Source organism: Saimiri boliviensis, chromosome 18 (genome assembly GCF_048565385.1).
Source record: "Saimiri boliviensis isolate mSaiBol1 chromosome 18, mSaiBol1.pri, whole genome shotgun sequence".
NCBI classification, from domain to species: domain Eukaryota; kingdom Metazoa; phylum Chordata; class Mammalia; order Primates; family Cebidae; genus Saimiri; species Saimiri boliviensis.
Genome location: NC_133466.1, coordinates 44,650,754 through 44,794,932, shown reverse-complemented (window position 1 = coordinate 44,794,932; position 144,179 = coordinate 44,650,754).

Here is a 144,179-nt window from a genome sequence, read left to right as displayed (position 1 = left end):
TTCGTAATAAGCGGTTCTTCTGTGTTTTAAACGCATTCTTACTGCTAACTCTTATAAGCGTTTTTAGTGCGGGAAAAGACTGTTTCTGCATTCTCCAAAGAAAGGGTTTCTGAACTGCTGGAAGCACACATCAGTTTAACTCTGGAAGTTGAAAACACATTGACAACCATTCTGCTAGATAGCTCCGTTTTCGTTTTAGAGCAAGGTATTTCTCTTTACAGCCTGTTTTCCCATCCACTCTGGAATGTCCAAACGCAGCTTTTAGAAGAAACGTGTTTCAACCTCCCTGATTCTAAGCATAGATGCAACTTCCTAAAAGGAACCAACACACAGCATATGAGTTCGTAAGAAGCGGGTCTTCTGTGTTTTAAACGCATTCTTACTGCTAACTCTTATAAGCGTCTCTAGGGCGGGAAAAGACTGTTTCTGCATTCTCCAAAGAAAGGGTTTCTGAACTGCTGCAAACACACATATGTTTAACTCTGGAAGTTGAATACACACATTGACAACCATTCTGCTAGATAGCTCCGTTTTGGTTTTAGAGCAAGGTATTTCTCTTTACAGCCTGTTCTCCCATCCACTCTGGAATGTCCAAACGCAGCTTTTAGAAGAAACGTGTTTCTACCTCGCTGAATCTAAACATAGATGCAACTTCCTAAAAGGAACCAACACACAGCAGATGAGTTCGTAATAAGCGGGTCTTCTGTGTTTTAAACGCATTCTTACTGCTAACTCTTATATGTTTCTCTAGGGCTAGAATTGACGGTTTCTGCATTCTGCAAAGAAAGGGTTTCTGAACTGCTGCAAACACACATATGTTTAACTCTGGAAGTTGAATACACACTTTGACAACCATTCTGCTAGATAGCTCCGTTTTGGTTTTAGAGCAAGGTATTTCTCTTTACAGCCTGTTTTCCCATCCACTCTGGAATGTCCAAACGCAGCTTTTAGAAGAAACGTGTTTCTACCTCGCTGAATCTAAACATAGATGCAACTTCCTAAAAGGAACCAACACACAGCAGATGAGTTCGTAAGAAGCGGGTCTTCTGTGTTTTAAACGCATTCTTACTGCTAACTCTTATAAGCGTTTCTAGGGCGGGAAAAGACTGTTTCTGCATTCTCCAAAGAAACGGTTTCTGAACTGCTGCAAACACACATATGTTTAAATCTGGAAGTTGAATACACACATTGACAACCATTCTGCTAGATAGCTCCGTTTTGGTTTTAGAGCAAAGTATTTCTCTTTACAGCCTGTTCTCCCATCCACTCTGGAATGTCCAAACGCAGCTTTTAGAAGAAACGTGTTTCTACCTCGCTGAATCTAAACAAAGATGAAACTTCCTAAAAGGAACCAACACAGAGCAGATGAGTTCGTAAGAAGCGGGTCTTCTCTGTTTAAAACGCATTCTTACTGCTAACCCTTTTATGCGTCTCTAGGGCTGGAAAAGACTGTTTCTGCATTCTCCAAAGAAAGGGTTTCTGAACTGCTGCAAACAAACATCAGTTTAACTCTGGAAGTTGAATACACACATTGACAACCATTCTGCTAGATAGCTCCGTTTTGGTTTTAGAGCAAGGTATTTCCCTTTACAGCCTGTTCTCCCATCCACTCTGCAATGTCCAAACGCAGCTTTTAGAAGAAACGTGTTTCTACCTCGCTGAATCTAAACAAAGATGAAACTTCCTAAAAGGAACCAACACAGAGCAGATGAGTTCGTAAGAAGCGGGTCTTCTCTGTTTAAAACGCATTCTTACTGCTAACCCTTTTATGCGTCTCTAGGGCTGGAAAAGACTGTTTCTGCATTCTCCAAAGAAAGGGTTTCTGAACTGCTGCAAACAAACATCAGTTTAACTCTGGAAGTTGAATACACACATTGACAACCATTCTGCTAGATACCTCCGTTTTGGTTTTAGAGCAAGGTATTTCTCTTTACAGCCTGTTCTCCCATCCACTCTGCAATGTCCAAACGCAGCTTTTAGAAGAAACGTGTTTCTACCTCGCTGAATCTAAACATAGATGCAACTTCCTAAAAGGAACCAACACACAGCAGATGAGTTCGTAAGAAGCGGGTCTTCTGTGTTTTAAATGCATTCTTACTGCTAACTCTTATAAGCGTTTTTAATACGGGAAAAGACTGTTTCTGCATTCTCCAAAGAAAGCGTTTCTGAACTGCTGCAAACACACATATGTTTAACTCTGGAAGTTGAATACACACATTGACAACCATTCTGCTAGATAGCTCTGTTTTGGTTTTAGAGCAAGGTATTTCTCTTTACAGCCTCTTCTCCCATCCACTCTGGAATGTCCAAATGCAGCTTTTAGAAGAAACGTGTTTCTATCTCGCTGAATCTAAACAAAAATGAAACTTCCTAAAAGGAACCAACACAGAGCAGATGAGTTCGTAAGAAGCGGGTCTTCTCTGTTTAAAACGCATTCTTAATGCTAACTCTCATAAGCGTCTCTAGGGCTGGAAATGACTGTTTCTGCATTCTCCAAAGAAAGGGTTTCTGAACTGCTGCAAACAAACATCAGTTTAACTCTGGAAGTTGAATACACACATTGACAACCATTCTGCTAGATAGCTCTGTTTTGGTTTTAGAGCAAGGTATTTCTCTTTACAGCCTGTTCTCCCATCCACTCTGGAATATACAAACGCAGCTTTTAGAAGAAACGTATTTCTACCTCGCTGAATCTAAACATAGATGCAACTTCCTAAAAGGAACCAACACACAACAGATGAGTTCGTAAGAAGCGGGTCTTCTGTGTTTTAAACGCATTCTTACTGCTAACTCCTATAAGCGTCTCTAGGGCGGGAAAAGACTGTTTCTGCATTCTCCAAAGAAAGGGTTTCTGAACTGCTGCAAACACACATATGTTTAACTCTAGAAGTTGAATACACACATTGACAACCATTCTGCTAGATAGCTCCGTTTTGGTTTTAGAGCAAGGTATTTCTCTTTACAGCCTGTTCTCCCATCCACTCTGGAATGTCCAAACGCAGCTTTTAGAAGAAACGTGTTTCTACCTCGCTGAATTTAAACATAGATTCAACATCCTAAAAGGAACCAAGACACAGCAGATGAGTTCGTAATAAGCGGGTCTTCTGTGTTTTAAACGCATTTTTACTGCTAACTCTTATATGCGTCTCTAGGGCTTGAAATGACTGTTTCTGCATTCCCAAAGAAAGTGTTTCTGAACTGCTGCAAACACACATCAGTTTAACTATGGCTGTTGAATACACACATTGACAACCATTCTGCTAGATAGCTCCGTTTTGGTTTTAGAGCAAGGTATTTCTCTTTACAGCCTGTTCTCCCATCCACTCTGGAATGTCCAAACGCAGCTTTTAGAAGAAACGTGTTTCTACCTCGCTGAATCTAAACATAGATGCAACTCCCTAAAAGGAACCAACACACAGCAGATGAGTTCGTAATAAGCGGGTCTTCTGTGTTTTAAACGCATTCTTACTGCTAACTCTTATAAGCGTTTTTAGTGCGGGAAAAGACTGTTTCTGCATTCTCCAAAGAAAGGGTTTCTTAACTGCTGGAAGCACACATCAGTTTAACTCTGGAAGTTGAATACACACATTGACAACCATTCTGCTAGATAGCTCCGTTTTCGTTTTAGAGCAAGGTATTTCTCTTTACAGCCTGTTTTCCGATCCACTCTGGAATGTCCAAACGCAGCTTTTAGAAGAAACGTGTTTCTACCTCGCTGAATCTAAACATAGATGCAACTTCCTAAAAGGAACCAACACACAGCAGATGAGTTCGTAAGAAGCGGGTCTTCTGTGTTTTAAACGCATTCTTACTGCTAACTCTTATAAGCGTCTCTAGGGCGGGAAAAGACTGTTTCTGCATTCTCCAAAGAAAGGGTTTCTGAACTGCTGCAAACACACATATGTTTAACTCTGGAAGTTGAATACACACTTTGACAACCATTCTGCTAGATAGCTCCGTTTTGGTTTTAGAGCAGGTATTTCTCCTTACAGCCTGTTTTCCCATCCACTCTGGAATGTCCAAACGCAGCTTTTAGAAGAAACGTGTTTCTACCTCGCTGAATCTAAACATAGATGCAACTTCCTAAAAGGAACCAACACACAGCAGATGAGTTCGTAAGAAGCGGGTCTTCTGTGTTTTAAACGCATTCTTACTGCTAACTCTTATAAGCGTCTCTAGGGCGGGAAAAGACTGTTTCTGCATTCTCCAAAGAAAGGGTTTCTGAACTGCTGCAAACACACATATGTTTAACTCTGGAAGTTGAATACACACTTTGACAACCATTCTGCTAGATAGCTCCGTTTTGGTTTTAGAGCAAGGTATTTCTCCTTACAGCCTGTTTTCCCATCCACTCTGGAATGTCCAAACGCAGCTTTTAGAAGAAACGTGTTTCTACCTCGCTGAATCTAAACTTAGATGCAACTTCCTAAAAGGAACCAACACACAGCAGATGACTTCGTAAGAAGCGGGTCTTCTGTGTTTTAAACGTATTCTTACTGCTAACTCTTATATGTTTCTCTAGGGCTAGAATTGACGGTTTCTGCATTCTGCAAAGAAAGGGTTTCTGAACTGCTGCAAACACACATATGTTTAACTCTGGAAGTTGAATACACACTTTGACAACCATTCTGCTAGATAGCTCCGTTTTGGTTTTAGAGCAAGGTATTTCTCCTTACAGCCTGTTTTCCCATCCACTCTGGAATGTCCAAACGCAGCTTTTAGAAGAAACTTGTTTCTACCTCGCTGAATCTAAACATAGATGCAACTTCCTAAAAGGAACCAACACACAGCAGATGAGTTCGTAAGAAGCGGGTCTTCTGTGTTTTAAACGCATTCTTACTGCTAACTCTTATAAGCGTTTTTAGTGCGGGAAAAGACTGTTTCTGCATTTTCCAAAGAAAGGGTTTCTGAACTGCTGCAAACACACATATGTTTAACTCTGGAAGTTGAATACACACATTGACAACCATTCTGCTAGATAGCTCCGTTTTGGTTTTAGAGCAAGGTATTTCTCTTTACAGACTCTTCTCCTATCCACTCTGGAATATCCAAACGCAGCTTTTAGAAGAAACGTGTTTCTACCTCGCTGAATCTAAACATAGATGCAACTTCCTAAAAGGAACCAACACACAGCAGATGAGTTCGTAAGAAGCAGGTCTTCTGTGTTTTAAACGCATTCTTACTGCTAACTCTTATATGCGTCTCTAGTTCTTGAAATGACTGATTCTGCATTCTCCAAAGAAAGGGTTTCTAACCTGCTGCAAACACACATCAGTGTAACTCTGGCTTTTGAATACACACATTGACAACCATTCTGCTAGATAGCTCCGTTTTGGTTTTAGAGCAAGGTATTTCTCTTTACAGCCTGTTTTCCCATCCACTCTGGAATGTCCAAACGCAGCTTTTAGAAGAAACGTGTTTCTACCTCGCTGAATCTAAACATAGATGCAACTTCCTAAAAGGAACCAACACACAGCAGATGAGTTCGTAAGAAGCGGGTCTTCTGTGTTTTAAACGCATTCTTACTGCTAACTCTTATAAGCGTCTCTAGGGAGGAAAAAGACTATTTCTGCATTCTCCAAAGAAAGGGTTTCTGAACTGCTGCAAACACACATATGTTTAACTCTGGAAGTTGAATACACATATTGACAACCATTCTGCTAGATAGCTCCGTTTTGGTTTTAGAGCAAGGTATTTCTCTTTACAGCCTGTTCTCCCATCCACTCTGGAATGTCCAAACGCAGCTTTTAGAAGAAACGTGTTTCTATCTCGCTGAATCTAAACAAAGATGAAACTTCCTAAAAGGAACCAACACAGAGCAGATGAGTTCGTAAGAAGCGGGTCTTCTCTGTTTAAAACGCATTCTTACTGCTAACTCTCATAAGCGTCTCTAGGGCTGGAAATGACTGTTTCTGCATTCTCCAAAGAAAGGGTTTCTGAACTGCTGCAAACAAACATCAGTTTAACTCTGGAAGTTGAATACACACATTGACAACCATTCTGCTAGATAGCTCCGTTTTGGTTTTAGAGCAAGGTATTTCTCTTTACAGCCTGTTTTCCCATCCACTCTGGAATGTCCAAACGCAGCTTTTAGAAGAAACGTGTTTCTACCTCGCTGAATCTAAACATAGATGCAACTTCCTAAAAGGAACCAACACACAGCAGATGAGTTCGTAAGAAGCGGGTCTTCTGTGTTTTAAACGCATTCTTACTGCTAACTCTTATAAGCGTTTCTAGGGCGGGAAAAGACTGTTTCTGCATTCTCCAAAGAAACGGTTTCTGAACTGCTGCAAACACACATATGTTTAACTCTGGAAGTTGAATACACATATTGACAACCATTCTGCTAGATAGCTCCGTTTTGGTTTTAGAGCAAGGTATTTCTCTTTACAGCCTGTTCTCCCATCCACTCTGGAATGTCCAAACGCAGCTTTTAGAAGAAACGTGTTTCTATCTCGCTGAATCTAAACAAAGATGAAACTTCCTAAAAGGAACCAACACAGAGCAGATGAGTTCGTAAGAAGCGGGTCTTCTCTGTTTAAAACGCATTCTTACTGCTAACTCTCATAAGCATCTCTAGGGCTGGAAAAGACTGTTTCTGCATTCTCCAAAGAAAGGGTTTCTGAACTGCTGCAAACAAACATCAGTTTAACTCTGGAAGTTGAATACAAACATTGACAACCATTCTGCTAGATAGCTCTGTTTTGGTTTTAGAGCAAGGTATTTCTCTATACAGCCTGTTCTCCCATCCACTCTGGAATATACAATCGCAGCTTTTAGAAGAAACGTGTTTCTACCTCGCTGAATCTAAACATAGATGCAGCTTCCTAAAAGGAACCAACACACAACAGATGAGTTCGTAAGAAGCGGGTCTTCTGTGTTTTAAACGCATTCTTACTGCTAACTCTTATAAGCGTCTCTAGGGCGGGAAAAGACTGTTTCTGCATTCTCCAAAGAAAGGGTTTCTGAACTGCTGCAAACACACATATGTTTAACTCTAGAAGTTGAATACACACATTGACAACCATTCTGCTAGATAGCTCCGTTTTGGTTTTAGAGCAAGGTATTTCTCTTTACAGCCTGTTCTCCCATCCACTCTGGAATGTCCAAACGCAGCTTTTAGAAGAAACGTGTTTCTACCTCGCTGAATTTAAACATAGATTCAACTTCCTAAAAGGAACCAACACACAGCAGATGAGTTCGTAATAAGCGGGTCTTCTGTGTTTTAAACGCATTCTTACTGCTAACTCTTATATGCGTCTCTAGGGCTTTAAATGACTGTTTCTGCATTCTCCAAAGAAAGTGTTTCTGAACTGCTGCAAACACACATCAGTTTAACTATGGCTGTTGAATACACACATTGACAACCATTCTGCTAGATAGCTCCGTTTTGGTTTTAGAGCAAGATATTTCTCTTTACAGCCTGTTCTCCCATCCACTCTGGAATGTCCAAACGCAGCATTTAGAAGAAACGTGTTTCTACCTCGCTGAATCTAAACATAGATGCAACTTCCTAAAAGGAACCAACACACAGCAGATGAGTTCGTAAGAAGCGGGTCTTTTGTGTTTTAAACACATTCTTACTGCTAACTCTTATAAGCGTTTTTAGTGCGGGAAAAGACTGTTTCTGCATTCTCCAAAGAAAGGGTTTCTGAACTGCTGCAAACACACATATGTTTAACTCTGGAAGTTGAATACACACATTGACAACCATTCTGCTAGATAGCTCCGTTTTGGTTTTAGAGCAAGGTATTTCTCTTTACAGCCTCTTCTCCTATCCACTCTGGAATATCCAAACGCAGCTTTTAGAAGAAACGTGTTTCTACCTCGCTGAATCTAAACATAGATGCAACTTCCTAAAAGGAACCAACACACAGCAGATGAGTTCGTAAGAAGCGGGTCTAATGTGTTTTAAACGCATTCTTACTGCTAACTCTTATAAGCGTTTTTAGTGCGGGAAAAGACTGTTTCTGCATTCTCCAAAGAAAGGGTTTCTGAACTGCTGCAAACACACATATGTTTAACTCTGGAAGTTGAATACACACATTGACAACCATTCTGCTAGATAGCTCCGTTTTGGTTTTAGAGCAAGGTATTTCTCTTTACAGCCTCTTCTCCTATCCACTCTGGAATATCCAAACGCAGCTTTTAGAAGAAACGTGTTTCTACCTCGCTGAATCTAAACATAGATGCAACTTCCTAAAAGGAACCAACACACAGCAGATGAGTTCGTAAGAAGCGGGTCTTCTGTGTTTTAAACGCATTCTTACTGCTAACTCTTATATGCGTCTCTAGGGCTTGAAATGACTGATTCTGCATTCTCCAAAGAAAGGGTTTCTAAACTGCTGCAAACACACATCAGTGTAACTCTGGCTGTTGAATACACACATTGACAACCATTCTGCTAGATAGCTCCGTTTTGGTTTTAGAGCAAGGTATTTCTCTTTACAGCCTGTTCTCCCATCCACTCTGGAATGTCCAAACGCAGCTTTTAGAAGAAACGTGTTTCAACCTCCCTGATTCTAAGCATAGATGCAACTTCCTAAAAGGAACCAACACACAGCATATGAGTTCGTAAGAAGCGGGTCTTCTGTGTTTTAAACGCATTCTTACTGCTAACTCTTATAAGCGTCTCTAGGGCGGGAAAAGACTGTTTCTGCATTCTCCAAAGAAAGGGTTTCTGAACTGCTGGAAGCACACATCAGTTTAACTCTGGAAGTTGAATAAACACATTGACAACCATTCTGCTAGATAGCTCCGTTTTGGTTTTAGAGCAAGGTATTTCTCTTTACAGCCTGTTTTCCCATCCACTCTGGAATGTCCAAACGCAGCTTTTAGAAGAAACGTGTTTCTACCTCGCTGAATCTAAACATAGATGCAACTTCCTAAAAGGAACCAACACACAGCAGATGAGTTCGTAAGAAGCGGGTCTTCTGTGTTTTAAACGCATTCTTACTGCTAACTCTTATAAGCGTCTCTAGGGCGGGAAAAGACTGTTTCTGCATTCTCCAAAGAAACGGTTTCTGAACTGCTGCAAACACACATATGTTTAACTCTGGAAGTTGAATACACATATTGACAACCATTCTGCTAGATAGCTCCGTTTTGGTTTTAGAGCAAGGTATTTCTCTTTACAGCCTGTTCTCCCATCCACTCTGGAATGTCCAAACGCCGCTTTTAGAAGAAACGTGTTTCTATCTCGCTGAATCTAAACAAAGATGAAACTTCCTAAAAGGAACCAACACAGAGCAGATGAGTTCGTAAGAAGCGGGTCTTCTCTGTTTAAAACGCATTCTTACTGCTAACTCTCATAAGCGTCTCTAGGGCTGGAAAAGACTGTTTCTGCATTCTCCAAAGAAAGGGTTTCTGAACTGCTGCAAACAAACATCAGTTTAACTCTGGAAGTTGAATACACACATTGACAACCATTCTGCTAGATAGCTCTGTTTTGGTTTTAGAGCAAGGTATTTCTCTTTACAGCCTGTTTTCCCATCCACTCTGGAATGTCCAAACGCAGCTTTTAGAAGAAACGTGTTTCTACCTCGCTGAATCTAAACATAGATGCAACTTCCTAAAAGGAACCAACACACAGCAGATGAGTTCGTAAGAAGCGGGTCTTCTGTGTTTTAAACGCATTCTTACTGCTAACTCTTATAAGCGTTTCTAGGGCGGGAAAAGACTGTTTCTGCATTCTCCAAAGAAACGGTTTCTGAACTGCTGCAAACACACATATGTTTAACTCTGGAAGTTGAATACACATATTGACAACCATTCTGCTAGATAGCTCCGTTTTGGTTTTAGAGCAAGGTATTTCTCTTTACAGCCTGTTCTCCCATCCACTCTGCAATGTCCAAACGCAGCTTTTAGAAGAAAAGTGTTTCTATCTCGCTGAATCTAAACAAAGATGAAACTTCCTAAAAGGAACCAACACAGAGCAGATGAGTTCGTAAGAAGCGGGTCTTCTCTGTTTAAAACGCATTCTTACTGCTAACTCTCATAAGCATCTCTAGGGCTGGAAAAGACTGTTTCTGCATTCTCCAAAGAAAGGGTTTCTGAACTGCTGCAAACAAACATCAGTTTAACTCTGGAAGTTGAATACACACATTGACAACCATTCTGCTAGATAGCTCTGTTTTGGTTTTAGAGCAAGGTATTTCTCTTTACAGCCTGTTCTCCCATCCACTCTGGAATATACAAACGCAGCTTTTAGAAGAAACGTGTTTCTACCTCGCTGAATCTAAACATAGATGCAACTTCCTAAAAGGAACCAACACACAACAGATGAGTTCGTAAGAAGCGGGTCTTCTGTGTTTTAAACGCATTCTTACTGCTAACTCTTATAAGCGTCTCTAGGGCGGGAAAAGACTGTTTCTGCATTCTCCAAAGAAAGGGTTTCTGAACTGCTGCAAACACACATATGTTTAACTCTAGAAGTTGAATACACACATTGACAACCATTCTGCTAGATAGCTCCGTTTTGGTTTTAGAGCAAGGTATTTCTCTTTACAGCCTGTTCTCCCATCCACTCTGGAATGTCCAAACGCAGCTTTTAGAAGAAACGTGTTTCTACCTCGCTGAATTTAAACATAGATTCAACTTCCTAAAAGGAACCAACACACAGCAGATGAGTTCGTAATAAGCGGGTCTTCTGTGTTTTAAACGCATTCTTACTGCTAACTCTTATATGCGTCTCTAGGGCTTTAAATGACTGTTTCTGCATTCTCCAAAGAAAGTGTTTCTGAACTGCTGCAAACACACATCAGTTTAACTATGGCTGTTGAATACACACATTGACAACCATTCTGCTAGATAGCTCCGTTTTGGTTTTAGAGCAAGATATTTCTCTTTACAGCCTGTTCTCCCATCCACTCTGGAATGTCCAAACGCAGCATTTAGAAGAAACGTGTTTCTACCTCGCTGAATCTAAACATAGATGCAACTTCCTAAAAGGAACCAACACACAGCAGATGAGTTCGTAAGAAGCGGGTCTTCTGTGTTTTAAACGCATTCTTACTGCTAACTCTTATATGCGTCTCTAGGGCTTGAAATGACTTATTCTGCATTCTCCAAAGAAAGAGTTTCTGAACTGCTGCAAACACACATCAGTTTAACTCTGGCTGTTGAATACACACATTGACAACCATTCTGCTAGATAGCTCCGTTTTGGTTTTAGAGCAAGATATTTCTCTTTACAGCCTGTTCTCCCATCCACTCTGGAATGTCCAAACGCAGCTTTTAGAAGAAACGTGTTTCTCCCTCGCTGAATCTAAACATAGATGCAACTTCCTAAAAGGAACCAACACACAGCAGATGACTTCGTAAGAAGCGGGTCTTCTGTGTTCTAAACGCATTCTTACTGCTAACTCTTATATGCGTCTCAAGGGCTTGAAATGACTGATTCTGCATTCTCCAAAGAAAGGGTTTCTAAACTGCTGCAAACACACGTCAGTGTAACTCTGGGTGTTGAATACACACATTGACAACCATTCTGCTAGATAGCTCCGTTTTGGTTTTAGAGCAAGGTATTTCTGTTTACAGCCTATTCTCCTATCCACTCTGGAATGTCGAAACGCAGCTTTTAGAAGAAACGTGTTTCATCCTCCCTGAATCTAAGCATCGATGCAACTTCCTATAAGGAACCAACACACAGCATATGAGTACGTAAGAAGCGGGTCTTCTGTGTTTTAAACGCATTCTTACTGCTAACTCTTATAAGCGTCTCTAGGGCGGGAAAAGACTGTTTCTGCATTCTCCAAAGAAAGGGTTTCTGAACTTCTGGAAGCACACATCAGTTTAACTCTGGAAGTTGAATAAACACATTGACAACCATTCTGCTAGATAGCTCCGTTTTCGTTTTAGAGCAAGGTATTTCTCTTTACAGCCTGTTCTCCCATCCACTCTGGAATGTCCAAACGCAGCTTTTAGAAGAAACGTGTTTCTTCCTCGCTGAATCTAAACATAGATGCAACTTCCTAAAAGGAACCAACACACAGCAGATGAGTTCGTAAGAAGCGGGTCTTCTGTGTTTTAAACGCATTCTTACTGCTAACTCTTTTATGTGTCTCTAGGGCTAGAATTGACGGTTTCTGCATTCTGCAAAGAAAGGGTTTCTGAACTGCTGCAAACACACATATGTTTAAATCTGGAAGTTGAATAGACACATTGACAACCATTCTGCTAGATAGCTCCGTTTTGGTTTTAGAGCAAGGTATTTCTCTTTACAGCCTGTTCTCCCATCCACTCTGGAATGTCCAAACGCAGCTTTTAGAAGAAACGTGTTTCTACCTCGCTGAATCTAAACATAGATGCAACTTCCTAAAAGGAACCAACACAAAACAGATGAGTTCGTAAGAAGCGGGTCTTCTGTGTTTTAAACGCATTCTTACTGCTAACTCTTATATGCGTCTCAAGGGCTTGAAATGACTGATTCTGCATTCTCCAAAGAAAGGGTTTCTAAACTGCTGCAAACACACATCAGTGTAACTCTGGCTGTTGAATACACACATTGACAACCATTCTACTAGATAGCTCCGTTTTGGTTTTAGAGCAAGGTATTTCTGTTTACAGCCTATTCTCCCATCCACTCTGTAATGTCGAAACTCAGCTTTTAGAAGAAACGTGTTTCAACCTCCCTGAATCTAAGCATAGATGCAACTTCCTAAAAGGAACCAACACACAGCATATGAGTTCGTAAGAAGCGGGTCTTCTGTGTTTTAAACGCATTCTTACTGCTAACTCTTATAAGCGTCTCTAGGGCGGGAAAAGACTGTTTCTGCATTCTCCAAAGAAAGGGTTTCTGAACTGCTGGAAGCACACATCAGTTTAACTCTGGAAGTTGAATACACACATTGACAACCATTATGCTAGATAGCTCCGTTTTGGTTTTAGAGCAAGGTATTTCTCTTTACAGCCTGTTCTCCCATCCACTCTGGAATGTCCAAACGCAGCTTTTAGAAGAAACGTGTTTCTACCTCGCTGAATCTAAACATAGATGCAACTTCCTAAAAGGAACCAACACACAACAGATGAGTTCGTAAGAAGCGGGTCTTCTGTGTTTTAAACGCATTCTTACTGCTAACTCTTATATGCGTCTCTAGGGCTTGAAATGACTTATTCTGCATTCTCCAAAGAAAGAGTTTCTGAACTGCTGCAAACACACATCAGTTTAACTCTGGCTGTTGAATACACACATTGACAACCATTCTGCTAGATAGCTCCGTTTTGGTTTTAGAGCAAGATATTTCTCTTTACAGCCTGTTCTCCCATCCACTCTGGAATGTCCAAACGCAGCTTTTAGTAGAAACGTGTTTCTACCTCGCCGAATCTAAACATAGATGCAACTTCCTAAAAGGAACAAACACACATCAGATGACTTCGTAAAAAGCGGGTCTTCTGTGTTTTAAACGCATTCTTACTGCTAAATCTTATAAGCGTTTCTAGGGCGGGAAAAGACTGTTTCTGCGTTCTCCAAAGAAAGGGTTTCTGAAATGCTGCAAACACACATATGTTTAACTCTGGAAGTTGAATACACACATTGACAACCATTCTGCTAGATAGCTCCGTTTTGGTTTTAGAGCAAGGTATTTCTCTTTACAGCCTGTTCTCCCATCCACTCTGGAATGTCCAAACGCAGCTTTTAGAAGAAACGTGTTTCTACCTCGCTGAATCTAAACATAGATGCAACTTCCTAAAAGGAACCAACACACAGCAGATTAGTTCGTAAGAAGCGGGTCTTCTGTGTTTTAAACGCATTCTTACTGCTAACTGTTATATGCGTCTCAAGGGCTTGAAATGACTGATTCTGCATTCTCCAAAGAAAGGGTTTCTAAACTGCTGCAAACACACATCAGTGTAACTCTGGCTGTTGAATACACACATTGACAACCATTCTGCTAGATAGCTCCGTTTTGGTTTTAGAGCAAAGTATTTCTGTTTACAGCCTATTCTCCCATCCACTCTGGAATGTCGAAACTCAGCTTTTAGAAGAAACGTGTTTCAACCTCCCTGAATCTCAGCATAGATGCAACTTCCTAAAAGGAACCAACACACAGCATATGAGTTCGTAATAAGCGGGTCTTCTGTGTTTTAAACGCATTCTTACTGCTAACTCTTATAAGCGTCTCTAGGGCGGGAAAAGACTGTTTCTGCATTCTCCAAAGAAAGGGTTTCTGAAGTGCTGGAAGCACACATCAGTTTAACTCTGGAAGTTGAATACACACATTGACAACCATTCTGCTAGATAGCTCCGTTTTGGTTTTAGAGCAAGGTATTTCTCTTTACAGCCTGTTCTCCCTTCCACTCTGGAATGTCCAAACGCAGCTTTTAGAAGAAACGTGTTTCTACCTCGCTGAATCTAAACATAGATGCAACTTCCTAAAAGGAACCAACACACAACAGATGAGTTCGTAAGAAGCGGGTCTTCTGTGTTTTAAACGCATTCTTACTGCTAACTCTTATATGCGTCTCTAGGGCTTGAAATGACTTATTCTGCATTCTCCAAAGAAAGAGTTTCTGAACTGCTGCAAACACACATCAGTTTAACTCTGGCTGTTGAATACACACATTGACAACCATTCTGCTAGATAGCTCCCTTTTGGTTTTAGAGCAAGATATTTCTCTTTACAGCGTGTTCTCCCATCCACTCTGGAATGTCCAAACGCAGCTTTTAGAAGAAACGTGTTTCTACCTCGCCGAATCTAAACATAGATGCAACTTCCTAAAAGGAACAAACACACATCAGATGACTTCGTAAAAAGCGGGTCTTCTGTGTTTTAAACGCATTCTTACTGCTAAATCTTATAAGCGTTTCTAGGGCGGGAAAAGACTGTTTCTGCATTCTCCAAAGAAAGGGTTTCTGAAATGCTGCAAACACACATATGTTTAACTCTGGAAGTTGAATACACACATTGACAACCATTCTGCTAGATAGCTCCGTTTTGGTTTTAGAGCAAGGTATTTCTCTTTACAGCCTGTTCTCCCATCCACTCTGGAATGTCCAAACGCAGCTTTTAGAAGAAACGTGTTTCTACCTCGCTGAATCTAAACATAGATGCAACTTCCTAAAAGGAACCAACACACAGCAGATTAGTTCTTAAGAAGCGGGTTTTCTGTGTTTTAAACGCATTCTTACTGCTAACTCTTATATGCGTCTCAAGGGCTTGAAATGACTGATTCTGCATTCTCCAAAGAAAGGGTTTCTAAACTGCTGCAAACACACGTCAGTGTAACTCTGGCTGTTGAATACACACATTGACAACCATTCTGCTAGATAGCTCCGTTTTGGTTTTAGGGCAAGGTATTTCTCTTTACATCCTGTTCTCCCATCCACTCTGGAATGTCCAAACGCAGCTTTTAGAAGAAACGTGTTTCAACCTCCCTGAATCTAAGCATAGATGCATCTTCCGAAAAGGAACCAACACACAGCATATGAGTTCGTAAGAAGCGGGTCTTCTGTGTTTTAAACGCATTCTTACTGCTAACTTATAAGCGTCTCTAGGGCGGGAAAAGACTGTTTCTGCATTCTCCAAAGAAAGGGTTTCTGAACTGCTGCAAACACACATATGTTTAACTCTGGAAGTTGAATACACACATTGACAACCATTCTGCTAGATAGCTCCGTTTTGGTTTTAGAGCAAGGTATTTCTCTTTACAGCCTGTTCTCCCATCCACTCTGGAATGTCCAAACGCAGCTTTTAGAAGAAACGTGTTTCTCCCTCGCTGAATCTAAACATAGATGCAACTTCCTAAAAGGAACCAAAACACAGCAGATGAGTTCGTAAGAAGCGGGTCTTCTGTGTTTTAAACGCATTCTTACTGCTAACTCTTATATGTTTCTCTAGGGCTAGAATTGACGGTTTCTGCATTCTGCAAAGAAAGGGTTTCTGAACTGCTGCAAACACACATATGTTTAACTCTGGAAGTTGAATACACACATTGACAACCATTCTGCTAGATAGCTCCGTTTTGGTTTTAGAGCAAGGTATTTCTCTTTACAGCCTGTTTTCCCATCCACTCTGGAATGTCCAAACGCAGCTTTTAGAAGAAACGTGTTTCTACCTCGCTGAATCTAAACATAGATGCAACTTCCTAAAAGGAACCAACACACAGCACATGAGTTCGTAAGAAGCGGGTCTTCTGTGTTTTAAACGCATTCTTACTGCTAACTCTTATAAGCGTTTCTAGGGCGGGAAAAGACTGTTTCTGCATTCTCCAAAGAAACGGTTTCTGAACTGCTGCAAACACACATATGTTTAAATCTGGAAGTTGAATACACACATTGACAACCATTCTGCTAGATAGCTCCGTTCTGGTTTTAGAGCAAAGTATTTCTCTTTACAGCCTGTTCTCCCATCCACTCTGGAATGTCCAAACGCAGCTTTTAGAAGAAACGTGTTTCTACCTCGCTGAATCTAAACAAAGATGAAACTTCCTAAAAGGAACCAACACAGAGCAGATGAGTTCGTAAGAAGCGGGTCTTCTCTGTTTAAAACGCATTCTTACTGCTAACCCTTTTATGCGTCTCTAGGGCTGGAAAAGACTGTTTCTGCATTCTCCAAAGAAAGGGTTTCTGAACTGCTGCAAACAAACATCAGTTTAACTCTGGAAGTTGAATACACACATTGACAACCATTCTGCTAGATAGCTCCGTTTTGGTTTTAGAGCAAGGTATTTCTCTTTACAGCCTGTTCTCCCATCCACTCTGGAATGTCCAAACGCAGCTTTTAGAAGAAACGTGTTTCTACCTCGCTGAATCTAAACAAAGATGAAACTTCCTAAAAGGAACCAACACAGAGCAGATGAGTTCGTAAGAAGCGGGTCTTCTCTGTTTAAAACGCATTCTTACTGCTAACACTTTTATGCGTCTCTAGGGCTGGAAAAGACTGTTTCTGCATTCTCCAAAGAAAGGGTTTCTGAACTGCTGCAAACAAACATCAGTTTAACTCTGGAAGTTGAATACACACATTGACAACCATTCTGCTAGATACCTCCGTTTTCGTTTTAGAGCAAGGTATTTCTCTTTACAGCCTGTTCTCCCATCCACTCTGCAATGTCCAAACGCAGCTTTTAGAAGAAACGTGTTTCTATCTCGCTGAATCTAAACATAGATGCAACTTCCTAAAAGGAACCAACACACAGCAGATGAGTTCGTAAGAAGCGGGTCTTCTGTGTTTTAAATGCATTCTTACTGCTAACTCTTATAAGCGTTTTTAATGCGGGAAAAGACTGTTTCTGCATTCTCCAAAGAAAGCGTTTCTGAACTGCTGCAAACACACATATGTTTAACTCTGGAAGTTGAATACACACATTGACAACCATTCTGCTAGATAGCTCTGTTTTGGTTTTAGAGCAAGGTATTTCTCTTTACAGCCTCTTCTCCTATCCATTCTGGAATATCCAAATGCAGCTTTTAGAAGAAACGTGTTTCTACCTCGCTGAATCTAAACATAGATGCAACTTCCTAAAAGGAACCAACACACAGCAGATGAGTTCGTAAGAAGCGGGTCTTCTGTGTTTTAAACGCATTCTTACTGCTAACTCTTATATGCGTCTCTAGTTCTTTAAATGACTGATTCTGCATTCTCCAAAGAAAGGGTTTCAAACCTGCTGCAAACACACATCAGTGTAACTCTGGCTTTTGAATACACACATTGACAACCATTCTGCTAGATGGCTCCGTTTTGGTTTTAGAGCAAGGTATTTCTCTTTACAGCCTGTTTTCCCATCCACTCTGGAATGTCCAAACGCAGCTTTTAGAAGAAACGTGTTTCTACCTCGCTGAATCTAAACATAGATGCAACTTCCTAAAAGGAACCAACACACAGCATATGAGTTCGTAAGAAGCGGGTCTTCTGTGTTTTAAACGCATTCTTACTGCTAACTCTTATAAGCGTTTCTAGGGCGGGAAAAGACTGTTTCTGCATTCTCCAAAGAAACGGTTTCTGAACTGCTGCAAACACACATATGTTTAACTCTGGAAGTTGAATACACATATTGACAACCATTCTGCTAGATAGCTCCGTTTTGGTTTTAGAGCAAGGTATTTCTCTTTACAGCCTGTTCTCCCATCCACTCTGGAATGTCCAAACGCAGCTTTTAGAAGAAACGTGTTTCTACCTCGCTGAATTTAAACATAGATTCAACTTCCTAAAAGGAACCAAGACACAGCAGATGAGTTCGTAATAAGCGGGTCTTCTGTGTTTTAAACGCATTTTTACTGCTAACTCTTATATGCGTCTCTAGGGCTTGAAATGACTGTTTCTGCATTCTCCAAAGAAAGTGTTTCTGAACTGCTGCAAACACACATCAGTTTAACTCTGGAAGTTGAATATACACATTGACAACCATTCTGCTAGATAGCTCCGTTTTCGTTTTAGAGCAAGGTATTTCTCTTTACAGCCTGTTTTCCCATCCACTCTGGAATGTCCAAACGCAGCTTTTAGAAGAAACGTGTTTCTACCTCGCTGAATTTAAACATAGATGCAACTTCCTAAAAGGAACCAACACACAGCAGATGAGTTCGTAAGAAGCGGGTCTTCTGTGTTTTAAACGCATTCTTACTGCTAACTCTTATAAGCGTCTCTAGGGCGGGAAAAGACTGTTTCTGCATTCTCCAAAGAAAGGGTTTCTGAACTGCTGCAAACACACATATGTTTAACTCTGGAAGTTGAATACACACATTGACAACCATTCTGCTAGATAGCTCCGTTTTGGTTTTAGAGCAAGGTATTTCTCTTTACAGCCTGTTCTCCCATCCACTCTGGAATGTCCAAGCGCAGCTTTTAGAAGAAACGTGTTTCTACCTCGCTGAATCTAAACAAAGATGAAACTTCCTAAAAGGATCCAACACAGAGCAGATGAGTTCGTAAGAAGCGGGTCTTCTCTGTTTAAAACGCATTCTTACTGCTAACCCTTTTATGCGTCTCTAGGGCTGTAAAAGACTGTTTCTGCATTCTCCAAAGAAAGGGTTTCTGAACTGCTGGAAGCACACATCAGTTTAACTCTGGAAGTTGAATAAACACATTGACAACCATTCTGCTAGATAGCTCCGTTTTGGTTTTAGAGCAAGGTATTTCTCTTTACAGCCTGTTTTCCCATCCACTCTGGAATGTCCAAACGCAGCTTTTAGAAGAAACGTGTTTCTACCTCGCTGAATCTAAACATAGATGCAACTTCCTAAAAGGAACCAACACACAGCAGATGAGTTCGTAAGAAGCGGGTCTTCTGTGTTTTAAACGCATTCTTACTGCTAACTCTTATAAGCGTCTCTAGGGCGGGAAAAGACTGTTTCTGCATTCTCCAAAGAAACGGTTTCTGAACTGCTGCAAACACACATATGTTTAACTCTGGAAGTTGAATACACATATTGACAACCATTCTGCTAGATAGCTCCGTTTTGGTTTTAGAGCAAGGTATTTCTCTTTACAGCCTGTTCTCCCATCCACTCTGGAATGTCCAAACGCCGCTTTTAGAAGAAACGTGTTTCTATCTCGCTGAATCTAAACAAAGATGAAACTTCCTAAAAGGAACCAACACAGAGCAGATGAGTTCGTAAGAAGCGGGTCTTCTCTGTTTAAAACGCATTCTTACTGCTAACTCTCATAAGCGTCTCTAGGGCTGGAAAAGACTGTTTCTGCATTCTCCAAAGAAAGGGTTTCTGAACTGCTGCAAACAAACATCAGTTTAACTCTGGAAGTTGAATACACACATTGACAACCATTCTGCTAGATAGCTCTGTTTTGGTTTTAGAGCAAGGTATTTCTCTTTACAGCCTGTTTTCCCATCCACTCTGGAATGTCCAAACGCAGCTTTTAGAAGAAACGTGTTTCTACCTCGCTGAATCTAAACATAGATGCAACTTCCTAAAAGGAACCAACACACAGCAGATGAGTTCGTAAGAAGCGGGTCTTCTGTGTTTTAAACGCATTCTTACTGCTAACTCTTATAAGCGTTTCTAGGGCGGGAAAAGACTGTTTCTGCATTCTCCAAAGAAACGGTTTCTGAACTGCTGCAAACACACATATGTTTAACTCTGGAAGTTGAATACACATATTGACAACCATTCTGCTAGATAGCTCCGTTTTGGTTTTAGAGCAAGGTATTTCTCTTTACAGCCTGTTCTCCCATCCACTCTGCAATGTCCAAACGCAGCTTTTAGAAGAAAAGTGTTTCTATCTCGCTGAATCTAAACAAAGATGAAACTTCCTAAAAGGAACCAACACAGAGCAGATGAGTTCGTAAGAAGCGGGTCTTCTCTGTTTAAAACGCATTCTTACTGCTAACTCTCATAAGCATCTCTAGGGCTGGAAAAGACTGTTTCTGCATTCTCCAAAGAAAGGGTTTCTGAACTGCTGCAAACAAACATCAGTTTAACTCTGGAAGTTGAATACACACATTGACAACCATTCTGCTAGATAGCTCTGTTTTGGTTTTAGAGCAAGGTATTTCTCTTTACAGCCTGTTCTCCCATCCACTCTGGAATATACAAACGCAGCTTTTAGAAGAAACGTGTTTCTACCTCGCTGAATCTAAACATAGATGCAACTTCCTAAAAGGAACCAACACACAACAGATGAGTTCGTAAGAAGCGGGTCTTCTGTGTTTTAAACGCATTCTTACTGCTAACTCTTATAAGCGTCTCTAGGGCGGGAAAAGACTGTTTCTGCATTCTCCAAAGAAAGGGTTTCTGAACTGCTGCAAACACACATATGTTTAACTCTAGAAGTTGAATACACACATTGACAACCATTCTGCTAGATAGCTCCGTTTTGGTTTTAGAGCAAGGTATTTCTCTTTACAGCCTGTTCTCCCATCCACTCTGGAATGTCCAAACGCAGCTTTTAGAAGAAACGTGTTTCTACCTCGCTGAATTTAAACATAGATTCAACTTCCTAAAAGGAACCAACACACAGCAGATGAGTTCGTAATAAGCGGGTCTTCTGTGTTTTAAACGCATTCTTACTGCTAACTCTTATATGCGTCTCTAGGGCTTTAAATGACTGTTTCTGCATTCTCCAAAGAAAGTGTTTCTGAACTGCTGCAAACACACATCAGTTTAACTATGGCTGTTGAATACACACATTGACAACCATTCTGCTAGATAGCTCCGTTTTGGTTTTAGAGCAAGATATTTCTCTTTACAGCCTGTTCTCCCATCCACTCTGGAATGTCCAAACGCAGCATTTAGAAGAAACGTGTTTCTACCTCGCTGAATCTAAACATAGATGCAACTTCCTAAAAGGAACCAACACACAGCAGATGAGTTCGTAAGAAGCGGGTCTTCTGTGTTTTAAACGCATTCTTACTGCTAACTCTTATATGCGTCTCTAGGGCTTGAAATGACTTATTCTGCATTCTCCAAAGAAAGAGTTTCTGAACTGCTGCAAACACACATCAGTTTAACTCTGGCTGTTGAATACACACATTGACAACCATTCTGCTAGATAGCTCCGTTTTGGTTTTAGAGCAAGATATTTCTCTTTACAGCCTGTTCTCCCATCCACTCTGGAATGTCCAAACGCAGCTTTTAGAAGAAACGTGTTTCTCCCTCGCTGAATCTAAACATAGATGCAACTTCCTAAAAGGAACCAACACACAGCAGATGACTTCGTAAGAAGCGGGTCTTCTGTGTTCTAAACGCATTCTTACTGCTAACTCTTATATGCGTCTCAAGGGCTTGAAATGACTGATTCTGCATTCTCCAAAGAAAGGGTTTCTAAACTGCTGCAAACACACGTCAGTGTAACTCTGGGTGTTGAATACACACATTGACAACCATTCTGCTAGATAGCTCCGTTTTGGTTTTAGAGCAAGGTATTTCTGTTTACAGCCTATTCTCCTATCCACTCTGGAATGTCGAAACGCAGCTTTTAGAAGAAACGTGTTTCATCCTCCCTGAATCTAAGCATCGATGCAACTTCCTATAAGGAACCAACACACAGCATATGAGTACGTAAGAAGCGGGTCTTCTGTGTTTTAAACGCATTCTTACTGCTAACTCTTATAAGCGTCTCTAGGGCGGGAAAAGACTGTTTCTGCATTCTCCAAAGAAAGGGTTTCTGAACTTCTGGAAGCACACATCAGTTTAACTCTGGAAGTTGAATAAACACATTGACAACCATTCTGCTAGATAGCTCCGTTTTCGTTTTAGAGCAAGGTATTTCTCTTTACAGCCTGTTCTCCCATCCACTCTGGAATGTCCAAACGCAGCTTTTAGAAGAAACGTGTTTCTTCCTCGCTGAATCTAAACATAGATGCAACTTCCTAAAAGGAACCAACACACAGCAGATGAGTTCGTAAGAAGCGGGTCTTCTGTGTTTTAAACGCATTCTTACTGCTAACTCTTTTATGTGTCTCTAGGGCTAGAATTGACGGTTTCTGCATTCTGCAAAGAAAGGGTTTCTGAACTGCTGCAAACACACATATGTTTAAATCTGGAAGTTGAATAGACACATTGACAACCATTCTGCTAGATAGCTCCGTTTTGGTTTTAGAGCAAGGTATTTCTCTTTACAGCCTGTTCTCCCATCCACTCTGGAATGTCCAAACGCAGCTTTTAGAAGAAACGTGTTTCTACCTCGCTGAATCTAAACATAGATGCAACTTCCTAAAAGGAACCAACACAAAACAGATGAGTTCGTAAGAAGCGGGTCTTCTGTGTTTTAAACGCATTCTTACTGCTAACTCTTATATGCGTCTCAAGGGCTTGAAATGACTGATTCTGCATTCTCCAAAGAAAGGGTTTCTAAACTGCTGCAAACACACATCAGTGTAACTCTGGCTGTTGAATACACACATTGACAACCATTCTACTAGATAGCTCCGTTTTGGTTTTAGAGCAAGGTATTTCTGTTTACAGCCTATTCTCCCATCCACTCTGTAATGTCGAAACTCAGCTTTTAGAAGAAACGTGTTTCAACCTCCCTGAATCTAAGCATAGATGCAACTTCCTAAAAGGAACCAACACACAGCATATGAGTTCGTAAGAAGCGGGTCTTCTGTGTTTTAAACGCATTCTTACTGCTAACTCTTATAAGCGTCTCTAGGGCGGGAAAAGACTGTTTCTGCATTCTCCAAAGAAAGGGTTTCTGAACTGCTGGAAGCACACATCAGTTTAACTCTGGAAGTTGAATACACACATTGACAACCATTATGCTAGATAGCTCCGTTTTGGTTTTAGAGCAAGGTATTTCTCTTTACAGCCTGTTCTCCCATCCACTCTGGAATGTCCAAACGCAGCTTTTAGAAGAAACGTGTTTCTACCTCGCTGAATCTAAACATAGATGCAACTTCCTAAAAGGAACCAACACACAACAGATGAGTTCGTAAGAAGCGGGTCTTCTGTGTTTTAAACGCATTCTTACTGCTAACTCTTATATGCGTCTCTAGGGCTTGAAATGACTTATTCTGCATTCTCCAAAGAAAGAGTTTCTGAACTGCTGCAAACACACATCAGTTTAACTCTGGCTGTTGAATACACACATTGACAACCATTCTGCTAGATAGCTCCGTTTTGGTTTTAGAGCAAGATATTTCTCTTTACAGCCTGTTCTCCCATCCACTCTGGAATGTCCAAACGCAGCTTTTAGTAGAAACGTGTTTCTACCTCGCCGAATCTAAACATAGATGCAACTTCCTAAAAGGAACAAACACACATCAGATGACTTCGTAAAAAGCGGGTCTTCTGTGTTTTAAACGCATTCTTACTGCTAAATCTTATAAGCGTTTCTAGGGCGGGAAAAGACTGTTTCTGCGTTCTCCAAAGAAAGGGTTTCTGAAATGCTGCAAACACACATATGTTTAACTCTGGAAGTTGAATACACACATTGACAACCATTCTGCTAGATAGCTCCGTTTTGGTTTTAGAGCAAGGTATTTCTCTTTACAGCCTGTTCTCCCATCCACTCTGGAATGTCCAAACGCAGCTTTTAGAAGAAACGTGTTTCTACCTCGCTGAATCTAAACATAGATGCAACTTCCTAAAAGGAACCAACACACAGCAGATTAGTTCGTAAGAAGCGGGTCTTCTGTGTTTTAAACGCATTCTTACTGCTAACTGTTATATGCGTCTCAAGGGCTTGAAATGACTGATTCTGCATTCTCCAAAGAAAGGGTTTCTAAACTGCTGCAAACACACATCAGTGTAACTCTGGCTGTTGAATACACACATTGACAACCATTCTGCTAGATAGCTCCGTTTTGGTTTTAGAGCAAAGTATTTCTGTTTACAGCCTATTCTCCCATCCACTCTGGAATGTCGAAACTCAGCTTTTAGAAGAAACGTGTTTCAACCTCCCTGAATCTCAGCATAGATGCAACTTCCTAAAAGGAACCAACACACAGCATATGAGTTCGTAATAAGCGGGTCTTCTGTGTTTTAAACGCATTCTTACTGCTAACTCTTATAAGCGTCTCTAGGGCGGGAAAAGACTGTTTCTGCATTCTCCAAAGAAAGGGTTTCTGAAGTGCTGGAAGCACACATCAGTTTAACTCTGGAAGTTGAATACACACATTGACAACCATTCTGCTAGATAGCTCCGTTTTGGTTTTAGAGCAAGGTATTTCTCTTTACAGCCTGTTCTCCCTTCCACTCTGGAATGTCCAAACGCAGCTTTTAGAAGAAACGTGTTTCTACCTCGCTGAATCTAAACATAGATGCAACTTCCTAAAAGGAACCAACACACAACAGATGAGTTCGTAAGAAGCGGGTCTTCTGTGTTTTAAACGCATTCTTACTGCTAACTCTTATATGCGTCTCTAGGGCTTGAAATGACTTATTCTGCATTCTCCAAAGAAAGAGTTTCTGAACTGCTGCAAACACACATCAGTTTAACTCTGGCTGTTGAATACACACATTGACAACCATTCTGCTAGATAGCTCCCTTTTGGTTTTAGAGCAAGATATTTCTCTTTACAGCGTGTTCTCCCATCCACTCTGGAATGTCCAAACGCAGCTTTTAGAAGAAACGTGTTTCTACCTCGCCGAATCTAAACATAGATGCAACTTCCTAAAAGGAACAAACACACATCAGATGACTTCGTAAAAAGCGGGTCTTCTGTGTTTTAAACGCATTCTTACTGCTAAATCTTATAAGCGTTTCTAGGGCGGGAAAAGACTGTTTCTGCATTCTCCAAAGAAAGGGTTTCTGAAATGCTGCAAACACACATATGTTTAACTCTGGAAGTTGAATACACACATTGACAACCATTCTGCTAGATAGCTCCGTTTTGGTTTTAGAGCAAGGTATTTCTCTTTACAGCCTGTTCTCCCATCCACTCTGGAATGTCCAAACGCAGCTTTTAGAAGAAACGTGTTTCTACCTCGCTGAATCTAAACATAGATGCAACTTCCTAAAAGGAACCAACACACAGCAGATTAGTTCTTAAGAAGCGGGTTTTCTGTGTTTTAAACGCATTCTTACTGCTAACTCTTATATGCGTCTCAAGGGCTTGAAATGACTGATTCTGCATTCTCCAAAGAAAGGGTTTCTAAACTGCTGCAAACACACGTCAGTGTAACTCTGGCTGTTGAATACACACATTGACAACCATTCTGCTAGATAGCTCCGTTTTGGTTTTAGGGCAAGGTATTTCTCTTTACATCCTGTTCTCCCATCCACTCTGGAATGTCCAAACGCAGCTTTTAGAAGAAACGTGTTTCAACCTCCCTGAATCTAAGCATAGATGCATCTTCCGAAAAGGAACCAACACACAGCATATGAGTTCGTAAGAAGCGGGTCTTCTGTGTTTTAAACGCATTCTTACTGCTAACTTATAAGCGTCTCTAGGGCGGGAAAAGACTGTTTCTGCATTCTCCAAAGAAAGGGTTTCTGAACTGCTGCAAACACACATATGTTTAACTCTGGAAGTTGAATACACACATTGACAACCATTCTGCTAGATAGCTCCGTTTTGGTTTTAGAGCAAGGTATTTCTCTTTACAGCCTGTTCTCCCATCCACTCTGGAATGTCCAAACGCAGCTTTTAGAAGAAACGTGTTTCTCCCTCGCTGAATCTAAACATAGATGCAACTTCCTAAAAGGAACCAAAACACAGCAGATGAGTTCGTAAGAAGCGGGTCTTCTGTGTTTTAAACGCATTCTTACTGCTAACTCTTATATGTTTCTCTAGGGCTAGAATTGACGGTTTCTGCATTCTGCAAAGAAAGGGTTTCTGAACTGCTGCAAACACACATATGTTTAACTCTGGAAGTTGAATACACACATTGACAACCATTCTGCTAGATAGCTCCGTTTTGGTTTTAGAGCAAGGTATTTCTCTTTACAGCCTGTTTTCCCATCCACTCTGGAATGTCCAAACGCAGCTTTTAGAAGAAACGTGTTTCTACCTCGCTGAATCTAAACATAGATGCAACTTCCTAAAAGGAACCAACACACAGCACATGAGTTCGTAAGAAGCGGGTCTTCTGTGTTTTAAACGCATTCTTACTGCTAACTCTTATAAGCGTTTCTAGGGCGGGAAAAGACTGTTTCTGCATTCTCCAAAGAAACGGTTTCTGAACTGCTGCAAACACACATATGTTTAAATCTGGAAGTTGAATACACACATTGACAACCATTCTGCTAGATAGCTCCGTTCTGGTTTTAGAGCAAAGTATTTCTCTTTACAGCCTGTTCTCCCATCCACTCTGGAATGTCCAAACGCAGCTTTTAGAAGAAACGTGTTTCTACCTCGCTGAATCTAAACAAAGATGAAACTTCCTAAAAGGAACCAACACAGAGCAGATGAGTTCGTAAGAAGCGGGTCTTCTCTGTTTAAAACGCATTCTTACTGCTAACCCTTTTATGCGTCTCTAGGGCTGGAAAAGACTGTTTCTGCATTCTCCAAAGAAAGGGTTTCTGAACTGCTGCAAACAAACATCAGTTTAACTCTGGAAGTTGAATACACACATTGACAACCATTCTGCTAGATAGCTCCGTTTTGGTTTTAGAGCAAGGTATTTCTCTTTACAGCCTGTTCTCCCATCCACTCTGGAATGTCCAAACGCAGCTTTTAGAAGAAACGTGTTTCTACCTCGCTGAATCTAAACAAAGATGAAACTTCCTAAAAGGAACCAACACAGAGCAGATGAGTTCGTAAGAAGCGGGTCTTCTCTGTTTAAAACGCATTCTTACTGCTAACACTTTTATGCGTCTCTAGGGCTGGAAAAGACTGTTTCTGCATTCTCCAAAGAAAGGGTTTCTGAACTGCTGCAAACAAACATCAGTTTAACTCTGGAAGTTGAATACACACATTGACAACCATTCTGCTAGATACCTCCGTTTTCGTTTTAGAGCAAGGTATTTCTCTTTACAGCCTGTTCTCCCATCCACTCTGCAATGTCCAAACGCAGCTTTTAGAAGAAACGTGTTTCTATCTCGCTGAATCTAAACATAGATGCAACTTCCTAAAAGGAACCAACACACAGCAGATGAGTTCGTAAGAAGCGGGTCTTCTGTGTTTTAAATGCATTCTTACTGCTAACTCTTATAAGCGTTTTTAATGCGGGAAAAGACTGTTTCTGCATTCTCCAAAGAAAGCGTTTCTGAACTGCTGCAAACACACATATGTTTAACTCTGGAAGTTGAATACACACATTGACAACCATTCTGCTAGATAGCTCTGTTTTGGTTTTAGAGCAAGGTATTTCTCTTTACAGCCTCTTCTCCTATCCATTCTGGAATATCCAAATGCAGCTTTTAGAAGAAACGTGTTTCTACCTCGCTGAATCTAAACATAGATGCAACTTCCTAAAAGGAACCAACACACAGCAGATGAGTTCGTAAGAAGCGGGTCTTCTGTGTTTTAAACGCATTCTTACTGCTAACTCTTATATGCGTCTCTAGTTCTTTAAATGACTGATTCTGCATTCTCCAAAGAAAGGGTTTCAAACCTGCTGCAAACACACATCAGTGTAACTCTGGCTTTTGAATACACACATTGACAACCATTCTGCTAGATGGCTCCGTTTTGGTTTTAGAGCAAGGTATTTCTCTTTACAGCCTGTTTTCCCATCCACTCTGGAATGTCCAAACGCAGCTTTTAGAAGAAACGTGTTTCTACCTCGCTGAATCTAAACATAGATGCAACTTCCTAAAAGGAACCAACACACAGCATATGAGTTCGTAAGAAGCGGGTCTTCTGTGTTTTAAACGCATTCTTACTGCTAACTCTTATAAGCGTTTCTAGGGCGGGAAAAGACTGTTTCTGCATTCTCCAAAGAAACGGTTTCTGAACTGCTGCAAACACACATATGTTTAACTCTGGAAGTTGAATACACATATTGACAACCATTCTGCTAGATAGCTCCGTTTTGGTTTTAGAGCAAGGTATTTCTCTTTACAGCCTGTTCTCCCATCCACTCTGGAATGTCCAAACGCAGCTTTTAGAAGAAACGTGTTTCTACCTCGCTGAATTTAAACATAGATTCAACTTCCTAAAAGGAACCAAGACACAGCAGATGAGTTCGTAATAAGCGGGTCTTCTGTGTTTTAAACGCATTTTTACTGCTAACTCTTATATGCGTCTCTAGGGCTTGAAATGACTGTTTCTGCATTCTCCAAAGAAAGTGTTTCTGAACTGCTGCAAACACACATCAGTTTAACTCTGGAAGTTGAATATACACATTGACAACCATTCTGCTAGATAGCTCCGTTTTCGTTTTAGAGCAAGGTATTTCTCTTTACAGCCTGTTTTCCCATCCACTCTGGAATGTCCAAACGCAGCTTTTAGAAGAAACGTGTTTCTACCTCGCTGAATTTAAACATAGATGCAACTTCCTAAAAGGAACCAACACACAGCAGATGAGTTCGTAAGAAGCGGGTCTTCTGTGTTTTAAACGCATTCTTACTGCTAACTCTTATAAGCGTCTCTAGGGCGGGAAAAGACTGTTTCTGCATTCTCCAAAGAAAGGGTTTCTGAACTGCTGCAAACACACATATGTTTAACTCTGGAAGTTGAATACACACATTGACAACCATTCTGCTAGATAGCTCCGTTTTGGTTTTAGAGCAAGGTATTTCTCTTTACAGCCTGTTCTCCCATCCACTCTGGAATGTCCAAGCGCAGCTTTTAGAAGAAACGTGTTTCTACCTCGCTGAATCTAAACAAAGATGAAACTTCCTAAAAGGATCCAACACAGAGCAGATGAGTTCGTAAGAAGCGGGTCTTCTCTGTTTAAAACGCATTCTTACTGCTAACCCTTTTATGCGTCTCTAGGGCTGTAAAAGACTGTTTCTGCATTCTCCAAAGAAAGGGTTTCTGAACTGCTGGAAGCACACATCAGTTTAACTCTGGAAGTTGAATAAACACATTGACAACCATTCTGCTAGATAGCTCCGTTTTGGTTTTAGAGCAAGGTATTTCTCTTTACAGCCTGTTTTCCCATCCACTCTGGAATGTCCAAACGCAGCTTTTAGAAGAAACGTGTTTCTACCTCGCTGAATCTAAACATAGATGCAACTTCCTAAAAGGAACCAACACACAGCAGATGAGTTCGTAAGAAGCGGGTCTTCTGTGTTTTAAACGCATTCTTACTGCTAACTCTTATAAGCGTCTCTAGGGCGGGAAAAGACTGTTTCTGCATTCTCCAAAGAAACGGTTTCTGAACTGCTGCAAACACACATATGTTTAACTCTGGAAGTTGAATACACATATTGACAACCATTCTGCTAGATAGCTCCGTTTTGGTTTTAGAGCAAGGTATTTCTCTTTACAGCCTGTTCTCCCATCCACTCTGGAATGTCCAAACGCCGCTTTTAGAAGAAACGTGTTTCTATCTCGCTGAATCTAAACAAAGATGAAACTTCCTAAAAGGAACCAACACAGAGCAGATGAGTTCGTAAGAAGCGGGTCTTCTCTGTTTAAAACGCATTCTTACTGCTAACTCTCATAAGCGTCTCTAGGGCTGGAAAAGACTGTTTCTGCATTCTCCAAAGAAAGGGTTTCTGAACTGCTGCAAACAAACATCAGTTTAACTCTGGAAGTTGAATACACACATTGACAACCATTCTGCTAGATAGCTCTGTTTTGGTTTTAGAGCAAGGTATTTCTCTTTACAGCCTGTTTTCCCATCCACTCTGGAATGTCCAAACGCAGCTTTTAGAAGAAACGTGTTTCTACCTCGCTGAATCTAAACATAGATGCAACTTCCTAAAAGGAACCAACACACAGCAGATGAGTTCGTAAGAAGCGGGTCTTCTGTGTTTTAAACGCATTCTTACTGCTAACTCTTATAAGCGTTTCTAGGGCGGGAAAAGACTGTTTCTGCATTCTCCAAAGAAACGGTTTCTGAACTGCTGCAAACACACATATGTTTAACTCTGGAAGTTGAATACACATATTGACAACCATTCTGCTAGATAGCTCCGTTTTGGTTTTAGAGCAAGGTATTTCTCTTTACAGCCTGTTCTCCCATCCACTCTGCAATGTCCAAACGCAGCTTTTAGAAGAAAAGTGTTTCTATCTCGCTGAATCTAAACAAAGATGAAACTTCCTAAAAGGAACCAACACAGAGCAGATGAGTTCGTAAGAAGCGGGTCTTCTCTGTTTAAAACGCATTCTTACTGCTAACTCTCATAAGCATCTCTAGGGCTGGAAAAGACTGTTTCTGCATTCTCCAAAGAAAGGGTTTCTGAACTGCTGCAAACAAACATCAGTTTAACTCTGGAAGTTGAATACACACATTGACAACCATTCTGCTAGATAGCTCTGTTTTGGTTTTAGAGCAAGGTATTTCTCTTTACAGCCTGTTCTCCCATCCACTCTGGAATATACAAACGCAGCTTTTAGAAGAAACGTGTTTCTACCTCGCTGAATCTAAACATAGATGCAACTTCCTAAAAGGAACCAACACACAACAGATGAGTTCGTAAGAAGCGGGTCTTCTGTGTTTTAAACGCATTCTTACTGCTAACTCTTATAAGCGTCTCTAGGGCGGGAAAAGACTGTTTCTGCATTCTCCAAAGAAAGGGTTTCTGAACTGCTGCAAACACACATATGTTTAACTCTAGAAGTTGAATACACACATTGACAACCATTCTGCTAGATAGCTCCGTTTTGGTTTTAGAGCAAGGTATTTCTCTTTACAGCCTGTTCTCCCATCCACTCTGGAATGTCCAAACGCAGCTTTTAGAAGAAACGTGTTTCTACCTCGCTGAATTTAAACATAGATTCAACTTCCTAAAAGGAACCAACACACAGCAGATGAGTTCGTAATAAGCGGGTCTTCTGTGTTTTAAACGCATTCTTACTGCTAACTCTTATATGCGTCTCTAGGGCTTTAAATGACTGTTTCTGCATTCTCCAAAGAAAGTGTTTCTGAACTGCTGCAAACACACATCAGTTTAACTATGGCTGTTGAATACACACATTGACAACCATTCTGCTAGATAGCTCCGTTTTGGTTTTAGAGCAAGATATTTCTCTTTACAGCCTGTTCTCCCATCCACTCTGGAATGTCCAAACGCAGCATTTAGAAGAAACGTGTTTCTACCTCGCTGAATCTAAACATAGATGCAACTTCCTAAAAGGAACCAACACACAGCAGATGAGTTCGTAAGAAGCGGGTCTTCTGTGTTTTAAACGCATTCTTACTGCTAACTCTTATATGCGTCTCTAGGGCTTGAAATGACTTATTCTGCATTCTCCAAAGAAAGAGTTTCTGAACTGCTGCAAACACACATCAGTTTAACTCTGGCTGTTGAATACACACATTGACAACCATTCTGCTAGATAGCTCCGTTTTGGTTTTAGAGCAAGATATTTCTCTTTACAGCCTGTTCTCCCATCCACTCTGGAATGTCCAAACGCAGCTTTTAGAAGAAACGTGTTTCTCCCTCGCTGAATCTAAACATAGATGCAACTTCCTAAAAGGAACCAACACACAGCAGATGACTTCGTAAGAAGCGGGTCTTCTGTGTTCTAAACGCATTCTTACTGCTAACTCTTATATGCGTCTCAAGGGCTTGAAATGACTGATTCTGCATTCTCCAAAGAAAGGGTTTCTAAACTGCTGCAAACACACGTCAGTGTAACTCTGGGTGTTGAATACACACATTGACAACCATTCTGCTAGATAGCTCCGTTTTGGTTTTAGAGCAAGGTATTTCTGTTTACAGCCTATTCTCCTATCCACTCTGGAATGTCGAAACGCAGCTTTTAGAAGAAACGTGTTTCATCCTCCCTGAATCTAAGCATCGATGCAACTTCCTATAAGGAACCAACACACAGCATATGAGTACGTAAGAAGCGGGTCTTCTGTGTTTTAAACGCATTCTTACTGCTAACTCTTATAAGCGTCTCTAGGGCGGGAAAAGACTGTTTCTGCATTCTCCAAAGAAAGGGTTTCTGAACTTCTGGAAGCACACATCAGTTTAACTCTGGAAGTTGAATAAACACATTGACAACCATTCTGCTAGATAGCTCCGTTTTCGTTTTAGAGCAAGGTATTTCTCTTTACAGCCTGTTCTCCCATCCACTCTGGAATGTCCAAACGCAGCTTTTAGAAGAAACGTGTTTCTTCCTCGCTGAATCTAAACATAGATGCAACTTCCTAAAAGGAACCAACACACAGCAGATGAGTTCGTAAGAAGCGGGTCTTCTGTGTTTTAAACGCATTCTTACTGCTAACTCTTTTATGTGTCTCTAGGGCTAGAATTGACGGTTTCTGCATTCTGCAAAGAAAGGGTTTCTGAACTGCTGCAAACACACATATGTTTAAATCTGGAAGTTGAATAGACACATTGACAACCATTCTGCTAGATAGCTCCGTTTTGGTTTTAGAGCAAGGTATTTCTCTTTACAGCCTGTTCTCCCATCCACTCTGGAATGTCCAAACGCAGCTTTTAGAAGAAACGTGTTTCTACCTCGCTGAATCTAAACATAGATGCAACTTCCTAAAAGGAACCAACACAAAACAGATGAGTTCGTAAGAAGCGGGTCTTCTGTGTTTTAAACGCATTCTTACTGCTAACTCTTATATGCGTCTCAAGGGCTTGAAATGACTGATTCTGCATTCTCCAAAGAAAGGGTTTCTAAACTGCTGCAAACACACATCAGTGTAACTCTGGCTGTTGAATACACACATTGACAACCATTCTACTAGATAGCTCCGTTTTGGTTTTAGAGCAAGGTATTTCTGTTTACAGCCTATTCTCCCATCCACTCTGTAATGTCGAAACTCAGCTTTTAGAAGAAACGTGTTTCAACCTCCCTGAATCTAAGCATAGATGCAACTTCCTAAAAGGAACCAACACACAGCATATGAGTTCGTAAGAAGCGGGTCTTCTGTGTTTTAAACGCATTCTTACTGCTAACTCTTATAAGCGTCTCTAGGGCGGGAAAAGACTGTTTCTGCATTCTCCAAAGAAAGGGTTTCTGAACTGCTGGAAGCACACATCAGTTTAACTCTGGAAGTTGAATACACACATTGACAACCATTATGCTAGATAGCTCCGTTTTGGTTTTAGAGCAAGGTATTTCTCTTTACAGCCTGTTCTCCCATCCACTCTGGAATGTCCAAACGCAGCTTTTAGAAGAAACGTGTTTCTACCTCGCTGAATCTAAACATAGATGCAACTTCCTAAAAGGAACCAACACACAACAGATGAGTTCGTAAGAAGCGGGTCTTCTGTGTTTTAAACGCATTCTTACTGCTAACTCTTATATGCGTCTCTAGGGCTTGAAATGACTTATTCTGCATTCTCCAAAGAAAGAGTTTCTGAACTGCTGCAAACACACATCAGTTTAACTCTGGCTGTTGAATACACACATTGACAACCATTCTGCTAGATAGCTCCGTTTTGGTTTTAGAGCAAGATATTTCTCTTTACAGCCTGTTCTCCCATCCACTCTGGAATGTCCAAACGCAGCTTTTAGTAGAAACGTGTTTCTACCTCGCCGAATCTAAACATAGATGCAACTTCCTAAAAGGAACAAACACACATCAGATGACTTCGTAAAAAGCGGGTCTTCTGTGTTTTAAACGCATTCTTACTGCTAAATCTTATAAGCGTTTCTAGGGCGGGAAAAGACTGTTTCTGCGTTCTCCAAAGAAAGGGTTTCTGAAATGCTGCAAACACACATATGTTTAACTCTGGAAGTTGAATACACACATTGACAACCATTCTGCTAGATAGCTCCGTTTTGGTTTTAGAGCAAGGTATTTCTCTTTACAGCCTGTTCTCCCATCCACTCTGGAATGTCCAAACGCAGCTTTTAGAAGAAACGTGTTTCTACCTCGCTGAATCTAAACATAGATGCAACTTCCTAAAAGGAACCAACACACAGCAGATTAGTTCGTAAGAAGCGGGTCTTCTGTGTTTTAAACGCATTCTTACTGCTAACTGTTATATGCGTCTCAAGGGCTTGAAATGACTGATTCTGCATTCTCCAAAGAAAGGGTTTCTAAACTGCTGCAAACACACATCAGTGTAACTCTGGCTGTTGAATACACACATTGACAACCATTCTGCTAGATAGCTCCGTTTTGGTTTTAGAGCAAAGTATTTCTGTTTACAGCCTATTCTCCCATCCACTCTGGAATGTCGAAACTCAGCTTTTAGAAGAAACGTGTTTCAACCTCCCTGAATCTCAGCATAGATGCAACTTCCTAAAAGGAACCAACACACAGCATATGAGTTCGTAATAAGCGGGTCTTCTGTGTTTTAAACGCATTCTTACTGCTAACTCTTATAAGCGTCTCTAGGGCGGGAAAAGACTGTTTCTGCATTCTCCAAAGAAAGGGTTTCTGAAGTGCTGGAAGCACACATCAGTTTAACTCTGGAAGTTGAATACACACATTGACAACCATTCTGCTAGATAGCTCCGTTTTGGTTTTAGAGCAAGGTATTTCTCTTTACAGCCTGTTCTCCCTTCCACTCTGGAATGTCCAAACGCAGCTTTTAGAAGAAACGTGTTTCTACCTCGCTGAATCTAAACATAGATGCAACTTCCTAAAAGGAACCAACACACAACAGATGAGTTCGTAAGAAGCGGGTCTTCTGTGTTTTAAACGCATTCTTACTGCTAACTCTTATATGCGTCTCTAGGGCTTGAAATGACTTATTCTGCATTCTCCAAAGAAAGAGTTTCTGAACTGCTGCAAACACACATCAGTTTAACTCTGGCTGTTGAATACACACATTGACAACCATTCTGCTAGATAGCTCCCTTTTGGTTTTAGAGCAAGATATTTCTCTTTACAGCGTGTTCTCCCATCCACTCTGGAATGTCCAAACGCAGCTTTTAGAAGAAACGTGTTTCTACCTCGCCGAATCTAAACATAGATGCAACTTCCTAAAAGGAACAAACACACATCAGATGACTTCGTAAAAAGCGGGTCTTCTGTGTTTTAAACGCATTCTTACTGCTAAATCTTATAAGCGTTTCTAGGGCGGGAAAAGACTGTTTCTGCATTCTCCAAAGAAAGGGTTTCTGAAATGCTGCAAACACACATATGTTTAACTCTGGAAGTTGAATACACACATTGACAACCATTCTGCTAGATAGCTCCGTTTTGGTTTTAGAGCAAGGTATTTCTCTTTACAGCCTGTTCTCCCATCCACTCTGGAATGTCCAAACGCAGCTTTTAGAAGAAACGTGTTTCTACCTCGCTGAATCTAAACATAGATGCAACTTCCTAAAAGGAACCAACACACAGCAGATTAGTTCTTAAGAAGCGGGTTTTCTGTGTTTTAAACGCATTCTTACTGCTAACTCTTATATGCGTCTCAAGGGCTTGAAATGACTGATTCTGCATTCTCCAAAGAAAGGGTTTCTAAACTGCTGCAAACACACGTCAGTGTAACTCTGGCTGTTGAATACACACATTGACAACCATTCTGCTAGATAGCTCCGTTTTGGTTTTAGGGCAAGGTATTTCTCTTTACATCCTGTTCTCCCATCCACTCTGGAATGTCCAAACGCAGCTTTTAGAAGAAACGTGTTTCAACCTCCCTGAATCTAAGCATAGATGCATCTTCCGAAAAGGAACCAACACACAGCATATGAGTTCGTAAGAAGCGGGTCTTCTGTGTTTTAAACGCATTCTTACTGCTAACTTATAAGCGTCTCTAGGGCGGGAAAAGACTGTTTCTGCATTCTCCAAAGAAAGGGTTTCTGAACTGCTGCAAACACACATATGTTTAACTCTGGAAGTTGAATACACACATTGACAACCATTCTGCTAGATAGCTCCGTTTTGGTTTTAGAGCAAGGTATTTCTCTTTACAGCCTGTTCTCCCATCCACTCTGGAATGTCCAAACGCAGCTTTTAGAAGAAACGTGTTTCTCCCTCGCTGAATCTAAACATAGATGCAACTTCCTAAAAGGAACCAAAACACAGCAGATGAGTTCGTAAGAAGCGGGTCTTCTGTGTTTTAAACGCATTCTTACTGCTAACTCTTATATGTTTCTCTAGGGCTAGAATTGACGGTTTCTGCATTCTGCAAAGAAAGGGTTTCTGAACTGCTGCAAACACACATATGTTTAACTCTGGAAGTTGAATACACACATTGACAACCATTCTGCTAGATAGCTCCGTTTTGGTTTTAGAGCAAGGTATTTCTCTTTACAGCCTGTTTTCCCATCCACTCTGGAATGTCCAAACGCAGCTTTTAGAAGAAACGTGTTTCTACCTCGCTGAATCTAAACATAGATGCAACTTCCTAAAAGGAACCAACACACAGCACATGAGTTCGTAAGAAGCGGGTCTTCTGTGTTTTAAACGCATTCTTACTGCTAACTCTTATAAGCGTTTCTAGGGCGGGAAAAGACTGTTTCTGCATTCTCCAAAGAAACGGTTTCTGAACTGCTGCAAACACACATATGTTTAAATCTGGAAGTTGAATACACACATTGACAACCATTCTGCTAGATAGCTCCGTTCTGGTTTTAGAGCAAAGTATTTCTCTTTACAGCCTGTTCTCCCATCCACTCTGGAATGTCCAAACGCAGCTTTTAGAAGAAACGTGTTTCTACCTCGCTGAATCTAAACAAAGATGAAACTTCCTAAAAGGAACCAACACAGAGCAGATGAGTTCGTAAGAAGCGGGTCTTCTCTGTTTAAAACGCATTCTTACTGCTAACCCTTTTATGCATCTCTAGGGCTGGAAAAGACTGTTTCTGCATTCTCCAAAGAAAGGGTTTCTGAACTGCTGCAAACACACATATGTTTAACTCTGGAAGTTGAATACACACATTGACAACCATTCTGCTAGATAGCTCCGTTTTGGTTTTAGAGCAAGGTATTTCTCTTTACAGCCTGTTCTCCCATCCACTCTGGAATGTCCAAACGCAGCTTTTAGAAGAAACGTGTTTCTACCTCGCTGAATCTAAACAAAGATGAAACTTCCTAAAAGGAACCAACACAGAGCAGATGAGTTCGTAAGAAGCGGGTCTTCTCTGTTTAAAACGCATTCTTACTGCTAACACTTTTATGCGTCTCTAGGGCTGGAAAAGACTGTTTCTGCATTCTCCAAAGAAAGGGTTTCTGAACTGCTGCAAACAAACATCAGTTTAACTCTGGAAGTTGAATACACACATTGACAACCATTCTGCTAGATACCTCCGTTTTCGTTTTAGAGCAAGGTATTTCTCTTTACAGCCTGTTCTCCCATCCACTCTGCAATGTCCAAACGCAGCTTTTAGAAGAAACGTGTTTCTATCTCGCTGAATCTAAACATAGATGCAACTTCCTAAAAGGAACCAACACACAGCAGATGAGTTCGTAAGAAGCGGGTCTTCTGTGTTTTAAATGCATTCTTACTGCTAACTCTTATAAGCGTTTTTAATGCGGGAAAAGACTGTTTCTGCATTCTCCAAAGAAAGCGTTTCTGAACTGCTGCAAACACACATATGTTTAACTCTGGAAGTTGAATACACACATTGACAACCATTCTGCTAGATAGCTCTGTTTTGGTTTTAGAGCAAGGTATTTCTCTTTACAGCCTCTTCTCCTATCCATTCTGGAATATCCAAATGCAGCTTTTAGAAGAAACGTGTTTCTACCTCGCTGAATCTAAACATAGATGCAACTTCCTAAAAGGAACCAACACACAGCAGATGAGTTCGTAAGAAGCGGGTCTTCTGTGTTTTAAACGCATTCTTACTGCTAACTCTTATATGCGTCTCTAGTTCTTTAAATGACTGATTCTGCATTCTCCAAAGAAAGGGTTTCAAACCTGCTGCAAACACACATCAGTGTAACTCTGGCTTTTGAATACACACATTGACAACCATTCTGCTAGATGGCTCCGTTTTGGTTTTAGAGCAAGGTATTTCTCTTTACAGCCTGTTTTCCCATCCACTCTGGAATGTCCAAACGCAGCTTTTAGAAGAAACGTGTTTCTACCTCGCTGAATCTAAACATAGATGCAACTTCCTAAAAGGAACCAACACACAGCATATGAGTTCGTAAGAAGCGGGTCTTCTGTGTTTTAAACGCATTCTTACTGCTAACTCTTATAAGCGTTTCTAGGGCGGGAAAAGACTGTTTCTGCATTCTCCAAAGAAACGGTTTCTGAACTGCTGCAAACACACATATGTTTAACTCTGGAAGTTGAATACACATATTGACAACCATTCTGCTAGATAGCTCCGTTTTGGTTTTAGAGCAAGGTATTTCTCTTTACAGCCTGTTCTCCCATCCACTCTGGAATGTCCAAACGCAGCTTTTAGAAGAAACGTGTTTCTACCTCGCTGAATTTAAACATAGATTCAACTTCCTAAAAGGAACCAAGACACAGCAGATGAGTTCGTAATAAGCGGGTCTTCTGTGTTTTAAACGCATTTTTACTGCTAACTCTTATATGCGTCTCTAGGGCTTGAAATGACTGTTTCTGCATTCTCCAAAGAAAGTGTTTCTGAACTGCTGCAAACACACATCAGTTTAACTCTGGAAGTTGAATATACACATTGACAACCATTCTGCTAGATAGCTCCGTTTTCGTTTTAGAGCAAGGTATTTCTCTTTACAGCCTGTTTTCCCATCCACTCTGGAATGTCCAAACGCAGCTTTTAGAAGAAACGTGTTTCTACCTCGCTGAATTTAAACATAGATGCAACTTCCTAAAAGGAACCAACACACAGCAGATGAGTTCGTAAGAAGCGGGTCTTCTGTGTTTTAAACGCATTCTTACTGCTAACTCTTATAAGCGTCTCTAGGGCGGGAAAAGACTGTTTCTGCATTCTCCAAAGAAAGGGTTTCTGAACTGCTGCAAACACACATATGTTTAACTCTGGAAGTTGAATACACACATTGACAACCATTCTGCTAGATAGCTCCGTTTTGGTTTTAGAGCAAGGTATTTCTCTTTACAGCCTGTTCTCCCATCCACTCTGGAATGTCCAAGCGCAGCTTTTAGAAGAAACGTGTTTCTACCTCGCTGAATCTAAACAAAGATGAAACTTCCTAAAAGGATCCAACACAGAGCAGATGAGTTCGTAAGAAGCGGGTCTTCTCTGTTTAAAACGCATTCTTACTGCTAACCCTTTTATGCGTCTCTAGGGCTGTAAAAGACTGTTTCTGCATTCTCCAAAGAAAGGGTTTCTGAACTGCTGCAAACAAACATCAGTTTAACTCTGGAAGTTGAATACACACATTGACAACCATTCTGCTAGATACCTCCGTTTTGGTTTTAGAGCAAGGTATTTCTCTTTACAGCCTGTTCTCCCATCCACTCTGCAATGTCCAAACGCAGCTTTCAGAAGAAACGTGTTTCTACCTCGCTGAATCTAAACATAGATGCAACTTCCTAAAAGGAACCAACACACAGCAGATGAGTTCGTAAGAAGCGGGTCTTCTGTGTTTTAAACGCATTCTTACTGCTAACTCTTATAAGCGTTTTTAGTGCGGGAAAAGACTGTTTCTGCATTCTCCAAAGAAAGGGTTTCTGAACTGCTGCAAACACACATATATTTAACTCTGGAAGTTGAATACACACATTGACAACCATTCTGCTAGATAGCTCCGTTTTGGTTTTAGAGCAAGGTATTTGTCTTTACAGCCTCTTCTCCTATCCACTCTGGAATATCCAAACGCAGCTTTTAGAAGAAACGTGTTTCTACCTCGCTGAATCTAAACATAGATGCAACTTCCTAAAAGGAACCAACACACAGCAGATGAGTTCGTAAGAAGCGGGTCTTCTGTGTTTTAAACGCATTCTTACTGCTAACTCTTATATGCGTCTCTAGTTCTTGAAATGACTGATTCTGCATTCTCCAAAGAAAGGGTTTCAAACCTGCTGCAAACACACATCAGTGTAACTCTGGCTTTTGAATATACACATTGACAACCATTCTGCTAGATAGCTCCGTTTTGGTTTTAGAGCAAGGTATTACTCTTTACAGCCTGTTTTCCCATCCACTCTGGAATGTCCAAACGCAGCTTTTAGAAGAAACGTGTTTCTACCTCGCTGAATCTAAACATAGATGCAACTTCCTAAAAGGAACCAACACACAGCAGATGAGTTCGTAAGAAGCGGGTCTTCTGTGTTTTAAACGCATTCTTACTGCTAACTCTTATAAGCGTTTCTAGGGCGGGAAAAGACTGTTTCTGCATTCTCCAAAGAAACGGTTTCTGAACTGCTGCAAACACACATATGTTTAACTCTGGAAGTTGAATACACATATTGACAACCATTCTGCTAGATAGCTCCCTTTTGGTTTTAGAGCAAGGTATTTCTCTTTACAGCCTGTTCTCCCATCCACTCTGGAATGTCCAAACGCAGCTTTTAGAAGAAACGTGTTTCTATCTCGCTGAATCTAAACAAAGATGAAACTTCCTAAAAGGAACCAACACACAGCAGATGAGTTCGTAATAAGCGGGTCTTCTCTGTTTAAAACGCATTCTTACTGCTAACTCTCATAAGCGTCTCTAGGGCTGGAAAAGACTGTTTCTGCATTCTCCAAAGAAAGGGTTTCTGAACTGCTGCAAACAAACATCAGTTTAACTCTGGAAGTTGAATACACACATTGACAACCATTCTGCTAGATAGCTCCGTTTTGGTTTTAGAGCAAGGTATTTCTCTTTACAGCCTGTTTTCCCATCCACTCTGGAATGTCCAAACGCAGCTTTTAGAAGAAACGTGTTTCTACCTCGCTGAATTTAAACATAGATTCAACTTCCTAAAAGGAACCAACACACAGCAGATGAGTTCGTAATAAGCGGGTCTTCTGTGTTTTAAACGCATTCTTACTGCTAACTCTTATATGCGTCTCTAGGGCTTGAAATGACTGTTTCTGCATTCTCCAAAGAAAGTGTTTCTGAACTGCTGCAAACACACATCAGTTTAACTATGGCTGTTGAATACACACATTGACAACCATTCTGCTAGATAGCTCCGTTTTGGTTTTAGAGCAAGATATTTCTCTTTACAGCCTGTTCTCCCATCCACTCTGGAATGTCCAAACGCAGCTTTTAGAAGAAACGTGTTTCTACCTCGCTGAATCTAAACATAGATGCAACTTCCTAAAAGGAACCAACACACAGCAGATGAGTTCGTAATAAGCGGGTCTTCTGTGTTTTTAACGCATTCTTACTGCTAACTCTTATAAGCGTTTTTAGTGCGGGAAAAGACTGTTTCTGCATTCTCCAAAGAAAGGGTTTCTGAACTGCTGCAAACACACATATGTTTAACTCTGGAAGTTGAATACACACATTGACAACCATTCTGCTAGATAGCTCCGTTCTGGTTTTAGAGCAAAGTATTTCTCTTTACAGCCTGTTCTCCCATCCACACTGGAATGTCCAAACGCAGCTTTTAGAAGAAACGTGTTTCTACCTCGCTGAATCTAAACAAAGATGAAACTTCCTAAAAGGAACCAACACAGAGCAGATGAGTTCGTAAGAAGCGGGTCTTCTCTGTTTAAAACGCATTCTTACTGCTAACCCTTTTATGCGTCTCTAGGGCTGGAAAAGACTGTTTCTGCATTCTCCAAAGAAAGGGTTTCTGAACTGCTGCAAACAAACATCAGTTTAACTCTGGAAGTTGAATACACACATTGACAACCATTCTGCTAGATAGCTCCGTTTTGGTTTTAGAGCAAGGTATTTCTCTTTACAGCCTGTTCTCCCATCCACTCTGGAATGTCCAAACGCAGCTTTTAGAAGAAACGTGTTTCTACCTCGCTGAATCTAAACAAAGATGAAACTTCCTAAAAGGAACCAACACAGAGCAGATGAGTTCGTAAGAAGCGGGTCTTCTCTGTTTAAAACGCATTCTTACTGCTAACACTTTTATTCGTCTCTAGGGCTGGAAAAGACTGTTTCTGCATTCTCCAAAGAAAGGGTTTCTGAACTGCTGCAAACAAACATCAGTTTAACTCTGGAAGTTGAATACACACATTGACAACCATTCTGCTAGATACCTCCGTTTTCGTTTTAGAGCAAGGTATTTCTCTTTACAGCCTGTTCTCCCATCCACTCTGCAATGTCCAAACGCAGCTTTTAGAAGAAACGTGTTTCTATCTCGCTGAATCTAAACATAGATGCAACTTCCTAAAAGGAACCAACACACAGCAGATGAGTTCGTAAGAAGCGGGTCTTCTGTGTTTTAAATGCATTCTTACTGCTAACTCTTATAAGCGTTTTTAATGCGGGAAAAGACTGTTTCTGCATTCTCCAAAGAAAGCGTTTCTGAACTGCTGCAAACACACATATGTTTAACTCTGGAAGTTGAATACACACATTGACAACCATTCTGCTAGATAGCTCTGTTTTGGTTTTAGAGCAAGGTATTTCTCTTTACAGCCTCTTCTCCTATCCATTCTGGAATATCCAAATGCAGCTTTTAGAAGAAACGTGTTTCTACCTCGCTGAATCTAAACATAGATGCAACTTCCTAAAAGGAACCAACACACAGCAGATGAGTTCGTAAGAAGCGGGTCTTCTGTGTTTTAAACGCATTCTTACTGCTAACTCTTATATGCGTCTCTAGTTCTTTAAATGACTGATTCTGCATTCTCCAAAGAAAGGGTTTCAAACCTGCTGCAAACACACATCAGTGTAACTCTGGCTTTTGAATACACACATTGACAACCATTCTGCTAGATGGCTCCGTTTTGGTTTTAGAGCAAGGTATTTCTCTTTACAGCCTGTTTTCCCATCCACTCTGGAATGTCCAAACGCAGCTTTTAGAAGAAACGTGTTTCTACCTCGCTGAATCTAAACATAGATGCAACTTCCTAAAAGGAACCAACACACAGCATATGAGTTCGTAAGAAGCGGGTCTTCTGTGTTTTAAACGCATTCTTACTGCTAACTCTTATAAGCGTTTCTAGGGCGGGAAAAGACTGTTTCTGCATTCTCCAAAGAAACGGTTTCTGAACTGCTGCAAACACACATATGTTTAACTCTGGAAGTTGAATACACATATTGACAACCATTCTGCTAGATAGCTCCGTTTTGGTTTTAGAGCAAGGTATTTCTCTTTACAGCCTGTTCTCCCATCCACTCTGGAATGTCCAAACGCAGCTTTTAGAAGAAACGTGTTTCTACCTCGCTGAATTTAAACATAGATTCAACTTCCTAAAAGGAACCAAGACACAGCAGATGAGTTCGTAATAAGCGGGTCTTCTGTGTTTTAAACGCATTTTTACTGCTAACTCTTATATGCGTCTCTAGGGCTTGAAATGACTGTTTCTGCATTCTCCAAAGAAAGTGTTTCTGAACTGCTGCAAACACACATCAGTTTAACTCTGGAAGTTGAATATACACATTGACAACCATTCTGCTAGATAGCTCCGTTTTCGTTTTAGAGCAAGGTATTTCTCTTTACAGCCTGTTTTCCCATCCACTCTGGAATGTCCAAACGCAGCTTTTAGAAGAAACGTGTTTCTACCTCGCTGAATTTAAACATAGATGCAACTTCCTAAAAGGAACCAACACACAGCAGATGAGTTCGTAAGAAGCGGGTCTTCTGTGTTTTAAACGCATTCTTACTGCTAACTCTTATAAGCGTCTCTAGGGCGGGAAAAGACTGTTTCTGCATTCTCCAAAGAAAGGGTTTCTGAACTGCTGCAAACACACATATGTTTAACTCTGGAAGTTGAATACACACATTGACAACCATTCTGCTAGATAGCTCCGTTTTGGTTTTAGAGCAAGGTATTTCTCTTTACAGCCTGTTCTCCCATCCACTCTGGAATGTCCAAGCGCAGCTTTTAGAAGAAACGTGTTTCTACCTCGCTGAATCTAAACAAAGATGAAACTTCCTAAAAGGATCCAACACAGAGCAGATGAGTTCGTAAGAAGCGGGTCTTCTCTGTTTAAAACGCATTCTTACTGCTAACCCTTTTATGCGTCTCTAGGGCTGTAAAAGACTGTTTCTGCATTCTCCAAAGAAAGGGTTTCTGAACTGCTGCAAACAAACATCAGTTTAACTCTGGAAGTTGAATACACACATTGACAACCATTCTGCTAGATACCTCCGTTTTGGTTTTAGAGCAAGGTATTTCTCTTTACAGCCTGTTCTCCCATCCACTCTGCAATGTCCAAACGCAGCTTTCAGAAGAAACGTGTTTCTACCTCGCTGAATCTAAACATAGATGCAACTTCCTAAAAGGAACCAACACACAGCAGATGAGTTCGTAAGAAGCGGGTCTTCTGTGTTTTAAACGCATTCTTACTGCTAACTCTTATAAGCGTTTTTAGTGCGGGAAAAGACTGTTTCTGCATTCTCCAAAGAAAGGGTTTCTGAACTGCTGCAAACACACATATATTTAACTCTGGAAGTTGAATACACACATTGACAACCATTCTGCTAGATAGCTCCGTTTTGGTTTTAGAGCAAGGTATTTCTCTTTACAGCCTCTTCTCCTATCCACTCTGGAATATCCAAACGCAGCTTTTAGAAGAAACGTGTTTCTACCTCGCTGAATCTAAACATAGATGCAACTTCCTAAAAGGAACCAACACACAGCAGATGAGTTCGTAAGAAGCGGGTCTTCTGTGTTTTAAACGCATTCTTACTGCTAACTCTTATATGCGTCTCTAGTTCTTGAAATGACTGATTCTGCATTCTCCAAAGAAAGGGTTTCAAACCTGCTGCAAACACACATCAGTGTAACTCTGGCTTTTGAATATACACATTGACAACCATTCTGCTAGATAGCTCCGTTTTGGTTTTAGAGCAAGGTATTACTCTTTACAGCCTGTTTTCCCATCCACTCTGGAATGTCCAAACGCAGCTTTTAGAAGAAACGTGTTTCTACCTCGCTGAATCTAAACATAGATGCAACTTCCTAAAAGGAACCAACACACAGCAGATGAGTTCGTAAGAAGCGGGTCTTCTGTGTTTTAAACGCATTCTTACTGCTAACTCTTATAAGCGTTTCCAGGGCGGGAAAAGACTGTTTCTGCATTCTCCAAAGAAACGGTTTCTGAACTGCTGCAAACACACATATGTTTAACTCTGGAAGTTGAATACACATATTGACAACCATTCTGCTAGATAGCTCCCTTTTGGTTTTAGAGCAAGGTATTTCTCTTTACAGCCTGTTCTCCCATCCACTCTGGAATGTCCAAACGCAGCTTTTAGAAGAAACGTGTTTCTATCTCGCTGAATCTAAACAAAGATGAAACTTCCTAAAAGGAACCAACACACAGCAGATGAGTTCGTAATAAGCGGGTCTTCTCTGTTTAAAACGCATTCTTACTGCTAACTCTCATAAGCGTCTCTAGGGCTGGAAAAGACTGTTTCTGCATTCTCCAAAGAAAGGGTTTCTGAACTGCTGCAAACAAACATCAGTTTAACTCTGGAAGTTGAATACACACATTGACAACCATTCTGCTAGATAGCTCCGTTTTGGTTTTAGAGCAAGGTATTTCTCTTTACAGCCTGTTTTCCCATCCACTCTGGAATGTCCAAACGCAGCTTTTAGAAGAAACGTGTTTCTACCTCGCTGAATTTAAACATAGATTCAACTTCCTAAAAGGAACCAACACACAGCAGATGAGTTCGTAATAAGCGGGTCTTCTGTGTTTTAAACGCATTCTTACTGCTAACTCTTATATGCGTCTCTAGGGCTTGAAATGACTGTTTCTGCATTCTCCAAAGAAAGTGTTTCTGAACTGCTGCAAACACACATCAGTTTAACTATGGCTGTTGAATACACACATTGACAACCATTCTGCTAGATAGCTCCGTTTTGGTTTTAGAGCAAGATATTTCTCTTTACAGCCTGTTCTCCCATCCACTCTGGAATGTCCAAACGCAGCTTTTAGAAGAAACGTGTTTCTACCTCGCTGAATCTAAACATAGATGCAACTTCCTAAAAGGAACCAACACACAGCAGATGAGTTCGTAATAAGCGGGTCTTCTGTGTTTTTAACGCATTCTTACTGCTAACTCTTATAAGCGTTTTTAGTGCGGGAAAAGACTGTTTCTGCATTCTCCAAAGAAAGGGTTTCTGAACTGCTGCAAACACACATATGTTTAACTCTGGAAGTTGAATACACACATTGACAACCATTCTGCTAGATAGCTCCGTTTTGGTTTTAGAGCAAGGTATTTCTCTTTACAGCCTCTTCTCCTATCCACTCTGGAATATCCAAACGCAGCTTTTAGAAGAAACGTGTTTCTACCTCGCTGAATCTAAACATAGATGCAACTTCCTAAAAGGAACCAACACACAGCAGATGAGTTCGTAAGAAGCGGGTCTTCTGTGTTTTAAACGCATTCTTACTGCTAACTCTTATATGCGTTTCTAGGGCGGGAAAATACTGTTTCTGCATTCTCCAAAGAAACGGTTTCTGAACTGCTGCAAACACACATATGTTTAAATCTGGAAGTTGAATACACACATTGACAACCATTCTGCTAGATAGCTCCGTTTTGGTTTTAGAGCAAAGTATTTCTCTTTACAGCCTGTTCTCCCATCCACTCTGGAATGTCCAAACGCAGCTTTTAGAAGAAACGTGTTTCTACCTCGCTGAATCTAAACAAAGATGAAACTTCCTAAAAGGAACCAACACAGAGCAGATGAGTTCGTAAGAAGCGGGTCTTCTATGTTTAAAACGCATTCTTACTGCTAACCCTTTTATGCGTCTCTAGGGCTGGAAAAGACTGTTTCTGCATTCTCCAAAGAAAGGGTTTCTGAACTGCTGCAAACAAACATCAGTTTAACTCTGGAAGTTGAATACACACATTGACAACCATTCTGCTAGATAGCTCCGTTTTGGTTTTAGAGCAAGGTATTTCTCTTTACAGCCTGTTCTACCATCCACTCTGCAATGTCCAAACGCAGCTTTTAGAAGAAACGTGTTTCTACCTCGCTGAATCTAAACATAGATGCAACTTCCTAAAAGGAACCAACACACAGCAGATGAGTTCGTAAGAAGCGGGTCTTCTGTGTTTTAAATGCATTCTTACTGCTAACTCTTATAAGCGTTTTTAATGCGGGAAAAGACTGTTTCTGCATTCTCCAAAGAAAGGGTTTCTGAACTGCTGCAAACACACATATGTTTAACTCTGGAAGTTGAATACACACATTGACAACCATTCTGCTAGATAGCTCCGTTTTGGTTTTAGAGCAAGGTATTTCTCTTTACAGCCTCTTCTCCTATCCATTCTGGAATATCCAAACGCAGCTTTTAGAAGAAACGTGTTTCTACCTCGCTGAATCTAAACATAGATGCAACTTCCTAAAAGGAACCAACACACAGCAGATGAGTTCGTAAGAAGCGGGTCTTCTGTGTTTTAAACGCATTCTTACTGCTAACTCTTATATGCGTCTCTAGTTCTTGAAATGACTGATTCTGCATTCTCCAAAGAAAGGGTTTCAAACCTGCTGCAAACACACATCAGTGTAACTCTGGCTTTTGAATACACACATTGACAACCATTCTGCTAGATGGCTCCGTTTTGGTTTTAGAGCAAGGTATTTCACTTTACAGCCTGTTTTTCCATCCACTCTGGAATGTCCAAACGCAGCTTTTAGAAGAAACGTGTTTCTACCTCGCTGAATCTAAACATAGATGCAACTTCCTAAAAGGAACCAACACACAGCAGATGAGTTCGTAATAAGCGGGTCTTCTCTGTTTAAAACGCATTCTTACTGCTAACTCTCATAAGCGTCTCTAGGGCTGGAAAAGACTGTTTCTGCATTCTCCAAAGAAAGGGTTTCTGAACTGCTGCAAACAAACATCAGTTTAACTCTGGAAGTTGAATAAACACATTGACAACCATTCTGCTAGATAGCTCCGTTTTGGTTTTAGAGCAAGGTATTTCTCTTTACAGCCTGTTTTCCCATCCACTCTGGAATGTCCAAACGCAGCTTTTAGAAGAAACGTGTTTCTACCTCGCTGAATTTAAACATAGATTCAACTTCCTAAAAGGAACCAACACACAGCAGATGAGTTCCTAATAAGCGGGTCTTCTGTGTTTTAAACGCATTCTTACTGCTAACTCTTATATGCGTCTCTAGGGCTTGAAATGACTGTTTCTGCATTCTCCAAAGAAAGTGTTTCTGAACTGCTGCAAACACACATCAGTTTAACTATGGCTGTTGAATACACACATTGACAACCATTCTGCTAGATAGCTCCGTTTTGGTTTTAGAGCAAGATATTTCTCTTTACAGCCTGTTCTCCCATCCACTCTGGAATGTCCAAACGCAGCTTTTAGAAGAAACGTGTTTCTACCTCGCTGAATCTAAACATAGATGCAACTTCCTAAAAGGAACCAACACACAGCAGATGAGTTCGTAATAAGCGGGTCTTCTGTGTTTTTAACGCATTCTTACTGCTAACTCTTATAAGCGTTTTTAGTGCGGGAAAAGACTGTTTCTGCATTCTCCAAAGAAAGGGTTTCTGAACTGCTGCAAACACACATATGTTTAACTCTGGAAGTTGAATACACACATTGACAACCATTCTGCTAGATAGCTCCGTTTTGGTTTTAGAGCAAGGTATTTCTCTTTACAGCCTCTTCTCCTATCCACTCTGGAATATCCAAACGCAGCTTTTAGAAGAAACGTGTTTCTACCTCGCTGAATCTAAACATAGATGCAACTTCCTAAAAGGAACCAACACACAGCAGATGAGTTCGTAAGAAGCGGGTCTTCTGTGTTTTAAACGCATTCTTACTGCTAACTCTTATATGCGTTTCTAGGGCGGGAAAATACTGTTTCTGCATTCTCCAAAGAAACGGTTTCTGAACTGCTGCAAACACACATATGTTTAAATCTGGAAGTTGAATACACACATTGACAACCATTCTGCTAGATAGCTCCGTTTTGGTTTTAGAGCAAAGTATTTCTCTTTACAGCCTGTTCTCCCATCCACTCTGGAATGTCCAAACGCAGCTTTTAGAAGAAACGTGTTTCTACCTCGCTGAATCTAAACAAAGATGAAACTTCCTAAAAGGAACCAACACAGAGCAGATGAGTTCGTAAGAAGCGGGTCTTCTATGTTTAAAACGCATTCTTACTGCTAACCCTTTTATGCGTCTCTAGGGCTGGAAAAGACTGTTTCTGCATTCTCCAAAGAAAGGGTTTCTGAACTGCTGCAAACAAACATCAGTTTAACTCTGGAAGTTGAATACACACATTGACAACCATTCTGCTAGATAGCTCCGTTTTGGTTTTAGAGCAAGGTATTTCTCTTTACAGCCTGTTCTCCCATCCACTCTGCAATGTCCAAACGCAGCTTTTAGAAGAAACGTGTTTCTACCTCGCTGAATCTAAACATAGATGCAACTTCCTAAAAGGAACCAACACACAGCAGATGAGTTCGTAAGAAGCGGGTCTTCTGTGTTTTAAATGCATTCTTACTGCTAACTCTTATAAGCGTTTTTAATGCGGGAAAAGACTGTTTCTGCATTCTCCAAAGAAAGGGTTTCTGAACTGCTGCAAACACACATATGTTTAACTCTGGAAGTTGAATACACACATTGACAACCATTCTGCTAGATAGCTCCGTTTTGGTTTTAGAGCAAGGTATTTCTCTTTACAGCCTCTTCTCCTATCCATTCTGGAATATCCAAACGCAGCTTTTAGAAGAAACGTGTTTCTACCTCGCTGAATCTAAACATAGATGCAACTTCCTAAAAGGAACCAACACACAGCAGATGAGTTCGTAAGAAGCGGGTCTTCTGTGTTTTAAACGCATTCTTACTGCTAACTCTTATATGCGTCTCTAGTTCTTGAAATGACTGATTCTGCATTCTCCAAAGAAAGGGTTTCAAACCTGCTGCAAACACAAATCAGTGTAACTCTGGCTTTTGAATACACACATTGACAACCATTCTGCTAGATGGCTCCGTTTTGGTTTTAGAGCAAGGTATTTCACTTTACAGCCTGTTTTCCCATCCACTCTGGAATGTCCAAACGCAGCTTTTAGAAGAAACGTGTTTCTACCTCGCTGAATCTAAACATAGATGCAACTTCCTAAAAGGAACCAACACACAGCAGATGAGTTCGTAAGAAGCGGGTCTTCTGTGTTTTAAACGCATTCTTACTGCTAACTCTTATAAGCGTTTCTAGGGCGGGAAAAGACTGTTTCTGCATTCTCCAAAGAAAGGGTTTCTGAACTGCTGCAAACACACATATGTTTAACTCTGGAAGTTGAATACACATATTGACAACCATTCTGCTAGATAGCTCCGTTTTGGTTTTAGAGCAAGGTATTTCTCTTTACAGCCTGTTCTCCCATCCACTCTGGAATGTCCAAACGCAGCTTTTAGAAGAAACGTGTTTCTATCTCGCTGAATCTAAACAAAGATGAAACTTTTTAAAAGGAACCAACACAGAGCAGATGAGTTCGTAAGAAGCGGGTCTTCTCTGTTTGAAACGCATTCTTACTGCTAAATCTTTTAAGCGTCTCTAGGGCTGAAAAAGACTGTTTCTGCATTCTCCAAAGAAAGGGTTTCTGAACTGCTGCAAACAAACATCAGTTTAACTCTGGAAGTTGAATACACACATTGACAACCATTCTGCTAGATAGCTCTGTTTTGGTTTTAGAGCAAGGTATTTCTCTTTACAGCCTGTTCTCACATCCACTCTGGAATATCCAAACGCAGCTTTTAGAAGAAACGTGTTTCTACCTCGCTGAATCTAAACATAGATGCAACTTCCTAAAAGGAACCAACACACAACAGATGAGTTCGTAAGAAGCGGGTCTTCTGTGTTTTAAACGCATTCTTACTGCTAACTCCTATAAGCGTCTCTAGGGCGGGAAAAGACTGTTTCTGCATTCTCCAAAGAAAGGGTTTCTGAACTGCTGCAAACACACATATGTTTAACTCTAGAAGTTGAATACACACATTGACAACCATTCTGCTAGATAGCTCCGTTTTGGTTTTAGAGCAAGGTATTTCTCTTTACAGCCTGTTCTCCCATCCACTCTGGAATGTCCAAACGCAGCTTTTAGAAGAAACGTGTTTCTACCTCGCTGAATTTAAACATAGATTCAACTTCCTAAAAGGAACCAAGACACAGCAGATGAGTTCGTAATAACCGGGTCTTCTGTGTTTTAAACGCATTTTTACTGCTAACTCTTATATGCGTCTCTAGGGCTTGAAATGACTGATTCTGCATTCTCCAAAGAAAGGGTTTCTAAACTGCTGCAAACACACATCAGTGTAACTCTGGCTGTTGAATACACACATTGACAACCATTCTGCTAGATAGCTCCGTTTTGGTTTTAGAGCAAGGTATTTCTCTTTACAGCCTGTTCTCCCATCCACTCTGGAATGTCCAAACGCAGCTTTTAGAAGAAACGTGTTTCAACCTCCCTGATTCTAAGCATAGATGCAACTTCCTAAAAGGAACCAACACACAGCATATGAGTTCGTAAGAAGCGGGTCTTCTGTGTTTTAAACGCATTCTTACTGCTAACTCTTAAAAGCGTCTCTAGGGCGGGAAAAGACTGTTTCTGCATTCTCCAAAGAAAGGGTTTCTGAACTGCTGCAAACACACATATGTTTAACTCTGGAAGTTGAATACACACATTGACAACCATTCTGCTAGATAGCTCCGTTTTGGTTTTAGAGCAAGGTATTTCTCTTTACAGCCTGTTCTCCCATCCACTCTGGAATGTCCAAACGCAGCTTTAAGAAGAAACGTGTTTCTCCCTCGCTGAATCTAAACATAGATGCAACTTCCTAAAAGGAACCAACACACAGCAGATGAGTTCGTAAGAAGCGGGTCTTCTGTGTTTTAAACGCATTCTTACTGCTAACTCTTATATGTTTCTCTAGGGCTAGAATTGACGGTTTCTGCATTCTGCAAAGAAATTGTTTCTGAACTGCTGCAAACACACATATGTTTAACTCTGGAAGTTGAATACACACTTTGACAACCATTCTGCTAGATAGCTCCGTTTTGGTTTTAGAGCAAGGTATTTCTCTTTACAGCCTGTTTTCCCATCCACTCTGGAATGTCCAAACGCAGCTTTTAGAAGAAACGTGTTTCTACCTCGCTGAATCTAAACATAGATGCAACTTCCTAAAAGGAACCAACACACAGCAGATGAGTTCGTAAGAAGCGGGTCTTCTGTGTTTTAAACGCGTTCTTACTGCTAACTCTTATAAGCGTTTCTAGGGCGGGAAAAGACTGTTTCTGCATTCTCCAAAGAAACGGTTTCTGAACTGCTGCAAACACACATATGTTTAAATCTGGAAGTTGAATACACACATTGACAACCATTCTGCTAGATAGCTCCGTTTTGGTTTTAGAGCAAAGTATTTCTCTTTACAGCCTGTTCTCCCATCCACTCTGGAATGTCCAAACGCAGCTTTTAGAAGAAACGTGTTTCTACCTCGCTGAATCTAAACAAAGATGAAACTTCCTAAAAGGAACCAACACACAACAGATGAGTTCGTAAGAAGCGGGTCTTCTCTGTTTAAAACGCATTCTTACTGCTAAACCTTTAATGCGTCTCTAGGGCTGGAAAAGACTGTTTCTGCATTCTCCAAAGAAAGGGTTTCTGAACTGCTGCAAACAAACATCAGTTTAACTCTGGAAGTTGAATACACACATTGACAACCATTCTGCTAGATTGCTCCGTTTTGGTTTTAGAGCAAGGTATTTCTCTTTACAGCCTGTTCTCCCATCCACTCTGCAATGTCCAAACGCAGCTTTTAGAAGAAACGTGTTTCTACCTCGCTGAATCTAAACATAGATGCAACTTCCTAAAAGGAACCAACACACAGCAGATGAGTTCGTAAGAAGCGGGTCTTCTGTGTTTTAAATGCATTCTTACTGCTAACTCTTATAAGCGTTTTTAATGCGGGAAAAGACTGTTTCTGCATTCTCCAAAGAAAGGGTTTCTGAACTGCTGCAAACACACATATGTTTAACTCTGGAAGTTGAATACACACATTGACAACCATTCTGCTAGATAGCTCTGTTTTGGTTTTAGAGCAAGGTATTTCTCTTTACAGCCTCTTCTCCTATCCATTCTGGAATATCCAAACGCAGCTTTTAGAAGAAACGTGTTTCTACCTCGCTGAATCTAAACATAGATGCAACTTCCTAAAAGGAACCAACACACAGCAGATGAGTTCGTAAGAAGCGGGTCTTCTGTGTTTTAAACGCATTCTTACTGCTAACTCTTATAAGCGTTTCTAGGGCGGGAAAAGACTGTTTCTGCATTCTCCAAAGAAACGATTTCTGAACTGCTGCAAACACACATATGTTTAACTCTGGAAGTTGAATACACATATTGACAACCATTCTACTAGATAGCTCCGTTTTGGTTTTAGAGCAAGGTATTTCTCTTTACAGCCTGTTCTCCCATCCACTCTGGAATGTCCAAATGCAGCTTTTAGAAGAAACGTGTTTCTATCTCGCTGAATCTAAACAAAGATGAAACTTCCTAAAAGGAACCAACACAGAGCAGATGAGTTCGTAAGAAGCGGGTCTTCTCTGTTTAAAACGCATTCTTACTGCTAACTCTCTTAAGCGTCTCTAGGGCTGAAAAAGACTGTTTCTGCATTCTCCAAAGAAAGGGTTTCTGAACTGCTGCAAACAAACATCAGTTTAACTCTGGAAGTTGAATACACACATTGACAACCATTCTGCTAGATAGCTCTGTTTTGGTTTTAGAGCAAGGTATTTCTCTTTACAGCCTGTTCTCACATCCCCTCTGGAATATCCAAACGCAGCTTTTAGAAGAAACGTGTTTCTACCTCGCTGAATCTAAACATAGATGCAACTTCCTAAAAGGAACCAACACACAACAGATGAGTTCGTAAGAAGCGGGTCTTCTGTGTTTTAAACGCATTCTTACTGCTAACTCCTATAAGCGTCTCTAGGGCGGGAAAAGACTGTTTCTGCATTCTCCAAAGAAAGGGTTTCTCAACTGCTGCAAACACACATATGTTTAACTCTAGAAGTTGAATACACACATTGACAACCATTCTGCTAGATAGCTCCGTTTTGGTTTTAGAGCAAGGTATTTCTCTTTACAGCCTGTTCTCCCATCCACTCTGGAATGTCCAAACGCAGCTTTTAGAAGAAACGTGTTTCTACCTCGCTGAATTTAAACATAGATTCAACTTCCTAAAAGGAACCAAGACACAGCTGATGAGTTCGTAATAACCGGGTCTTCTGTGTTTTAAACGCATTTTTACTGCTAACTCTTATATGCGTCTCTAGGGCTTGAAATGACTGATTCTGCATTATCCAAAGAAAGGGTTTCTAAACTGCTGCAAACACACATCAGTGTAACTCTGGCTGTTGAATACACACATTGACAACCATTCTGCTAGATAGCTCCGTTTTGGTTTTAGAGCAAGGTATTTCTCTTTACAGCCTGTTCTCCCATCCACTCTGGAATGTCCAAACGCAGCTTTTAGAAGAAACGTGTTTCAACCTCCCTGATTCTAAGCATAGATGCAACTTCCTAAAAGGAACCAACACACAGCATATGAGTTCGTAAGAAGCGGGTCTTCTGTGTTTTAAACGCATTCTTACTGCTAACTCTTATAAGCGTCTCTAGGGCGGGAAAAGACTGTTTCTGCATTCTCCAAAGAAAGGGTTTCTGAACTGCTGCAAACACACATATGTTTAACTCTGGAAGTTTAATACACACATTGACAACCATTCTGCTAGATAGCTCTGTTTTGGTTTTAGAGCAAGTTATTTCTCTTTACAGCCTCTTCTCCTATCCATTCTGGAATATCCAAACGCAGCTTTTAGAAGAAACGTGTTTCTACCTCGCTGAATCTAAACATAGATGCAACTTCCTAAAAGGAACCAACACACAGCAGATGAGTTCGTAAGAAGCGGGTCTTCTGTGTTTTAAACGCATTCTTACTGCTAACTCTTATAAGCGTTTCTAGGGCGGGAAAAGACTGTTTCTGCATTCTCCAAAGAAACGGTTTCTGAACTGCTGAAAACACACATATGTTTAACTCTGGAAGTTGAATACACATATTGACAACCATTCTGCTAGATAGCTCCGTTTTGGTTTTAGAGCAAGGTATTTCTCTTTACAGCCTGTTCTCCCATCCACTCTGGAATGTCCAAATGCAGCTTTTAGAAGAAACGTGTTTCTATCTCGCCGAATCTAAACAAAGATGAAACTTCCTAAAAGGAACCAACACAGAGCAGATGAGTTCGTAAGAAGCGGGTCTTCTCTGTTTAAAATGCATTCTTACTGCTAACTCTCTTAAGCGTCTCTAGGGCTGGAAAAGACTGTTTCTGCATTCTCCAAAGAAAGGGTTTCTGAACTGCTGCAAACAAACATCAGTTTAACTCTGGAAGTTGAATACACACATTGACAACCATTCTGCTAGATAGCTCTGTTTTGGTTTTAGAGCAAGGTATTTCTCTTTACAGCCTGTTCTCACATCCACTCTGGAATATCCAAACGCAGCTTTTAGAAGAAACGTGTTTCTACCTCGCTGAATCTAAACATAGATGCAACTTCCTAAAAGGAACCAACACACAACAGATGAGTTCGTAAGAAGCGGGTCTTCTGTGTTTTAAACGCATTCTTACTGCTAACTCCTATAAGCGTCTCTAGGGCGGGAAAAGACTGTTTCTGCATTCTCCAAAGAAAGGGTTTCTGAACTGCTGCAAACACACATATGTTTAACTCTAGAAGTTGAATACACACATTGACAACCATTCTGCTAGATAGCTCCGTTTTAGTTTTAGAGCAAGGTATTTCTCTTTACAGCCTGTTCTCCCATCCACTCTGGAATGTCCAAACGCAGCTTTTAGAAGAAACGTGTTTCTACCTCGCTGAATTTAAACATAGATTCAACTTCCTAAAAGGAATCAAGACACAGCAGATGAGTTCGTAATAACCGGGTCTTCTGTGTTTTAAACGCATTTTTACTGCTAACTCTTATATGCGTCTCTAGGGCTTGAAATGACTGATTCTGCATTATCCAAAGAAAGGGTTTCTAAACTGCTGCAAACACACATCAGTGTAACTCTGGCTGTTGAATACACACATTGACAACCATTCTGCTAGATAGCTCCGTTTTGGTTTTAGAGCAAGGTATTTCTCTTTACAGCCTGTTCTCCCATCCACTCTGGAATGTCCAAACGCAGCTTTTAGAAGAAACGTGTTTCAACCTCACTGATTCTAAGCATAGATGCAACTTCCTAAAAGGAACCAACACACAGCATATGAGTTCGTAAGAAGCGGGTCTTCTGTGTTTTAAACGCATTCTTACTGCTAACTCTTATATGCGTCTCTAGGGCTTGAAATGACTTATTCTGCATTCTCCAAAGAAAGAGTTTCTGAACTGCTGCAAACACACATCAGTTTAACTCTGGCTGTTGAATACACACATTGACAACCATTCTGCTAGATAGCTCCGTTTTGGTTTTAGAGCAAGATATTTCTCTTTACAGCCTGTTCTCCCATCCACTCTGGAATGTCCAAACGCAGCTTTTAGAAGAAACGTGTTTCTCCCTCGCTGAATCTAAACATAGAGGCAACTTCCTAAAAGGAACCAACACACAGCAGATGACTTCGTAAGAAGCGGGTCTTCTGTGTTTTAAACGCATTCTTACTGCTAACTCTTATATGCGTCTCAAGGGCTTGAAATGACTGATTCTGCATTCTCCAAAGAAAGGGTTTCTAAATTGCTGCAAACACACGTCAGTGTAACTCTGGCTGTTGAATACACACATTGACAACCATTCTGCTAGATAGCTCCGTTTTGGTTTTAGAGCAAGGTATTTCTGTTTACAGCCTATTCTCCTATCCACTCTGGAATGTCGAAACGCAGCTTTTAGAAGAAACGTGTTTCAACCTCCCTGAATCTAAGCATAGATGCAACTTCCTAAAAGGAACCAACACACAGCATATGAGTACGTAAGAAGCGGGTCTTCTGTGTTTTAAATGCATTCTTACTGCTAACTCTTATAAGCGTCTCTAGGGCGGGAAAAGACTGTTTCTGCATTCTCCAAAGAAAGGGTTTCTGAACTGCTGGAAGCACACATCAGTTTAACTCTGGAAGTTGAATAAACACATTGACAACCATTCTGCTAGATAGCTCCGTTTTCGTTTTAGAGCAACGTATTTCTCTTTACAGCCTGTTCTCCCATCCACTCTGGAATATCCAAACGCAGCTTTTAGAAGAAACGTGTTTCTTCCTCGCTGAATCTAAACATAGATGCAACTTCCTAAAAGGAACCAACACACAGCAGATGAGTTCGTAAGAAGCGGGTCTTCTGTGTTTTAAACGCATTCTTACTGCTAACTCTTTTATGTGTCTCTAGGGCTAGAATTGACGGTTTCTGCATTCTGCAAAGAAAGGGTTTCTGAACTGCTGCAAACACACATATGTTTAAATCTGGAAGTTGAATAGACACATTGACAACCATTCTGCTAGATAGCTCCGTTTTGGTTTTAGAGCAAGGTATTTCTCTTTACAGCCTGTTCTCCCATCCACTCTGGAATGTCCAAACGCAGCTTTCAGAAGAAACGTGTTTCTACCTCGCTGAATCTAAACATAGATGCAACTTCCTAAAAGGAACCAACACAAAACAGATGAGTTCGTAAGAAGCGGGTCTTCTGTGTTTTAAACGCATTCTTACTGCTAACTCTAATATGCGTCTCTAGGGCTTGAAATGACTTATTCTGCATTCTCCAAAGAAAGAGTTTCTGAACTGCTGCAAACACACATCAGTGTAACTCTGGCTTTTGAATACACACATTGACAACCATTCTGCTAGATAGCTCCGTTTTGGTTTTAGAGCAAGGTATTTCTCTTTACAGCCTGTTTTCCCATCCACTCTGGAATGTCCAAACGCAGCTTTTAGAAGAAACGTGTTTCTACCTCGCTGAATCTAAACATAGATGCAACTTCCTAAAAGGAAGCAACACACAGCAGATGAGTTCGTAAGAAGCGGGTCTTCTGTGTTTTAAACGCATTCTTACTGCTAACTCTTATAAGCGTCTCTAGGGCGGGAAAAGACTGTTTCTGCATTCTCCAAAGAAAGGGTTTCTGAACTGCTGGAAGCACACATCAGTTTAACTCTGGAAGTTGAATACACACATTGACAACCATTCTGCTAGATAGCTCCGTTTTGGTTTTAGAGCAAGGTATTTCTCTTTACAGCCTGTTCTCCCATCCACTCTGGAATGTCCAAACGCAGCTTTTAGAAGAAACGTGTTTCTACCTCGCTGAATCTAAACATAGATGCAACTTCCTAAAAGGAACCAACACACAGCAGATGAGTTCGTAAGAAGCGGGTCTTCTGTGTTTTAAACGCATTCTTACTGCTAACTCTTATATGCGTCTCTAGGGCTTGAAATGACTTATTCTGCATTCTCCAAAGAAAGAGTTTCTGAACTGCTGCAAACACACATCAGTTTAACTCTGGCTGTTGAATACACACATTGACAACCATTCTGCTAGATAGCTCCGTTTTGGTTTTAGAGCAAGATATTTCTCTTTACAGCCTGTTCTCCCATCCACTCTGGAATGTCCAAACGCAGCTTTTAGAAGAAACGTGTTTCTACCTCGCTGAATCTAAACATAGATGCAACTTCCTAAAAGGAACAAACACACATCAGATGACTTCGTAAAAAGCGGGTCTTCTGTGTTTTAAACGCATTCTTACTGCTAAATCTTATAAGCGTTTCTAGGGCGGGAAAAGACTGTTTCTGCATTCTCCAAAGAAAGGGTTTCTGAAATGCTGCAAACACACATATGTTTAACTCTGGAAGTTGAATACACACATTGACAACCATTCTGCTAGATAGCTCCGTTTTGGTTTTAGAGCAAGGTATTTCTCTTTACAGCCTGTTCTCCCATCCACTCTGGAATGTCCAAACGCAGCTTTTAGAAGAAACGTGTTTCTACCTCGCTGAATCTAAACATAGATGCAACTTCCTAAAAGGAACCAACACACAGCAGATTAGTTCGTAAGAAGCGGGTCTTCTGTGTTTTAAACGCATTCTTACTGCTAACTCTTATATGCGTCTCAAGGGCTTGAAATGACTGATTCTGCATTCTCCAAAGAAAGGGTTTCTAAACTGCTGCAAACACACATCAGTGTAACTCTGGCTGTTGAATACACACATTGACAACCATTCTGCTAGATAGCTCCGTTTTGGTTTTAGAGCAAGGTATTTCTGTTTACAGCCTATTCTCCCATCCACTCTGGAATGTCGAAACTCAGCTTTTAGAAGAAACGTGTTTCAACCTCCCTGAATCTCAGCATAGATGCAACTTCCTAAAAGGAACCAACACACAGCATATGAGTTCGTAAGAAGCGGGTCTTCTGTGTTTTAAACGCATTCTTACTGCTAACTCTTATATGCGTCTCTAGGGCGGGAAAAGACTGTTTCTGCATTCTCCAAAGAAAGGGTTTCTGAACTGCTGGAAGCACACATCAGTTTAACTCTGGAAGTTGAATACACACATTGACAACCATTCTGCTAGATAGCTCCGTTTTGGTTTTAGAGCAAGGTATTTCTCTTTACAGCCTGTTCTCCCATCCACTCTGGAATGTCCAAACGCAGCTTTTAGAAGAAACGTGTTTCTACCTCGCTGAATCTAAACATAGATGCAACTTCCTAAAAGGAACCAACACACAACAGATGAGTTCGTAAGAAGCGGGTCTTCTGTGTTTTAAACGCATTCTTACTGCTAACTCTTATATGCGTCTCTAGGGCTTGAAATGACTTATTCTGCATTCTCCAAAGAAAGAGTTTCTGAACTGCTGCAAACACACATCAGTTTAACTCTGGCTGTTGAATACACACATTGACAACCATTCTGCTAGATAGCTCCGTTTTGGTTTTAGAGCAAGATATTTCTCTTTACAGCCTGTTCTCCCATCCACTCTGGAATGTCCAAACGCAGCTTTTAGAAGAAACGTGTTTCTACCTCGCTGAATCTAAACATAGATGCAACTTCCTAAAAGGAACAAACACACATCAGATGACTTCGTAAAAAGCGGGTCTTCTGTGTTTTAAACGCATTCTTACTGCTAAATCTTATAAGCGTTTCTAGGGCGGGAAAAGACTGTTTCTGCATTCTCCAAAGAAAGGGTTTCTGAAATGCTGCAAACACACATATGTTTAACTCTGGAAGTTGAATACACACATTGACAACCATTCTGCTAGATAGCTCCGTTTTGGTTTTAGAGCAAGGTATTTCTCTTTACAGCCTGTTCTCCCATCCACTCTGGAATGTCCAAACGCAGCTTTTAGAAGAAACGTGTTTCTACCTCGCTGAATCTAAACATAGATGCATCTTCCTAAAAGGAACCAACACACAGCAGATTAGTTCGTAAGAAGCGGGTCTTCTGTGTTTTAAACGCATTCTTACTGCTAACTTATAAGCGTCTCTAGGGCGGGAAAAGACTGTTTCTGCATTCTCCAAAGAAAGGGTTTCTGAACTGCTGGAAGCACACATCAGTTTAACTCTGGAAGTTGAATACACACATTGACAACCATTCTGCTAGATAGCTCCGTTTTCGTTTTAGAGCAAGGTATTTCTCTTTACAGCCTGTTCTCCCATCCACTCTGGAATGTCCAAACGCAGCTTTTAGAAGAAACGTGTTTCTTCCTCGCTGAATCTAAACATAGATGCAACTTCCTAAAAGGAACCAACACTATCCAGTCTATCATCGTTGGGCATTTGGGTTGGTTCCAGGTCTTTGCTATTGTAAACAGTGCTGCAATGAACATTCGTGTGCACGTGTCCTTGTAGTAGAATGATTTATAATCCTTTGGATATATACCCAGTAATGGGATTGCTGGGTCAAATGGGATTTCTATTTTTAGGTCCTTGAGGAATCGCCACACTGTCTTCCACAATGGTTGAATTAATTTACATTCCCACCAACAGTGTAAAAGTGTTCCTATTTCTCCACATCCTCTCCAGCATCTGTTGTTTCCCGATTTTTTAATGATCGCCATTCTAACTGGTGTGACTGGATAGGGAAAATGTGGTACATATACACCATGGAATATTATGCAGCCATCAAAAACGATGAGTTCACGTCCTTTATAGGGACATGGATGAACCTGGAAACCATCATTCTCAGCAAACTGACACAAGAGCAGAAAATCAAACACCGTATATTCTCGCTCATAGGCGGGTGTTGAACAATGAGAACACATGGACACAGGGAGGGGAGCACTACACACTGGGCTCTGTTGGGGGGAAATGGGGGAGGGGCGGGGGGTGGGAAGGTGGGAAGAGATAGCATGGGGAGAAATGACAGATACAGGTGAGGGGACGGAAGGCAGCAAAGCACACTGCCATGTGTGTACCTATGCAACAATCTTGCATGTTCATCACATGTACCCCAAAACCTAAAATGCAATAAAAAAAAAAAGAAAAAAAAAAAAAAAAAAAAAGGAACCAACACACAGCAGATGACTTCGTAAGAAGCGGGTCTTCTGTGTTTTAAACGTATTCTTACTGCTAACTCTTATATGTTTCTCTAGGGCTAGAATTGACGGTTTCTGCATTCTGCAAAGAAAGGGTTTCTGAACTGCTGCAAACACACATATGTTTAACTCTGGAAGTTGAATACACACTTTGACAACCATTCTGCTAGATAGCTCCGTTTTGGTTTTAGAGCAAGGTATTTCTCCTTACAGCCTGTTTTCCCATCCACTCTGGAATGTCCAAACGCAGCTTTTAGAAGAAACGTGTTTCTACCTCGCTGAATCTAAATATAGATGCAACTTCCTAAAAGGAACCAACACACAGCAGATGAGTTCGTAAGAAGCGGGTCTTCTGTGTTTTAAACGCATTCTTACTGCTAACCCTTTTATGCGTCTCTAGGGCTGGAAAAGACTGTTTCTGCATTCTCCAAAGAAAGGGTTTCTGAACTGCTGCAAACAAACATCAGTTTAACTCTGGAAGTTGAATACACACATTGACAACCATTCTGCTAGATACCTCCGTTTTGGTTTTAGAGCAAGGTATTTCTCTTTACAGCCTGTTCTCCCATCCACTCTGCAATGTCCAAACGCAGCTTTTAGAAGAAACGTGTTTCTACCTCGCTGAATCTAAACATAGATGCAACTTCCTAAAAGGAACCAACACACAGCAGATGAGTTCGTAAGAAGCGGGTCTTCTGTGTTTTAAACGCATTCTTACTGCTAACTCTTATAAGCGTTTTTAGTGCGGGAAAAGACTGTTTCTGCATTCTCCAAAGAAAGGGTTTCTGAACTGCTGCAAACACACATCAGTTTAACTCTGGAAGTTGAATACACACATTGACAACCATTCTGCTAGATAGCTCCGTTTTGGTTTTAGAGCAAGGTATTTCTCTTTACAGCCTCTTCTCCTATCCACTCTGGAATATCCAAACGCAGCTTTTAGAAGAAACGTGTTTCTACCTCGCTGAATCTAAACATAGATGCAACTTCCTAAAAGGAACCAACACACAGCAGATGAGTTCGTAAGAAGCGGGTCTTCTGTGTTTTAAACGCATTCTTACTGCTAACTCTTATATGCGTCTCTAGTTCTTGAAATGACTGATTCTGCATTCTCCAAAGAAAGGGTTTCAAACCTGCTGCAAACACACATCAGTGTAACTCTGGCTTTTGAATACACACATTGACAACCATTCTGCTAGATAGCTCCGTTTTGGTTTTAGAGCAAGGTATTTCTCTTTACAGCCTGTTTTCCCATCCACTCTGGAATGTCCAAACGCAGCTTTTAGAAGAAACGTGTTTCTACCTCGCTGAATCTAAACATAGATGCAACTTCCTAAAAGGAACCAACACACAGCAGATGAGTTCGTAAGAAGCGGGTCTTCTGTGTTTTAAACGCATTTTTACTGCTAACTCTTATAAGCGTTTCTAGGGCGGGAAAAGACTGTTTCTGCATTCTCCAAAGAAACGGTTTCTGAACTGCTGCAAACACACTTATGTTTAACTCTGGAAGTTGAATACACATATTGACAACCATTCTGCTAGATAGCTCCGTTTTGGTTTTAGAGCAAGGTATTTCTCTTTACAGCCTGTTCTCCCATCCACTCTGGAATGTCCAAACGCAGCTTTTAGAAGAAACGTGTTTCTATCTCGCTGAATCTAAACAAAGATGCAACTTCCTAAAAGGAACCAACACAGAGCAGATGAGTTCGTAAGAAGCGGGTCTTCTCTGTTTAAAACGCATTCTTACTGCTAACTCTCATAAGCGTCTCTAAGGCTGGAAAAGACTGTTTCTGCATTCTCCAAAGAAAGGGTTTCTGAACTGCTGCAAACAAACATCAGTTTAACTCTGGAAGTTGAATACACACATTGACAACCATTCTGCTAGATAGCTCTGTTTTGGTTTTAGAGCAAGGTATTTCTCTTTACAGCCTGTTCTCCCATCCACTCTGGAATATCCAAACGCAGCTTTTAGAAGAAACGTGTTTCTACCTCGCTGAATCTAAACATAGATGCAACTTCCTAAAAGGAACCAACACACAGCAGATGAGTTCGTAAGAAGCGGGTCTTCTGTGTTTTAAACGCATTCTTACTGCTAACTCTTTTATGTGTCTCTAGGGCTAGAATTGACGGTTTCTGCATTCTGCAAAGAAAGGGTTTCTGAACTGCTGCAAACACACATATGTTTAAATCTGGAAGTTGAATAGACACATTGACAACCATTCTGCTAGATAGCTCCGTTTTGGTTTTGGAGCAAGGTATTTCTCTTTACAGCCTGTTCTCCCATCCACTCTGGAATGTCCAAACGCAGCTTTTAGAAGAAACGTGTTTCTACCTCGCTGAATCTAAACATAGATGCAACTTCCTAAAAGGAACCAACACACAACAGATGAGTTCGTAAGAAGCGGGTCTTCTGTGTTTTAAACGCATTCTTACTGCTAACTCTTATATGCGTCTCTAGGGCTTGAAATGACTTATTCTGCATTCTCCAAAGAAAGAGTTTCTGAACTGCTGCAAACACACATCAGTTTAACTCTGGCTGTTGAATACACACATTGACAACCACTCTGCTAGATAGCTCCGTTTTGGTTTTAGAGCAAGATATTTCTCTTTACAGCCTGTTCTCCCATCCACTCTGGAATGTCCAAACGCAGCTTTTAGAAGAAACGTGTTTCTACCTCGCTGAATCTAAACATAGATGCAACTTCCTAAAAGGAACAAACACACATCAGATGACTTCGTAAAAAGCGGGTCTTCTGTGTTTTAAACGCATTCTTACTGCTAAATCTTATAAGCGTTTCTAGGGCGGGAAAAGACTGTTTCTGCATTCTCCAAAGAAAGGGTTTCTGAAATGCTGCAAACACACATATGTTTAACTCTGGAAGTTGAATACACACATTGACAACCATTCTGCTAGATAGCTCCGTTTTGGTTTTAGAGCAAGGTATTTCTCTTTACAGCCTGTTCTCCCATCCACTCTGGAATGTCCAAACGCAGCTTTTAGAAGAAACGTGTTTCTACCTCGCTGAATCTAAACATAGATGCAACTTCCTAAAAGGAACCAACACACAGCAGATTAGTTCGTAAGAAGCGGGTCTTCTGTGTTTTAAACGCATTCTTACTGCTAACTGTTATATGCGTCTCAAGGGCTTGAAATGACTGATTCTGCATTCTCCAAAGAAAGGGTTTCTGAACTGCTGCAAACACACATCAGTGTAACTCTGGTTGTTGAATACACACATTGACAACCATTCTGCTAGATAGCTCCGTTTTGGTTTTAGAGCAAGGTATTTCTCTTTACAGCCTATTCTCCCATCCACTCTGGAATGTCGAAACTCAGCTTTTAGAAGAAACGTGTTTCAACCTCCCTGAATCTCAGCATAGATGCAACTTCCTAAAAGGAACCAACACACAGCATATGAGTTCGTAATAAGCGGGTCTTCTGTGTTTTAAACGCATTCTTACTGCTAACTCTTATAAGCGTCTCTAGGGCGGGAAAAGACTGTTTCTGCATTCTCCAAAGAAAGGGTTTCTGAACTGCTGGAAGCACACATCAGTTTAACTCTGGAAGTTGAATACACACATTGACAACCATTCTGCTAGATAGCTCCGTTTTGGTTTTAGAGCAAGGTATTTCTCTTTACAGCCTGTTCTCCCATCCACTCTGGAATGTCCAAACGCAGCTTTTAGAAGAAACGTGTTTCTACCTCGCTGAATCTAAACATAGATGCAACTTCCTAAAAGGAACCAACACACAACAGATGAGTTCGTAAGAAGCGGGTCTTCTGTGTTTTAAACGCATTCTTACTGCTAACTCTTATATGCGTCTCTAGGGCTTGAAATGACTTATTCTGCATTCTCCAAAGAAAGAGTTTCTGAACTGCTGCAAACACACATCAGTTTAACTCTGGCTGTTGAATACACACATTGACAACCATTCTGCTAGATAGCTCCGTTTTGGTTTTAGAGCAAGATATTTCTCTTTACAGCGTGTTCTCCCATCCACTCTGGAATGTCCAAACGCAGCTTTTAGAAGAAACGTGTTTCTACCTCGCCGAATCTAAACATAGATGCAACTTCCTAAAAGGAACAAACACACATCAGATGACTTCGTAAAAAGCGGGTCTTCTGTGTTTTAAACGCATTCTTACTGCTAAATCTTATAAGCGTTTCTAGGGCGGGAAAAGACTGTTTCTGCATTCTCCAAAGAAAGGGTTTCTGAAATGCTGCAAACACACATATGTTTAACTCTGGAAGTTGAATACACACATTGACAACCATTCTGCTAGATAGCTCCGTTTTGGTTTTAGAGCAAGGTATTTCTCTTTACAGCCTGTTCTCCCATCCACTCTGGAATGTCCAAACGCAGCTTTTAGAAGAAACGTGTTTCTACCTCGCTGAATCTAAACATAGATGCAACTTCCTAAAAGGAAACAACACACAGCAGATGAGTTCGTAAGAAGCGGGTCTTCTGTGTTTTAAACGCATTCTTACTGCTAACTCTTATATGCGTCTCTAGTTCTTGAAATGACTGATTCTGCATTCTCCAAAGAAAGGGTTTCAAACCTGCTGCAAACACACATCAGTGTAACTCTGGCTTTTGAATACACACATTGACAACCATTCTGCTAGATAGCTCCGTTTTGGTTTTAGAGCAAGGTATTTCTCTTTACAGCCTGTTTTCCCATCCACTCTGGAATGTCCAAACGCAGCTTTTAGAAGAAACGTGTTTCTACCTCGCTGAATCTAAACATAGATGCAACTTCCTAAAAGGAACCAACACACAGCAGATGAGTTCGTAAGAAGCGGGTCTTCTGTGTTTTAAACGCATTTTTACTGCTAACTCTTATAAGCGTTTCTAGGGCGGGAAAAGACTGTTTCTGCATTCTCCAAAGAAACGGTTTCTGAACTGCTGCAAACACACTTATGTTTAACTCTGGAAGTTGAATACACATATTGACAACCATTCTGCTAGATAGCTCCGTTTTGGTTTTAGAGCAAGGTATTTCTCTTTACAGCCTGTTCTCCCATCCACTCTGGAATGTCCAAACGCAGCTTTTAGAAGAAACGTGTTTCTATCTCGCTGAATCTAAACAAAGATGCAACTTCCTAAAAGGAACCAACACAGAGCAGATGAGTTCGTAAGAAGCGGGTCTTCTCTGTTTAAAACGCATTCTTACTGCTAACTCTCATAAGCGTCTCTAAGGCTGGAAAAGACTGTTTCTGCATTCTCCAAAGAAAGGGTTTCTGAACTGCTGCAAACAAACCTCAGTTTAACTCTGGAAGTTGAATACACACATTGACAACCATTCTGCTAGATAGCTCTGTTTTGGTTTTAGAGCAAGGTATTTCTCTTTACAGCCTGTTCTCCCATCCACTCTGGAATATCCAAACGCAGCTTTTAGAAGAAACGTGTTTCTACCTCGCTGAATCTAAACATAGATGCAACTTCCTAAAAGGAACCAACACACAGCAGATGAGTTGGTAAGAAGCGGGTCTTCTGTGTTTTAAACGCATTCTTACTGCTAACTCTTATATGCGTCTCTAGGGCGGGAAAAGACTGTTTCTGCATTCTCCAAAGAAAGGGTTTCTGAACTGCTGGAAGCACACATCAGTTTACCTCTGGAAGTTGAATAAACACATTGACAACCATTCTGCTAGATAGCTCCGTTTTCGTTTTAGAGCAAGGTATTTCTCTTTACAGCCTGTTCTCCCATCCACTCTGGAATGTCCAAACGCAGCTTTTAGAGGAAAAGTGTTTCTTCCTCGCTGAATCTAAACATAGATGCAACTTCCTAAAAGGAACCAACACACAGCAGATGAGTTCGTAAGAAGCGGGTCTTCTGGGTTTTAAACGCATTCTTACTGCTAATTCTTTTATGTGTCTCTAGGGCTAGAATTGACGGTTTCTGCATTCTGCAAAGAAAGGGTTTCTGAACTGGTGCAAACACACATATGTTTAAATCTGGAAGTTGAATAGACACATTGACAACCATTCTGCTAGATAGCTCCGTTTTGGTTTTGGAGCAAGGTATTTCTCTTTACAGCCTGTTCTCCCATCCACTCTGGAATGTCCAAACGCAGCTTTTAGAAGAAACGTGTTTCTACCTCGCTGAATCTAAACATAGATGCAACTTCCTAAAAGGAACCAACACACAACAGATGAGTTCGTAAGAAGCGGGTCTTCTGTGTTTTAAACGCATTCTTACTGCTAACTCTTATATGCGTCTCTAGGGCTTGAAATGACTTATTCTGCATTCTCCAAAGAAAGAGTTTCTGAACTGCTGCAAACACACATCAGTTTAACTCTGGCTGTTGAATACACACATTGACAACCACTCTGCTAGATAGCTCCGTTTTGGTTTTAGAGCAAGATATTTCTCTTTACAGCCTGTTCTCCCATCCACTCTGGAATGTCCAAACGCAGCTTTTAGAAGAAACGTGTTTCTACCTCGCTGAATCTAAACATAGATGCAACTTCCTAAAAGGAACAAACACACATCAGATGACTTCGTAAAAAGCGGGTCTTCTGTGTTTTAAACGCATTCTTACTGCTAAATCTTATAAGCGTTTCTAGGGCGGGAAAAGACTGTTTCTGCATTCTCCAAAGAAAGGGTTTCTGAAATGCTGCAAACACACATATGTTTAACTCTGGAAGTTGAATACACACATTGACAACCATTCTGCTAGATAGCTCCGTTTTGGTTTTAGAGCAAGGTATTTCTCTTTACAGCCTGTTCTCCCATCCACTCTGGAATGTCCAAACGCAGCTTTTAGAAGAAACGTGTTTCTACCTCGCTGAATCTAAACATAGATGCAACTTCCTAAAAGGAACCAACACACAGCAGATTAGTTCGTAAGAAGCGGGTCTTCTGTGTTTTAAACGCATTCTTACTGCTAACTGTTATATGCGTCTCAAGGGCTTGAAATGACTGATTCTGCATTCTCCAAAGAAAGGGTTTCTGAACTGCTGCAAACACACATCAGTGTAACTCTGGCTGTTGAATACACACATTGACAACCATTCTGCTAGATAGCTCCGTTTTGGTTTTAGAGCAAGGTATTTCTGTTTACAGCCTATTCTCCCATCCACTCTGGAATGTCGAAACTCAGCTTTTAGAAGAAACGTGTTTCAACCTCCCTGAATCTCAGCATAGATGCAACTTTCTAAAAGGAACCAACACACAGCATATGAGTTCGTAATAAGCGGGTCTTCTGTGTTTTAAACGCATTCTTACTGCTAACTCTTATAAGCGTCTCTAGGGCGGGAAAAGACTGTTTCTGCATTCTCCAAAGAAAGGGTTTCTGAACTGCTGGAAGCACACATCAGTTTAACTCTGGAAGTTGAATACACACATTGACAACCATTCTGCTAGATAGCTCCGTTTTGGTTTTAGAGCAAGGTATTTCTCTTTACAGCCTGTTCTCCCTTCCACTCTGGAATGTCCAAACGCAGCTTTTAGAAGAAACGTGTTTCTACCTCGCTGAATCTAAACATAGATGCAACTTCCTAAAAGGAACCAACACACAACAGATGAGTTCGTAAGAAGCGGGTCTTCTGTGTTTTAAACGCATTCTTACTGCTAACTCTTATATGCGTCTCTAGGGCTTGAAATGACTTATTCTGCATTCTCCAAAGAAAGAGTTTCTGAACTGCTGCAAACACACATCAGTTTAACTCTGGCTGTTGAATACACACATTGACAACCATTCTGCTAGATAGCTCCGTTTTGGTTTTAGAGCAAGATATTTCTCTTTACAGCGTGTTCTCCCATCCACTCTGGAATGTCCAAACGCAGCTTTTAGAAGAAACGTGTTTCTACCTCGCCGAATCTAAACATAGATGCAACTTCCTAAAAGGAACAAACACACATCAGATGACTTCGTAAAAAGCGGGTCTTCTGTGTTTTAAACGCATTCTTACTGCTAAATCTTATAAGCGTTTCTAGGGCGGGAAAAGACTGTTTCTGCATTCTCCAAAGAAAGGGTTTCTGAAATGCTGCAAACACACATATGTTTAACTCTGGAAGTTGAATACACACATTGACAACCATTCTGCTAGATAGCTCCGTTTTGGTTTTAGAGCAAGGTATTTCTCTTTACAGCCTGTTCTCCCATCCACTCTGGAATGTCCAAACGCAGCTTTTAGAAGAAACGTGTTTCTACCTCGCTGAATCTAAACATAGATGCAACTTCCTAAAAGGAACCAACACACAGCAGATTAGTTCGTAAGAAGCGGGTTTTCTGTGTTTTAAACGCATTCTTACTGCTAACTCTTATATGCGTCTCAAGGGCTTGAAATGACTGATTCTGCATTCTCCAAAGAAAGGGTTTCTAAACTGCTGCAAACACACGTCAGTCTAACTCTGGCTGTTGAATACACACATTGACAACCATTCTGCTAGATAGCTCCGTTTTGGTTTTAGAGCAAGGTATTTCTCTTTACAGCCTGTTCTCCCATCCACTCTGGAATGTCCAAACGCAGCTTTTAGAAGAAACGTGTTTCAACCTCCCTGAATCTAAGCATAGATGCATCTTCCTAAAAGGAACCAACACACAGCATATGAGTTCGTAAGAAGCGGGTCTTCTGTGTTTTAAACGCATTCTTACTGCTAACTTATAAGCGTCTCTAGGGCGGGAAAAGACTGTTTCTGCATTCTCCAAAGAAAGGGTTTCTGAACTGCTGGAAGCACACATCAGTTTAACTCTGGAAGTTGAATACACACATTGACAACCATTCTGCTAGATAGCTCCGTTTTCGTTTTAGAGCAAGGTATTTCTCTTTACAGCCTGTTCTCCCATCCACTCTGGAATGTCCAAACGCAGCTTTTAGAAGAAACGTGTTTCTTCCTCGCTGAATCTAAACATAGATGCAACTTCCTAAAAGGAACCAACACACAGCAGATGACTTCGTAAGAAGCGGGTCTTCTGTGTTTTAAACGTATTCTTACTGCTAACTCTTATATGTTTCTCTAGGGCTAGAATTGACGGTTTCTGCATTCTGCAAAGAAAGGGTTTCTGAACTGCTGCAAACACACATATGTTTAACTCTGGAAGTTGAATACACACTTTGACAACCATTCTGCTAGATAGCTCCGTTTTGGTTTTAGAGCAAGGTATTTCTCCTTACAGCCTGTTTTCCCATCCACTCTGGAATGTCCAAACGCAGCTTTTAGAAGAAACGTGTTTCTACCTCGCTGAATCTAAACATAGATGCAACTTCCTAAAAGGAACCAACACACAGCAGATGAGTTCGTAAGAAGCGGGTCTTCTGTGTTTTAAACGCATTCTTACTGCTAACGATTATAAGCGTTTTTAGTGCGGGAAAAGACTGTTTCTGCATTTTCCAAAGAAAGGGTTTCTGAACTGCTGCAAACACACATATGTTTAACTCTGCAAGTTGAATACACACATTGACAACCATTCTGCTAGATAGCTCCGTTTTGGTTTTAGAGCAAGGTATTTCTCTTTACAGCCTCTTCTCCTATCCACTCTGGAATATCCAAACGCAGCTTTTAGAAGAAACGTGTTTCTACCTCGCTGAATCTAAACATAGATGCAACTTCCTAAAAGGAACCAACACACAGCAGATGAGTTCGTAAGAAGCGGGTCTTCTGTGTTTTAAACGCATTCTTACTGCTAACTCTTATATGCGTCTCTAGTTCTTGAAATGACTGATTCTGCATTCTCCAAAGAAAGGGTTTCTAACCTGCTGCAAACACACATCAGTGTAACTCTGGCTTTTGAATACACACATTGACAACCATTCTGCTAGATAGCTCCGTTTTGGTTTTAGAGCAAGGTATTTCTCTTTACAGCCTGTTTTCCCATCCACTCTGGAATGTCCAAACGCAGCTTTTAGAAGAAACGTGTTTCTACCTCGCTGAATCTAAACATAGATGCAACTTCCTAAAAGGAACCAACACACAGCAGATGAGTTCGTAAGAAGCGGGTCTTCTGTGTTTTAAACGCATTCTTACTGCTAACTCTTATAAGCGTCTCTAGGGAGGGAAAAGACTGTTTCTGCATTCTCCAAAGAAAGGGTTTCTGAACTGCTGCAAACACACATATGTTTAACTCTGGAAGTTGAATACACATATTGACAACCATTCTGCTAGATAGCTCCGTTTTGGTTTTAGAGCAAGGTATTTCTCTTTACAGCCTGTTCTCCCATCCACTCTGGAATGTCCAAACGCAGCTTTTAGAAGAAACGTGTTTCTATCTCGCTGAATCTAAACAAAGATGAAACTTCCTAAAAGGAACCAACACAGAGCAGATGAGTTCGTAAGAAGCGGGTCTTCTCTGTTTAAAACGCATTCTTACTGCTAACTCTCATAAGCGTCTCTAGGGCTGGAAATGACTGTTTCTGCATTCTCCAAAGAAAGGGTTTCTGAACTGCTGCAAACAAACATCAGTTTAACTCTGGAAGTTGAATACACACATTGACAACCATTCTGCTAGATAGCTCTGTTTTGGTTTTAGAGCAAGGTATTTCTCTTTACAGCCTGTTTTCCCATCCACTCTGGAATGTCCAAACGCAGCTTTTAGAAGAAACGTGTTTCTACCTCGCTGAATCTAAACATAGATGCAACTTCCTAAAAGGAACCAACACACAGCAGATGAGTTCGTAAGAAGCGGGTCTTCTGTGTTTTAAACGCATTCTTACTGCTAACTCTTATAAGCGTTTCTAGGGCGGGAAAAGACTGTTTCTGCATTCTCCAAAGAAACGGTTTCTGAACTGCTGCAAACACACATATGTTTAACTCTGGAAGTTGAATACACATATTGACAACCATTCTGCTAGATAGCTCCGTTTTGGTTTTAGAGCAAGGTATTTCTCTTTACAGCCTGTTCTCCCATCCACTCTGGAATGTCCAAACGCAGCTTTTAGAAGAAACGTGTTTCTATCTCGCTGAATCTAAACAAAGATGAAACTTCCTAAAAGGAACCAACACAGAGCAGATGAGTTCGTAAGAAGCGGGTCTTCTCTGTTTAAAACGCATTCTTACTGCTAACTCTCATAAGCATCTCTAGGGCTGGAAAAGACTGTTTCTGCATTCTCCAAAGAAAGGGTTTCTGAACTGCTGCAAACAAACATCAGTTTAACTCTGGAAGTTGAATACACACATTGACAACCATTCTGCTAGATAGCTCTGTTTTGGTTTTAGAGCAAGGTATTTCTCTATACAGCCTGTTCTCCCATCCACTCTGGAATATACAATCGCAGCTTTTAGAAGAAACGTGTTTCTACCTCGCTGAATCTAAACATAGATGCAACTTCCTAAAAGGAACCAACACACAACAGATGAGTTCGTAAGAAGCGGGTCTTCTGTGTTTTAAACGCATTCTTACTGCTAACTCTCATAAGCGTCTCTAGGGCGGGAAAAGACTGTTTCTGCATTCTCCAAAGAAAGGGTTTCTGAACTGCTGCAAACACACATATGTTTAACTCTAGAAGTTGAATACACACATTGACAACCATTCTGCTAGATAGCTCCGTTTTGGTTTTAGAGCAAGGTATTTCTCTTTACAGCCTGTTCTCCCATCCACTCTGGAATGTCCAAACGCAGCTTTTAGAAGAAACGTGTTTCTACCTCGCTGAATTTAAACATAGAATCAACTTCCTAAAAGGAACCAACACACAGCAGATGAGTTCGTAATAAGCGGGTCTTCTGTGTTTTAAACGCATTCTTACTGCTAACTCTTATATGCGTCTCTAGGGCTTTAAATGACTGTTTCTGCATTGTCCAAAGAAAGTGTTTCTGAACTGCTGCAAACACACATCAGTTTAACTATGGCTGTTGAATACACACATTGACAACCATTCTGCTAGATAGCTCCGTTTTGGTTTTAGAGCAAGATATTTCTCTTTACAGCCTGTTCTCCCATCCACTCTGGAATGTCCAAACGCAGCATTTAGAAGAAACGTGTTTCTACCTCGCTGAATCTAAACATAGATGCAACTTCCTAAAAGGAACCAACACACAGCAGATGAGTTCGTAAGAAGCGGGTCTTCTGTGTTTTAAACGCATTCTTACTGCTAACTCTTATAAGCGTTTTTAGTGCGGGAAAAGACTGTTTCTGCATTCTCCAAAGAAAGGGTTTCTGAACTGCTGCAAACACACATATGTTTAACTCTGGAAGTTGAATACACACATTGACAACCATTCTGCTAGATAGCTCCGTTTTGGTTTTAGAGCAAGGTATTTCTCTTTACAGCCTCTTCTATCCACTCTGGAATATCCAAACGCAGCTTTTAGAAGAAACGTGTTTCTACCTCGCTGAATCTAAACATAGATGCAACTTCCTAAAAGGAACCAACACACAGCAGATGAGTTCGTAAGAAGCGGGTCTTCTGTGTTTTAAACGCATTCTTACTGCTAACTCTTATAAGCGTTTTTAGTGCGGGAAAAGACTGTTTCTGCATTCTCCAAAGAAAGGGTTTCTGAACTGCTGCAAACACACATATGTTTAACTCTGGAAGTTGAATAAACACATTGACAACCATTCTGCTAGATAGCTCCGTTTTGGTTTTAGAGCAAGGTATTTCTCTTTACAGCCTCTTCTCCTATCCACTCTGGAATATCCAAACGCAGCTTTTAGAAGAAACGTGTTTCTACCTCGCTGAATCTAAACATAGATGCAACTTCCTAAAAGGAACCAACACACAGCAGATGAGTTCGTAAGAAGCGGGTCTTCTGTGTTTTAAACGCATTCTTACTGCTAACTCTTATATGCGTCTCTAGTTCTTGAAATGACTGATTCTGCATTCTCCAAAGAAAGGGTTTCTAACCTGCTGCAAACACACATCAGTGTAACTCTGGCTTTTGAATACACACATTGACAACCATTCTGCTAGATAGCTCCGTTTTGGTTTTAGAGCAAGGTATTTCTCTTTACAGCCTGTTTTCCCATCCACTCTGGAATGTCCAAACGCAGCTTTTAGAAGAAACGTGTTTCTACCTCGCTGAATCTAAACATAGATGCAACTTCCTAAAAGGAACCAACACACAGCAGATGAGTTCGTAAGAAGCGGGTCTTCTCTGTTTTAAACGCATTCTTACTGCTAACTCTTATAAGCGTCTCTAGGGAGGAAAAAGACTGTTTCTGCATTCTCCAAAGAAAGGGTTTCTGAATTGCTGCAAACACACATATGTTTAACTCTGGAAGTTGAATACACATATTGACAACCATTCTGCTAGATAGCTCCGTTTTGGTTTTAGAGCAAGGTATTTCTCTTTACAGCCTGTTCTCCCATCCACTCTGGAATGTCCAAACGCAGCTTTTAGAAGAAACGTGTTTCTATCTCGCTGAATCTAAACAAAGATGAAACTTCCTAAAAGGAACCAACACAGAGCAGATGAGTTCGTAAGAAGCGGGTCTTCTCTGTTTAAAACGCATTCTTACTGCTAACTCTCATAAGCGTCTCTAGGGCTGGAAATGACTGTTTCTGCATTCTCCAAAGAAAGGGTTTCTGAACTGCTGCAAACAAACATCCGTTTAACTCTGGAAGTTGAATACACACATTGACAACCATTCTGCTAGATAGCTCTGTTTTGGTTTTAGAGCAAGGTATTTCTCTTTACAGCCTGTTTTCCCATCCACTCTGGAATGTCCAAACGCAGCTTTTAGAAGAAACGTGTTTCTACCTCGCTGAATCTAAACATAGATGCAACTTCCTAAAAGGAACCAACACACAGCAGATGAGTTCGTAAGAAGCGGGTCTTCTGTGTTTTAAACGCATTCTTACTGCTAACTCTTATAAGCGTTTCTAGGGCGGGAAAAGACTGTTTCTGCATTCTCCAAAGAAACGGTTTCTGAACTGCTGCAAACACACATATGTTTAACTCTGGAAGTTGAATACACATATTGACAACCATTCTGCTAGATAGCTCCGTTTTGGTTTTAGAGCAAGGTATTTCTCTTTACAGCCTGTTCTCCCATCCACTCTGGAATGTCCAAACGCAGCTTTTAGAAGAAACGTGTTTCTATCTCGCTGAATCTAAACAAAGATGAAACTTCCTAAAAGGAACCAACACAGAGCAGATGAGTTCGTAAGAAGCGGGTCTTCTCTGTTTAAAACGCATTCTTACTGCTAACTCTCATAAGCATCTCTAGGGCTGGAAAAGACTGTTTCTGCATTCTCCAAAGAAAGGGTTTCTGAACTGCTGCAAACAAACATCAGTTTAACTCTGGAAGTTGAATACACACATTGACAACCATTCTGCTAGATAGCTCTGTTTTGGTTTTAGAGCAAGGTATTTCTCTATACAGCCTGTTCTCCCATCCACTCTGGAATATACAATCGCAGCTTTTAGAAGAAACGTGTTTCTACCTCGCTGAATCTAAACATAGATGCAACTTCCTAAAAGGAACCAACACACAACAGATGAGTTCGTAAGAAGCGGGTCTTCTGTGTTTTAAACGCATTCTTACTGCTAACTCTCATAAGCGTCTCTAGGGTGGGAAAAGACTGTTTCTGCATTCTCCAAAGAAAGGGTTTCTGAACTGCTGCAAACACACATATGTTTAACTCTAGAAGTTGAATACACACATTGACAACCATTCTGCTAGATAGCTCCGTTTTGGTTTTAGAGCAAGGTATTTCTCTTTACAGCCTGTTCTCCCATCCACACTGGAATGTCCAAACGCAGCTTTTAGAAGAAACGTGTTTCTACCTCGCTGAATTTAAACATAGATTCAACTTCCTAAAAGGAACCAACACACAGCAGATGAGTTCGTAATAAGCGGGTCTTCTGTGTTTTAAACGCATTCTTACTGCTAACTCTTATATGCGTCTCTAGGGCTTTAAATGACTGTTTCTGCATTCTCCAAAGAAAGTGTTTCTGAACTGCTGCAAACACACATCAGTTTAACTATGGCTGTTGAATACACACATTGACAACCATTCTGCTAGATAGCTCCGTTTTGGTTTTAGAGCAAGATATTTCTCTTTACAGCCTGTTCTCCCATCCAATCTGGAATGTCCAAACGCAGCATTTAGAAGAAACGTGTTTCTACCTCGCTGAATCTAAACATAGATGCAACTTCCTAAAAGGAACCAACACACAGCAGATGAGTTCGTAAGAAGCGGGTCTTCTGTGTTTTAAACGCATTCTTACTGCTAACTCTTATAAGCGTTTTTAGTGCGGGAAAAGACTGTTTCTGCATTCTCCAAAGAAAGGGTTTCTGAACTGCTGCAAACACACATATGTTTAACTCTGGAAGTTGAATACACACATTGACAACCATTCTGCTAGATAGCTCCGTTTTGGTTTTAGAGCAAGGTATTTCTCTTTACAGCCTCTTCTCCTATCCACTCTGGAATATCCAAACGCAGCTTTTAGAAGAAACGTGTTTCTACCTCGCTGAATCTAAACATAGATGCAACTTCCTAAAAGGAACCAACACACAGCAGATGAGTTCGTAAGAAGCGGGTCTTCTGTGTTTTAAACGCATTCTTACTGCTAACTCTTATAAGCGTTTTTAGTGCGGGAAAAGACTGTTTCTGCATTCTCCAAAGAAAGGGTTTCTGAACTGCTGCAAACACACATATGTTTAACTCTGGAAGTTGAATAAACACATTGACAACCATTCTGCTAGATAGCTCCGTTTTGGTTTTAGAGCAAGGTATTTCTCTTTACAGCCTCTTCTCCTATCCACTCTGGAATATCCAAACGCAGCTTTTAGAAGAAACGTGTTTCTACCTCGCTGAATCTAAACATAGATGCAACTTCCTAAAAGGAACCAACACACAGCAGATGAGTTCGTAAGAAGCGGGTCTTCTGTGTTTTAAACGCATTCTTACTGCTAACTCTTATATGCGTCTCTAGGGCTTGAAATGACTGATTCTGCATTCTCCAAAGAAAGGGTTTCTAAACTGCTGCAAACACACATCAGTGTAACTCTGGCTGTTGAATACACACATTGACAACCATTCTGCTAGATAGCTCCGTTTTGGTTTTAGAGCAAGGTATTTCTCTTTACAGCCTGTTCTCCCATCCACTCTGGAATGTCCAAACGCAGCTTTTAGAAGAAACGTGTTTCAACCTCCCTGATTCTAAGCATAGATGCAACTTCCTAAAAGGAACCAACACACAGCATATGAGTTCGTAAGAAGCGGGTCTTCTGTGTTTTAAACGCATTCTTACTGCTAACTCTTATAAGCGTCTCTAGGGCGGGAAAAGACTGTTTCTGCATTCTCCAAAGAAAGGGTTTCTGAACTGCTGGAAGCACACATCAGTTTAACTCTGGAAGTTGAATAAACACATTGACAACCATTCTGCTAGATAGCTCCGTTTTGGTTTTAGAGCAAGGTATTTCTCTTTACAGCCTGTTTTCCCATCCACTCTGGAATGTCCAAACGCAGCTTTTAGAAGAAACGTGTTTCTACCTCGCTGAATCTAAACATAGATGCAACTTCCTAAAAGGAACCAACACACAGCAGATGAGTTCGTAAGAAGCGGGTCTTCTGTGTTTTAAACGCATTCTTACTGCTAACTCTTATAAGCGTTTCTAGGGCGGGAAAAGACTGTTTCTGCATTCTCCAAAGAAACGGTTTCTGAACTGCTGCAAACACACATATGTTTAACTCTGGAAGTTGAATACACATATTGACAACCATTCTGCTAGATAGCTCCGTTTTGGTTTTAGAGCAAGGTATTTCTCTTTACAGCCTGTTCTCCCATCCACTCTGGAATGTCCAAACGCAGCTTTTAGAAGAAACGTGTTTCTATCTCGCTGAATCTAAACAAAGATGAAACTTCCTAAAAGGAACCAACACAGAGCAGATGAGTTCGTAAGAAGCGGGTCTTCTGTGTTTTAAACGCATTCTTACTGCTAACTCTCATAAGCGTCTCTAGGGCTGGAAAAGACTGTTTCTGCATTCTCCAAAGAAAGGGTTTCTGAACTGCTGCAAACAAACATCAGTTTAACTCTGGAAGTTGAATACACACATTGACAACCATTCTGCTAGATAGCTCTGTTTTGGTTTTAGAACAAGGTATTTCTCTTTACAGCCTGTTCTCCCATCCACTCTGGAATATACAAACGCAGCTTTTAGAAGAAACGTGTTTCTACCTCGCTGAATCTAAACATAGATGCAACTTCCTAAAAGGAACCAACACACAACAGATGAGTTCGTAAGAAGCGGGTCTTCTGTGTTTTCAACGCATTCTTACTGCTAACTCTTATAAGCGTCTCTAGGGCGGGAAAAGACTGTTTCTGCATTCTCCAAAGAAAGGGTTTCTGAACTGCTGCAAACACACATATGTTTAACTCTAGAAGTTGAATACACATATTGACAACCATTCTGCTAGATAGCTCCGTTTTGGTTTTAGAGCAAGGTATTTCTCTTTACAGCCTGTTCTCCCATCCACTCTGGAATGTCCAAACGCAGCTTTTAGAAGAAACGTGTTTCTACCTCGCTGAATCTAAACATAGATGCAACTTCCTAAAAGGAACCAACACACAGCAGATGAGTTCGTAAGAAGCGGGTCTTCTGTGTTTTAAACGCATTCTTACTGCTAACTCTTATAAGCGTTTTTAGTGCGGGAAAAGACTGTTTCTGCATTCTCCAAAGAAAGGGTTTCTGAACTGCTGCAAACACACATATGTTTAACTCTGGAAGTTGAATACACACATTGACAACCATTCTGCTAGATAGCTCCGTTTTGGTTTTAGAGCAAGGTATTTCTCTTTAAAGCCTCTTCTCCTATCCACTCTGGAATATCCAAACGCAGCTTTTAGAAGAAACGTGTTTCTACCTCGCTGAATCTAAACATAGATGCAACTTCCTAAAAGGAACCAACACACAGCAGATGAGTTCGTAAGAAGCGGGTCTTCTGTGTTTTAAACGCATTCTTACTGCTAACTCTTATATGCGTCTCTAGGGCTTGAAATGACTGATTCTGCATTCTCCAAAGAAAGGGTTTCTAAACTGCTGCAAACACACATCAGTGTAACTCTGGCTGTTGAATACACACATTGACAACCATTCTGCTAGATAGCTCCGTTTTGGTTTTAGAGCAAGGTATTTCTCTTTACAGCCTGTTCTCCCATCCACTCTGGAATGTCCAAACGCAGCTTTTAGAAGAAACGTGTTTCTATCTCGCTGAATCTAAACAAAGATGAAACTTCCTAAAAGGAACCAACACAGAGCAGATGAGTTCGTAAGAAGCGGGTCTTCTCTGTTTAAAACGCATTCTTACTGCTAACTCTCATAAGCGTCTCTAGGGCTGGAAATGACTGTTTCTGCATTCTCCAAAGAAAGGGTTTCTGAACTGCTGCAAACAAACATCCGTTTAACTCTGGAAGTTGAATACACACATTGACAACCATTCTGCTAGATAGCTCTGTTTTGGTTTTAGAGCAAGGTATTTCTCTTTACAGCCTGTTTTCCCATCCACTCTGGAATGTCCAAACGCAGCTTTTAGAAGAAACGTGTTTCTACCTCGCTGAATCTAAACATAGATGCAACTTCCTAAAAGGAACCAACACACAGCAGATGAGTTCGTAAGAAGCGGGTCTTCTGTGTTTTAAACGCATTCTTACTGCTAACTCTTATAAGCGTTTCTAGGGCGGGAAAAGACTGTTTCTGCATTCTCCAAAGAAACGGTTTCTGAACTGCTGCAAACACACATATGTTTAACTCTGGAAGTTGAATACACATATTGACAACCATTCTGCTAGATAGCTCCGTTTTGGTTTTAGAGCAAGGTATTTCTCTTTACAGCCTGTTCTCCCATCCACTCTGGAATGTCCAAACGCAGCTTTTAGAAGAAACGTGTTTCTATCTCGCTGAATCTAAACAAAGATGAAACTTCCTAAAAGGAACCAACACAGAGCAGATGAGTTCGTAAGAAGCGGGTCTTCTCTGTTTAAAACGCATTCTTACTGCTAACTCTCATAAGCATCTCTAGGGCTGGAAAAGACTGTTTCTGCATTCTCCAAAGAAAGGGTTTCTGAACTGCTGCAAACAAACATCAGTTTAACTCTGGAAGTTGAATACACACATTGACAACCATTCTGCTAGATAGCTCTGTTTTGGTTTTAGAGCAAGGTATTTCTCTATACAGCCTGTTCTCCCATCCACTCTGGAATATACAATCGCAGCTTTTAGAAGAAACGTGTTTCTACCTCGCTGAATCTAAACATAGATGCAACTTCCTAAAAGGAACCAACACACAACAGATGAGTTCGTAAGAAGCGGGTCTTCTGTGTTTTAAACGCATTCTTACTGCTAACTCTCATAAGCGTCTCTAGGGTGGGAAAAGACTGTTTCTGCATTCTCCAAAGAAAGGGTTTCTGAACTGCTGCAAACACACATATGTTTAACTCTAGAAGTTGAATACACACATTGACAACCATTCTGCTAGATAGCTCCGTTTTGGTTTTAGAGCAAGGTATTTCTCTTTACAGCCTGTTCTCCCATCCACACTGGAATGTCCAAACGCAGCTTTTAGAAGAAACGTGTTTCTACCTCGCTGAATTTAAACATAGATTCAACTTCCTAAAAGGAACCAACACACAGCAGATGAGTTCGTAATAAGCGGGTCTTCTGTGTTTTAAACGCATTCTTACTGCTAACTCTTATATGCGTCTCTAGGGCTTTAAATGACTGTTTCTGCATTCTCCAAAGAAAGTGTTTCTGAACTGCTGCAAACACACATCAGTTTAACTATGGCTGTTGAATACACACATTGACAACCATTCTGCTAGATAGCTCCGTTTTGGTTTTAGAGCAAGATATTTCTCTTTACAGCCTGTTCTCCCATCCAATCTGGAATGTCCAAACGCAGCATTTAGAAGAAACGTGTTTCTACCTCGCTGAATCTAAACATAGATGCAACTTCCTAAAAGGAACCAACACACAGCAGATGAGTTCGTAAGAAGCGGGTCTTCTGTGTTTTAAACGCATTCTTACTGCTAACTCTTATAAGCGTTTTTAGTGCGGGAAAAGACTGTTTCTGCATTCTCCAAAGAAAGGGTTTCTGAACTGCTGCAAACACACATATGTTTAACTCTGGAAGTTGAATACACACATTGACAACCATTCTGCTAGATAGCTCCGTTTTGGTTTTAGAGCAAGGTATTTCTCTTTACAGCCTCTTCTCCTATCCACTCTGGAATATCCAAACGCAGCTTTTAGAAGAAACGTGTTTCTACCTCGCTGAATCTAAACATAGATGCAACTTCCTAAAAGGAACCAACACACAGCAGATGAGTTCGTAAGAAGCGGGTCTTCTGTGTTTTAAACGCATTCTTACTGCTAACTCTTATAAGCGTTTTTAGTGCGGGAAAAGACTGTTTCTGCATTCTCCAAAGAAAGGGTTTCTGAACTGCTGCAAACACACATATGTTTAACTCTGGAAGTTGAATAAACACATTGACAACCATTCTGCTAGATAGCTCCGTTTTGGTTTTAGAGCAAGGTATTTCTCTTTACAGCCTCTTCTCCTATCCACTCTGGAATATCCAAACGCAGCTTTTAGAAGAAACGTGTTTCTACCTCGCTGAATCTAAACATAGATGCAACTTCCTAAAAGGAACCAACACACAGCAGATGAGTTCGTAAGAAGCGGGTCTTCTGTGTTTTAAACGCATTCTTACTGCTAACTCTTATATGCGTCTCTAGGGCTTGAAATGACTGATTCTGCATTCTCCAAAGAAAGGGTTTCTAAACTGCTGCAAACACACATCAGTGTAACTCTGGCTGTTGAATACACACATTGACAACCATTCTGCTAGATAGCTCCGTTTTGGTTTTAGAGCAAGGTATTTCTCTTTACAGCCTGTTCTCCCATCCACTCTGGAATGTCCAAACGCAGCTTTTAGAAGAAACGTGTTTCAACCTCCCTGATTCTAAGCATAGATGCAACTTCCTAAAAGGAACCAACACACAGCATATGAGTTCGTAAGAAGCGGGTCTTCTGTGTTTTAAACGCATTCTTACTGCTAACTCTTATAAGCGTCTCTAGGGCGGGAAAAGACTGTTTCTGCATTCTCCAAAGAAAGGGTTTCTGAACTGCTGGAAGCACACATCAGTTTAACTCTGGAAGTTGAATAAACACATTGACAACCATTCTGCTAGATAGCTCCGTTTTGGTTTTAGAGCAAGGTATTTCTCTTTACAGCCTGTTTTCCCATCCACTCTGGAATGTCCAAACGCAGCTTTTAGAAGAAACGTGTTTCTACCTCGCTGAATCTAAACATAGATGCAACTTCCTAAAAGGAACCAACACACAGCAGATGAGTTCGTAAGAAGCGGGTCTTCTGTGTTTTAAACGCATTCTTACTGCTAACTCTTATAAGCGTCTCTAGGGCGGGAAAAGACTGTTTCTGCATTCTCCAAAGAAACGGTTTCTGAACTGCTGCAAACACACATATGTTTAACTCTGGAAGTTGAATACACATATTGACAACCATTCTGCTAGATAGCTCCGTTTTGGTTTTAGAGCAAGGTATTTCTCTTTACAGCCTGTTCTCCCATCCACTCTGGAATGTCCAAACACCGCTTTTAGAAGAAACGTGTTTCTATCTCGCTGAATCTAAACAAAGATGAAACTTCCTAAAAGGAACCAACACAGAGCAGATGAGTTCGTAAGAAGCGGGTCTTCTCTGTTTAAAACGCATTCTTACTGCTAACTCTCATAAGCGTCTCTAGGGCTGGAAAAGACTGTTTCTGCATTCTCCAAAGAAAGGGTTTCTGAACTGCTGCAAACAAACATCAGTTTAACTCTGGAAGTTGAATACACACATTGACAACCATTCTGCTAGATAGCTCTGTTTTGGTTTTAGAGCAAGGTATTTCTCTTTACAGCCTGTTTTCCCATCCACTCTGGAATGTCCAAACGCAGCTTTTAGAAGAAACGTGTTTCTACCTCACTGAATCTAAACATAGATGCAACTTCCTAAAAGGAACCAACACACAGCAGATGAGTTCGTAAGAAGCGGGTCTTCTGTGTTTTAAACGCATTCTTACTGCTAACTCTTATAAGCGTTTCTACGGCGGGAAAAGACTGTTTCTGCATTCTCCAAAGAAACGGTTTCTGAACTGCTGCAAACACACATATGTTTAACTCTGGAAGTTGAATACACATATTGACAACCATTCTGCTAGATAGCTCCGTTTTGGTTTTAGAGCAAGGTATTTCTCTTTACAGCCTGTTCTCCCATCCACTCTGGAATGTCCAAACGCAGCTTTTAGAAGAAAAGTGTTTCTATCTCGCTGAATCTAAACAAAGATGAAACTTCCTAAAAGGAACCAACACAGAGCAGATGAGTTCGTAAGAAGCGGGTCTTCTCTGTTTAAAACGCATTCTTACTGCTAACTCTCATAAGCATCTCTAGGGCTGGAAAAGACTGTTTCTGCATTCTCCAAAGAAAGGGTTTCTGAACTGCTGCAAACAAACATCAGTTTAACTCTGGAAGTTGAATACACACATTGACAACCATTCTGCTAGATAGCTCTGTTTTGGTTTTAGAGCAAGGTATTTCTCTTTACAGCCTGTTCTCCCATCCACTCTGGAATATACAAACGCAGCTTTTAGAAGGAACGTGTTTCTACCTCGCTGAATCTAAACATAGATGCAACTTCCTAAAAGGAACCAACACACAACAGATGAGTTCGTAAGAAGCGGGTCTTCTGTGTTTTAAAAGCATTCTTACTGCTAACTCTTATAAGCGTCTCTAGGGCGGGAAAAGACTGTTTCTGCATTCTCCAAAGAAAGGGTTTCTGAACTGCTGCAAACACACATATGTTTAACTCTAGAAGTTGAATACACACATTGACAACCATTCTGCTAGATAGCTCCGTTTTGGTTTTAGAGCAAGGTATTTCTCTTTACAGCCTGTTCTCCCATCCACTCTGGAATGTCCAAACGCAGCTTTTAGAAGAAACGTGTTTCTACCTCGCTGAATTTAAACATAGATTCAACTTCCTAAAAGGAACCAACACACAGCAGATGAGTTCGTAATAAGCGGGTCTTCTGTGTTTTAAACGCATTCTTACTGCTAACTCTTATATGCGTCTCTAGGGCTTTAAATTACTGTTTCTGCATTCTCCAAAGAAAGTGTTTCTGAACTGCTGCAAACACACATCAGTTTAACTATGGCTGTTGAATACACACATTGACAACCATTCTGCTAGATAGCTCCGTTTTGGTTTTAGAGCAAGATATTTCTCTTTACAGCCTGTTCTCCCATCCACTCTGGAATGTCCAAACGCAGCATTTAGAAGAAACGTGTTTCTACCTCGCTGAATCTAAACATAGATGCAACTTCCTAAAAGGAACCAACACACAGCAGATGAGTTCGTAAGAAGCGGGTCTTCTGTGTTTTAAACGCATTCTTACTGCTAACTCTTATATGCGTCTCTAGGGCTTGAAATGACTTATTCTGCATTCTCCAAAGAAAGAGTTTCTGAACTGCTGCAAACACACATCAGTTTATCTCTGGAAGTTGAATACACACATTGACAACCATTCTGCTAGATAGCTCTGTTTTGGTTTTAGAGCAAGGTATTTCTCTTTACAGCCTGTTCTCCCATCCACTCTGGAATATACAAACGCAGCTTTTAGAAGAAACGTGTTTCTACCTCGCTGAATCTAAACATAGATGCAACTTCCTAAAAGGAACCAACACACAACAGATGAGTTCGTAAGAAGCGGGTCTTCTGTGTTTTAAACGCATTCTTACTGCTAACTCTTATAAGCGTCTCTAGGGCGGGAAAAGACTGTTTCTGCATTCTCCAAAGAAAGGGTTTCTGAACTGCTGCAAACACACATATGTTTAACTCTAGAAGTTGAATACACACATTGACAACCATTCTGCTAGATAGCTCCGTTTTGGTTTTAGAGCAAGGTATTTCTCTTTACAGCCTGTTCTCCCATCCACTCTGGAATGTCCAAACGCAGCTTTTAGAAGAAACGTGTTTCTACCTCGCTGAATTTAAACATAGATGCAACTTCCTAAAAGGAACCAACACACAGCAGATGAGTTCGTAATAAGCGGGTCTTCTGTGTTTTAAACGCATTCTTACTGCTAACTCTTATATGCGTCTCTAGGGCTTTAAATGACTGTTTCTGCATTCTCCAAAGAAAGTGTTTCTGAACTGCTGCAAACACACATCAGTTTAACTATGGCTGTTGAATACACACATTGACAACCATTCTGCTAGATAGCTCCGTTTTGGTTTTAGAGCAAGATATTTCTCTTTACAGCCTGTTCTCCCATCCACTCTGGAATGTCCAAACGCAGCATTTAGAAGAAACGTGTTTCTACCTCGCTGAATCTAAACATAGATGCAACTTCCTAAAAGGAACCAACACACAGCAGATGAGTTCGTAAGAAGCGGGTCTTCTGTGTTTTAAACGCATTCTTACTGCTAACTCTTATATGCGTCTCTAGGGCTTGAAATGACTTATTCTGCATTCTCCAAAGAAAGAGTTTCTGAACTGCTGCAAACACACATCAGTTTAACTCTGGCTGTTGAATACACACATTGACAACCATTCTGCTAGATAGCTCCGTTTTGGTTTTAGAGCAAGATATTTCTCTTTACAGCCTGTTCTCCCATCCACTCTGGAATGTCCAAACGCAGCTTTTAGAAGAAACGTGTTTCTCCCTCGCTGAATCTAAACATAGATGCAACTTCCTAAAAGGAACCAACACACAGCAGATGACTTCGTAAGAAGTGGGTCTTCTGTGTTCTAAACGCATTCTTACTGCTAACTCTTATATGCGTCTCAAGGGCTTGAAATGACTGATTCTGCATTCTCCAAAGAAAGGGTTTCTAAACTGCTGCAAACACACGTCAGTGTAACTCTGGCTGTTGAATACACACATTGACAACCATTCTGCTAGATAGCTCCGTTTTGGTTTTAGAGCAAGGTATTTCTGTTTACAGCCTATTCTCCTATCCACTCTGGAATGTCGAAACGCAGCTTTTAGAAGAAACGTGTTTCAACCTCCCTGAATCTAAGCATCGATGCAACTTCCTAAAAGGAACCAACACACAGCATATGAGTACGTAAGAAGCGGGTCTTCTGTGTTTTAAACGCATTCTTACTGCTAACTCTTATAAGCGTCTCTAGGGCGGGAAAAGACTGTTTCTGCATTCTCCAAAGAAAGGGTTTCTGAACTGCTGGAAGCACACATCAGTTTAACTCTGGAAGTTGAATAAACACATTGACAACCATTCTGCTAGATAGCTCCGTTTTCGTTTTAGAGCAAGGTATTTCTCTTTACAGCCTGTTCTCCCATCCACTCTGGAATATCCAAACGCAGCTTTTAGAAGAAACGTGTTTCTACCTCGCTGAATCTAAACATAGATGCAACTTCCTAAAAGGAACCAACACACAGCAGATGAGTTCGTAAGAAGCGGGTCTTCTGTGTTTTAAACGCATTCTTACTGCTAACTCTTATATGCGTCTCTAGGGCTTGAAATGACTGATTCTGCATTCTCCAAAGAAAGGGTTTCTAAACTGCTGCAAACACACATCAGTGTAACTCTGGCTGTTGAATACACACATTGACAACCATTCTGCTAGATAGCTCCGTTTTGGTTTTAGAGCAAGGTATTTCTCTTTACAGCCTGTTCTCCCATCCACTCTGGAATGTCCAAACGCAGCTTTTAGAAGAAACGTGTTTCAACCTCCCTGATTCTAAGCATAGATGCAACTTCCTAAAAGGAACCAACACACAGCATATGAGTTCGTAAGAAGCGGGTCTTCTGTGTTTTAAACGCATTCTTACTGCTAACTCTTATAAGCGTCTCTAGGGCGGGAAAAGACTGTTTCTGCATTCTCCAAAGAAAGGGTTTCTGAACTGCTGGAAGCACACATCAGTTTAACTCTGGAAGTTGAATAAACACATTGACAACCATTCTGCTAGATAGCTCCGTTTTGGTTTTAGAGCAAGGTATTTCTCTTTACAGCCTGTTTTCCCATCCACTCTGGAATGTCCAAACGCAGCTTTTAGAAGAAACGTGTTTCTACCTCGCTGAATCTAAACATAGATGCAACTTCCTAAAAGGAACCAACACACAGCAGATGAGTTCGTAAGAAGCGGGTCTTCTGTGTTTTAAACGCATTCTTACTGCTAACTCTTATAAGCGTCTCTAGGGCGGGAAAAGACTGTTTCTGCATTCTCCAAAGAAACGGTTTCTGAACTGCTGCAAACACACATATGTTTAACTCTGGAAGTTGAATACACATATTGACAACCATTCTGCTAGATAGCTCCGTTTTGGTTTTAGAGCAAGGTATTTCTCTTTACAGCCTGTTCTCCCATCCACTCTGGAATGTCCAAACGCCGCTTTTAGAAGAAACGTGTTTCTATCTCGCTGAATCTAAACAAAGATGAAACTTCCTAAAAGGAACCAACACAGAGCAGATGAGTTCGTAAGAAGCGGGTCTTCTCTGTTTAAAACGCATTCTTACTGCTAACTCTCATAAGCGTCTCTAGGGCTGGAAAAGACTGTTTCTGCATTCTCCAAAGAAAGGGTTTCTGAACTGCTGCAAACAAACATCAGTTTAACTCTGGAAGTTGAATACACACATTGACAACCATTCTGCTAGATAGCTCTGTTTTGGTTTTAGAGCAAGGTATTTCTCTTTACAGCCTGTTTTCCCATCCACTCTGGAATGTCCAAACGCAGCTTTTAGAAGAAACGTGTTTCTACCTCGCTGAATCTAAACATAGATGCAACTTCCTAAAAGGAACCAACACACAGCAGATGAGTTCGTAAGAAGCGGGTCTTCTGTGTTTTAAACGCATTCTTACTGCTAACTCTTATAAGCGTTTCTAGGGCGGGAAAAGACTGTTTCTGCATTCTCCAAAGAAACGGTTTCTGAACTGCTGCAAACACACATATGTTTAACTCTGGAAGTTGAATACACATATTGACAACCATTCTGCTAGATAGCTCCGTTTTGGTTTTAGAGCAAGGTATTTCTCTTTACAGCCTGTTCTCCCATCCACTCTGGAATGTCCAAACGCAGCTTTTAGAAGAAAAGTGTTTCTATCTCGCTGAATCTAAACAAAGATGAAACTTCCTAAAAGGAACCAACACAGAGCAGATGAGTTCGTAAGAAGCGGGTCTTCTCTGTTTAAAACGCATTCTTACTGCTAACTCTCATAAGCATCTCTAGGGCTGGAAAAGACTGTTTCTGCATTCTCCAAAGAAAGGGTTTCTGAACTGCTGCAAACAAACATCAGTTTAACTCTGGAAGTTGAATACACACATTGACAACCATTCTGCTAGATAGCTCTGTTTTGGTTTTAGAGCAAGGTATTTCTCTTTACAGCCTGTTCTCCCATCCACTCTGGAATATACAAACGCAGCTTTTAGAAGAAACGTGTTTCTACCTCGCTGAATCTAAACATAGATGCAACTTCCTAAAAGGAACCAACACACAACAGATGAGTTCGTAAGAAGCGGGTCTTCTGTGTTTTAAAAGCATTCTTACTGCTAACTCTTATAAGCGTCTCTAGGGCGGGAAAAGACTGTTTCTGCATTCTCCAAAGAAAGGGTTTCTGAACTGCTGCAAACACACATATGTTTAACTCTAGAAGTTGAATACACACATTGACAACCATTCTGCTAGATAGCTCCGTTTTGGTTTTAGAGCAAGGTATTTCTCTTTACAGCCTGTTCTCCCATCCACTCTGGAATGTCCAAACGCAGCTTTTAGAAGAAACGTGTTTCTACCTCGCTGAATTTAAACATAGATTCAACTTCCTAAAAGGAACCAACACACAGCAGATGAGTTCGTAATAAGCGGGTCTTCTGTGTTTTAAACGCATTCTTACTGCTAACTCTTATATGCGTCTCTAGGGCTTTAAATTACTGTTTCTGCATTCTCCAAAGAAAGTGTTTCTGAACTGCTGCAAACACACATCAGTTTAACTATGGCTGTTGAATACACACATTGACAACCATTCTGCTAGATAGCTCCGTTTTGGTTTTAGAGCAAGATATTTCTCTTTACAGCCTGTTCTCCCATCCACTCTGGAATGTCCAAACGCAGCATTTAGAAGAAACGTGTTTCTACCTCGCTGAATCTAAACATAGATGCAACTTCCTAAAAGGAACCAACACACAGCAGATGAGTTCGTAAGAAGCGGGTCTTCTGTGTTTTAAACGCATTCTTACTGCTAACTCTTATATGCGTCTCTAGGGCTTGAAATGACTTATTCTGCATTCTCCAAAGAAAGAGTTTCTGAACTGCTGCAAACACACATCAGTTTATCTCTGGAAGTTGAATACACACATTGACAACCATTCTGCTAGATAGCTCTGTTTTGGTTTTAGAGCAAGGTATTTCTCTTTACAGCCTGTTCTCCCATCCACTCTGGAATATACAAATGCAGCTTTTAGAAGAAACGTGTTTCTACCTCGCTGAATCTAAACATAGATGCAACTTCCTAAAAGGAACCAACACACAACAGATGAGTTCGTAAGAAGCGGGTCTTCTGTGTTTTAAACGCATTCTTACTGCTAACTCTTATAAGCGTCTCTAGGGCGGGAAAAGACTGTTTCTGCATTCTCCAAAGAAAGGGTTTCTGAACTGCTGCAAACACACATATGTTTAACTCTAGAAGTTGAATACACACATTGACAACCATTCTGCTAGATAGCTCCGTTTTGGTTTTAGAGCAAGGTATTTCTCTTTACAGCCTGTTCTCCCATCCACTCTGGAATGTCCAAACGCAGCTTTTAGAAGAAACGTGTTTCTACCTCGCTGAATTTAAACATAGATGCAACTTCCTAAAAGGAACCAACACACAGCAGATGAGTTCGTAATAAGCGGGTCTTCTGTGTTTTAAACGCATTCTTACTGCTAACTCTTATATGCGTCTCTAGGGCTTTAAATGACTGTTTCTGCATTCTCCAAAGAAAGTGTTTCTGAACTGCTGCAAACACACATCAGTTTAACTATGGCTGTTGAATACACACATTGACAACCATTCTGCTAGATAGCTCCGTTTTGGTTTTAGAGCAAGATATTTCTCTTTACAGCCTGTTCTCCCATCCACTCTGGAATGTCCAAACGCAGCATTTAGAAGAAACGTGTTTCTACCTCGCTGAATCTAAACATAGATGCAACTTCCTAAAAGGAACCAACACACAGCAGATGAGTTCGTAAGAAGCGGGTCTTCTGTGTTTTAAACGCATTCTTACTGCTAACTCTTATATGCGTCTCTAGGGCTTGAAATGACTTATTCTGCATTCTCCAAAGAAAGAGTTTCTGAACTGCTGCAAACACACATCAGTTTAACTCTGGCTGTTGAATACACACATTGACAACCATTCTGCTAGATAGCTCCGTTTTGGTTTTAGAGCAAGATATTTCTCTTTACAGCCTGTTCTCCCATCCACTCTGGAATGTCCAAACGCAGCTTTTAGAAGAAACGTGTTTCTCCCTCGCTGAATCTAAACATAGATGCAACTTCCTAAAAGGAACCAACACACAGCAGATGACTTCGTAAGAAGTGGGTCTTCTGTGTTCTAAACGCATTCTTACTGCTAACTCTTATATGCGTCTCAAGGGCTTGAAATGACTGATTCTGCATTCTCCAAAGAAAGGGTTTCTAAACTGCTGCAAACACACGTCAGTGTAACTCTGGCTGTTGAATACACACATTGACAACCATTCTGCTAGATAGCTCCGTTTTGGTTTTAGAGCAAGGTATTTCTGTTTACAGCCTATTCTCCTATCCACTCTGGAATGTCGAAACGCAGCTTTTAGAAGAAACGTGTTTCAACCTCCCTGAATCTAAGCATCGATGCAACTTCCTAAAAGGAACCAACACACAGCATATGAGTACGTAAGAAGCGGGTCTTCTGTGTTTTAAACGCATTCTTACTGCTAACTCTTATAAGCGTCTCTAGGGCGGGAAAAGACTGTTTCTGCATTCTCCAAAGAAAGGGTTTCTGAACTGCTGGAAGCACACATCAGTTTAACTCTGGAAGTTGAATAAACACATTGACAACCATTCTGCTAGATAGCTCCGTTTTCGTTTTAGAGCAAGGTATTTCTCTTTACAGCCTGTTCTCCCATCCACTCTGGAATATCCAAACGCAGCTTTTAGAAGAAACGTGTTTCTACCTCGCTGAATCTAAACATAGATGCAACTTCCTAAAAGGAACCAACACACAGCAGATGAGTTCGTAAGAAGCGGGTCTTCTGTGTTTTAAACGCATTCTTACTGCTAACTCTTATAAGCGTTTTTAGTGCGGGAAAAGACTGTTTCTGCATTCTCCAAAGAAAGGGTTTCTGAACTGCTGCAAACACACATATGTTTAACTCTGGAAGTTGAATACACACATTGACAACCATTCTGCTAGATAGCTCCGTTTTGGTTTTAGAGCAAGGTATTTCTCTTTACAGCCTCTTCTCCTATCCACTCTGGAATATCCAAACGCAGCTTTTAGAAGAAACGTGTTTCTACCTCGCTGAATCTAAACATAGATGCAACTTCCTAAAAGGAACCAACACACAGCAGATGAGTTCGTAAGAAGCGGGTCTTCTGTGTTTTAAACGCATTCTTACTGCTAACTCTTATATGCGTCTCTAGGGCTTGAAATGACTGATTCTGCATTCTCCAAAGAAAGGGTTTCTAAACTGCTGCAAACACACATCAGTGTAACTCTGGCTGTTGAATACACACATTGACAACCATTCTGCTAGATAGCTCCGTTTTGGTTTTAGAGCAAGGTATTTCTCTTTACAGCCTGTTCTCCCATCCACTCTGGAATGTCCAAACGCAGCTTTTAGAAGAAACGTGTTTCAACCTCCCTGATTCTAAGCATAGATGCAACTTCCTAAAAGGAACCAACACACAGCATATGAGTTCGTAAGAAGCGGGTCTTCTGTGTTTTAAACGCATTCTTACTGCTAACTCTTATAAGCGTCTCTAGGGCGGGAAAAGACTGTTTCTGCATTCTCCAAAGAAAGGGTTTCTGAACTGCTGCAAACACACATCAGTTTAACTCTGGAAGTTGAATAAACACATTGACAACCATTCTGCTAGATAGCTCCGTTTTGGTTTTAGAGCAAGGTATTTCTCTTTACAGCCTGTTTTCCCATCCACTCTGGAATGTCCAAACGCAGCTTTTAGAAGAAACGTGTTTCTACCTCGCTGAATCTAAACATAGATGCAACTTCCTAAAAGGAACCAACACACAGCAGATGAGTTCGTAAGAAGCGGGTCTTCTGTGTTTTAAACGCATTCTTACTGCTAACTCTTATAAGCGTCTCTAGGGCGGGAAAAGACTGTTTCTGCATTCTCCAAAGAAAGGGTTTCTGAACTGCTGCAAACACACATATGTTTAACTCTGGAAGTTGAATACACATATTGACAACCATTCTGCTAGATAGCTCCGTTTTGGTTTTAGAGCAAGGTATTTCTCTTTACAGCCTGTTCTCCCATCCACTCTGGAATGTCCAAACGCAGCTTTTAGAAGAAAAGTGTTTCTATCTCGCTGAATCTAAACAAAGATGAAACTTCCTAAAAGGAACCAACACAGAGCAGATGAGTTCGTAAGAAGCGGGTCTTCTCTGTTTAAAACGCATTCTTACTGCTAACTCTCATAAGCATCTCTAGGGCTGGAAAAGACTGTTTCTGCATTCTCCAAAGAAAGGGTTTCTGAACTGCTGCAAACAAACATCAGTTTAACTCTGGAAGTTGAATACACACATTGACAACCATTCTGCTAGATAGCTCTGTTTTGGTTTTAGAGCAAGGTATTTCTCTTTACAGCCTGTTCTCCCATCCACTCTGGAATATACAAACGCAGCTTTTAGAAGAAACGTGTTTCTACCTCGCTGAATCTAAACATAGATGCAACTTCCTAAAAGGAACCAACACACAACAGATGAGTTCGTAAGAAGCGGGTCTTCTGTGTTTTAAACGCATTCTTACTGCTAACTCTTATAAGCGTCTCTAGGGCGGGAAAAGACTGTTTCTGCATTCTCCAAAGAAAGGGTTTCTGAACTGCTGCAAACACACATATGTTTAACTCTAGAAGTTGAATACACACATTGACAACCATTCTGCTAGATAGCTCTGTTTTGGTTTTAGAGCAAGGTATTTCTCTTTACAGCCTGTTCTCCCATCCACTCTGGAATGTCCAAACGCAGCTTTTAGAAGAAACGTGTTTCTACCTCGCTGAATTTAAACATAGATTCAACTTCCTAAAAGGAACCAACACACAGCAGATGAGTTCGTAAGAAGCGGGTCTTCTGTGTTTTAAACGCATTCTTACTGCTAACTCTTATATGCGTCTCTAGGGCTTTAAATGACTGTTTCTGCATTCTCCAAAGAAAGTGTTTCTGAACTGCTGCAAACACACATCAGTTTAACTATGGCTGTTGAATACACACATTGACAACCATTCTGCTAGATAGCTCCGTTTTGGTTTTAGAGCAAGATATTTCTCTTTACAGCCTGTTCTCCCATCCACTCTGGAATGTCCAAACGCAGCATTTAGAAGAAACGTGTTTCTACCTCGCTGAATCTAAACATAGATGCAACTTCCTAAAAGGAACCAACACACAGCAGATGAGTTCGTAAGAAGCGGGTCTTCTGTGTTTTAAACGCATTCTTACTGCTAACTCTTATATGCGTCTCTAGGGCTTGAAATGACTTATTCTGCATTCTCCAAAGAAAGAGTTTCTGAACTGCTGCAAACACACATCAGTTTAACTCTGGCTGTTGAATACACACATTGACAACCATTCTGCTAGATAGCTCCGTTTTGGTTTTAGAGCAAGATATTTCTCTTTACAGCCTGTTCTCCCATCCACTCTGGAATGTCCAAACGCAGCTTTTAGAAGAAACGTGTTTCTCCCTCGCTTAATCTAAACATAGATGCAACTTCCTAAAAGGAACCAACACACAGCAGATGACTTCGTAAGAAGTGGGTCTTCTGTGTTCTAAACGCATTCTTACTGCTAACTCTTATATGCGTCTCAAGGGCTTGAAATGACTGATTCTGCATTCTCCAAAGAAAGGGTTTCTAAACTGCTGCAAACACACGTCAGTGTAACTCTGGCTGTTGAATACACACATTGACAACCATTCTGCTAGATAGCTCCGTTTTGGTTTTAGAGCAAGGTATTTCTGTTTACAGCCTATTCTCCTATCCACTCTGGAATGTCGAAACGCAGCTTTTAGAAGAAACGTGTTTCAACCTCCCTGAATCTAAACATCGATGCAACTTCCTAAAAGGAACCAACACACAGCATATGAGTACGTAAGAAGCGGGTCTTCTGTGTTTTAAACGCATTCTTACTGCTAACTCTTATAAGCGTCTCTAGGGCGGGAAAAGACTGTTTCTGCATTCTCCAAAGAAAGGGTTTCTGAACTGCTGGAAGCACACATCAGTTTAACTCTGGAAGTTGAATAAACACATTGACAACCATTCTGCTAGATAGCTCCGTTTTCGTTTTAGAGCAAGGTATTTCTCTTTACAGCCTGTTCTCCCATCCACTCTGGAATGTCCAAACGCAGCTTTTAGAAGAAACGTGTTTCTTCCTCGCTGAATCTAAACATAGATGCAACTTCCTAAAAGGAACCAACACACAGCAGATGAGTTCGTAAGAAGCGGGTCTTCTGTGTTTTAAACGCATTCTTACTGCTAACTCTTTTATGTGTCTCTAGGGCTAGAATTGACGGTTTCTGCATTCTGCAAAGAAAGGGTTTCTGAACTGCTGCAAACACACATATGTTTAAATCTGGAAGTTGAATAGACACATTGACAACCATTCTGCTAGATAGCTCCGTTTTGGTTTTAGAGCAAGGTATTTCTCTTTACAGCCTGTTCTCCCATCCACTCTGGAATGTCCAAACGCAGCTTTTAGAAGAAACGTGTTTCTACCTCGCTGAATCTAAACATAGATGCAACTTCCTAAAAGGAACCAACACAAAACAGATGAGTTCGTAAGAAGCGGGTCTTCTGTGTTTTAAACGCATTCTTACTGCTAACTCTTATATGCGTCTCTAGGGCTTGAAATGACTTATTCTGCATTCTCCAAAGAAAGAGTTTCTGAACTGCTGCAAACACACATCAGTGTAACTCTGGCTTTTGAATACACACATTGACAATCATTCTGCTAGATAGCTCCGTTTTGGTTTTAGAGCAAGGTATTTCTCTTTACAGCCTGTTTTCCCATCCACTCTGGAATGTCCAAACGCAGCTTTTAGAAGAAACGTGTTTCTACCTCGCTGAATCTAAACATAGATGCAACTTCCTAAAAGGAACCAACACACAGCAGATGAGTTCGTAAGAAGCGGGTCTTCTGTGTTTTAAACGCATTCTTACTGCTAACTCTTATAAGCGTTTCTAGGGCGGGAAAAGACTGTTTCTGCATTCTCCGAAGAAAGGGTTTCTGAACTGCTGCAAACACACATATGTTTAACTCTGGAAGTTGAATACACATATTGACAACCATTCTGCTAGATAGCTCCGTTTTGGTTTTAGAGCAAGGTATTTCTCTTTACAGCCTGTTCTCCCATCCACTCTGGAATGTCCAAACGCAGCTTTTAGAAGAAACGTGTTTCTATCTCGCTGAATCTAAACAAAGATGAAACTTCCTAAAAGGAACCAACACAGAGCAGATGAGTTCGTAAGAAGCGGGTCTTCTCTGTTTAAAACGCATTCTTACTGCTAACTCTCATAAGCGTCTCTAAGGCTGGAAAAGACTGTTTCTGCATTCTCCAAAGAAAGGGTTTCTGAACTGCTGCAAACAAACATCAGTTTAACTCTGGAAGTTGAATACACACATTGACAACCATTCTGCTAGATAGCTCTGTTTTGGTTTTAGAGCAAGGTATTTCTCTTTACAGCCTGTTCTCCCATCCACTCTGGAATATCCAAACGCAGCTTTTAGAAGAAACGTGTTTCTACCTCGCTGAATCTAAACATAGATGCAACTTCCTAAAAGGAACCAACACACAGCAGATGAGTTCGTAAGAAGCGGGTCTTCTGTGTTTTAAACGCATTCTTACTGCTAACTCTTATAAGCGTTTCTAGGGCGGGAAAAGACTGTTTCTGCATTCTCCAAAGAAAAGGTTTCTGAACTGCTGCAAACACAAATCAGTTAATCTCAGGAAGTTGAATACACACATTGACAACCATTCTGCTAGATAGCTCCGTTTTGGTTTTAGAGCAAGGTATTTGTCTTTACAGCCTCTTCTCCTATCCACTCTGGAATATACAAACGCAGCTTTTAGAAGAAACGTGTTTCTACCTCGCTGAATCTAAACATAGATGCAACTTCCTAAAAGGAACCAACACACAGCAGATGAGTTCGTAAGAAGCGGGTCTTCTGTGTTTTAAACGCATTCTTACTGCTAACTCTTATATGCGTCTCAAGGGCTTGAAATGACTGATTCTGCATTCTCCAAAGAAAGGGTTTCTAAACTGCTGCAAACACACATCAGTGTAACTCTGGCTGTTGAATACACACATTGACAACCATTCTGCTAGATAGCTCCGTTTTGGTTTTAGAGCAAGGTATTTCTGTTTACAGCCTATTCTCCCATCCACTCTGGAATGTCGAAACTCAGCTTTTAGAAGAAACGTGTTTCAACCTCCCTGAATCTAAGCATAGATGCAACTTCCTAAAAGGAACCAACACACAGCATATGAGTTCGTAAGAAGCGGGTCTTCTGTGTTTTAAACGCATTCTTACTGCTAACTCTTATAAGCGTCTCTAGGGCGGGAAAAGACTGTTTCTGCATTCTCCAAAGAAAGGGTTTCTGAACTGCTGGAAGCACACATCAGTTTAACTCTGGAAGTTGAATAAACACATTGACAACCATTCTGCTAGATAGCTCCGTTTTCGTTTTAGAGCAAGGTATTTCTCTTTACAGCCTGTTCTCCCATCCACTCTGGAATGTCCAAACGCAGCTTTTAGAAGAAACGTGTTTCTTCCTCGCTGAATCTAAACATAGATGCAACTTCCTAAAAGGAACCAACACACAGCAGATGAGTTCGTAAGAAGCGGGTCTTCTGTGTTTTAAACGCATTCTTACTGCTAACTCTTTTATGTGTCTCTAGGGCTAGAATTGACGGTTTCTGCATTCTGCAAAGAAAGGGTTTCTGAACTGCTGCAAACACACATATGTTTAAATCTGGAAGTTGAATAGACACATTGACAACCATTCTGCTAGATAGCTCCGTTTTGGTTTTAGAGCAAGGTATTTCTCTTTACAGCCTGTTCTCCCATCCACTCTGGAATGTCCAAACGCAGCTTTTAGAAGAAACGTGTTTCTACCTCGCTGAATCTAAACATAGATGCAACTTCCTAAAAGGAACCAACACAAAACAGATGAGTTCGTAAGAAGCGGGTCTTCTGTGTTTTAAACGCATTCTTACTGCTAACTCTTATATGCGTCTCTAGGGCTTGAAATGACTTATTCTGCATTCTCCAAAGAAAGAGTTTCTGAACTGCTGCAAACACACATCAGTTTAACTCTGGCTGTTGAATAAACACATTGACAACCATTCTGCTAGATAGCTCCGTTTTGGTTTTAGAGCAAGATATTTCTCTTTACAGCCTGTTCTCCCATCCACTCTGGAATGTCCAAACGCAGCTTTTAGAAGAAACGTGTTTCTACCTCGCTGAATCTAAACATAGATGCAACTTCCTAAAAGGAACAAACACACATCAGATGACTTCGTAAAAAGCGGGTCTTCTGTGTTTTAAACGCATTCTTACTGCTAAATCTTATAAGCGTTTCTAGGGCGGGAAAAGACTGTTTCTGCATTCTCCAAAGAAAGGGTTTCTGAAATGCTGCAAACACACATATGTTTAACTCTGGAAGTTGAATACACACATTGACAACCATTCTGCTAGATAGCTCCGTTTTGGTTTTAGAGCAAGGTATTTCTCTTTACAGCCTGTTCTCCCATCCACTCTGGAATGTCCAAACGCAGCTTTTAGAAGAAACGTGTTTCTACCTCGCTGAATCTAAACATAGATGCAACTTCCTAAAAGGAACCAACACACAGCAGATTAGTTCGTAAGAAGCGGGTCTTCTGTGTTTTAAACGCATTCTTACTGCTAACTCTTATATGCGTCTCAAGGGCTTGAAATGACTGATTCTGCATTCTCCAAAGAAAGGGTTTCTAAACTGCTGCAAACACACATCAGTGTAACTCTGGCTGTTGAATACACACATTGACAACCATTCTGCTAGATAGCTCCGTTTTGGTTTTAGAGCAAGGTATTTCTGTTTACAGCCTATTCTCCCATCCACTCTGGAATGTCGAAACTCAGCTTTTAGAAGAAACGTGTTTCAACCTCCCTGAATCTCAGCATAGATGCAACTTCCTAAAAGGAACCAACACACAGCATATGAGTTCGTAAGAAGCGGGTCTTCTGTGTTTTAAACGCATTCTTACTGCTAACTTATAAGCGTCTCTAGGGCGGGAAAAGACTGTTTCTGCATTCTCCAAAGAAAGGGTTTCTGAACTGCTGGAAGCACACATCAGTTTAACTCTGGAAGTTGAATACACACATTGACAACCATTCTGCTAGATAGCTCCGTTTTCGTTTTAGAGCAAGGTATTTCTCTTTACAGCCTGTTCTCCCATCCACTCTGGAATGTCCAAACGCAGCTTTTAGAAGAAACGTGTTTCTTCCTCGCTGAATCTAAACATAGATGCAACTTCCTAAAAGGAACCAACACTATCCAGTCTATCATCGTTGGGCATTTGGGTTGGTTCCAGGTCTTTGCTATTGTAAACAGTGCTGCAATGAACATTCGTGTGCACGTGTCCTTGTAGTAGAATGATTTATAATCCTTTGGATATATACCCAGTAATGGGATTGCTGGGTCAAATGGGATTTCTATTTTTAGGTCCTTGAGGAATCGCCACACTGTCTTCCACAATGGTTGAATTAATTTACATTCCCACCAACAGTGTAAAAGTGTTCCTATTTCTCCACATCCTCTCCAGCATCTGTTGTTTCCCGATTTTTTAATGATCGCCATTCTAACTGGTGTGACTGGATAGGGAAAATGTGGTACATATACACCATGGAATATTATGCAGCCATCAAAAACGATGAGTTCACGTCCTTTATAGGGACATGGATGAACCTGGAAACCATCATTCTCAGCAAACTGACACAAGAGCAGAAAATCAAACACCGTATATTCTCGCTCATAGGCGGGTGTTGAACAATGAGAACACATGGACACAGGGAGGGGAGCACTACACACTGGGCTCTGTTGGGGGGAAATGGGGGAGGGGCGGGGGGTGGGAAGGTGGGAAGAGATAGCATGGGGAGAAATGACAGATACAGGTGAGGGGACGGAAGGCAGCAAAGCACACTGCCATGTGTGTACCTATGCAACAATCTTGCATGTTCATCACATGTACCCCAAAACCTAAAATGAAATAAAAAAAAAAAGAAAAAAAAAAAAAAAAAAAAAAGGAACCAACACACAGCAGATGACTTCGTAAGAAGCGGGGCTTCTGTGTTTTAAACGTATTCTTACTGCTAACTCTTATATGTTTCTCTAGGGCTAGAATTGACGGTTTCTGCATTCTGCAAAGAAAGGGTTTCTGAACTGCTGCAAACACACATATGTTTAACTCTGGAAGTTGAATACACACTTTGACAACCATTCTGCTAGATAGCTCCGTTTTGGTTTTAGAGCAAGGTATTTCTCTTTACAGCCTGTTTTCCCATCCACTCTGGAATGTCCAAACGCAGCTTTTAGAAGAAACGTGTTTCTACCTCGCTGAATCTAAATATAGATGCAACTTCCTAAAAGGAACCAACACACAGCAGATGAGTTCGTAAGAAGCGGGTCTTCTGTGTTTTAAACGCATTCTTACTGCTAACCCTTTTATGCGTCTCTAGGGCTGGAAAAGACTGTTTCTGCATTCTCCAAAGAAAGGGTTTCTGAACTGCTGCAAACAAACATCAGTTTAACTCTGGAAGTTGAATACACACATTGACAACCATTCTGCTAGATACCTCCGTTTTGGTTTTAGAGCAAGGTATTTCTCTTTACAGCCTGTTCTCCCATCCACTCTGCAATGTCCAAACGCAGCTTTTAGAAGAAACGTGTTTCTACCTCGCTGAATCTAAACATAGATGCAACTTCCTAAAAGGAACCAACACACAGCAGATGAGTTCGTAAGAAGCGGGTCTTCTGTGTTTTAAACGCATTCTTACTGCTAACTCTTATAAGCGTTTTTAGTGCGGGAAAAGACTGTTTCTGCATTCTCCAAAGAAAGGGTTTCTGAACTGCTGCAAACACACATATGTTTAACTCTGGAAGTTGAATACACACATTGACAACCATTCTGCTAGATAGCTCCGTTTTGGTTTTAGAGCAAGGTATTTCTCTTTACAGCCTCTTCTCCTATCCACTCTGGAATATCCAAACGCAGCTTTTAGAAGAAACGTGTTTCTACCTCGCTGAATCTAAACATAGATGCAACTTCCTAAAAGGAACCAACACACAGCAGATGAGTTCGTAAGAAGCGGGTCTTCTCTGTTTAAAACGCATTCTTACTGCTAACTCTCATAAGCGTCTCTAAGGCTGGAAAAGACTGTTTCTGCATTCTCCAAAGAAAGGGTTTCTGAACTGCTGCAAACAAACATCAGTTTAACTCTGGAAGTTGAATACACACATTGACAACCATTCTGCTAGATAGCTCTGTTTTGGTTTTAGAGCAAGGTATTTCTCTTTACAGCCTGTTCTCCCATCCACTCTGGAATATCCAAACGCAGCTTTTAGAAGAAACGTGTTTCTACCTCGCTGAATCTAAACATAGATGCAACTTCCTAAAAGGAACCAACACACAGCAGATGAGTTCGTAAGAAGCGGGTCTTCTGTGTTTTAAACGCATTCTTACTGCTAACTCTTATATGCGTCTCTAGGGCTTGAAATGACTTATTCTGCATTCTCCAAAGAAAGAGTTTCTGAACTGCTGCAAACACACATCAGTTTAACTCTGGCTGTTGAATACACACATTGACAACCATTCTGCTAGATAGCTCCGTTTTGGTTTTAGAGCAAGATATTTCTCTTTACAGCCTGTTCTCCCATCCACTCTGGAATGTCCAAACGCAGCTTTTAGAAGAAACGTGTTTCTCCCTCGCTGAATCTAAACATAGATGCAACTTCCTAAAAGGAACCAACACACAGCAGATGACTTCGTAAGAAGCGGGTCTTCTGTGTTTTAAACGCATTCTTACTGCTAACTCTTATATGCGTCTCAAGGGCTTGAAATGACTGATTCTGCATTCTCCAAAGAAAGGGTTTCTAAACTGCTGCAAACACACGTCAGTGTAACTCTGGCTGTTGAATACACACATTGACAACCATTCTGCTAGATAGCTCCGTTTTGGTTTTAGAGCAAGGTATTTCTGTTTACAGCCTATTCTCCCATCCACTCTGGAATGTCGAAACGCAGCTTTTAGAAGAAACGTGTTTCAACCTCCCTGAATCTAAGCATAGATGCAACTTCCTAAAAGGAACCAACACACAGCATATGAGTTCGTAAGAAGCGGGTCTTCTGTGTTTTAAACGCATTCTTACTGCTAACTCTTATAAGCGTCTCTAGGGCGGGAAAAGACTGTTTCTGCATTCTCCAAAGAAAGGGTTTCTGAACTGCTGGAAGCACACATCAGTTTAACTCTGGAAGTTGAATAAACACATTGACAACCATTCTGCTAGATAGCTCCGTTTTCGTTTTAGAGCAAGGTATTTCTCTTTACAGCCTGTTCTCCCATCCACTCTGGAATGTCCAAACGCAGCTTTTAGAAGAAACGTGTTTCTTTCTCGCTGAATCTAAACATAGATGCAACTTCCTATAAGGAACCAACACACAGCAGATGAGTTCGTAAGAAGCGGGTCTTCTGGGTTTTAAACGCATTCTTACTGCTAACTCTTTTATGTGTCTCTAGGGCTAGAATTGACGGTTTCTGCATTCTGCAAAGAAAGGGTTTCTGAACTGGTGCAAACACACATATGTTTAAATCTGGAAGTTGAATAGACACATTGACAACCATTCTGCTAGATAGCTCCGTTTTGGTTTTAGAGCAAGGTATTTCTGTTTACAGCCTATTCTCCCATCCACTCTGGAATGTCCAAACGCAGCTTTTAGAAGAAACGTGTTTCAACCTCCCTGAATCTAAGCATAGATGCAACTTCCTAAAAGGAACCAACACACAACAGATGAGTTCGTAAGAAGCGGGTCTTCTGTGTTTTAAACGCATTCTTACTGCTAACTCTTATAAGCGTCTCTAGGGCGGGAAAAGACTGTTTCTGCATTCTCCAAAGAAAGGGTTTCTGAACTGCTGGAAGCACACATCAGTTAATCTCAGGAAGTTGAATACACACATTGACAACCATTCTGCTAGATAGCTCCGTTTTGGTTTTAGAGCAAGGTATTTCTCTTTACAGCCTGTTCTCCCATCCACTCTGGAATGTCCAAACGCAGCTTTTAGAAGAAACGTGTTTCTACCTCGCTGAATCTAAACATAGATGCAACTTCCTAAAAGGAACCAACACACAACAGATGAGTTCGTAAGAAGCGGGTCTTCTGTGTTTTAAACGCATTCTTACTGCTAACTCTTATATGCGTCTCTAGGGCTTGAAATGACTTATTCTGCATTCTCCAAAGAAAGAGTTTCTGAACTGCTGCAAACACACATCAGTTTAACTCTGGCTGTTGAATACACACATTGACAACCATTCTGCTAGATAGCTCCGTTTTGGTTTTAGAGCAAGATATTTCTCTTTACAGCCTGTTCTCCCATCCACTCTGGAATGTCCAAACGCAGCTTTTAGAAGAAACGTGTTTCTACCTCGCTGAATCTAAACATAGATGCAACTTCCTAAAAGGAACAAACACACATCAGATGACTTCGTAAAAAGCGGGTCTTCTGTGTTTTAAACGCATTCTTACTGCTAAATCTTATAAGCGTTTCTAGGGCGGGAAAAGACTGTTTCTGCATTCTCCAAAGAAAGGGTTTCTGAAATGCTGCAAACACACATATGTTTAACTCTGGAAGTTGAATACACACATTGACAACCATTCTGCTAGATAGCTCCGTTTTGGTTTTAGAGCAAGGTATTTCTCTTTACAGCCTGTTCTCCCATCCACTCTGGAATGTCCAAACGCAGCTTTTAGAAGAAACGTGTTTCTACCTCGCTGAATCTAAACATAGATGCAACTTCCTAAAAGGAACCAACACACAGCAGATTAGTTCGTAAGAAGCGGGTCTTCTGTGTTTTAAACGCATTCTTACTGCTAACTCTTATATGCGTCTCAAGGGCTTGAAATGACTGATTCTGCATTCTCCAAAGAAAGGGTTTCTAAACTGCTGCAAACACACATCAGTGTAACTCTGGCTGTTGAATACACACATTGACAACCATTCTGCTAGATAGCTCCGTTTTGGTTTTAGAGCAAGGTATTTCTGTTTACAGCCTATTCTCCCATCCACTCTGGAATGTCGAAACTCAGCTTTTAGAAGAAACGTGTTTCAACCTCCCTGAATCTCAGCATAGATGCAACTTCCTAAAAGGAACCAACACACAGCATATGAGTTCGTAAGAAGCGGGTCTTCTGTGTTTTAAACGCATTCTTACTGCTAACTCTTATAAGCGTCTCTAGGGCGGGAAAAGACTGTTTATGCATTCTCCAAAGAAAGGGTTTCTGAACTGCTGGAAGCACACATCAGTTTAACTCTGGAAGTTGAATACACACATTGACAACCATTCTGCTAGATAGCTCCGTTTTGGTTTTAGAGCAAGGTATTTCTCTTTACAGCCTGTTCTCCCATCCACTCTGGAATGTCCAAACGCAGCTTTTAGAAGAAACGTGTTTCTACCTCGCTGAATCTAAACATAGATGCAACTTCCTAAAAGGAACCAACACACAACAGATGAGTTCGTAAGAAGCGGGTCTTCTGTGTTTGAAACGCATTCTTACTGCTAACTCTTATATGCGTCTCTAGGGCTTGAAATGACTTATTCTGCATTCTCCAAAGAAAGAGTTTCTGAACTGCTGCAAACACACATCAGTTTAACTCTGGCTGTTGAATACACACATTGACAACCATTCTGCTAGATAGCTCCGTTTTGGTTTTAGAGCAAGATATTTCTCTTTACAGCCTGTTCTCCCATCCACTCTGGAATGTCCAAACGCAGCTTTTAGAAGAAACGTGTTTCTACCTCGCTGAATCTAAACATAGATGCAACTTCCTAAAAGGAACAAACACACATCAGATGACTTCGTAAAAAGCGGGTCTTCTGTGTTTTAAACGCATTCTTACTGCTAAATCTTATAAGCGTTTCTAGGGCGGGAAAAGACTGTTTCTGCATTCTCCAAAGAAAGGGTTTCTGAAATGCTGCAAACACACATATGTTTAACTCTGGAAGTTGAATACACACATTGACAACCATTCTGCTAGATAGCTCCGTTTTGGTTTTAGAGCAAGGTATTTCTCTTTACAGCCTGTTCTCCCATCCACTCTGGAATGTCCAAACGCAGCTTTTAGAAGAAACGTGTTTCTACCTCGCTGAATCTAAACATAGATGCATCTTCCTAAAAGGAACCAACACACAGCATATGAGTTCGTAAGAAGCGGGTCTTCTGTGTTTTAAACGCATTCTTACTGCTAACTTATAAGCGTCTCTAGGGCGGGAAAAGACTGTTTCTGCATTCTCCAAAGAAAGGGTTTCTGAACTGCTGGAAGCACACATCAGTTTAACTCTGGAAGTTGAATACACACATTGACAACCATTCTGCTAGATAGCTCCGTTTTCGTTTTAGAGCAAGGTATTTCTCTTTACAGCCTGTTCTCCCATCCACTCTGGAATGTCCAAACGCAGCTTTTAGAAGAAACGTGTTTCTTCCTCGCTGAATCTAAACATAGATGCAACTTCCTAAAAGGAACCAACACTATCCAGTCTATCATCGTTGGGCATTTGGGTTGGTTCCAGGTCTTTGCTATTGTAAACAGTGCTGCAATGAACATTCGTGTGCACGTGTCCTTGTAGTAGAATGATTTATAATCCTTTGGATATATACCCAGTAATGGGATTGCTGGGTCAAATGGGATTTCTATTTTTAGGTCCTTGAGGAATCGCCACACTGTCTTCCACAATGGTTGAATTAATTTACATTCCCACCAACAGTGTAAAAGTGTTCCTATTTCTCCACATCCTCTCCAGCATCTGTTGTTTCCCGATTTTTTAATGATCGCCATTCTAACTGGTGTGACTGGATAGGGAAAATGTGGTACATATACACCATGGAATATTATGCAGCCATCAAAAACGATGAGTTCACGTCCTTTATAGGGACATGGATGAACCTGGAAACCATCATTCTCAGCAAACTGACACAAGAGCAGAAAATCAAACACCGTTTATTCTCGCTCATAGGCGGGTGTTGAACAATGAGAACACATGGACACAGGGAGGGGAGCACTACACACTGGGCTCTGTTGGGGGGAAATGGGGGAGGGGCGGGGGGTGGGGAGGTGGGAAGAGATAGCATGGGGAGAAATGACAGATACAGGATGAGGGGACGGAAGGCAGCAAAGCACACTGCCATGTGTGTACCTATGCAACAATCTTGCATGTTCATCACATGTACCCCAAAACCTAAAATGCAATAAAAAAAAAAAGAAAAAAAAAAAAAAAAAAAAGGAACCAACACACAGCAGATGACTTCGTAAGAAGCGGGTCTTCTGTGTTTTAAACGTATTCTTACTGCTAACTCTTATATGTTTCTCTAGGGCTAGAATTGACGGTTTCTGCATTCTGCAAAGAAAGGGTTTCTGAACTGCTGCAAACACACATATGTTTAACTCTGGAAGTTGAATACACACTTTGACAACCATTCTGCTAGATAGCTCCGTTTTGGTTTTAGAGCAAGGTATTTCTCTTTACAGCCTGTTCTCCCATCCACTCTGGAATGTCCAAACGCAGCTTTTAGAAGAAACGTGTTTCTATCTCGCTGAATCTAAACAAAGATGAAACTTCCTAAAAGGAACCAACACAGAGCAGATGAGTTCGTAAGAAGCGGGTCTTCTCTGTTTAAAACGCATTCTTACTGCTAACTCTCATAAGCGTCTCTAAGGCTGGAAAAGACTGTTTCTGCATTCTCCAAAGAAAGGGTTTCTGAACTGCTGCAAACAAACATCAGTTTAACTCTGGAAGTTGAATACACACATTGACAACCATTCTGCTAGATAGCTCTGTTTTGGTTTTAGAGCAAGGTATTTCTCTTTACAGCCTGTTCTCCCATCCACTCTGGAATATCCAAACGCAGCTTTTAGAAGAAACGTGTTTCTACCTCGCTGAATCTAAACATAGATGCAACTTCCTAAAAGGAACCAACACACAGCAGATGAGTTCGTAAGAAGCGGGTCTTCTGTGTTTTAAACGCATTCTTACTGCTAACTCTTATATGCGTCTCTAGGGCTTGAAATGACTTATTCTGCATTCTCCAAAGAAAGAGTTTCTGAACTGCTGCAAACACACATCAGTTTAACTCTGGCTGTTGAATACACACATTGACAACCATTCTGCTAGATAGCTCCGTTTTGGTTTTAGAGCAAGATATTTCTCTTTACAGCCTGTTCTCCCATCCACTCTGGAATGTCCAAACGCAGCTTTTAGAAGAAACGTGTTTCTCCCTCGCTGAATCTAAACATAGATGCAACTTCCTAAAAGGAACCAACACACAGCAGATGACTTCGTAAGAAGCGGGTCTTCTGTGTTTTAAACGCATTCTTACTGCTAACTCTTATATGCGTCTCAAGGGCTTGAAATGACTGATTCTGCATTCTCCAAAGAAAGGTTTTCTAAACTGCTGCAAACACACATCAGTGTAACTCTGGCTGTTGAATACACACATTGACAACCATTCTGCTAGATGGCTCCGTTTTGGTTTTAGAGCAAGGTATTTCTGTTTACAGCCTATTCTCCCATCCACTCTGGAATGTCGAAACGCAGCTTTTAGAAGAAACGTGTTTCAACCTCCCTGAATCTAAGCATAGATGCAACTTCCTAAAAGGAACCAACACACAGCATATGAGTTCGTAAGAAGCGGGTCTTCTGTGTTTTAAACGCATTCTTACTGCTAACTCTTATAAGCGTCTCTAGGGCGGGAAAAGACTGTTTCTGCATTCTCCAAAGAAAGGGTTTCTGAACTGCTGGAAGCACACATCAGTTTACCTCTGGAAGTTGAATACACACATTGACAACCATTCTGCTAGATAGCTCCGTTTTCGTTTTAGAGCAAGGTATTTCTCTTTACAGCCTGTTCTCCCATCCACTCTGGAATGTCCAAACGCAGCTTTTAGAAGAAACGTGTTTCTTCCTCGCTGAATCTAAACATAGATGCAACTTCCTATAAGGAACCAACACACAGCAGATGAGTTCGTAAGAAGCGGGTCTTCTGGGTTTTAAACGCATTCTTACTGCTAACTCTTTTATGTGTCTCTAGGGCTAGAATTGACGGTTTCTGCATTCTGCAAAGAAAGGGTTTCTGAACTGGTGCAAACACACATATGTTTAAATCTGGAAGTTGAATAGACACATTGACAACCATTCTGCTAGATAGCTCCGTTTTGGTTTTAGAGCAAGGTATTTCTCTTTACAGCCTGTTCTCCCATCCACTCTGGAATGTCCAAACGCAGCTTTTAGAAGAAACGTGTTTCTACCTCGCTGAATCTAAACATAGATGCAACTTCCTAAAAGGAACCAACACACAACAGATGAGTTCGTAAGAAGCGGGTCTTCTGTGTTTTAAACGCATTCTTACTGCTAACTCTTATATGCGTCTCTAGGGCTTGAAATGACTTATTCTGCATTCTCCAAAGAAAGAGTTTCTGAACTGCTGCAAACACACATCAGTTTAACTCTGGCTGTTGAATACACACATTGACAACCACTCTGCTAGATAGCTCCGTTTTGGTTTTAGAGCAAGATATTTCTCTTTACAGCCTGTTCTCCCATCCACTCTGGAATGTCCAAACGCAGCTTTTAGAAGAAACGTGTTTCTACCTCGCTGAATCTAAACATAGATGCAACTTCCTAAAAGGAACAAACACACATCAGATGACTTCGTAAAAAGCGGGTCTTCTGTGTTTTAAACGCATTCTTACTGCTAAATCTTATAAGCGTTTCTAGGGCGGGAAAAGACTGTTTCTGCATTCTCCAAAGAAAGGGTTTCTGAAATGCTGCAAACACACATATGTTTAACTCTGGAAGTTGAATACACACATTGACAACCATTCTGCTAGATAGCTCCGTTTTGGTTTTAGAGCAAGGTATTTCTCTTTACAGCCTGTTCTCCTATCCACTCTGGAATGTCCAAACGCAGCTTTTAGAAGAAACGTGTTTCTACCTCGCTGAATCTACACATAGATGCAACTTCCTAAAAGGAACCAACACACAGCAGATTAGTTCGTAAGAAGCGGGTCTTCTGTGTTTTAAACGCATTCTTACTGCTAACTCTTATATGCGTCTCAAGGGCTTGAAATGACTGATTCTGCATTCTCCAAAGAAAGGGTTTCTAAACTGCTGCAAACACACATCAGTGTAACTCTGGCTGTTGAATACACACATTGACAACCATTCTGCTAGATAGCTCCGTTTTGGTTTTAGAGCAAGGTATTTCTGTTTACAGCCTATTCTCCCATCCACTCTGGAATGTCGAAACTCAGCTTTTAGAAGAAACGTGTTTCAACCTCCCTGAATCTCAGCATAGATGCAACTTCCTAAAAGGAACCAACACACAGCATATGAGTTCGTAAGAAGCGGGTCTTCTGTGTTTTAAACGCATTCTTACTGCTAACTCTTATAAGCGTCTCTAGGGCGGGAAAAGACTGTTTCTGCATTCTCCAAAGAAAGGGTTTCTGAACTGCTGGAAGCACACATCAGTTTAACTCTGGAAGTTGAATACACACATTGACAACCATTCTGCTAGATAGCTCCGTTTTGGTTTTAGAGCAAGGTATTTCTCTTTACAGCCTGTTCTCCCATCCACTCTGGAATGTCCAAACGCAGCTTTTAGAAGAAACGTGTTTCTACCTCGCTGAATCTAAACATAGATGCAACTTCCTAAAAGGAACCAACACACAACAGATGAGTTCGTAAGAAGCGGGTCTTCTGTGTTTTAAACGCATTCTTACTGCTAACTCTTATATGCATCTCTAGGGCTTGAAATGACTTATTCTGCATTCTCCAAAGAAAGAGTTTCTGAACTGCTGCAAACACACATCAGTTTAACTCTGGCTGTTGAATACACACATTGACAACCATTCTGCTAGATAGCTTCGTTTTGGTTTTAGAGCAAGATATTTCTCTTTACAGCTTGTTCTCCCATCCACTCTGGAATGTCCAAACGCAGCTTTTAGAAGAAACGTGTTTCTACCTCGCCGAATCTAAACATAGATGCAACTTCCTAAAAGGAACAAACACACATCAGATGACTTCGTAAAAAGCGGGTCTTCTGTGTTTTAAACGCATTCTTACTGCTAAATCTTATAAGCGTTTCTAGGGCGGGAAAAGACTGTTTCTGCATTCTCCAAAGAAAGGGTTTCTGAAATGCTGCAAACACACATATGTTTAACTCTGGAAGTTGAATACACACATTGACAACCATTCTGCTAGATAGCTCCGTTTTGGTTTTAGAGCAAGGTATTTCTCTTTACAGCCTGTTCTCCCATCCACTCTGGAATGTCCAAACGCAGCTTTTAGAAGAAACGTGTTTCTACCTCGCTGAATCTAAACATAGATGCAACTTCCTAAAAGGAACCAACACACAGCAGATTAGTTCGTAAGAAGCGGGTTTTCTGTGTTTTAAACGCATTCTTACTGCTAACTCTTATAAGTGTCTCTAGGGCTTGAAATGACAGTTTCTGCATTCTCCAAAGAAAGGGTTTCTGAACTGCTGCAAACACAAATCAGTTAATCTCAGGAAGTTGAATACACACATTGACAACCATTCTGCTAGATAGCTCCGTTTTGGTTTTAGAGCAAGGTATTTCTCTTTACAGCCTCTTCTCCTATCCACTCTGGAATATCCAAACGCAGCTTTTAGAAGAAACGTGTTTCTACCTCGCTGAATCTAAACATAGATGCAACTTCCTAAAAGGAACCAACACACAGCAGATGAGTTCGTAAGAAGCGGGTCTTCTGTGTTTTAAACGCATTCTTACTGCTAACTCTTATATGCGTCTCAAGGGCTTGAAATGACTGATTCTGCATTCTCCAAAGAAAGGGTTTCTAAACTGCTGCAAACACACGTCAATGTAACTCTGGCTGTTGAATACACACATTGACAACCATTCTGCTAGATAGCTCCGTTTTGGTTTTAGAGCAAGGTATTTCTCTTTACAGCCTGTTCTCCCATCCACTCTGGCATGTCCAAACGCAGCTTTTAGAAGAAACGTGTTTCAACCTCCCTGAATCTAAGCATAGATGCATATTCCTAAAAGGAACCAACACACAGCATATGAGTTCGTAAGAAGCGGGTCTTCTGTGTTTTAAACGCATTCTTACTGCTAACTTATAAGCGTCTCTAGGGCGGGAAAAGACTGTTTCTGCATTCTCCAAAGAAAGGGTTTCTGAACTGCTGGAAGCACACATCAGTTTAACTCTGGAAGTTGAATACACACATTGACAACCATTCTGCTAGATAGCTCCGTTTTCGTTTTAGAGCAAGGTATTTCTCTTTACAGCCTGTTCTCCCATCCACTCTGGAATGTCCAAACGCAGCTTTTAGAAGAAACGTGTTTCTTCCTCGCTGAATCTAAACATAGATGCAACTTCCTAAAAGGAACCAACACAGAGCAGATGACTTCGTAAGAAGCGGGTCTTCTGTGTTTTAAACGTATTCTTACTGCTAACTCTTATATGTTTCTCTAGGGCTAGAATTGACGGTTTCTGCATTCTGCAAAGAAAGGGTTTCTGAACTGCTGCAAACACACATATGTTTAACTCTGGAAGTTGAATACACACATTGACAACCATTCTGCTTGATAGCTCCGTTTTGGTTTTAGAGCAAGGTATTTCTCTTTACAGCCTCTTCTCCTATCCACTCTGGAATATCCAAACGCAGCTTTTAGAAGAAACGTGTTTCTACCTCGCTGAATCTAAACATAGATGCAACTTCCTAAAAGGAACCAACACACAGCAGATGAGTTCGTAAGAAGCGGGTCTTCTGTGTTTTAAACGCATTCTTACTGCTAACTCTTATATGCGTCTCTAGTTCTTGAAATGACTGATTCTGCATTCTCCAAAGAAAGGGTTTCTAACCTGCTGCAAACACACATCAGTGTAACTCTGGCTTTTGAATACACACATTGACAACCATTCTGCTAGATAGCTCCGTTTTGGTTTTAGAGCAAGGTATTTCTCTTTACAGCCTGTTTTCCCATCCACTCTGGAATGTCCAAACGCAGCTTTTAGAAGAAACGTGTTTCTACCTCGCTGAATCTAAACATAGATGCAACTTCCTAAAAGGAACCAACACACAGCAGATGAGTTCGTAAGAAGCGGGTCTTCTGTGTTTTAAACGCATTCTTACTGCTAACTCTTATAAGCGTCTCTAGGGCGGGAAAAGACTGTTTCTGCATTCTCCAAAGAAACGGTTTCTGAACTGCTGCAAACACACATATGTTTAACTCTGGAAGTTGAATACACATATTGACAACCATTCTGCTAGATAGCTCCGTTTTGGTTTTAGAGCAAGGTATTTCTCTTTACAGCCTGTTCTCCCATCCACTCTGGAATGTCCAAACGCAGCTTTTAGAAGAAACGTGTTTCTATCTCGCTGAATCTAAACAAAGATGAAACTTCCTAAAAGGAACCAACACAGAGCAGATGAGTTCGTAAGAAGCGGGTCTTCTCTGTTTAAAACGAATTCTTACTGCTAACTCTCATAAGCGTCTCTAGGGCTGGAAATGACTGTTTCTGCATTCTCCAAAGAAAGGGTTTCTGAACTGCTGCAAACAAACATCAGTTTAACTCTGGAAGTTGAATACACACATTGACAACCATTCTGCTAGATAGCTCTGTTTTGGTTTTAGAGCAAGGTATTTCTCTTTACAGCCTGTTTTCCCATCCACTCTGGAATGTCCAAACGCAGCTTTTAGAAGAAACGTGTTTCTACCTCGCTGAATCTAAACATAGATGAAACTTCCTAAAAGGAACCAACACAGAGCAGATGAGTTCGTAAGAAGCGGGTCTTCTCTGTTTAAAACGCATTCTTACTGCTAACTCTCATAAGCATCTCTAGGGCTGGAAAAGACTGTTTCTGCATTCTCCAAAGAAAGGGTTTCTGAACTGCTGCAAACAAACATCAGTTTAACTCTGGAAGTTGAATACACACATTGACAACCATTCTGCTAGATAGCTCTGTTTTGGTTTTAGAGCAAGGTATTTCTCTTTACAGCCTGTTCTCCCATCCACTCTGGAATATACAATCGCAGCTTTTAGAAGAAACGTGTTTCTACCTCGCTGAATCTAAACATAGATGCAACTTCCTAAAAGGAACCAACACACAACAGATGAGTTCGTAAGAAGCGGGTCTTCTGTGTTTTAAACGCATTCTTACTGCTAACTCTTATAAGCGTCTCTAGGGCGGGAAAAGACTGTTTCTGCATTCTCCAAAGAAAGGGTTTCTGAACTGCTGCAAACACACATATGTTTAACTCTAGAAGTTGAATAGACACATTGACAACCATTCTGCTAGATAGCTCCGTTTTGGTTTTAGAGCAAGGTATTTCTCTTTACAGCCTGTTCTCCCATCCACTCTGGAATGTCCAAACGCAGCTTTTAGAAGAAACGTGTTTCTACCTCGCTGAATCTAAACATAGATGCAACTTCCTAAAAGGAACCAACACACAACAGATGAGTTCGTAAGAAGCGGGTCTTCTGTGTTTTAAACGCATTCTTACTGCTAACTCTTATATGCGTCTCTAGGGCTTGAAATGACTTATTCTGCATTCTCCAAAGAAAGAGTTTCTGAACTGCTGCAAACACACATCAGTTTAACTCTGGCTGTTGAATACACACATTGACAACCACTCTGCTAGATAGCTCCGTTTTGGTTTTAGAGCAAGATATTTCTCTTTACAGCCTGTTCTCCCATCCACTCTGGAATGTCCAAACGCAGCTTTTAGAAGAAACGTGTTTCTACCTCGCTGAATCTAAACATAGATGCAACTTCCTAAAAGGAACAAACACACATCAGATGACTTCGTAAAAAGCGGGTCTTCTGTGTTTTAAACGCATTCTTACTGCTAAATCTTATAAGCGTTTCTAGGGCGGGAAAAGACTGTTTCTGCATTCTCCAAAGAAAGGGTTTCTGAAATGCTGCAAACACACATATGTTTAACTCTGGAAGTTGAATACACACATTGACAACCATTCTGCTAGATAGCTCCGTTTTGGTTTTAGAGCAAGGTATTTCTCTTTACAGCCTGTTCTCCCATCCACTCTGGAATGTCCAAACGCAGCTTTTAGAAGAAACGTGTTTCTACCTCGCTGAATCTACACATAGATGCAACTTCCTAAAAGGAACCAACACACAGCAGATTAGTTCGTAAGAAGCGGGTCTTCTGTGTTTTAAACGCATTCTTACTGCTAACTCTTATATGCGTCTCAAGGGCTTGAAATGACTGATTCTGCATTCTCCAAAGAAAGGGTTTCTAAACTGCTGCAAACACACATCAGTGTAACTCTGGCTGTTGAATACACACATTGACAACCATTCTGCTAGATAGCTCCGTTTTGGTTTTAGAGCAAGGTATTTCTGTTTACAGCCTATTCTCCCATCCACTCTGGAATGTCGAAACTCAGCTTTTAGAAGAAACGTGTTTCAACCTCCCTGAATCTCAGCATAGATGCAACTTCCTAAAAGGAACCAACACACAGCATATGAGTTCGTAAGAAGCGGGTCTTCTGTGTTTTAAACGCATTCTTACTGCTAACTCTTATAAGCGTCTCTAGGGCGGGAAAAGACTGTTTCTGCATTCTCCAAAGAAAGGGTTTCTGAACTGCTGGAAGCACACATCAGTTTAACTCTGGAAGTTGAATACACACATTGACAACCATTCTGCTAGATAGCTCCGTTTTGGTTTTAGAGCAAGGTATTTCTCTTTACAGCCTGTTCTCCCATCCACTCTGGAATGTCCAAACGCAGCTTTTAGAAGAAACGTGTTTCTACCTCCCTGAATCTAAGCATAGATGCATCTTCCTAAAAGGAACCAACACACAGCATATGAGTTCGTAAGAAGCGGGTCTTCTGTGTTTTAAACGCATTCTTACTGCTAACTTATAAGCGTCTCTAGGGCGGGAAAAGACTGTTTCTGCATTCTCCAAAGAAAGGGTTTCTGAACTGCTGGAAGCACACATCAGATTAACTCTGGAAGTTGAATACACACATTGACAACCATTCTGCTAGATAGCTCCGTTTTCGTTTTAGAGCAAGGTATTTCTCTTTACAGCCTGTTCTCCCATCCACTCTGGAATGTCCAAACGCAGCTTTTAGAAGAAACGTGTTTCTTCCTCGCTGAATCTAAACATAGATGCAACTTCCTAAAAGGAACCAACACACAGCAGATGACTTCGTAAGAAGCGGGTCTTCTGTGTTTTAAACCTATTCTTACTGCTAACTCTTATATGTTTCTCTAGGGCTAGAATTGACGGTTTCTGCATTCTGCAAAGAAAGGGTTTCTGAACTGCTGCAAACACACATATGTTTAACTCTGGAAGTTGAATACACACTTTGACAACCATTCTGCTAGATAGCTCCGTTTTGGTTTTAGAGCAAGGTATTTCTCCTTACAGCCTGTTTTCCCATCCACTCTGGAATGTCCAAACGCAGCTTTTAGAAGAAACTTGTTTCTACCTCGCTGAATCTAAACATAGATGCAACTTCCTAAAAGGAACCAACACACAGCAGATGAGTTCGTAAGAAGCGGGTCTTCTGTGTTTTAAACGCATTCTTACTGCTAACTCTTATAAGCGTTTTTAGTGCGGGAAAAGACTGTTTCTGCATTCTCCAAAGAAAGGGTTTCTGAACTGCTGCAAACACACATATGTTTAACTCTGGAAGTTGAATACACACATTGACAACCATTCTGCTAGATAGCTCCGTTTTGGTTTTAGAGCAAGGTATTTCTCTTTACAGCCTCTTCTCCTATCCACTCTGGAATATCCAAACGCAGCTTTTAGAAGAAACGTGTTTTTACCTCGCTGAATCTAAACATAGATGCAACTTCCTAAAAGGAACCAACACACAGCAGATGAGTTCGTAAGAAGCGGGTCTTCTGTGTTTTAAACGCATTCTTACTGCTAACTCTTATATGCGTCTCTAGTTCTTGAAATGACTGATTCTGCATTCTCCAAAGAAAGGGTTTCTAACCTGCTGCAAACACACATCAGTGTAACTCTGGCTTTTGAATACACACATTGACAACCATTCTGCTAGATAGCTCCGTTTTGGTTTTAGAGCAAGGTATTTCTCTTTACAGCCTGTTCTCCCATCCACTCTGGAATGTCCAAACGCAGCTTTTAGAAGAAACGTGTTTCTACCTCGCTGAATTTAAACATAGATTCAACTTCCTAAAAGGAACCAACACACAGCAGATGAGTTCGTAATAAGCGGGTCTTCTGTGTTTTAAACGCATTCTTACTGCTAACTCTTATATGCGTCTCTAGGGCTTTAAATGACTGTTTCTGCATTCTCCAAAGAAAGTGTTTCTGAACCGCTGCAAACACACATCAGTTTAACTATGGCTGTTGAATACAGACATTGACAACCATTCTGCTAGATAGCTCCGTTTTGGTTTTAGAGCAAGGTATTTCTCTTTACAGCCTGTTTTCCCATCCACTCTGGAATGTCCAAACGCAGCTTTTAGAAGAAACGTGTTTCTACCTCGCTGAATCTAAACATAGATGCAACTTCCTAAAAGGAACCAACACACAGCAGATGAGTTCGTAAGAAGCGGGTCTTCTGTGTTTTAAACGCATTCTTACTGCTAACTCTTATAAGCGTCTCTAGGGCGGGAAAAGACTGTTTCTGCATTCTCCAAAGAAACGGTTTCTGAACTGCTGCAAACACACATATGTTTAACTCTGGAAGTTGAATACACATATTGACAACCATTCTGCTAGATAGCTCCGTTTTGGTTTTAGAGCAAGGTATTTCTCTTTACAGCCTGTTCTCCCATCCACTCTGGAATGTCCAAACGCAGCTTTTAGAAGAAACGTGTTTCTATCTCGCTGAATCTAAACAAAGATGAAACTTCCTAAAAGGAACCAACACAGAGCAGATGAGTTCGTAAGAAGCGGGTCTTCTCTGTTTAAAACGAATTCTTACTGCTAACTCTCATAAGCGTCTCTAGGGCTGGAAAAGACTGTTTCTGCATTCTCCAAAGAAAGGGTGTCTGAACTGCTGCAAACAAACATCAGTTTAACTCTGGAAGTTGAATACACACATTGACAACCATTCTGCTAGATAGCTCTGTTTTGGTTTTAGAGCAAGGTATTTCTCTTTACAGCCTGTTTTCCCATCCACTCTGGAATGTCCAAACGCAGCTTTTAGAAGAAACGTGTTTCTACCTCGCTGAATCTAAACATAGATGCAACTTCCTAAAAGGAACCAACACACAGCAGATGAGTTCGTAAGAAGCGGGTCTTCTGTGTTTTAAACGCATTCTTACTGCTAACTCTTATAAGCGTTTCTAGGGCGGGAAAAGACTGTTTCTGCATTCTCCAAAGAAACGGTTTCTGAACTGCTGCAAACACACATATGTTTAACTCTGGAAGTTGAATACACATATTGACAACCATTCTGCTAGATAGCTCCGTTTTGGTTTTAGAGCAAGGTATTTCTCTTTACAGCCTGTTCTCCCATCCACTCTGGAATGTCCAAACGCAGCTTTTAGAAGAAACGTGTTTCTATCTCGCTGAATCTAAACAAAGATGAAACTTCCTAAAAGGAACCAACACAGAGCAGATTAGTTCGTAAGAAGCGGGTCTTCTCTGTTTAAAACGCATTCTTACTGCTAACTCTCATAAGCATCTCTAGGGCTGGAAAAGACTGTTTCTGCATTCTCCAAAGAAAGGGTTTCTGAACTGCTGCAAACAAACATCAGTTTAACTCTGGAAGTTGAATACACACATTGACAACCATTCTGCTAGATAGCTCTGTTTTGGTTTTAGAGCAAGGTATTTCTCTTTACAGCCTGTTCTCCCATCCACTCTGGAATATACAATCGCAGCTTTTAGAAGAAACGTGTTTCTACCTCGCTGAATCTAAACATAGATGCAACTTCCTAAAAGGAACCAACACACAACAGATGAGTTCGTAAGAAGCGGGTCTTCTGTGTTTTAAACGCATTCTTACTGCTAACTCTTATAAGCGTCTCTAGGGCGGGAAAAGACTGTTTCTGCATTCTCCAAAGAAAGGGTTTCTGAACTGCTGCAAACACACATATGTTTAACTCTAGAAGTTGAATACACACATTGACAACCATTCTGCTAGATAGCTCCGTTTTGGTTTTAGAGCAAGGTATTTCTCTTTACAGCCTGTTCTCCCATCCACTCTGGAATGTCCAAACGCAGCTTTTAGAAGAAACGTGTTTCTACCTCGCTGAATTTAAACATAGATTCAACTTCCTAAAAGGAACCAACACACAGCAGATGAGTTCGTAATAAGCGGGTCTTCTGTGTTTTAAACGCATTCTTACTGCTAACTCTTATATGCGTCTCTAGGGCTTTAAATGACTGTTTCTGCATTCTCCAAAGAAAGTGTTTCTGAACTGCTGCAAACACACATCAGTTTAACTATGGCTGTTGAATACACACATTGACAACCATTCTGCTAGATAGCTCCGTTTTGGTTTTAGAGCAAGATATTTCTCTTTACAGCCTGTTCTCCCATCCACTCTGGAATGTCCAAACGCAGCATTTAGAAGAAACGTGTTTCTACCTCGCTGAATCTAAACATAGATGCAACTTCCTAAAAGGAACCAACACACAGCAGATGAGTTCGTAAGAAGCGGGTCTTCTGGGTTTTAAACGCATTCTTACTGCTAACTCTTTTATGTGTCTCCAGGGCTAGAATTGACGGTTTCTGCATTCTGCAAAGAAAGGGTTTCTGAACTGGTGCAAACACACATATGTTTAAATCTGGAAGTTGAATAGACACATTGACAACCATTCTGCTAGATAGCTCCGTTTTGGTTTTAGAGCAAGGTATTTCTCTTTACAGCCTGTTCTCCCATCCACTCTGGAATGTCCAAACGCAGCTTTTAGAAGAAACGTGTTTCTACCTCGCTGAATCTAAACATAGATGCAACTTCCTAAAAGGAACCAACACACAACAGATGAGTTCGTAAGAAGCGGGTCTTCTGTGTTTTAAACGCATTCTTACTGCTAACTCTTATATGCGTCTCTAGGGCTTGAAATGACTTATTCTGCATTCTCCAAAGAAAGAGTTTCTGAACTGCTGCAAACACACATCAGTTTAACTCTGGCTGTTGAATACACACATTGACAACCACTCTGCTAGATAGCTCCGTTTTGGTTTTAGAGCAAGATATTTCTCTTTACAGCCTGTTCTCCCATCCACTCTGGAATGTCCAAACGCAGCTTTTAGAAGAAACGTGTTTCTACCTCGCTGAATCTAAACATAGATGCAACTTCCTAAAAGGAACAAACACACATCAGATGACTTCGTAAAAAGCGGGTCTTCTGTGTTTTAAACGCATTCTTACTGCTAAATCTTATAAGCGTTTCTAGGGCGGGAAAAGACTGTTTCTGCATTCTCCAAAGAAAGGGTTTCTGAAATGCTGCAAACACACATATGTTTAACTCTGGAAGTTGAATACACACATTGACAACCATTCTGCTAGATAGCTCCGTTTTGGTTTTAGAGCAAGGTATTTCTCTTTACAGCCTGTTCTCCCATCCACTCTGGAATGTCCAAACGCAGCTTTTAGAAGAAACGTGTTTCTACCTCGCTGAATCTACACATAGATGCAACTTCCTAAAAGGAACCAACACACAGCAGATTAGTTCGTAAGAAGCGGGTCTTCTGTGTTTTAAACGCATTCTTACTGCTAACTCTTATATGCGTCTCAAGGGCTTGAAATGACTGATTCTGCATTCTCCAAAGAAAGGGTTTCTAAACTGCTGCAAACACACATCAGTGTAACTCTGGCTGTTGAATACACACATTGACAACCATTCTGCTAGATAGCTCCGTTTTGGTTTTAGAGCAAGGTATTTCTCTTTACAGCCTATTCTCCAATCCACTCTGGAATGTCGAAACTCAGCTTTTAGAAGAAACGTGTTTCAACCTCCCTGAATCTCAGCATAGATGCAACTTCCTAAAAGGAACCAACACACAGCATATGAGTTCGTAAGAAGCGGGTCTTCTGTGTTTTAAACGCATTCTTACTGCTAACTCTTATAAGCGTCTCTAGGGCGGGAAAAGACTGTTTCTGCATTCTCCAAAGAAAGGGTTTCTGAACTGCTGGAAGCACACATCAGTTTAATTCTGGAAGCTGAATACACACATTGACAACCATTCTGCTAGATAGCTCCGTTTTGGTTTTAGAGCAAGGTATTTCTCTTTACAGCCTGTTCTCCCATCCACTCTGGAATGTCCAAACGCAGCTTTTAGAAGAAACGTGTTTCTACCTCGCTGAATCTAAACATAGATGCAACTTCCTAAAAGGAACCAACACACAACAGATGAGTTCGTAAGAAGCGGGTCTTCTGTGTTTTAAACGCATTCTTACTGCTAACTCTTATATGCGTCTCTAGGGCTTGAAATGACTTATTCTGCATTCTCCAAAGAAAGAGTTTCTGAACTGCTGCAAACACACATCAGTTTAACTCTGGCTGTTGAATACACACATTGACAACCATTCTGCTAGATAGCTCCGTTTTGGTTTTAGAGCAAGATATTTCTCTTTACAGCGTGTTCTCCCATCCACTCTGGAATGTCCAAACGCAGCTTTTAGAAGAAACGTGTTTCTACCTCGCCGAATCTAAACATAGATGCAACTTCCTAAAAGGAACAAACACACATCAGATGACTTCGTAAGAAGCGGGTTTTCTGTGTTTTAAACGCATTCTTACTGCTAACTCTTATAAGTGTCTCTAGGGCTTGAAATGACAGTTTCTGCATTCTCCAAAGAAAGGGTTTCTGAACTGCTGCAAACACAAATCAGTTAATCTCAGGAAGTTGAATACACACATTGACAACCATTCTGCTAGATAGCTCCGTTTTTGTTTTAGAGCAAGGTATTTCTCTTTACAGCCTCTTCTCCTATCCACTCTGGAATATCCAAACGCAGCTTTTAGAAGAAACGTGTTTCTACCTCGCTGAATCTAAACATAGATGCAACTTCCTAAAAGGAACCAACACACAGCAGATGAGTTCGTAAGAAGCGGGTCTTCTGTGTTTTAAACGCATTCTTACTGCTAACTCTTATATGCGTCTCAAGGGCTTGAAATGACTGATTCTGCATTCTCCAAAGAAAGGGTTTCTAAACTGCTGCAAACACACGTCAGTGTAACTCTGGCTGTTGAATAAACACATTGACAACCATTCTGCTAGATAGCTCCGTTTTGGTTTTAGAGCAAGGTATTTCTCTTTACAGCCTGTTCTCCCATCCACTCTGGAATGTCCAAACGCAGCTTTTAGAAGAAACGTGTTTCAACCTCCCTGAATCTAAGCATAGATGCATCTTCCTAAAAGGAACCAACACACAGCATATGAGTTCGTAAGAAGCGGGTCTTCTGTGTTTTAAACGCATTCTTACTGCTAACTTATAAGCGTCTCTAGGGCGGGAAAAGACTGTTTCTGCATTCTCCAAAGAAAGGGTTTCTGAACTGCTGGAAGCACACATCAGTTTAACTCTGGAAGTTGAATACACACATTGACAACCATTCTGCTAGATAGCTCCGTTTTCCTTTTAGAGCAAGGTATTTCTCTTTACAGCCTGTTCTCCCATCCACTCTGGAATGTCCAAACGCAGCTTTTAGAAGAAACGTGTTTCTTCCTCGCTGAATCTAAACATAGATGCAACTTCCTAAAAGGAACCAACACACAGCAGATGACTTCGTAAGAAGCGGGTCTTCTGTGTTTTAAACGTATTCTTACTGCTAACTCTTATATGTTTCTCTAGGGCTAGAATTGACGGTTTCTGCATTCTGCAAAGAAAGGGTTTCTGAACTGCTGCAAACACACATCAGTGTAACTCTGGCTTTTGAATACACACATTGACAACCATTCTGCTAGATAGCTCCGTTTTGGTTTTAGAGCAAGGTATTTCTCTTTACAGCCTGTTCTCCCATCCACTCTGGAATGTCCAAACGCAGCTTTTAGAAGAAACGTGTTTCTACCTCGCTGAATTTAAACATAGATTCAACTTCCTAAAAGGAACCAACACACAGCAGATGAGTTCGTAATAAGCGGGTCTTCTGTGTTTTAAACGCATTCTTGCTGCTAACTCTTATATGCGTCTCTAGGGCTTTAAATGACTGTTTCTGCATTCTCCAAAGAAAGTGTTTCTGAACCGCTGCAAACACACATCAGTTTAACTATGGCTGTTGAATACACACATTGACAACCATTCTGCTAGATAGCTCCGTTTTGGTTTTAGAGCAAGGTATTTCTCTTTACAGCCTGTTTTCCCATCCACTCTGGAATGTCCAAACGCAGCTTTTAGAAGAAACGTGTTTCTACCTCGCTGAATCTAAACATAGATGCAACTTCCTAAAAGGAACCAACACACAGCAGATGAGTTCGTAAGAAGCGGGTCTTCTGTGTTTTAAACGCATTCTTACTGCTAACTCTTATAAGCGTCTCTAGGGCGGGAAAAGACTGTTTCTGCATTCTCCAAAGAAACGGTTTCTGAACTGCTGCAAACACACATATGTTTAACTCTGGAAGTTGAATACACATATTGACAACCATTCTGCTAGATAGCTCCGTTTTGGTTTTAGAGCAAGGTATTTCTCTTTACAGCCTGTTCTCCCATCCACTCTGGAATGTCCAAACGCAGCTTTTAGAAGAAACGTGTTTCTATCTCGCTGAATCTAAACAAAGATGAAACTTCCTAAAAGGAACCAACACGGAGCAGATGAGTTCGTAAGAAGCGGGTCTTCTCTGTTTAAAACGAATTCTTACTGCTAACTCTCATAAGCGTCTCTAGGGCTGGAAATGACTGTTTCTGCATTCTCCAAAGAAAGGGTTTCTGAACTGCTGCAAACAAACATCAGTTTAACTCTGGAAGTTGAATACACACATTGACAACCATTCTGCTAGATAGCTCTGTTTTGGTTTTAGAGCAAGGTATTTCTCTTTACAGCCTGTTTTCCCATCCACTCTGGAATGTCCAAACGCAGCTTTTAGAAGAAACGTGTTTCTACCTCGCTGAATCTAAACATAGATGCAACTTCCTAAAAGGAACCAACACACAGCAGATGAGTTCGTAAGAAGCGGGTCTTCTGTGTTTTAAACGCATTCTTACTGCTAACTCTTATAAGCGTTTCTAGGGCGGGAAAAGACTGTTTCTGCATTCTCCAAAGAAACGGTTTCTGAACTGCTGCAAACACACATATGTTTAACTCTGGAAGTTGAATACACATATTGACAACCATTCTGCTAGATAGCTCCGTTTTGGTTTTAGAGCAAGGTATTTCTCTTTACAGCCTGTTCTCCCATCCACTCTGGAATGTCCAAACGCAGCTTTTAGAAGAAACGTGTTTCTATCTCGCTGAATCTAAACAAAGATGAAACTTCCTAAAAGGAACCAACACAGAGCAGATGAGTTCGTAAGAAGCGGGTCTTCTCTGTTTAAAACGCATTCTTACTGCTAACTCTCATAAGCATCTCTAGGGCTGGAAAAGACTGTTTCTGCATTCTCCAAAGAAAGGGTTTCTGAACTGCTGCAAACAAACATCAGTTTAACTCTGGAAGTTGAATACACACATTGACAACCATTCTGCTAGATAGCTCTGTTTTGGTTTTAGAGCAAGGTATTTCTCTTTACAGCCTGTTCTCCCATCCACTCTGGAATATACAATCGCAGCTTTTAGAAGAAACGTGTTTCTACCTCGCTGAATCTAAACATAGATGCAACTTCCTAAAAGGAACCAACACACAACAGATGAGTTCGTAAGAAGCGGGTCTTCTGTGTTTTAAACGCATTCTTACTGCTAACTCTTATAAGCGTCTCTAGGGCGGGAAAAGACTGTTTCTGCATTCTCCAAAGAAAGGGTTTCTGAACTGCTGCAAACACACATATGTTTAACTCTAGAAGTTGAATACACACATTGACAACCATTCTGCTAGATAGCTCCGTTTTGGTTTTAGAGCAAGGTATTTCTCTTTACAGCCTGTTCTCCCATCCACTCTGGAATGTCCAAACGCAGCTTTTAGAAGAAACGTGTTTCTACCTCGCTGAATTTAAACATAGATTCAACTTCCTAAAAGGAACCAACACACAGCAGATGAGTTCGTAATAAGCGGGTCTTCTGTGTTTTAAACGCATTCTTACTGCTAACTCTTATATGCGTCTCTAGGGCTTTAAATGACTGTTTCTGCATTCTCCAAAGAAAGTGTTTCTAAACTGCTGCAAACACACATCAGTTTAACTATGGCTGTTGAATACACACATTGACAACCATTCTGCTAGATAGCTCCGTTTTGGTTTTAGAGCAAGATATTTCTCTTTACAGCCTGTTCTCCCATCCACTCTGGAATGTCCAAACGCAGCATTTAGAAGAAACGTGTTTCTACCTCGCTGAATCTAAACATAGATGCAACTTCCTAAAAGGAACCAACACACAGCAGATGAGTTCGTAAGAAGCGGGTCTTCTGGGTTTTAAACGCATTCTTACTGCTAACTCTTTTATGTGTCTCCAGGGCTAGAATTGACGGTTTCTGCATTCTGCAAAGAAAGGGTTTCTGAACTGGTGCAAACACACATATGTTTAAATCTGGAAGTTGAATAGACACATTGACAACCATTCTGCTAGATAGCTCCGTTTTGGTTTTAGAGCAAGGTATTTCTCTTTACAGCCTGTTCTCCCATCCACTCTGGAATGTCCAAACGCAGCTTTTAGAAGAAACGTGTTTCTACCTCGCTGAATCTAAACATAGATGCAACTTCCTAAAAGGAACCAACACACAACAGATGAGTTCGTAAGAAGCGGGTCTTCTGTGTTTTAAACGCATTCTTACTGCTAACTCTTATATGCGTCTCTAGGGCTTGAAATGACTTATTCTGCATTCTCCAAAGAAAGAGTTTCTGAACTGCTGCAAACACACATCAGTTTAACTCTGGCTGTTGAATACACACATTGACAACCACTCTGCTAGATAGCTCCGTTTTGGTTTTAGAGCAAGATATTTCTCTTTACAGCCTGTTCTCCCATCCACTCTGGAATGTCCAAACGCAGCTTTTAGAAGAAACGTATTTCTACCTCGCTGAATCTAAACATAGATGCAACTTCCTAAAAGGAACAAACACACATCAGATGACTTCGTAAAAAGCGGGTCTTCTGTGTTTTAAACGCATTCTTACTGCTAAATCTTATAAGCGTTTCTAGGGCGGGAAAAGACTGTTTCTGCATTCTCCAAAGAAAGGGTTTCTGAAATGCTGCAAACACACATATGTTTAACTCTGGAAGTTGAATACACACATTGACAACCATTCTGCTAGATAGCTCCGTTTTGGTTTTAGAGCAAGGTATTTCTCTTTACAGCCTGTTCTCCCATCCACTTTGGAATGTCCAAACGCAGCTTTTAGAAGAAACGTGTTTCTACCTCGCTGAATCTACACATAGATGCAACTTCCTAAAAGGAACCAACACACAGCAGATTAGTTCGTAAGAAGCGGGTCTTCTGTGTTTTAAACGCATTCTTACTGCTAACTCTTATATGCGTCTCAAGGGCTTGAAATGACTGATTCTGCATTCTCCAAAGAAAGGGTTTCTAAACTGCTGCAAACACACATCAGTGTAACTCTGGCTGTTGAATACACACATTGACAACCATTCTGCTAGATAGCTCCGTTTTGGTTTTAGAGCAAGGTATTTCTCTTTACAGCCTATTCTCCAATCCACTCTGGAATGTCGAAACTCAGCTTTTAGAAGAAACGTGTTTCAACCTCCCTGAATCTCAGCATAGATGCAACTTCCTAAAAGGAACCAACACACAGCATATGAGTTCGTAAGAAGCGGGTCTTCTGTGTTTTAAACGCATTCTTACTGCTAACTCTTATAAGCGTCTCTAGGGCGGGAAATGACTGTTTCTGCATTCTCCAAAGAAAGGGTTTCTGAACTGCTGGAAGCACACATCAGTTTAACTCTGGAAGTTGAATACACACATTGACAACCATTCTGCTAGATAGCTCCGTTTTGGTTTTAGAGCAAGGTATTTCTCTTTACAGCCTGTTCTCCCATCCACTCTGGAATGTCCAAACGCAGCTTTTAGAAGAAACGTGTTTCTACCTCGCTGAATCTAAACATAGATGCAACTTCCTAAAAGGAACCAACACACAACAGATGAGTTCGTAAGAAGCGGGTCTTCTGTGTTTTAAACGCATTCTTACTGCTAACTCTTATATGCGTCTCTAGGGCTTGAAATGACTTATTCTGCATTCTCCAAAGAAAGAGTTTCTGAACTGCTGCAAACACACATCAGTTTAACTCTGGCTGTTGAATACACACATTGACAACCATTCTGCTAGATAGCTCCGTTTTGGTTTTAGAGCAAGATATTTCTCTTTACAGCGTGTTCTCCCATCCACTCTGGAATGTCCAAACGCAGCTTTTAGAAGAAACGTGTTTCTACCTCGCCGAATCTAAACATAGATGCAACTTCCTAAAAGGAACAAACACACATCAGATGACTTCGTAAAAAGCGTGTCTTCTGTGTTTTAAACGCATTCTTACTGCTAAATCTTATAAGCGTTTCTAGGGCGGGAAAAGACTGTTTCTGCATTCTCCAAAGAAAGGGTTTCTGAAATGCTGCAAACACACATATGTTTAACTCTGGAAGTTGAATACACACATTGACAACCATTCTGCTAGATAGCTCCGTTTTGGTTTTAGAGCAAGGTATTTCTCTTTACAGCCTGTTCTCCCATCCACTCTGGAATGTCCAAACGCAGCTTTTAGAAGAAACGTGTTTCTACCTCGCTGAATCTAAACATAGATGCAACTTCCTAAAAGGAACCAACACACAGCAGATTAGTTCGTAAGAAGCGGGTTTTCTGTGTTTTAAACGCATTCTTACTGCTAACTCTTATAAGTGTCTCTAGGGCTTGAAATGACAGTTTCTGCATTCTCCAAAGAAAGGGTTTCTGAACTGCTGCAAACACAAATCAGTTAATCTCAGGAAGTTGAATACACACATTGACAACCATTCTGCTAGATAGCTCCGTTTTTGTTTTAGAGCAAGGTATTTCTCTTTACAGCCTCTTCTCCTATCCACTCTGGAATATCCAAACGCAGCTTTTAGAAGAAACGTGTTTCTACCTCGCTGAATCTAAACATAGATGCAACTTCCTAAAAGGAACCAACACACAGCAGATGAGTTCGTAAGAAGCGGGTCTTCTGTGTTTTAAACGCATTCTTACTGCTAACTCTTATATGCGTCTCAAGGGCTTGAAATGACTGATTCTGCATTCTCCAAAGAAAGGGTTTCTAAACTGCTGCAAACACACGTCAGTGTAACTCTGGCTGTTGAATACACACATTGACAACCATTCTGCTAGATAGCTCCGTTTTGGTTTTAGAGCAAGGTATTTCTCTTTACAGCCTGTTCTCCCATCCACTCTGGAATGTCCAAACGCAGCTTTTAGAAGAAACGTGTTTCAACCTCCCTGAATCTAAGCATAGATGCATCTTCCTAAAAGGAACCAACACACAGCATATGAGTTCGTAAGAAGCGGGTCTTCTGTGTTTTAAACGCATTCTTACTGCTAACTTATAAGCGTCTCTAGGGCGGGAAAAGACTGTTTCTGCATTCTCCAAAGAAAGGGTTTCTGAACTGCTGGAAGCACACATCAGTTTAACTCTGGAAGTTGAATACACACATTGACAACCATTCTGCTAGATAGCTCCGTTTTCGTTTTAGAGCAAGGTATTTCTCTTTACAGCCTGTTCTCCCATTCACTCTGGAATGTCCAAACGCAGCTTTTAGAAGAAACGTGTTTCTTCCTCGCTGAATCTAAACATAGATGCAACTTCCTAAAAGGAACCAACACACAGCAGATGACTTCGTAAGAAGCGGGTCTTCTGTGTTTTAAACGTATTCTTACTGCTAACTCTTATATGTTTCTCTAGGGCTAGAATTGACGGTTTCTGCATTCTGCAAAGAAAGGGTTTCTGAACTGCTGCAAACACACATATGTTTAACTCTGGAAGTTGAATACACACTTTGACAACCATTCTGCTAGATAGCTCCGTTTTGGTTTTAGAGCAAGGTATTTCTCCTTACAGCCTGTTCTCCCATCCACTCTGGAATGTCCAAACGCAGCTTTTAGAAGAAACTTGTTTCTACCTCGCTGAATCTAAACATAGATGCAACTTCCTAAAAGGAACCAACACACAGCAGATGAGTTCGTAAGAAGCGGGTCTTCTGTGTTTTAAACGCATTCTTACTGCTAACTCTTATAAGCGTTTTTAGTGCGGGAAAAGACTGTTGCTGCATTCTCCAAAGAAAGGGTTTCTGAACTGCTGCAAACACACATATGTTTAACTCTGGAAGTTGAATACACACATTGACAACCATTCTGCTAGATAGCTCCGTTTTGGTTTTAGAGCAAGGTATTTCTCTTTACAGCCTCTTCTCCTATCCACTCTGGAATATCCAAACGCAGCTTTTAGAAGAAACGTGTTTCTACCTCGCTGAATCTAAACATAGATGCAACTTCCTAAAAGGAACCAACACACAGCAGATGAGTTCGTAAGAAGCGGGTCTTCTGTGTTTTAAACGCATTCTTACTGCTAACTCTTATATGCGTCTCTAGTTCTTGAAATGACTGATTCTGCATTCTCCAAAGAAAGGGTTTCTAACCTGCTGCAAACACACATCAGTGTAACTCTGGCTTTTGAATACACACATTGACAACCATTCTGCTAGATAGCTCCGTTTTGGTTTTAGAGCAAGGTATTTCTCTTTACAGCCTGTTTTCCCATCCACTCTGGAATGTCCAAACGCAGCTTTTAGAAGAAACGTGTTTCTACCTCGCTGAATCTAAACATAGATGCAACTTCCTAAAAGGAACCAACACAGAGCAGATGAGTTCGTAAGAAGCGGGTCTTCTGTGTTTTAAACGCATTCTTACTGCTAACTCTTATAAGCGTCTCTAGGGCGGGAAAAGACTGTTTCTGCATTCTCCAAAGAAACGGTTTCTGAACTGCTGCAAACACACATATGTTTAACTCTGGAAGTTGAATACACATATTGACAACCATTCTGCTAGATAGCTCCGTTTTGGTTTTAGAGCAAGGTATTTCTCTTTACAGCCTGTTCTCCCATCCACTCTGGAATGTCCAAACGCAGCTTTTAGAAGAAACGTGTTTCTATCTCGCTGAATCTAAACAAAGATGAAACTTCCTAAAAGGAACCAACACAGAGCAGATGAGTTCGTAAGAAGCGGGTCTTCTCTGTTTAAAACGCATTCTTACTGCTAACTCTCATAAGCGTCTCTAGGGCTGGAAATGACTGTTTCTGCATTCTCCAAAGAAAGGGTTTCTGAACTGCTGCAAACAAACATCAGTTTAACTCTGGAAGTTGAATACACACATTGACAACCATTCTGCTAGATAGCTCCGTTTTGGTTTTAGAGCAAGGTATTTCTCTTTACAGCCTGTTTTCCCATCCACTCTGGAATGTCCAAACGCAGCTTTTAGAAGAAACGTGTTTCTACCTCGCTGAATCTAAACATAGATGCAACTTCCTAAAAGGAACCAACACACAGCAGATGAGTTCGTAAGAAGCGGGTCTTCTGTGTTTTAAACGCATTCTTACTGCTAACTCTTATAAGCGTTTCTAGGGCGGGAAAAGACTGTTTCTGCATTCTCCAAAGAAACGGTTTCTGAACTGCTGCAAACACACATATGTTTAACTCTGGAAGTTGAATACACATATTGACAACCATTCTGCTAGATAGCTCCGTTTTGGTTTTAGAGCAAGGTATTTCTCTTTACAGCCTGTTCTCCCATCCACTCTGGAATGTCCAAACGCAGCTTTTAGAAGAAAAGTGTTTCTATCTCGCTGAATCTAAACAAAGATGAAACTTCCTAAAAGGAACCAACACAGAGCAGATGAGTTCGTAAGAAGCGGGTCTTCTCTGTTTAAAACGCATTCTTACTGCTAACTCTCATAAGCATCTCTAGGGCTGGAAAAGACTGTTTCTGCATTCTCCAAAGAAAGGGTTTCTGAACTGCTGCAAACAAACATCAGTTTAACTCTGGAAGTTGAATACACACATTGACAACCATTCTGCTAGATAGCTCTGTTTTGGTTTTAGAGCAAGGTATTTCTCTTTACAGCCTGTTCTCCCATCCACTCTGGAATATACAAACGCAGCTTTTAGAAGAAACGTGTTTCTACCTCGCTGAATCTAAACATAGATGCAACTTCCTTAAAGGAACCAACACACAACAGATGAGTTCGTAAGAAGCGGGTCTTCTGTGTTTTAAACGCATTCTTACTGCTAACTCTTATAAGCGTCTCTAGGGCGGGAAAAGACTGTTTCTGCATTCTCCAAAGAAAGGGTTTCTGAACTGCTGCAAACACACATATGTTTAACTCTAGAAGTTGAATACACACATTGACAACCATTCTGCTAGATAGCTCCGTTTTGGTTTTAGAGCAAGGTATTTCTCTTTACAGCCTGTTCTCCCATCCACTCTGGAATGTCCAAACGCAGCTTTTAGAAGAAACGTGTTTCTACCTCGCTGAATTTAAACATAGATTCAACTTCCTAAAAGGAACCAACACGCAGCAGATGAGTTCGTAATAAGCGGGTCTTCTGTGTTTTAAACGCATTCTTACTGCTAACTCTTATATGCGTCTCTAGGGCTTTAAATGACTGTTTCTGCATTCTCCAAAGAAAGTGTTTCTGAACCGCTGCAAACACACATCAGTTTAACTATGGCTGTTGAATACACACATTGACAACCATTCTGCTAGATAGCTCCGTTTTGGTTTTAGAGCAAGATATTTCTCTTTACAGCCTGTTCTCCCATCCACTCTGGAATGTCCAAACGCAGCATTTAGAAGAAACGTGTTTCTACCTCGCTGAATCTAAACATAGATGCAACTTCCTAAAAGGAACCAACACACAGCAGATGAGTTCGTAAGAAGCGGGTCTTCTGTGTTTTAAACGCATTCTTACTGCTAACTCTTATAAGCGTTTTTAGTGCGGGAAAAGACTGTTTCTGCATTCTCCAAAGAAAGGGTTTCTGAACTGCTGCAAACAAACATATGTTTAACTCTGGAAGTTGAATACACACATTGACAACCATTCTGCTAGATAGCTCCGTTTTGGTTTTAGAGCAAGGTATTTCTCTTTACAGCCTCTTCTCCTATCCACTCTGGAATATCCAAACGCAGCTTTTAGAAGAAACGTGTTTCTACCTCGCTGAATCTAAACATAGATGCAACTTCCTAAAAGGAACCAACACACAGCAGATGAGTTCGTAAGAAGCGGGTCTTCTGTGTTTTAAACGCATTCTTACTGCTAACTCTTATATGCGTCTCTAGGGCTTGAAATGACTGATTCTGCATTCTCCAAAGAAAGGGTTTCTAAACTGCTGCAAACACACATCAGTGTAACTCTGGCTGTTGAATACACACATTGACAACCATTCTGCTAGATAGCTCCGTTTTGGTTTTAGAGCAAGGTATTTCTCTTTACAGCCTGTTCTCCCATCCACTCTGGAATGTCCAAACGCAGCTTTTAGAAGAAACGTGTTTCAACCTCCCTGATTCTAAGCATAGATGCAACTTCCTAAAAGGAACCAACACACAGCATATGAGTTCGTAAGAAGCGGGTCTTCTGTGTTTTAAACGCATTCTTACTGCTAACTCTTATAAGCGTCTCTAGGGCGGGAAAAGACTGTTTCTGCATTCTCCAAAGAAAGGGTTTCTGAACTGCTGCAAACACACATATGTTTAACTCTGGAAGTTGAATACACATATTGACAACCATTCTGCTAGATAGCTCCGTTTTGGTTTTAGAGCAAGGTATTTCTCTTTACAGCCTGTTCTCCCATCCACTCTGGAATGTCCAAACGCAGCTTTTAGAAGAAACGTGTTTCTATCTCGCTGAATCTAAACAAAGATGAAACTTCCTAAAAGGAACCAACACAGAGCAGATGAGTTCGTAAGAAGCGGGTCTTCTCTGTTTAAAACGCATTCTTACTGCTAACTCTAATAAGCGTCTCTAGGGCTTTAAAAGACTGTTTCTGCATTCTCCAAAGAAAGGGTTTCTGAACTGCTGCAAACAAACATCAGTTTAACTCTGGAAGTTGAATACACACATTGACAACCATTCTGCTAGATAGCTCTGTTTTGGTTTTAGAGCAAGGTATTTCTCCTTACAGCCTGTTCTCCCATCCACTCTGGAATATACAAACGCAGCTTTTAGAAGAAACGTGTTTCTACCTCGCTGAATCTAAACATAGATGCAACTTCCTAAAAGGAACCAACACACAACAGATGAGTTCGTAAGAAGCGGGTCTTCTGTGTTTTCAACGCATTCTTACTGCTATCTCTTATAAGCGTCTCTAGGGCGGGAAAAGACTGTTTCTGCATTCTCCAAAGAAAGGGTTTCTGAACTGCTGCAAACACACATATGTTTAACTCTAGAAGTTGAATACACACATTGACAACCATTCTGCTAGATAGCTCCGTTTTGGTTTTAGAGCAAGGTATTTCTCTTTACAGCCTCTTCTCCTATCCACTCTGGAATATTCAAACGCAGCTTTTAGAAGAAACGTGTTTCTACCTCGCTGAATCTAAACATAGATGCAACTTCCTAAAAGGAACCAACACACAGCAGATGAGTTCGTAAGAAGCGGGTCTTCTGTGTTTTAAACGCATTCTTACTGCTAACTCTTATATGCGTCTCAAGGGCTTGAAATGACTGATTCTGCATTCTCCAAAGAAAGGGTTTCTAAACTGCTGCAAACACACGTCAATGTAACTCTGGCTGTTGAATACACACATTGACAACCATTCTGCTAGATAGCTCCGTTTTGGTTTTAGAGCAAGGTATTTCTCTTTACAGCCTGTTCTCCCATCCACTCTGGAATGTCCAAACGCAGCTTTTAGAAGAAACGTGTTTCAACCTCCCTGAATCTAAGCATAGATGCATCTTCCTAAAAGGAACCAACACACAGCATATGAGTTCGTAAGAAGCGGGTCTTCTGTGTTTTAAACGCATTCTTACTGCTAACTTATAAGCGTCTCTAGGGCGGGAAAAGACTGTTTCTGCATTCTCCAAAGAAAGGGTTTCTGAACTGCTGGAAGCACACATCAGTTTAACTCTGGAAGTTGAATACACACATTGACAACCATTCTGCTAGATAGCTCCGTTTTCGTTTTAGAGCAAGGTATTTCTCTTTACAGCCTGTTCTCCCATCCACTCTGGAATGTCCAAACGCAGCTTTTAGAAGAAACGTGTTTCTTCCTCGCTGAATCTAAACATAGATGCAACTTCCTAAAAGGAACCAACACACAGCAGATGACTTCGTAAGAAGCGGGTCTTCTGTGTTTTAAACGTATTCTTACTGCTAACTCTTATATGTTTCTCTAGGGCTAGAATTGACGGTTTCTGCATTCTGGAAAGAAAGGGTTTCTGAACTGTTGCAAACACACATATGTTTAACTCTGGAAGTTGAATACACACATTGACAACCATTCTGCTAGATAGCTCCGTTTTGGTTTTAGAGCAAGGTATTTCTCTTTACAGCCTCTTCTCCTATCCACTCTGGAATATCCAAACGCAGCTTTTAGAAGAAACGTGTTTCTACCTCGCTGAATCTAAACATAGATGCAACTTCCTAAAAGGAACCAACACACAGCAGATGAGTTCGTAAGAAGCGGGTCTTCTGTGTTTTAAACGCATTCTTACTGCTAACTCTTATATGCGTCTCTAGTTCTTGAAATGACTGATTCTGCATTCTCCAAAGAAAGGGTTTCTAACCTGCTGCAAACACACATCAGTGTAACTCTGGCTTTTGAATACACACATTGACAACCATTCTGCTAGATAGCTCCGTTTTGGTTTTAGAGCAAGGTATTTCTCTTTACAGCCTGTTTTCCCATCCACTCTGGAATGTCCAAACGCAGCTTTTAGAAGAAACGTGTTTCTACCTCGCTGAATCTAAACATAGATGCAACTTCCTAAAAGGAACCAACACACAGCAGATGAGTTCGTAAGAAGCGGGTCTTCTGTGTTTTAAACGCATTCTTACTGCTAACTCTTATAAGCGTTTCTAGGGCGGGAAAAGACTGTTTCTGCATTCTCCAAAGAAACGGTTTCTGAACTGCTGCAAACACACATATGTTTAACTCTGGAAGTTGAATACACATATTGACAACCATTCTGCTAGATAGCTCCGTTTTGGTTTTAGAGCAAGGTATTTCTCTTTACAGCCTGTTCTCCCATCCACTCTGGAATGTCCAAACGCAGCTTTTAGAAGAAACGTGTTTCTATCTCGCTGAATCTAAACAAAGATGAAACTTCCTAAAAGGAACCAACACAGAGCAGATGAGTTCGTAAGAAGCGGGTCTTCTCTGTTTAAAACGAATTCTTACTGCTAACTCTCATAAGCGTCTCTAGGGCTGGAAATGACTGTTTCTGCATTCTCCAAAGAAAGGGTTTCTGAACTGCTGCAAACAAACATCAGTTTAACTCTGGAAGTTGAATACACACATTGACAACCATTCTGCTAGATAGCTCTGTTTTGGTTTTAGAGCAAGGTATTTCTCTTTACAGCCTGTTTTCCCATCCACTCTGGAATGTCCAAACGCAGCTTTTAGAAGAAACGTGTTTCTACCTCGCTGAATCTAAACATAGATGCAACTTCCTAAAAGGAACCAACACACAGCATATGAGTTCGTAAGAAGCGGGTCTTCTGTGTTTTAAACGCATTCTTACTGCTAACTCTTATAAGCGTTTCTAGGGCGGGAAAAGACTGTTTCTGCATTCTCCAAAGAAACGGTTTCTGAACTGCTGCAAACACACATATGTTTAACTCTGGAAGTTGAATACACATATTGACAACCATTCTGCTAGATAGCTCCGTTTTGGTTTTAGAGCAAGGTATTTCTCTTTACAGCCTGTTCTCCCATCCACTCTGGAATGTCCAAACGCAGCTTTTAGAAGAAACGTGTTTCTATCTCGCTGAATCTAAACAAAGATGAAACTTCCTAAAAGGAACCAACACAGAGCAGATGAGTTCGTAAGAAGCGGGTCTTCTCTGTTTAAAACGCATTCTTACTGCTAACTCTCATAAGCATCTCTAGGGCTGGAAAAGACTGTTTCTGCATTCTCCAAAGAAAGGGTTTCTGAACTGCTGCAAACAAACATCAGTTTAACTCTGGAAGTTGAATACACACATTGACAACCATTCTGCTAGATAGCTCTGTTTTGGTTTTAGAGCAAGGTATTTCTCCTTACAGCCTGTTCTCCCATCCACTCTGGAATATACAAACGCAGCTTTTAGAAGAAACGTGTTTCTACCTCGCTGAATCTAAACATAGATGCAACTTCCTAAAAGGAACCAACACACAACAGATGAGTTCGTAAGAAGCGGGTCTTCTGTGTTTTCAACGCATTCTTACTGCTATCTCTTATAAGCGTCTCTAGGGCGGGAAAAGACTGTTTCTGCATTCTCCAAAGAAAGGGTTTCTGAACTGCTGCAAACACACATATGTTTAACTCTAGAAGTTGAATACACACATTGACAACCATTCTGCTAGATAGCTCCGTTTTGGTTTTAGAGCAAGGTATTTCTCTTTACAGCCTCTTCTCCTATCCACTCTGGAATATTCAAACGCAGCTTTTAGAAGAAACGTGTTTCTACCTCGCTGAATCTAAACATAGATGCAACTTCCTAAAAGGAACCAACACACAGCAGATGAGTTCGTAAGAAGCGGGTCTTCTGTGTTTTAAACGCATTCTTACTGCTAACTCTTATATGCGTCTCAAGGGCTTGAAATGACTGATTCTGCATTCTCCAAAGAAAGGGTTTCTAAACTGCTGCAAACACACGTCAATGTAACTCTGGCTGTTGAATACACACATTGACAACCATTCTGCTAGATAGCTCCGTTTTGGTTTTAGAGCAAGGTATTTCTCTTTACAGCCTGTTCTCCCATCCACTCTGGAATGTCCAAACGCAGCTTTTAGAAGAAACGTGTTTCAACCTCCCTGAATCTAAGCATAGATGCATCTTCCTAAAAGGAACCAACACACAGCATATGAGTTCGTAAGAAGCGGGTCTTCTGTGTTTTAAACGCATTCTTACTGCTAACTTATAAGCGTCTCTAGGGCGGGAAAAGACTGTTTCTGCATTCTCCAAAGAAAGGGTTTCTGAACTGCTGGAAGCACACATCAGTTTAACTCTGGAAGTTGAATACACACATTGACAACCATTCTGCTAGATAGCTCCGTTTTCGTTTTAGAGCAAGGTATTTCTCTTTACAGCCTGTTCTCCCATCCACTCTGGAATGTCCAAACGCAGCTTTTAGAAGAAACGTGTTTCTTCCTCGCTGAATCTAAACATAGATGCAACTTCCTAAAAGGAACCAACACACAGCAGATGACTTCGTAAGAAGCGGGTCTTCTGTGTTTTAAACGTATTCTTACTGCTAACTCTTATATGTTTCTCTAGGGCTAGAATTGACGGTTTCTGCATTCTGGAAAGAAAGGGTTTCTGAACTGTTGCAAACACACATATGTTTAACTCTGGAAGTTGAATACACACATTGACAACCATTCTGCTAGATAGCTCCGTTTTGGTTTTAGAGCAAGGTATTTCTCTTTACAGCCTCTTCTCCTATCCACTCTGGAATATCCAAACGCAGCTTTTAGAAGAAACGTGTTTCTACCTCGCTGAATCTAAACATAGATGCAACTTCCTAAAAGGAACCAACACACAGCAGATGAGTTCGTAAGAAGCGGGTCTTCTGTGTTTTAAACGCATTCTTACTGCTAACTCTTATATGCGTCTCTAGTTCTTGAAATGACTGATTCTGCATTCTCCAAAGAAAGGGTTTCTAACCTGCTGCAAACACACATCAGTGTAACTCTGGCTTTTGAATACACACATTGACAACCATTCTGCTAGATAGCTCCGTTTTGGTTTTAGAGCAAGGTATTTCTCTTTACAGCCTGTTTTCCCATCCACTCTGGAATGTCCAAACGCAGCTTTTAGAAGAAACGTGTTTCTACCTCGCTGAATCTAAACATAGATGCAACTTCCTAAAAGGAACCAACACACAGCAGATGAGTTCGTAAGAAGCGGGTCTTCTGTGTTTTAAACGCATTCTTACTGCTAACTCTTATAAGCGTTTCTAGGGCGGGAAAAGACTGTTTCTGCATTCTCCAAAGAAACGGTTTCTGAACTGCTGCAAACACACATATGTTTAACTCTGGAAGTTGAATACACATATTGACAACCATTCTGCTAGATAGCTCCGTTTTGGTTTTAGAGCAAGGTATTTCTCTTTACAGCCTGTTCTCCCATCCACTCTGGAATGTCCAAACGCAGCTTTTAGAAGAAACGTGTTTCTATCTCGCTGAATCTAAACAAAGATGAAACTTCCTAAAAGGAACCAACACAGAGCAGATGAGTTCGTAAGAAGCGGGTCTTCTCTGTTTAAAACGAATTCTTACTGCTAACTCTCATAAGCGTCTCTAGGGCTGGAAATGACTGTTTCTGCATTCTCCAAAGAAAGGGTTTCTGAACTGCTGCAAACAAACATCAGTTTAACTCTGGAAGTTGAATACACACATTGACAACCATTCTGCTAGATAGCTCTGTTTTGGTTTTAGAGCAAGGTATTTCTCTTTACAGCCTGTTTTCCCATCCACTCTGGAATGTCCAAACGCAGCTTTTAGAAGAAACGTGTTTCTACCTCGCTGAATCTAAACATAGATGCAACTTCCTAAAAGGAACCAACACACAGCATATGAGTTCGTAAGAAGCGGGTCTTCTGTGTTTTAAACGCATTCTTACTGCTAACTCTTATAAGCGTTTCTAGGGCGGGAAAAGACTGTTTCTGCATTCTCCAAAGAAACGGTTTCTGAACTGCTGCAAACACACATATGTTTAACTCTGGAAGTTGAATACACATATTGACAACCATTCTGCTAGATAGCTCCGTTTTGGTTTTAGAGCAAGGTATTTCTCTTTACAGCCTGTTCTCCCATCCACTCTGGAATGTCCAAACGCAGCTTTTAGAAGAAACGTGTTTCTATCTCGCTGAATCTAAACAAAGATGAAACTTCCTAAAAGGAACCAACACAGAGCAGATGAGTTCGTAAGAAGCGGGTCTTCTCTGTTTAAAACGCATTCTTACTGCTAACTCTCATAAGCATCTCTAGGGCTGGAAAAGACTGTTTCTGCATTCTCCAAAGAAAGGGTTTCTGAACTGCTGCAAACAAACATCAGTTTAACTCTGGAAGTTGAATACACACATTGACAACCATTCTGCTAGATAGCTCTGTTTTGGTTTTAGAGCAAGGTATTTCTCTTTACAGCCTGTTCTCCCATCCACTCTGGAATATACAATCGCAGCTTTTAGAAGAAACGTGTTTCTACCTCGCTGAATCTAAACATAGATGCAACTTCCTAAAAGGAACCAACACACAACAGATGAGTTCGTAAGAAGCGGGTCTTCTGTGTTTTAAACGCATTCTTACTGCTAACTCTTATAAGCGTCTCTAGGGCGGGAAAAGACTGTTTCTGCATTCTCCAAAGAAAGGGTTTCTGAACTGCTGCAAACACACATATGTTTAACTCTAGAAGTTGAATACACACATTGACAACCATTCTGCTAGATAGCTCCGTTTTGGTTTTAGAGCAAGGTATTTCTCTTTACAGCCTGTTCTCCCATCCACTCTGGAATGTCCAAACGCAGCTTTTAGAAGAAACGTGTTTCTACCTCGCTGAATTTAAACATAGATTCAACTTCCTAAAAGGAACCAACACACAGCAGATGAGTTCGTAATAAGCGGGTCTTCTGTGTTTTAAACGCATTCTTACTGCTAACTCTTATATGCGTCTCTAGGGCTTTAAATGACTGTTTCTGCATTCTCCAAAGAAAGTGTTTCTGAACTGCTGCAAACACACATCAGTTTAACTATGGCTGTTGAATACACACATTGACAACCATTCTGCTAGATAGCTCCGTTTTGGTTTTAGAGCAAGATATTTCTCTTTACAGCCTGTTCTCCCATCCACTCTGGAATGTCCAAACGCAGCATTTAGAAGAAACGTGTTTCTACCTCGCTGAATCTAAACATAGATGCAACTTCCTAAAAGGAACCAACACACAGCAGATGAGTTCGTAAGAAGCGGGTCTTCTGGGTTTTAAACGCATTCTTACTGCTAACTCTTTTATGTGTCTCTAGGGCTAGAATTGACGGTTTCTGCATTCTGCAAAGAAAGGGTTTCTGAACTGGTGCAAACACACATATGTTTAAATCTGGAAGTTGAATAGACACATTGACAACCATTCTGCTAGATAGCTCCGTTTTGGTTTTAGAGCAAGGTATTTCTCTTTACAGCCTGTTCTCCCATCCACTCTGGAATGTCCAAACGCAGCTTTTAGAAGAAACGTGTTTCTACCTCGCTGAATCTAAACATAGATGCAACTTCCTAAAAGGAACCAACACACAACAGATGAGTTCGTAAGAAGCGGGTCTTCTGTGTTTTAAACGCATTCTTACTGCTAACTCTTATATGCGTCTCTAGGGCTTGAAATGACTTATTCTGCATTCTCCAAAGAAAGAGTTTCTGAACTGCTGCAAACACACATCAGTTTAACTCTGGCTGTTGAATACACACATTGACAACCACTCTGCTAGATAGCTCCGTTTTGGTTTTAGAGCAAGATATTTCTCTTTACAGCCTGTTCTCCCATCCACTCTGGAATGTCCAAACGCAGCTTTTAGAAGAAACGTGTTTCTACCTCGCTGAATCTAAACATAGATGCAACTTCCTAAAAGGAACAAACACACATCAGATGACTTCGTAAAAAGCGGGTCTTCTGTGTTTTAAACGCATTCTTACTGCTAAATCTTATAAGCGTTTCTAGGGCGGGAAAAGACTGTTTCTGCATTCTCCAAAGAAAGGGTTTCTGAAATGCTGCAAACACACATATGTTTAACTCTGGAAGTTGAATACACACATTGACAACCATTCTGCTAGATAGCTCCGTTTTGGTTTTAGAGCAAGGTATTTCTCTTTACAGCCTGTTCTCCCATCCACTCTGGAATGTCCAAACGCAGCTTTTAGAAGAAACGTGTTTCTACCTCGCTGAATCTACACATAGATGCAACTTCCTAAAAGGAACCAACACACAGCAGATTAGTTCGTAAGAAGCGGGTCTTCTGTGTTTTAAACGCATTCTTACTGCTAACTCTTATATGCGTCTCAAGGGCTTGAAATGACTGATTCTGCATTCTCCAAAGAAAGGGTTTCTAAACTGCTGCAAACACACGTCAGTGTAACTCTGGCTGTTGAATACACACATTGACAACCATTCTGCTAGATAGCTCCGTTTTGGTTTTAGAGCAAGGTATTTCTCTTTACAGCCTGTTCTCCCATCCACTCTGGAATGTCCAAACGCAGCTTTTAGAAGAAACGTGTTTCAACCTCCCTGAATCTAAGCATAGATGCATCTTCCTAAAAGGAACCAACACACAGCATATGAGTTCGTAAGAAGCGGGTCTTCTGTGTTTTAAACGCATTCTTACTGCTAACTTATAAGCGTCTCTAGGGCGGGAAAAGACTGTTTCTGCATTCTCCAAAGAAAGTGTTTCTGAACTGCTGGAAGCACACATCAGTTTAACTCTGGAAGTTGAATACACACATTGACAACCATTCTGCTAGATAGCTCCGTTTTCGTTTTAGAGCAAGGTATTTCTCTTTACAGCCTGTTCTCCCATCCACTCTGGAATGTCCAAACGCAGCTTTTAGAAGAAACGTGTTTCTTCCTCGCTGAATCTAAACATAGATGCAACTTCCTAAAAGGAACCAACACACAGCAGATGACTTCGTAAGAAGCGGGTCTTCTGTGTTTTAAACGTATTCTTACTGCTAACTCTTATATGTTTCTCTAGGGCTAGAATTGACGGTTTCTGCATTCTGCAAAGAAAGGGTTTCTGAACTGCTGCAAACACACATATGTTTAACTCTGGAAGTTGAATACACACTTTGACAACCATTCTGCTAGATAGCTCCGTTTTGGTTTTAGAGCAAGGTATTTCTCCTTACAGCCTGTTTTCCCATCCACTCTGGAATGTCCAAACGCAGCTTTTAGAAGAAACTTGTTTCTACCTCGCTGAATCTAAACATAGATGCAACTTCCTAAAAGGAACCAACACACAGCAGATGAGTTCGTAAGAAGCGGGTCTTCTGTGTTTTAAACGCATTCTTACTGCTAACTCTTATAAGCGTTTTTAGTGCGGGAAAAGACTGTTTCTGCATTCTCCAAAGAAAGGGTTTCTGAACTGCTGCAAACACACATATGTTTAACTCTGGAAGTTGAATACACACATTGACAACCATTCTGCTAGATAGCTCCGTTTTGGTTTTAGAGCAAGGTATTTCTCTTTACAGCCTCTTCTCCTATCCACTCTGGAATATCCAAACGCAGCTTTTAGAAGAAACGTGTTTCTACCTCGCTGAATCTAAACATAGATGCAACTTCCTAAAAGGAACCAACACACAGCAGATGAGTTCGTAAGAAGCGGGTCTTCTGTGTTTTAAACGCATTCTTACTGCTAACTCTTATATGCGTCTCTAGTTCTTGAAATGACTGATTCTGCATTCTCCAAAGAAAGGGTTTCTAACCTGCTGCAAACACACATCAGTGTAACTCTGGCTTTTGAATACACACATTGACAACCATTCTGCTAGATAGCTCCGTTTTGGTTTTAGAGCAAGGTATTTCTCTTTACAGCCTGTTTTCCCATCCACTCTGGAATGTCCAAACGCAGCTTTTAGAAGAAACGTGTTTCTACCTCGCTGAATCTAAACATAGATGCAACTTCCTAAAAGGAACCAACACACAGCAGATGAGTTCGTAAGAAGCGGGTCTTCTGTGTTTTAAACGCATTCTTACTGCTAACTCTTATAAGCGTCTCTAGGGCGGGAAAAGACTGTTTCTGCATTCTCCAAAGAAACGGTTTCTGAACTGCTGCAAACACACATATGTTTAACTCTGGAAGTTGAATACACATATTGACAACCATTCTGCTAGATAGCTCCGTTTTGGTTTTAGAGCAAGGTATTTCTCTTTACAGCCTGTTCTCCCATCCACTCTGGAATGTCCAAACGCAGCTTTTAGAAGAAACGTGTTTCTATCTCGCTGAATCTAAACAAAGATGAAACTTCCTAAAAGGAACCAACACAGAGCAGATGAGTTCGTAAGAAGCGGGTCTTCTCTGTTTAAAACGCATTCTTACTGCTAACTCTCATAAGCGTCTCTAGGGCTGGAAATGACTGTTTCTGCATTCTCCAAAGAAAGGGTTTCTGAACTGCTGCAAACAAACATCAGTTTAACTCTGGAAGTTGAATACACACATTGACAACCATTCTGCTAGATAGCTCTGTTTTGGTTTTAGAGCAAGGTATTTCTCTTTACAGCCTGTTCTCCCATCCACTCTGGAATATACAAACGCAGCTTTTAGAAGAAACGTGTTTCTACCTCGCTGAATCTACACATAGATGCAACTTCCTAAAAGGAACCAACACACAGCAGATTAGTTCGTAAGAAGCGGGTCTTCTGTGTTTTAAACGCATTCTTACTGCTAACTCTTATATGCGTCTCAAGGGCTTGAAATGACTGATTCTGCATTCTCCAAAGAAAGGGTTTCTAAACTGCTGCAAACACACGTCAGTGTAACTCTGGCTGTTGAATACACACATTGACAACCATTCTGCTAGATAGCTCCGTTTTGGTTTTAGAGCAAGGTATTTCTCTTTACAGCCTGTTCTCCCATCCACTCTGGAATGTCCAAACGCAGCTTTTAGAAGAAACGTGTTTCAACCTCCCTGAATCTAAGCATAGATGCATCTTCCTAAAAGGAACCAACACACAGCATATGAGTTCGTAAGAAGCGGGTCTTCTGTGTTTTAAACGCATTCTTACTGCTAACTTATAAGCGTCTCTAGGGCGGGAAAAGACTGTTTCTGCATTCTCCAAAGAAAGGGTTTCTGAACTGCTGGAAGCACACATCAGTTTAACTCTGGAAGTTGAATACACACATTGACAACCATTCTGCTAGATAGCTCCGTTTTCGTTTTAGAGCAAGGTATTTCTCTTTACAGCCTGTTCTCCCATCCACTCTGGAATGTCCAAACGCAGCTTTTAGAAGAAACGTGTTTCTTCCTCGCTGAATCTAAACATAGATGCAACTTCCTAAAAGGAACCAACACACAGCAGATGACTTCGTAAGAAGCGGGTCTTCTGTGTTTTAAACGTATTCTTACTGCTAACTCTTATATGTTTCTCTAGGGCTAGAATTGACGGTTTCTGCATTCTGCAAAGAAAGGGTTTCTGAACTGCTGCAAACACACATATGTTTAACTCTGGAAGTTGAATACACACTTTGACAACCATTCTGCTAGATAGCTCCGTTTTGGTTTTAGAGCAAGGTATTTCTCCTTACAGCCTGTTTTCCCATCCACTCTGGAATGTCCAAACGCAGCTTTTAGAAGAAACTTGTTTCTACCTCGCTGAATCTAAACATAGATGCAACTTCCTAAAAGGAACCAACACACAGCAGATGAGTTCGTAAGAAGCGGGTCTTCTGTGTTTTAAACGCATTCTTACTGCTAACTCTTATAAGCGTTTTTAGTGCGGGAAAAGACTGTTTCTGCATTCTCCAAAGAAAGGGTTTCTGAACTGCTGCAAACACACATCAGTTTAACTCTGGAAGTTGAATACACACATTGACAACCATTCTGCTAGATAGCTCCGTTTTGGTTTTAGAGCAAGGTATTTCTCTTTACAGCCTCTTCTCCTATCCACTCTGGAATATCCAAACGCAGCTTTTAGAAGAAA